Genomic DNA, 106,330 nt, shown 5'->3' on the forward strand with positions numbered 1-106,330 from the left:
AATCCCAGCCCATACACGTGAAGGTTGATGAACAGACGGACCAGATTCTTCTTCTTTTAATGCTCGATAAAAAAAAAAAAAAAGGAAATTGAAACAAAGAAAATAGCATTTCCGTACCTGCTGCATTTCTTTTCTTTTTTTTCTCTTTACCTTAAAATAAAACACGAGCAATTTTAAGCAGCAACAAAATGTGCATCGACCCAATTATACAATGGAACACTATTTTCATCACATTATAAAAACTTTAAATATTTCGTTTTTTTTTCATCTTTATATATTTTTTTTGTTTTTTTTTAACCAAAAAGCAACCCTGCCAATGAGAACTCAAATATACACGTCGTGTTCACCTGGAGCTGAACAGGAACAAACAAAATCAGGGAAATATTTCAGTTGATGATTGATTTTTCCTTCACTTTTTATTGTTTCAGCCAATAAAATCACTTTTTTTTTCTGTATTTAGGGATGCAAATAATATCCTGTTAACTGCTGTTTTCCAACTTCCCTGTACAAACACTCTCAACCTGTTATTCATCAGACATCTGAACACCTGGTAGATAAATAATGACTGCTGCTTTCATGTCTTTCAGAAAACTAAAAGGAAACGTCTGTTTACAGTGAATTACCGTAAGAGTTATTTTACAGAGGCCTGGAGCTTTATTGATTATCCTAAACAGACGCCGTTCACATGTGAGCCGGAGGAAGTGATTTCCATTCGAGGTCATCCTCACACCCTGGAGTTTCACGAGGATTTCTCAGCCGTCGGGTCGATGGATCCATCCAGCAGAAAACACCTACATGATGAGGTCTACAGTTCTGATTGGACAGACGAGAGGTGCTGTGCTCAGACTCAGTGGCGAGGCGGCTAAATGTCTTTTAGTATCACATTTTCAAGTCTATAATCAAGTCACTTCACCGTAAAAGTATGGATACAATACGCTGCCAGTATGCACTTTAAATGAGCATCAAAGTACGGGATGGCTAAAGGACAAAAAGGATCATCCTTCCAGCAGATGAGACGGTTTCTTTTGCAGGAAGTCCAGGTAGGTGAGTCCTGTCTCAGCAGGGCGCTACATGCTCAAAATCATCAGAATAAAAAAAAAAAACCAGAAGGATTCCCACATTAATGTGCAAACACAAACAACTGTAAAAAGCCAACCACGTAGCTTTGCTGACCCCGGGGCAGGCTAACACCGAGCCGGTCCTGTCCATAAAGTGCACTCTCCATCCTGCTGTGCCGCTTCAACGTCAGACAGACAAGAGCAAAGGAAAAGAAACGTGTTCATGTGAGAGAGGGAGAGGGAGAGGGGGAGCTCCGCTGCATGTGTGTGTGTGTGTGTGTGTGTCTTATTCCCGGAGCGACGGTGAGTTAGAGGACATGACAGTCTCAGGTGTACAGAGGAGGAGGGAGGAGGTGTGTGTGGGGCTGTCGTTAATAAACATAGCCCTCGCTGTAGGGGTGCGGCTGGCAGTACGGCCCCTCCTGCACGTAGGCCATGTTTTCGTCAAAGTGCGACAGCGGCACTGTGTCCTCCTCGTTGATCTGCCGCTCCATGTCCGTCTTCAGCACCGGCCGCTGATTGTCGGGGAACGCCATTGAGAACAAGGCCTCGGGGTCGCACACGAACTTGTAGACGTATCTCTCGCCGGCCACCTGCACGGAGGGACGAGGGGACGGAGTGGACAGAGGCGAGAAAAACATGAATCAAGAGGTTTCAGTTTGCAAATATTTCTAACTTTGCAGAACTCGATTGACGCATGATTCAGAGCAGTGGGAGCTGCGAGTCTTCAGATCACCATGGTAACGTCATTATATCCTCATAAACAAAACTATGTTGACTACAGCTGTCAACACAGGAGAATTGTAGGCCTGATTAGATCATATAAATGGAGAAAGAAGGTTGTTTTTATTGCTGCATTCAGGTGCTCCTCGGATGGTCACAGTTTCCGAGTTGTAAAGTCGTTCTTCTGATTTCCGTACTCGGATTTCTAATCCTTTTTTTTTTTGCACCAGTTCAAATGTTTAATAGTCACAATTGTTCATGAAGCTGGTTGGCTTGATTGAAAATATTGATACACAGATTTTCTGAAATGTCAATGGAGGATGTGAAATTTACTTCCAGAACCAGAGCCACCAAAAGCGCTCACTGTTGAGCTCTATACCGGGACCTCCTCAGAAGACTACCTTCAGATTTCTTGATAATCTTTTTGGTGACATTTTAAAGTCGGAGTTTGAGAAACGTTCACCGTTACACACAAAGTGCAGTGCTCACAGGAGCATTTGAAAGCCTCGCTCTTTCTTTATCTGTTGCTCTCCCCCCTTTTAAAAGCTTCAAATAGGAGGTGTAGTGAGCAGTCGCTCAGGTGGAATCAATCAGGCAATCATTGGGGACACCTGCTGAAAATGTCGTCTCTAAATGGTGATTATTTTGTGCTTAATAGAAAAGCTAAGTTAAGGGAATGCTAACATTGTTTAAGCATCTTATTAAGTGTTTTATTTCAGTATAATATGTCCTCAAAGATTGTTTTTTTTTTTATACCTTTTGCATGATTCCCTTCTCGTAGTAGTAGCGCAGAGATCGGCTCAGCTTGTCATAATTCATCGCTGGTCGGTTCTTCTGTATCCCCCACCGACGAGCCACCTTTGTATCACACAGATAAACAAACAGAGTCAGTCAGTGAAGAGAAACAAAGAGCAGGAAGTCCAAGAGCAGACACAAACACGCACGCACGCACAGCCTGACACCCTGACAACACCGCCGCGGTAACTGAAATGTTAAACAAACTTATTAATCCATATTTTGCTAATAACAGTAATTAGAGTGCGTCCAGCCCGGGCAGACCTGACCAGGGATGTGTTCATTAGGAGCTTGTCACACACCCAGCGGAGGAGGCAGCAGATGTTACAGCACCTGTCTACCAGACCACCCACCACCCGGCCTTGCAGTGACAACCCACAGCCCCACGGAGCTCTCCTCAGATTCTCCTCCGCGGCTTTCACTCGGCTTATCGCCTCTCCTCTCTTTCTCTTTCTCTTCCCTCCTTTTGTTCATTCATCAGTTTTTCCAAAAAAACCCTCTTTACTAAAACTCACAATGGAGACAACAAAATAGACCGACATATTAGTGCTAATTTTTGCTAATGATAAAATGATGCAGAAAACAATACTGAAGAAATGATGTCATTCCATAAAAAACAGAGCTGCGACATATTTACGATCATCTGTGCACTGCAGCATATGTAGCATGAGCTATCCAAGCTAAACACAAATTGTTCAATTCAAGAATTTGTTGACGATAAATATAAAGTAGGGCCGTCAAACGGAGAGATTAATCACATTTTTAATTGCATGTTTGAAATTCAATTTGTCCGCATTTAAAATACAAATTGTTGGGCTTTTATTTTGAAAGTGTGTCCTGTCTAAATCTGAGAGAACTTTACTTGCTGTTTGAATTCAACCGTGCTTTTTATTTTGAAACAAAGTAAGGCCCTTTTGGCACAAACATTTTACAGTTAGCAAGGATGTTAAATGACATCTGCCGTCTTTCAGCAGGTAACAAAAATATTAAAATAATCCTGAAAATGTGCAGATACAGAAGATGTCTATACTGGTGTGGCTCTACGCACGGCCCGTAGAGCAGCTAGCTAACGTGTATATCCACGGCGTCCCAAAGCGGGAACGTTTGGTCACTTGATGGCATGAATGGGCCCCCCTGTTAACTGCAGCTGGCCCGGGCCTCTACGCTCTGCTGGGCTGCGTGGACCACTGCCAGGTACCCCTCTATCTCCAAGCCCCCCTGCCTGCACCCTGCATCCTCCCACTGCCCCACCCCCGAAAGAGAGAGCAACAGTGACTGAGCCTCGCTGTGTGTGTGTGTGTGTGTGTGTGTGTGTGTGTGTGTGTGTGTGTGTGTGTGTGTGTGTGTGTGTGTGTGTGTGTGTGTGTGTGTGTGTGTGTGTGTGTGTGTGTGTGATGGGGGCGAGCACACAGACCCGGCCTCTGTTTCCATTTCAAAAGGCTCAACCGTCGACATGTTTTTATTTTCAGGAATACGTCCTGTGGAATATTTAGCAGAGGACAGCCTGAAGGGTCAGCGGGATGGATGTGGTTTAGTGGAAAATAAATATTCTAAATATTATAGACCTGATTGAGCCACTTCAAGGACAGATAACCAAAATCACACCTCTTCAAATGACCTTTTAAATTTGATCTTTTTAAACCTGTAAGAATCATTTTTTTCCTCTTTTTTTTAACACACTGAGAAACATCTCCACCAGGCACAGATATGACTGTTACCCAGCTGCATCCTAGGTCGTCAAAATCATCAGTACTTCGATTCATTTTGATCCCACGTGTTTTAAAACGATACAATCTCTGCTATCTTAATGATCAACGATATCGAAAAAGGACAGAAACATTAATAAGACTACATCTGTTTCATAAGAAGGCTCACAGGAGAGGAATGAATCCATCAAAAATGGAAGAAAAGGTTTTTGCACACTGGGGCGCCGGTGGCCTGCTGATTGGTCTGCTCGATAAGTCATTTTTAAATTTGAGGGTTGTGTTGCAGCGAGAGTCTCACCTCCTCCGGCTCGATGAGTTTGAACTCCATGCCGCGGCCGGTCCAGGCGATGAAGTGCGAGTTGGACGGATCGTCCAGCAGAGCCACCAGGAACTGCCAGAGCTGCAGCGAGCCTCTGCGCTGGTACGACGGACCCTCGCGGTACAGACCCGTCTCCTGCTTGATGTCGCCTACGGGACAATTTTTTTTAAAGCACCGTTACTGCATGGAGCTTCAATGCGACTGCACAGGGAGACGTTTTTCTGTGCAGGAGTTAGAATCCAAACAGGCACAGGACGGGAGGACTCACCTTCGACCTTCTCAGGCACGACGCAGGTGTCATCGTAGAAATGCCTCACCACTTTGTCAAACATACAACCTGCAAAACAAAAATAAAAAAAGGAGTGTTTGATATAAAATCCCTCTTAAATCCAAACGTGCATCACCACAACATTCAGCGGGATCGTCGTCGGTACCTTCAGTCCTGTTGGTGTGAGCCAGATAGCCGTCTTGCCGTAAGTAGACAGAATGGCAGCTAGGCACTTCTGCTGAAAGCCAGGCAAGAAAGGGAGAGTGGGTGTTAAAGGGCCCGAAGGCAGCATTAAGAACACTGTGAGTTATCTGAGAGCAGTCAAAAGCTTGTTCACTCAATGCACCACTGGCTCTGATTAAAGAACAAGCCCTCCGGGGGGTCGGCCGCGCGATGGCTCCCAGCCACAGGGCGAGCTCACGGTACCACACTGCTAATACTCGCTCTGAGCGTCTCCACTCACAGGAAGATTTACTACTAAAACACGGACGCTCGTGTGGAAGCACAAGCTCACATGATGTAATGTTTTTTTTACAATGTGCGGCTCAAGATTAAGATTTTACTCTCTTGTTCATATCAGAACTACATGGACCTGAAGGTGTTGGTTTCTTTGACTCTTCCACTGGACATTATCTCTAGCACGTTAGCTCACAGCTAGTTTCATTTTTTTTTTATAAATTGAAGTCCCAGAAAATGTTCCTAACCTGGTTCTGTCTGCGTAGTTGGATCCTACATGAAGACGCTAAACTCAGATCATCGTTGTGAAACAGAGAAATTGCTATATTTTGCATCTTAACTCTTCTTGGTTTTAAGTGGGCGGGGTTTAGAGCTCACTGGAGGGATTATTTATCCCTTCTGGACTGGGAACGCCTCGGGATCCCCCCCAGGAGGAACTGGACAACGTTGCTGGGGAGAGGGACGTCTGCGGCAACTTGCTTAGCCTGCTGCCACCGCGACCAGGCCCCGGTTAAGCGGAAGATAATGGATGGATTTATGGGTTTAGTGACCAAATTACGAAGATGGTTTTGATGTCTATATTGCCAAACCTCCATCAGTAAATATGACTAAAACTCAAAACACAAACACAAATAAAAAAAAAACCATAAAGCTCCAATGAGGAACTTTTTTGTTTGTGTTGATTTGGCGCCCCCTGTGGCCAAAGCGGCACCTCTTATCGCTTTGCTGATTTAGTCCTGTAAATGTGTAAGTCCGTTTTTTTTCCCTCAAACAAGTTCATCGTGCCCTTTTCTGTTAAATGTGTCACTCAACGAGGAGAATCTTTGCCGTTGAAAACATTAGCATGCTAACACACTCAGTCTAATGTGACTCAGTAAACGAAGCTAAACTTTCAGGAAATGTAAACATTTAAATATTGGGGATGCATCTCTTTCATTAATTAGTTTGTTGACGTAGACACCATTCTGTCACCATTCCAATCACATCATTCCCTAAGAACGTCTTCTGTACATGAGCTTGTTGTTACAGCAGGTCACATTGACTCGACCATTAAGTGCACATGTCAGAACCGCCCACAACACAGACATAAAAAAAAAAACAGGTTACAAAGTGAATGTTCAATAAACAGACTGAAGCCCTTCATCTAGGCCCATAAACATTTCTCTGAACTTCATCAAAGTAATGGCCATGTGGAGGAAATTGCTGCTAATGAAATTACCAGCTCCCCTCCCATCCTTCCCAACAGGCCTGCTCCAGTCAACGAGCTGCACCGATGATAAATCCACCCTGATGCTCCATCAGCATACACTGGACTGTTCTGGACTGTTTTGTACTGTAATAGACTGTACTGTACTGTCCTGTACTGGACTGAACTGTACTGTACTGGACTGTGCTGTACTAAACTTTCCTGTACTGTACTGTACTGTACTGTACTGTACTGTACTGAACTGAACTGGACTGAACTGGACTTTCCTGTACTGTACTGAACTGTACTGTACTGTACTGTACTGTACTGTACTGTACTGTACTGAACTGAGCTGTACTGACAGTGAGCCGGAGCCTCATCGTCTTTGAACATGCTCGGCCAGTTCCCACGCCATGCTTCAGCCTCAAAGTCGAACGGCATAAACACGTAGAGGAAAGCGGTGAGGAAAAACAAGTTATGGTTATGGTCTTCAAAGCGGGTGGCCCAGGTTTGAATCTGACCAGTGGCTCCTTTCCCGCATGTCGTTCCCCACTCTCTCTCTCCCTGTTTTCTGACTCTATCCACAGTCCTATCTCTACATTAAAGGCACAAAAATCCCCAAAATATATCTTTAAAAAAAAGGATATCAACATGAGGAGGGCTACAGCGAATATTTGAACATTCATCCGATCTGTCACTCACTAATTTGTTTGCAGATTCTTTTAGTATGTGACGTTAAAGGTCAACCAGAAGAAGGTCCAAAAAGTAGCTAAAAGGAAGGCGGCATATGCCAAATACCGTAGCGCAGTCAAATCGATTCTCCCTCAGTGCTTGTGTACCGGGACGCAGACAGTAGCTGAATTAAACGGCCTAATCAAGTGTCCCATCCTACTGAGCTACAACCTGACGGCTACAGAGACTGCAGGTTTGTCTCAATCTTTTACCCTGAAACATTCTGGTGTTATTCATTAGCGTGACAGCACATGTTCCCGAAACTGTGAAACTGTGAAACAATCCAGCGACTGGAAAGTGACAGCAAACAGCAAACATCATGGTTTCTTTGAGTCTCTGAGAGGAACACAGACTCCTAACTGAGTTGCTGGTTTAAAAAAAACAAAACAAAGAAACTCTCACACAACAGATTCCCTCTGAGACTTGTTTTCTCCCTGACTGCTCACACAGACTCTCCTGGGTCCTCTCTGTCCGCCTTGTGAATGAACCGGTGGTCCGCTGTATGTTCATTCATGTCGTGATGTAGCCTCGGGCGCCGCTGAGGCCGCGGGCTGATGATTAGCTCTCTCTCTCTCTGCTCTCTAAGTAAAGGACAGGCGTGGGAGGGCGGATTTTTTTTGGATTGTGACCAGGCATACCCCCCCCCCCCTCCCTCTCCCCTCCCACCCACTCTTTTCTATTAGAGCTCCACAGGAAATGGCGACCGGGCGCAGACACCCGGCCCAACCAGATCCCCTGCTCTAATAATGGGCAAACTCAATAAACAGCCCCCCCCCCCCCCCCCCCACCTTCTCTCATGTCTTCTCCCATTCCTGAAATGATTGCAGAAGCTCTTTCACTTCCCACAGAGGTTAGAGACACACAGCAGCTTTGCTCACCTGAGTCGTAGGTGAAGTCTCTCGGCTCCTGTTTGATCATCATGGTCGGGGGGTACGCGTGGGGTAGAGGCGCCCCCATCATGGCCGGGTGCTCGAACAGGGGGTCGGGGTACTCCTGCTTGAAGCCTTGAGGAGGGAAGGGGATGTTGGGCTCAGACATCTGCCGGTGATAGATGGGCCGGCCGTCCCGAGCCATCGTCGGCGGGGAGGGGAACGAGTGGCACGGCTCGGAGAGCTGGCGGCGAAACCTGAGGACGATCGCAGAGAATCTTTGTCAGGCAGTGACAGAGACTTTCTTTGACCCAGTTTGCAGGCGGAGTGAAGTTTGCATGGCAGAAGTCGTTCAACATCGACACAAATTCTTTGAATTAAGTCACAAAATGATTTAAACTCAAAATCCCTGATACAGGATTTATATTAAGATGGATTGAAGACTTTAAGAGGTGAAAGAAAACATCAATGCACCTTATTATAGATTATTTTGAACCATTAATGATCGGAAAATGTTCGTCTAACTCTCCTTACATCTTCATATTGCTTCAAAACCCTTAAATATCCCCTTAACTTCAACATAGGACAAAGAAAAGCAGAAACAAATGACAATTAAAAGCTGAAACTAAAGATTTTTTTTTTTCAGTTTAGCTGCGATATATAAATGTTTGTGTCATTCAACATATTCAGTTAGCTCGATTCTGTACAAATCGAAGAGGTCAGGATTGAACTCTCATACTCAAAGAAATAACCAATTTGAAGAAAATTCGACAGGACCATCAGAAACCTAAAATGTTCAATTTAATTGACAAATGTGGAAAAATTCAGGCGAGGTTGAGTGACAGTGGAAGAAACACAGCTGCTGTTCATTCAGCGAAAACTTTGGGCTAGCTTAATATCACCTTATGTTGGGTTTAATTCCAAAATTAATGAAAATACTGGCTCTTAAATCTTGAATCTTTTCCTTAAATCTTAAATTAGCTTAGCATTAAAACTGCCTCGCCTGGCTCTATTCAAAGGTAAAATGACAACAAAAAAAAATCCACCTCGTAACACTTTAAAACTCTCTAAACAACTGGTTGGGTGAATACTTTGTACCCTTAGACGGAAAGCTCCAACACTTTTAAAACTGACATGATATTCTCTGTGCACCACCAGCTTAAAATGTAAAAATTATGGCCTAGCGGTTAGCTTGAGCCCAAATTTACAAAGGCTGTTTTCCTTCAAGAAGGCAGCCTGGGTTCAAGTCCGACCTGTGGCTCCTTGCCTGCATGTCATTCCTCACTCTCTCTCTCCAGTTTCCTGCTCTATCCACTGTCCTCTCGAATAAAGGCAAAAGTCCCAAGAATAAATCTATAACAATTCTACCTATGATAGCTCAGGTAGAATTAAAAGCTTGTGACATTTCAATGACACATAAAGCATAAATGCCATATTTCTTTTAATTGAAATTATTAGTTATGTATCACTCTTTCAATGTTTATTCATTGCTCTACCTGTGGTCCATAGAGTAGGTGTTGTCAGCGAGCGGCTGCGAGGGCGGTATGTGGGCGTAGGTCCTGTCTGGCTTGGGAGTCGGGGCCGCCGTGGGGGAGGCATGATGGAGCGGGGACACGGGGGTGCTACAGGGGGGCGTCACTGGGCTGGAGGGCTTCATTGCTGCAGGCTGCTTCTGCTCGTAGGCACTGTAGGAATCAGAAGAGAGTTAAATATGACTGAAGCATTTTAAACCTCCAAAATATGTCAAATACTTTGTGTTATATGATATAGGCTCATCAGCAGCAGCCGCCATGTTGGAAATGCTGTCTCAGTCTAACTTTCCGTCAACCTAACGACAGGCTGAGAGCTGGAGCTGAGGCGGGTTTTAAGCCTCTTCATGGTGCCCACCTGTCAATCATGTCAGCTAACTATAGATAACACGTATCGTTCATAAAATCAAAATGGATGCCTTATCAAAAAGTCATCCCCCGTCCATGTGTGACGATCGAGACATGAGCTAATCAGACATATTAGATTTTTTTTTAACCAGGCTGTAAACATGTTAATCTCTGCTGTTAAAACTGTCTTGTTAGAATGGGTGTGTATGTGACTTCCTGTGCTTCTGCAGCCCGGCCTCTAGTGGACACTCGATGAACTGCAGGATTTTACACTTGGCCGCTTGGTTGGGATTAGATTTATGTTTTATGTGTTGTGAATCAGGTTATGTCGTTGGTAACATTCAGGTCATTTTGTATCCATAGCAACCGAACAAAAACAGTAAATGGATGGAATATGAAATGGGTGTTTAATACGAACAAAATACAGTTTCTAGTCCTGTTTTCTTTTCCTATTTAACTTGATAACACTTTACTTATTTAACCAGAGAGCGCCATGTTGGAGGAAAGCGGATTAAAATTTTTAAAAACTCAGATTTAAACCAATTTCTTCAAGGTTCACTATAACGAAAGTGTTCCTTTTTTTGAGTCCAATATGTTATAAAAATGTTTCTTTAAATGGGGCTTCTATCATACTCTCCACAGTGCAACCATTAAATCAAATATCAGCTCAGACGCATGCTGACTTGTTTTTAACGGACACATAAAGGAGCGTCACACCTCCTCTCAGTGAACTCAGTCAGCGATGCTGTAATGTCAAAGTTACTCTCGGCCATTTCTGTCTCCTATATGAGCCTGAGTCACATCCTCATTAGGAAGTGAATCACACACATGATTCACCTCACATGGAACCGTTTCAAGATGGCTCTCTCTGCGTACAAGGTCATTAGATTTACATGCAAGTGGCTTAAAAACAAACAAACAAAAAAACAGGAGCGGATTCATCAAACGGTGCTCTGAGAGGGCAGCACGTCCTGCAACATATTTCACACTCCTACTTAGCTTTATCTCCTATTTACATTCCTTATTTTATTCATATTTCTACGGACATATTGTGAGTAAGAGCAACTGTAACAACCTGAAGTCTCCCTGAGGATTAATAAAGTGTTTCCTTAATCTCCAGAATAAAGAAAATTGCTGGAGCTCGCTACCTGATCACCTGAAGCTCACTGTGAACTTCAACACTTTTAAGAGAGACACAGAATCCTGGTTAGTTCAGAGACAGATGTGCACTCATGTTTGTAGCTCTATTACAACTGAATGTGTGTTTTACGGTAATCTACTGTACCCAGATTATTTTTTATTCACACAAAAGCTCTTCTAGGGACGAGTGTTGCAAATTAGCCCCCACCATAAACACTCTTGATACTCGCATTGGACGGCTGTTTTCAGATTGTATTTGTATATTGTATCTGTCCCTACCTTACAGAGACGAAAATCTAGGAAATCGTAGGAAATCTAGCCAAACAAAGATGAATAATCGGCGTATAATAATAGACGTATTTGAGTGTTTTTTTTTTTTCTGCTGCAGAATAAAGAAACAAGACACGCTGTAGAACTGTTGTAAAAAAATTGGATGCTACAACACTTTCTGATCCCGTATTTGAAAACGATACAGTCTCTTTTGTTTTAATCGAAAATAGTGCCGAAGATTTAAAAAAAAAAAACAGACATTTATTGCAGAAGAAGGTGCGTAGAAGACGAATGGATCCATCCAACTCCTGCACTCTTGTCTAAATTGCACAAATCCAAAAATGTTGCAGAGGTATTTATTAAAAAAATGATCCAATATTAGAAACTTGGAAACAATGTTTTAAAGGACGTGGTCACACATCCAGCTGTCTCGTGAAGCGGGAGCGCAGGACATCAGAGTGTCACATTGAAAAGAAAAAAAAGAATGAGCGGCCGAAACGTTGTGATTGTTTTCTAATAAAGTGTGCAATAAAAGTGCGAGGGATGGTTTGTTTTCAGTGTTGCCATGGTGATAAAACAGATATCGAAGTTTGTAATTCATGCATTGTGACAGCCCTACAGTTGAAACTGTTGTCTTGTGTTTTTTTTTTGTTTTTTTTGTGAGTCATGTGTGCAGGTTTTTGTGCGGGTGTCCGTCGCCTCCTACCTGACGTTGTACGGACACTTCTCTCCATACTGGAGCTTGAAGGAACGCTCCTGACTGCAGTTGGAGCTCAGCTCTGAACACGGGCTGTGCAGCTCCCGCTTGATCTTCAGCTGCAGTCCGTGGAAAGCCACTACATGTAGAAAGAAAGAGAGAAGTGCTGATTATACCTCCAAACAGTGAGAGTAAAAGTGATTTCTGTTTGAACTTACAAGGAAGTTTTATGCATGTAAACTTTTTTTAAATAATTTTTTACAGCAAGTTACTGTAGGCGAGTAAAGAAAAACAAAAATGAAATAAAATATAAATAACACAGGAATAAAGCCGCCATGTTTAAAGGAGTCCACGATCAAAGAAGTGAGTCTACAGATTCAGGATGTTGAAGTCTGTCAGCGTTTCACTCTGTGTCATAAATCATCCATTTGATCCATTCACTATTTAGAAACTTTCTCTCCGGGAGCACCGGTAGCGTAGTGGTTTGTCCGGGCGCTCCATATAAGGAGGCTGTAGTCCTACAGGCAGGCGACCCCCGGTTTGAATCCGACCTGTGGCCAGGCCCGGCTCTAAGAGGGTGCATAAGGTTGCATTGCACCCTCATTTTAAATTTCTGCACCCTCAATTAAATGGATGCCAAAAATGATAAAATAAAAACAATAACAAATTCAGGCTTTCAAATGACATCAGTGACTTAGATCGTGTTCATGACATCCACATGATCTGATGGTCACGACATGTACATGACGAACCCATAACATCAACGCTATTGTTGCCGGTCACTGTAGCTGCACCCCCTTTGATCTAAGTCATTTTGTTGTAGAGCCCGGTCTGCCTGTGGCTCTTATCCTGCATGTTGTTCCTCTCTCTCTCGCTCGCCCACGACTGCACGACTGACGGTGCAAACTTAAGACATGGGTATAAATGATCCAGGTCCAGAGACACTCAGGAGGGTCTGAAAATCAGGGGACAGGAAACATTTAAAATACAACGAATCGGCTTGCACCTTCTTCAGGTCGGTCTTTAACCCTTCGCTGCACGTTCATCATCAGAGTTGCAGAGAACAAAACGTGTACCAGTTTGAACGTGAACACGGCGCCGAATTCAAAAACACGCTTCACGTCTCGTTTGTTTGTCTTTGCTCCTGACAGCGACTCTGTTAGTGAAATATGACAAACCTAAAACTGTGTGTGCGGCGATGCCCCTTCATAAAGTCTCCGTCTGCTTTCAGCTGGCTGTCAATACGTCCAGACGACAACAACAAGGGGCTCATTGATCTGAAGGGAGCGAGCGGGGCGGCTATATCGCTCTCTAACCTACGGGCCCACAGCGAGCCCGGTGCATCTGAGAGGCTGTTAAGTGCCTGATCAGTCCTGATTAACATCCCATCATCTCCAGTCATGATCAACGCTAATCCAATCGGCCGCTCCTCTGACGGAGACAAAAAGTCAGTCAGAATGAAGTCAGGCTCGGGTTGCAGCTACCATCATACACAGAGCAGCGGTGAGGCCGTCCCACATCCCTCTTTCAAATGAGAGGGGGGGGGGGGGGGGGGGGGGGGCAGTCATGCAACACAGAGATGATGTCTGAATGAAGTTTCAGGCTGAACGACGGACTTTAAAAATAGAGTTTTACTTTACTGATATCAATTAGGAAATGCCTCGGATACCGTCCCAAATAGAGCGTCAGGTATCATCAAATCCACCAGTTAATGAACCTTCTGATACCATCATTTAAAAGCCCCCTGCCCCCCCCCCCCCCCCCCCGAAAAATCACCTGTTATCTCTTCATTAAAACAGTAGACAACACAACACTCATAAATAATATAGCTGCCACAAGGACCTGCTGCTTTGAACGGGCTAATCCTGCAATCCTGAATTTAAAACTGAAGGTTCAGAAATTGAAAACCCTAAAGAGAACAGCGTCTGTAGATAAAGAAGTGTGTATTCGATCACTCTGGGATTAAAGCAGTTCTTGATAAATAATGAAGACAGGAATCTGAATCTGCATTCAGAAGAAAAAAAAAAACGGTTTCAAAATCTCTCAAAATGAAATTAAGAAAATCATGAATGGAGGAAGGAAATCCTTGAACTCCTGGTCGAGCTTTAGTGCAAACATTTAGACATTCAACAACCAGAGAAGCCTGATCTCAGGGGTCAGGGGGGATTCTTCTCCCTCAGGAGGGTCTCTGAGGCAGCGAGGGGCTGCTGGAGAGAGGAGGAGGATGTTTCGGGGGGAGTTTTTCTCACGGCTGACTGACAGCTGCCGTACGAGCAGGGGTCGATCTGCCAACACCCCATCTGACGCACAGCAGAGCCCCCCCGGGGGGGACGGGGCCACACGGGCCCGCCGTGACAAAGCTCAGGGGTTGTTCGCAGCCCTTGCTGGGGGCCTGACCTTTCCGGGTCATCGATCGGAGGTCAAAAGAGACACTTCCTGAGGGGAGACCTTTGACGACGGCGGCATGGCAGCGCCTCGTTAACAGCTAACGGAGTCAAAACAAAACCTTCATTTTCTGCTCGTCCAGATCACAATCAGAGTCGGTTTGTTTTCCTACAACAAAGCTCGAGAGTTCACCTCAAGAAGAGAGAGCAGCTCGCCTCGTGTTTCTGAATCAATACAACAGTCCTGGTTATTACAGTTCTATTCAACACGTCCGAGTAACGGCTGTAAAACGCGTCTAAGCGACTATCAAATCGGCGTCGCGCGTGCAGCAGCAGAATTAGAAATGGAAATGTCACAATGGATTTAGTCGGTGGGGTGCCAAGGTACACAAATCAATAGCGAGGGCATTGCCTCTGACTAAAACAGAGACTTCCTTTTTAGTCCAGAATGTCATGCCCATCACCGCTTGATTGCTCTCATTATCTACGTATTGATTAACCGAGATGGGGGGGAGGGGGGCGGGGGAGGAGGGGAGGGGTATTTAAAGGAAGAGGCACTTAGAACAATTACTGGCTCTATTTTGAATGCAAATGTTTTCTTCTTGTGTTTTTCTTTTCTGCACCAATAAATCAAATATTCTGCTATTTGTTTTGCTCTTTTCGGTATTTACTCAATAAAACATAAATCTGTTTGTTTCAGCGACATCATCATTCATGCTCCTTGTTTGTTTTTCTTTACCTACTCGTGTTTTTTTTTGGATCCAGCACTAACTGAGGGGTGTGCTTGTCGTTTTTTCATTTTTAATATTCTAACAAGAAAACGGCTTCAAAGTATTTTAATTCATCTGAAATATTTGGGAACGTTATCAAAGAAGTCTCGACCCCCAAACTTTACGTTTTCAAATGTTAAATTTGTCACAAATCTTATTCATTGTTTGGTTTGGTTGAGTCATGAATATTAGAAAAATATTTACTGAATAATTTATATTTTGCAACAAATTTTTTTATTTAATTTAGATATTTTGTTTCTGCAATCCTGAAGTTCACCTCCTACGTACACTCGGCCCTGAAGTTCGGTTTTCTCAGATAAAATATTTATTAAAAATTCCAAATTTTTTCGTTTATTTTTAAGAAGTCAGGTGCACAAGGAAAGGTGGAGAAATTATGCTTTAAAATTTTCTACAAAATTCACTCAAAAAAATCAATGTTTGTTCTCGAAATGTTCTGCAAATTCTTTCAGCACAGGACTTCTGACTTTTTTCAGACTCGTGTATGAAAGGGAAGATTTACCTAACCATTTTCCTGCAAAAACAAACGTTGCTCTAGAGGTTGCCTGGATAGCCCAGAGGTTATGTCCAACGCCCCATGTACAGAGGCTGTAGCCTTTGCATCAGCGGCTATGGGTTTGAATCCGACCTCGGCCCTCTGTTGCATGTCCTCCCTCGCTCTCTCTCCTCCCAACGTTTCCTGTCTCTCTTCAGCTGTCCTCTCTAATAAAGGCAAAATGTCCCCCAAAATATCTCCTCTAAATATTATTTCATGTTTCACCGCTGACTTCCTGCCATCCCTGTGTGACATCATCAAAGATCTCTTGGCCCCTCATGTCAGATTTTCTCAGGTGTCATACGTGCTAAATAAGGTTCTTTGTTTGAGCATGAAAGGAAACATTTACCCGTCTTCTGAACATTTTCCGACAAATTGTCGCTCTAATTATTTATTATGTTACTGCCATGTTTCTGCCAATCCTCGAGGTACATCATCAAAGATCTCTTGGCCCCCGAGCGTCGTTGTTTTCTCAGGTACCAATCGTGTGTTTTGGCAGAACGAGAGCCTACGTTTGGCAGATATTTCTCCGGTCCATTCATAAAAAAATACAGGTCTTTTGGCAGCAGCGTCAAACCTTTTCCATTCCATTTTCACCTACTGTAGGTGCTCGCCTTTGCTGTTAAATGATGGAGGCTGCGATCTGCCGGTAACGTGTGGCCTCATTTTACACCTCCTCTACTCCTCTCCTTCCCTGCTAAGTTATGCTAATGGTAAGCATCTGTGGCGGAGTTTGAGACAAAGAGAAATTCTCCTTCTCCTCCTTCAGCCCGAGGACACTTTCGCTCCGAGGCCGCTCACATGCTGCTTCGGTGCTGCATGGATGGAGAGTGCGAAGTCGACATTGAGGGAAACTGTCACAGCTTCCCGAGAGGTGATAAATCTGAGGGCACGACCAGAAAAAACATTTTCTCCTCCATGTCTTTAGATTTTTTCTTTCTCTTTCCACCTCTAATTCTCGCGCTAACGATCAACTTAAGCAAATATGTGAGCTTTTAAGAATAATAAAAAGACTCTAAAGACAAGATTCTTCAGGTTTAAATCTCCTGATGCAAGAATCAACTCGTGTAAAGATCATAGTTAAACATGGCGGATATTAAGACAAAGATTTCTGGGTTAAATTAGCACTTTCATTTTGAAAGCTTGCATTTTAATTAAATGATTTATTTGGTATTTATCAGATAAAGTTTTCCTCAATAATTCGATCACATGCTTTTTTTTTTTTAAACTCATTTAATATATTTTCTAGAAAAAAATCTATTATTGTTGCCACACAACTTTTTTTTTCAACGTAGCAACCAGCTAGCAACAAGAAGGCTAATGCGACAGACGACAGTTTTCAGAATTTTCAGCAGATTCTGCATCCGTTTACAATTTTTTTTTAAAAGAAAAAGGAGCAAACTCTGTTTACTATAAAAAAAAAAAGTTATGCAGAAACAATTTAAAACAAGCAAGACGACTCAGTATGAAGCTATTTAGTTAAGTTTAGAAAAAAAAACCTTTGCACATGTGTTTCATAAGACGGGAGCGTAGGAGAGCGATGTGTCCATCCTAACTTAAAGTTACGAGATCTTCATCAAGCAGAAACGTTGCATAGAAATGTTTGAAAGCTGAAGTTAGGGTAGACGATGTGCCGGAGTTTACCTTTAAGTTTACTTCGGATTCACACTCACATGGAGGCTCCATTATTCTAGACTTTTGAAAAAGGCTGCAGTTATTATTTGATCTTTTTTCTTCTTCTATGGTTTTTAATTTCTGCTTTTATTTTTGTTTCCACTTCTTCAATCGTAATGCTTTGACTTATTTATTTATTTAAAACAGACGACTGCAGCAGACATACGATGATCAGCGACACACGTTAACCAGAGCTGTAGATCCTGTATATTTCTATCACTACGGCTTCTTTCTTCTTATATTTAATTACTCTAAAGAACTTTTTCACTTTTTTTAAAGCTACTTTTTGCTCTTTTTTTTTAGGTCTTGTAAAAAACATTTCTTGTCGATCTAAAATTTGAATTTTGCAGAGAACTCTCTCGTTCAGTCGAGCTAAAGATGTTTCATATTTTATTTTCCTGCGTTCATCCTTTGATCTGCCTGTCAGATCACTTTGAAGACATCTGTTTTCTTAAACGGTGCGTTATCAATAAAGTTATTTTAGTTTAAAAAACAAAAATTAGTGAACGCCTTCTTTATCTTCCAGTGTGATCAGACAAAGGAGAGATGAGCGCTCTCGTTCAAAGACGAGTCTAAAAATGAAAAACATCTCAAAAGAGATTTCGCTTCAATTTTCAAGATCGGCCACAAAAAAAAAAAAACAGCTTAAAAGGGAAGACGATGATGACGTTTAGTGGATTTGAACCTGAATCACTGACGCTCTGATTGTTGATGGTTGTTCTTCTCACTCGACTTCCTGTTAACGAGGCGTGTTTATTTCTCTGCCCGGCTCGTCCCTGAAGATAAAACAGCTTTGAACAGTTTAACTTAGACTTCCTCTCCGACGTTCTTCACTCAGACTCATCTCTTCCTCCTCGACTTCCAGCTACACCTCTTTCCATCCTTCACCCCCGTGTCTCTGTTTCACCCCCCCACCCCCCCCTCCACCTCTCGGCTCGGTGAAACCCATATGGGAGAGCTGCCGGCTGGGATGCCTGCTCGAGCGCCCAACCACAGTGCCCTCACCCCTCCCGCCATCTGTCAGCGCCTCTCCAGTCTGCTGCCGCTTTGCCAACAGGACAATTCAGATGGTCAGCAGTCTCCTGCCACCGCGGCCACCCACCCCGGCTACCTCTGAAGGACAACGGGACAGTCTCTGTGACCTCTGGTTCTCTGCTGCACACCGCCACGCGCCTCCATCTTGGAATTTAAGAAGGGAACTAATTCACACCGAGGGGTTGTTCTACTGAAGAATGGAAATACACCGACAGGGAAAACATGTTCCTGCACTCTTCCAGCTATTATTTACCCAACAGTGGACAGGTAGCTGAAAAATCTGGCTCTGAAAATTAAAAACACATTTTACAAGAATACGCCCCCCTCCTTTAAAAACACAAACAACAAAAGACTCCTACAAATAGTTAGTGAGATATAAAACACTGTTCTTGTCCGCCTCAGGTCCTCTGGTTTCACTTTTTAAGGTGTAAAAAAAAAATAAGCAGGGATTTGGCTCACACGGGGTTAAAAGGTCTAAGATGGGGCTCATCCGATCTATTTTTTCAAAAATATTAACCACATACTTTCTGTAAAAGCTGCAATTTTTAAAATTACTAAAAAATAAAAGAGAAAGCAGCCGACGATGCAGATATCCTCGTGACCTTTTTCTTCTAACTTGTGCATTTTGTCCGACTTTTCCTCGCGGGCTAAAGGACGTTAAAGGACGCAGGGAAGACTTTGTTTTGTGCCTTTTCTCACAGTTTTTTTTTTTTTTTATGGGCGTTTTGGCTCCTCTGAAAGACATGTGCTCGCTCAGGTTCCCACTGAGCTCCACTCACTCCATTTCTGTCCCCACCTTGGCAACTACTTCCTCCAGAAGTGGAGCGTGCCAAGTCACCAGTCACCGTGTGCAACCAGCGTGCACCAACCAGGTGAAATACGACGCACTGCATCGTCCCTTATAGCTGAGAGAGGAGAGCCTGCTCGCTTATCAAACTCTTGAAATGTATTCTTAGACACTAGCTGTATTCTCTTACAGTTCAAAAAAAAAGAGACACATGATGCTTCTTTGAGCTGCATAAATCCCCACTGAAGATCGGGGGAGTGAAGCAGAAGGCCAACGAGCCGTCAGCTGGGACGAGATAAATCTGGTATTTACTACTATTACCCCGCTGTATTTAGAAAATCTAACCACGATGGGTGGTTTTGCACAAAAAAAAGCCTCAAGGTGAGGTCGTCTGGGAGCTTTTTAAAAAAAAGATTTTTAATAAATAATCAAAACAGCCATCACAGACAGCAGTTTGGCCTAGAAGGATATAAAAATATCACTTTAACACCCTGAAAAAAAAACTGCCACAATATTTTGATGTTTATGCAAATAAATCACGGCGCAATAATATCTGAGGTGGTGAGAGGAGCAGGGGGAACGAGGGGAAGAGAGAGAGAGAAAAGAGAGAAAGAGAGAGAGAAAGAGAGAGAGAAAAGAAAGAGAGAGAAAGAAAAGAGAGAAAGAGAGAGAGAGAGAAAAGAGAGAGAGAGGGAGAGAGAGAGAGAAAAGAAAGAGAGCGAGAGAAAGAAAAGAGAGAAGAGAGAGAGAGAGAGAGGGAGAGAGAGAGAGGGAGAGAAAAGAGGGAGAGAGAGAGGGAGAGAAGAGAGAGAGGGAGAGAGAGAGAGAGAGAGAGAGAGAGAGAGAGATAGACAGAGAGAAAGAGAGAGAGAGAGAGAGAGAGAGACCCCCTGACCCGTGCACCTGTCTGAAGACCTGCAAGACTGCTGCAGCTCTCCAGAGAGCACCAGCGCGAGCAAAGGTGAAGCTACTTAAAGACCCACACACACACACACACACACACAGCGAGGCTCAGTCACTGTTGCTCGCCCCCATCTCATACACACACACACACACACACACACACACACACACACACACACACACACACACACACACACACACACACACACACACACACACACACACACGTTGACACAGACCCAAACAGGAGTATTAACATCATGAAAACACTCACTCACTCACTCACACACACACACACACACACACACACACACACACACACACAGAGACAAAGTCAAAAGAGCGGCGTGCTCTCGTACTCACAGTTTTCAGTCTGGAAGTCTGGAACGAACTGCTCGTCATTGTCGGGAACTTGAGCTGCAGACACAAACAGAGAAGAAGAAGAAAGGGGAGTGATTGTTTGTGATGTTGATGGACACGCAGCATTGATCAGCGCTCCCAGCAGTCCCGTACACTCCTCTGGCAAACAGTCTCCGGGGATCTAATCCCGGCCTATCCCGCCATTGTTTGCCTCCGCTTGTCTGTTGAAGAACACGGCGGGGGGAAAAAAAAGTGTTCTACAAGAAAAAAAACCCAGGTTGAGGAGGACTTTGTGTCTGATGCTGTTTTTAAAATGTGCATTTATGGAAGGGTCACGGTGGGAAAATGTTCCCGTTATCGCATCATTCTTGTCTTTTGTTAAATGTTTCAACCCATGAAAAATATTTAATTGAACCCAAATTATAAAAATAAAAAAACGAGGAGGATCTCTTTAAAAAGATCATCAATAAAATGTTTGTTTTTTGTGTAATAAATCAAGCGCACCATGAGGCGTGTTTGAGAGCTGCTCTGGAGCTTCAGTTGCAGGAGACGAAAACATTTTGTTAAAATTTCACTTTTTTTTTAAAACCCCAGGACATTTTCACGGCCGCTGAAATTTTACAAATTAAATTCTTAACACATTTCTTTTTCATTTTAGTGTGACAATCCCACCACTTTAAGGTAAAATGAAAAAATGCAGGCGCTGTTTTTAAAAAAAAGAAGCAAATTTGATCCCTTTTTTTTTTCTTAAAATCACACGCCTATGACTTAGTATTTTAAAAAAAACATTCTGTAAGCATCCAGAAAATGCAACAAAATATACAAAATTAGACCCTGACATGTTCTGCAGAACACCATTTGTATGATTTCCTGAAGAAGTTGCACGCCGCCCCGTGTTTTCCGGCTCGCCCCAGCCTCGTGAGGGACGGAGGATTTCAGCCTTCCTCCTAACTCCACTTCCTGAGGTCGCCCCGTCCATTGACTCTCCCTCTCTCTCTCTCTGTGCCAGCAGCCAAACTCCCATCGTTACCTGCATCTAATTGGCTTCTTCCCTACCGCTGAATCCACCTGTACCCACCGAGCCGGGTCTGTTCCAAAGCTTCACCGTCCTCACCTGCGCCTCCAACGCCCCTGCACTCAGGTTAATGCTCAAATAATGAAGCCCACTCCTATTAGGGCATGTACATATTAATATCACACATATTTACTCTCGGCGGCGGCCCTCCACGTCCCTCTAGTTCGACTCTCAGGCAAACGATTTAAATGTGTCATTAGCACGTCTATTTATACGCACGACGAGGTGGATCCTCATTATCACAGAATCAGTAACATGTCCCGACACGCTGGAGATCTTCACAGAAATCACAGATTTTTCCACTTTTGTCACTTTGGATCAGATGAGGGAGGTTGGTTGGGTTGTTTTTTTTTGTTTTTTTTTCTCGTTCTCTCGCAGGAGGTGTGAATTGAGGCGAGTAAACAATCAGCACATGAAGACGGGGAAGTGCTGCGTATTTTCAAACAATGTCAAGCAGGTGAAGAGTGCAGCAAACAAAGAGAGAGAAATTAATCCCACCAGATTACGCCCCGGTTAAAGCCGTCGTATGCGGCACTTTGAAATATCATTTTGTATTAAAGCGCCTTCAATTAACGGTTAAGATCTTTGTGTTTTACTCGACATCTTTCATGCTTTCTTCAGAAGCATTAGCATGGAAATTCAATTAATATATTGACTAAAAAAACAGGTTTAAAGAATCATATTTTCCCCATTTTTACCCGTCAAAACCACAACTTTTAAAGCTGCACACACACAACAAAAATACAACAAAAAACTGGAGCAGAACTCTCATCTCATGATCACAACATGAAACCATTTTGCAGAAACTTCAAAAAAACAAAATTTGTCGGGGGACAAAGAGAGGAGAGATGGATGAAAAAAGAAGAAGAGAGGGTGCAGTGTGCGTTTGTGTCCAAACAGTAAGTAAGAGCAGGATGGATGAGTCACCGGCCCTCTGTCTGTGAACGAGCCAGCTCATCCCTGATACAAACTCCTGCAGAGAACGGCAGAGCTGGAAATCTGCCGCCATTCACAAAAAACAAAAAAACAAAACAAGAAAAAAAGAAACAAAACAAAAAAAGATGGGAGGTAGAAGAGAAGGAGCGAGGAAGGAAAGGGAGAAGTTGTAACTCGAGGCCTGAGCAGGAGAGGCTGATCAACACTCTAAGAGTCTGTGGGACAGTTTTTAAAAACTAAAAACTAATTTCAACGTCTGCATGCCGCAATTTCAACCTTAAATGATGTCGTCAGCTCCGGGATATTTAGAACATATCAATAACGTGTATAAAAAGCACAGTGAGTAGTTACAGGTGAAAATCTCAGAAATCAGACTTTTTCAGGAGCTAAATTAAGGGGCAGAAATGCATCATGGGAGGAGATGGAGAGCAGAGCGGAGAGTTTCTGGGTGTCACAATTTGTCCGTTTGCAGACGAACACCCCCCCCCCCCCCCCCTTTACTTTCTCGTTCTCCAAGACGGAAATTCAGTCTGCCTCTCATAATTCGTCCTCTTGTTCCAATTACCTGAGCTAATAAATCTCAGAAACGATGGAGGTATTCCTTTTCATCTTAATGGACAGGAAGTCATTCATTAAATCTACAATTTTGAAGCGCACATCATCACACTGATCCCTGACAGGCAGAACTGTAATCTTTAACAGTAATACTTCTCATCAGCCGCCGCCGCCGTCTTCTTCTTCTTCTCTCACTTTGGATACTGAAATATTTAAATCGTGTCTTATTCTTTTTTACACGCCCTGCGGTGCACGCGGCGCCAGTCTCATAATGTAGCCGCGGCTCACCTCCCCGTGTGTGTGTCTGTTTCTGAGCATACGTTTCATTTTTTAAAAAAGCTTTGGATTCGCACTGCGAGCATTTTCAAATGTGTTAAAGAATAGATGGAGCCCATGAATGATTCAGGTTCACCTGTGTGAGCCAAAAAACGTCTCCAGACACTTTTCCAGGTGATGTTTTTACGACTCAATCCCAAATATTAAAGTACGCACTTGAGACGTCTCGTTTAGAGGTAAGAATTATGGCTTCACATCCAGAGCACTCACGGGTTCTTTCTACTGTTATTTTTTCGAGGGGGGCGAGCTGTCATTGGACGGCCGCACCGCCTGTCACAGACGAACAAAACAAAAACACAAAAATCTTAATTGAAATATTCATCAGAATGAAAAGCGTTTGAAAATTATTTGAGACGTTGATATTTCTGCATTTCTGGAGTTGAATCGGTGAGTTCTCATCTTTTTAAGCTCCTCCAGTTTTTAATTACGGGACTAAAAGTGACCCCAGCAGTCGTTTTTTCACCTCGGAGAGATTTTTCTAAAGCATTACAATTTGTCAAAAAGACTTTAAAATAATTGTAAATGTATTCAGGCAAAGTTGAACCATCAAATAATTCAATTTTCTTTGTCCTGTTGCACTGAATGCATCCCAACATGTCGCAGCAGGAGCACGTCGACGCTTACTATCGATGCAAAGCGTTTTAAAAAATATAATTCTTCATCAGCACTTTGGTCCATTTGAAGACATGACACTGTGAATTTGTTCTATTTCAGATTTACCAACACATAAATACTAATATTCTAAAATATTAAATATTACCTGAATCAAACTTTCCAAGCTGTTTCAAGCTCTCACACTGATTTACTTTAAAGAATTTCTGTTTTTAACACCAGAGCAAATCCAAAACGTCTTCAAAATACTCAGAAAATATTCCACGTCTCACTCTAAAACTCGAAGACTTTAACTCTAAACTTTAAGGTCACATGCACTACTCAAAGCGAGTTCTATTTTTAAAGTCATGTACTGATTTAAAAAGTGTAGCTCAGGAGCCGAGTAACACATGCACATGCAGATAAAAACAGAGTCAGAGTCAAAGAGGAAGCAATGTTCACCACTAACCAAAACTTCGGTGCTGCAGACACGCTGGAAAGAGGACACTGGCGCTTAAATCCTGAAGCATCACGTCTCAGTTAGACCACAACGAGCAAGTCTTGCCATCAGAGGAAAAAAAAAATAATTGAAAAGAAACCAAATGGGTAACTATTTTTTTTAAGAAGAAGAAGAAAAAAAAAGTTGCTGTTGGATACAGAGTCAGGGTGTTTTGGAGGTTCTGCGATTTAAAAAAAAATTATAGATCCATTCTCTTTTTTTTTGGGGGGGGGGGGGCCGCCAAGACATGAAATTGAAGAAGACAAGGTGATGGTACAGCTGGAGAAGGTAGAGAGGTGTGCTGAGAGGAAGCAAAGGGAGAGAGAGAGTGAGTGAGGAGAGAGAGAGAGAGAGAGAGAGAGAGAGAGCTGGTTGCAGAGCTCTGGTGGAGGTGGAGGTGGCGGCGGCTGCTGCTGGCGTGCAGCGTGTTAGCTCCTGCCAAAAGCAGAAGAGACAGTGAGCGTCGGAGAGCCTTCTCCTGGTAATTTGTGATGACACTCTCTGGGTAGAGCCTCCTCGGTCTCCCTCAAGACCCCTCGCTCACAGTCTCTAATGTATGCATGACACACAAGGTGCCTCTTCCACACAGGCTTTTAATTGGACTGCGACGCTAGGCAAGTAACTCCAGGCTGCTTTTTTCTCCCCCCCTCGCAACCATTTTTTTACCCATCTCTCCTCCTCCTTTTTTCTCTTTTTGCTCAAGATTTAAAACACTCACCCTCTGCGAGCCAAGTCTCCTGCAGCTGACTGAGGTCCTGGAAGAGTTCTGGAAAAAAGGGGTGGGGGGGGGGGGGCGAAGCAGAGAAACAAGGCAGTTAAAAAACAGAGTCAAAGCCCAGGAGCAGCATCAGAAAAAAACAGCTGAGTTCATTACAGCAGGCTGATATGCCCGGTCAGAGCCGTTGGAGCTCAGAGCGGCTAATAACAAGTCAATTTGTGTGTCTGACCACTGACGGAGGCTTGTGAGAATCATCACAGTCCGCCGTGTTGTAATTGAGATTCTCTAGTTAGCAGCGCAGGTGGCCACAAACCAATTGAATTTTGCTAAATGTTTAGGAGCCGTGAAATTAACTTCTCCCTCTGCCCTCTGCCTACCTTCAGTGTCCAGAGCCAGGTCGGACTTAATGAATTTTCTCTTTCTGTCATGTGCTTGCCTTTGGCAGCTCGTTGTCTTTTCTTGCAGCTTCTGAAAAAGAAAAAGAAAAAAAAAAAAAAGGGAGAGACACACAAATCAATTTTTTTTTCTCTCTCTCTCGCTGGAGCAGTGATTCTGTTGTTGGCTGCAGCTCAAGTGCAACTGAAAGAGCCTCAATGAGCCTCTCATTGATGCCTCACACACTTCTAAGAGCAAAGGATCCCTGCGCTTCAGATATAATTAACAAGCTGTAACATGGTGCATAACCAATATCACTGTGTATAGCAGTAGGCACCTTGTTTGGCTGTTTATCTTTGATGATTAAATGAAACTTAAACGGTCCCTGAGGAGGAATGAGTCTTGGCAGCCAGCAGGGAGGGAGAGAGAGAGATGAGATCAGAAAGTGTTAAGAGAGAAGAACAGACATTTACAACAATAAAAGATGAGGTGAGAGATCTGCGTCTGATGTCTGATTTGCCTCCAAGTTGTTCTAGTCAGGAATAACTCACTTTGGAGTTACAGTAAGGCACTCTCTGGTCGTGAAATCCATCCATTCTGCTCCGCTCTCTGCAAAGTCCCCAGAGTCTCCTTTCTGTCCGGTCACCCTTCAAACAGAGCGAGTATTCAAACAACAGAGCATGAATAAGAGGAGTTTCATTCATTCACACACACACTTCAGGAACCTTGTGCGACTCTTTTGAGACCGAAATTACCGACAACACCTCCGGCGATGCTGCAAAGTTAAGTTGACAATCTGCAAATGTCGTGCGTAAACGAGCAGCGCGCTGAGCTGGACGGTTTTTTTTTTTTTTTTTTTTTTTTTTTAAACCACAGTTTTAACTTCTAATGTAGAGAAAGTATGAAAGAACTGTTACCTAGCGATTCTCGCTGTGTAGAGTGGCTACAGAGTCGGCTGCAGGATCTCCACAGTCCCGGCTGCTGCCTGCGCTTCTCCCCGCTCACTGTGTTGCTTTCGAGCGGCTTGGCATCGCCTCCCGGGGCCTCCCATGGAAACAAGCCGCACTCCGCTTCCTATTGGTTGTCAATGTCTTTCACTGGATCAGATTGCTGGCAGTCAATCAGGCACGGCTGCAGGCGGTGAGCACCGCAGAAGTCAATGGTAGGATGGAGGTTTTAATGCGCTCTTCTTTTTAAACTTTGCGCAAAACTTAAGCGTTATGTTGTCATGCTGTTTAAAGTTGAAACACACACACATGCAGACTGCACCTGCACCCCTCCCCTCTCCTGCCCCGTCTTCGTCTCCTTCCGTACACACACACACACACACACACACACACACACACACACACACACACACACACACACACACACACACACACACACACTGCTCTCCCGGTCAAGTTTGTGTCCATGGTAACTGTGTTTTTTAGAGCCTCCAGAGAGACCCGATGAAGAGCCAGCAGCTCCTGTAAGGGATACATTGTTGGGAGTGCCGAGGACCCGCTGACCTGGAAGTGAAACAAGGGTCACCAGGCAAATCTGAGGACAGCCCCCCCCCCCCCAAAAAAAACCTTAACTAACACATATGGCCAAAAACATGACAGTACCTACCTGAAGCCGGTTTAGTGCAATTAAAGTTGTTTTTTTTTTTTTAAAAAGCTGTACAAACAGTCTGCTAATAGTCCAGCATTAAGTCATATTTCTCACATTGTTTGTATTTACTTTCAATAAAATCATTTATAGAAAATCAGGATTTAGATGTAAGACTTAAAAATACAAATTTAAAAGGATGAAAGTCCTTTAGCAGTTTAGTTGGCTAGTTACAAGCTAACTAGTAGCCTAGTTTACCAGCATTGTTTTTGCCAGTGTTTGCTGGTGTAATCTGGTCAGCAGCTGTTGTGTACATACACACACATTCAAAAAAGCCTGTGAGCATAAATGAACATGTTTACAGCCTGGTTCAAAACACTAAATAGGTCTGATTACACACTGTACACATTTTTTTTGTAACTCATCTGTTTTGATTTGATGAAAGTTAAGAGTTATTTCCCTTAAGGCCTGTAGCCAGGGGCGTGTCCAGATCTTTTTTTTACTGGGGCATTTCAGAAGTGTGATATGTACACACCTACACACACACAGATACATTCATATCAATGAATGACCTTTCTAACTTAAAAAATGATAGCTGCATTATAACACAAGATAACAGAAACTTAGCTTAATTCATTAAGACACAAAAACCTCAAATTCACAATTTAAACAACATTTAAACATTTGCACAATGTCTTACGTACAAAAATACTGTACATGGCAATGTTTTGGTCCCGGAAAATGGGCAGTTCATTGCACACAAGACACTGTGCATTACTTTCCTTTGCACCTGTTTTATGAATTAGACGTAAAATACAAACAAAAAAAAAGCATACAGTTTTTTAACCATTTAAAACCTCTAAAATCATCCAGGTGGTAAAAAGTCACTTATTTGTCATTCTGCGTCTATTAGCACATTTAATTGGTGAGATTATGATTGTTAATGAAAGCCCAATAACTCAATTTAGACTTTAATTTTACATTTCATGACCCTCCAAAATCACTTAAGAATGCAGATTTTATATTAAGTATATAAAAACTATAAAGCCTCATGATCTGACTCAACATGTTCTATAAGTACCAGCTCAGTATCTCTCAGTTAGTAAAATGAAAGCAGCTTGTCATGAAGAAAAAGGATCAAATAAAATGTCTGCTAGATATATATTGCTTGTGTATCTGTAAAACCCTCCGGAGTAGCAGCTAAACGTGAAGGGAGACTCAAAGAGAAAAGAGAATAGTTCTTACTGTAGGCATGTTTTTTTTGGTACAGCAATCAGTTCAGATTTCCTTGCAGTGGTGTGGGTCAGATCTAGGATAACCCCTTGAAAGGGAACCTTACCATTGCATTAAACACTTGACTGAGAGACGGACATATCGGAAGCCAGCAGTGGTCACGCTGGTGCCATCTTGGATCCTGGCAGGGTTCCATTACCAGGCAGGTGAAGTGGATGTGAAGTGAAGCAGGGTGTCACTCCTGCTGAACACCCGCCCCCCCCTCACAAACCAAGAAACACAGTTCAAGTGCAGGTGTGCACCCATCTGACACTGAGACACACACTAACAAACAAAGTGCCAATCAAGAGACTTCTTTTTTTCACCGTTATTCCTGAGAAGTTGACTTTCTGGTTCGGCTTAAAGAAATGTCAGCAGCGCCACCTCGATCTGCTCCGTTTCAAATATGCGCAGAGGCTACAGGTCTGGGGCCCCCTACTGGACTGGGGCCCCAAGCATTTGCCTGCCAAGCAGCGCCTCTGCATGGTCTCATGGTTACACGAGGCTTCTAGCTGCTGCCGTCCCAGAGTCAAAGATCAGCGTACAAAGAAAACCAGACCACGACGTCAAACAACAAAAGCTTTTTATTATCACTTGTCTCAGTCCACATTTGCAGGCATAGTTTTTATTTTTTTCTCACGGTGTGAGTTCTACAGTCAATCAGAGCAATAAAACCAACGATACTGTGTACAAAAATACAAGCTCACTGTACAAACGCCACACAGTACAAAGCAAAGACACAGAGACTCGTCAGACCTCAGTCTGCACGGGGGGGGGGTGGCACTTTTTAAAAGACTGAAAAACAGACGAGCCCCCCAAAATTATTCTCTCAAAAGAGCACGGGTACACTTCTGTTCAAAACGACACGTCGTGTAGGTGTATGTCAGGTGTGTATCAGGTGTGTGTAGGTGTGTATTTGTGTCCTGTGTTTATCTTGTGTTGACACTGAACGAGATAAATACTCTTAGAATGTAGAAATGTGTTGAAATGTACCGAGTCACCACAGTCACCTTTAAGAATAAAGCTCTCTTTTATTCATGTATATCAATTTATAATCGCACTATATAAACATTTTCTATATAAATATGATTTATCTGAATCAGCAGACCCCTGTATGAAGGAGGCAGTTTAAAGAAAAATCAAATATTAGAAGGAGTCACAGACGGCATTTGCAGACGTGATTGGCTGTGAAATGCTTCAGAAGACTGTAATTATAAGATGGGATTGATTTTCAGTATTGATTCTTTAAATCAAGCTTGTGCAATATGCCAATAGTCATTTTGTATTTAGGCTTTAATTGTTTAATGTACGCTGGTATGTGCAGCAGGCTGTAAACACTCAACAAAAGACATCAGAGCAAATCAATGACCGCAGGAGGTCAAACTGCTTCCTCATGAATATCCAACTGTACAGCCATCGGGCGGACATGAAAAAAACACTACTTTTTTTTTCTTTTTTTTTTTTGCTTTTTCTTTTTTTTTCAAACTCTAAAAAAGTACCTGAGTACCTTTAAATACACGCAGGATCCAATCAAAATGCAGCCGTCTCCTAGATAAAGTGTGATATGGTTAAACCGAGCAGCACTCTAGATTTAGATTCAAGAAAAAAAAAACGATTTCCACAAGTGTCAAAACAGATCGCGGTCACTCATGCAACACAAAGTGTGCACACAGTTGGTAAAACTGTCCCGAAAAATCTCTCGTGCGACGTCGAAACAGAGAGTGTCATGCATTTTTTTTTTTTTTTTTTTTTACGAGGATCAATAATCGCTCCTAATCTTTTTCACTGACGGAGCAGCAGCACATCAGATCAAAACATGACATCGCAGGATGACTCGCAGGAACCGTCGTAAAAGAAAGCAAAAGCGATCCTGTTGTTTTCTTCTTCTTCTTTTCTTTTTTTTTTTTTTTTACTCCGAGACTTGAAGCCATTCTCGAGTGAAGCGCTGACGAAACGTCGAGCAAAAGAAACGTCGAGCAAAAGAAACTTCACTTCTTTCTAAACGCTCGGAAAAGATCATCTGCAAAAAAAAAAAAAAATTCCAGATATGTCAGCTTCAACAGCAGCGTCCTCGTTCAGCGTCCATCATGCATCAGGGGTATGCAAATGCAAAAAAAAACAAAAAAAACTGTTAAAAAACATCAATAGCAGCAAAAATATGAATAAATAAATAAATACATCTTTTCACAAAACACATTCTTCTGTGGGGTTTTTCATCCACATGGCACGGATCACAACAGCAGAAATAAAAACAGACTTTTATAAAAACCGCACCCCCGAAATAGCTCCAGTATTTTTGGAGCTAGACTACACTACATACTGAAGCGTCACACCTCAGTCTGGATTAATTGAGGCCTTCTTCGGTGACGTCTCTTTGCTGCAGGAAATACTCGCTGCACCTACATCTTGCTACTGTACGCTCACGCCCCCCCTCCCCCCCCCCACCTCCTTCACAAACAGGCCGAGTGATGATCAACGTGTGTCCGCTGATCTGCAGGTGTTTGAATAGAACAGACTCTAAAAGGTCTGGGACTGTGAGCGGTCAGTCTTTGCTCTCGGTGCGTGTTCGCCTGACGATGGAGGAGAAGCAGCTCCGGCCCTGCGGCGCTCCCATCAACATGGCCGCCTGGTTCTTGTGGACAATCTCGATCTGGAGGTAGAGGAGAATCAAAGAGGGAAGATTTCAGCACATGTCACAGACAGTTGCATAAGGGGAGCGAGATAGCAAAGTGTGGAGGTAGTTCAAAGCCAAAAAAAGCTTGTACAGATGGAGCCACCTTAAGTTTCCCGTGTTTCTGTGGTAGGGCCGTGACCGGTCTGTGCTAGGACCTGGCAGAACCCCACTTGTGGAAACTAGTTGCAATCATTAATCTGTCCACCAGGAGGAGCAGTGATTATGGATTATGTGATTATTATCAGAAACTTGATTCCACTGATTCCTATTTGAGTGTCCCTGATTATATCCACATTCCTGTCGCTGGTGTGGACGTGGATGAGCAACGAGGAAGGAAGAGGAAGTGCTGCCCAGAGCAGCTTGACAAACGAAATGTCCTCAAGGCGGACGGCCCGGGTTCGGGTCCGAACCTGTGGCCTCCTTAACCCATACCCCACTCTCTCTCTCTCTCTCTCCCTATTTCCTGCTCTATCCTCTGTCCTGTCTAAAACAAAATAAACGACCTCCAAGACCTGAAAGGGTCCTGGGTCCATATGTGTTCTTCTTAAACTGGGTCTGTTAGATTATGAGGGTTCTTTGAGGGTCTTTCATTTCTCTGGTAACAAATGGCTACATACATTATGTTGGTCTTAATGGTTATAACATCAGACTAAATCCTGTATCTGAACCGTTTCTGTTAAAGGCCGAGCTTGTAGATGAATGAAGCAGCAAATATCAACCATCAAGGGTCGTCTTATTATGCACATCGTTCATTTGACTGTTGCATTAAAGAGTCGCAGTAATGGGGAGAGGAAATGCTGCCATATGCATTAAAAAGGGGACAAGGGTCTCTTCAAAGGGAAGCTGCCATTTCTTGAACTTGCACTCTGACTCGGCGGCAATTACCAGCTTTTGAAGGCTTTCTGCAATCGTTAGACCTGATTGATCCGTACGTTTCTGATTCACACCAAAAAATATTATAACCTTTTAGGAGGAAGATATGAGGGAGCACTTGAAAAACATTGGGAGCATTGGAAGTGAGCTCTGTTTAAAAGATGCCACAATAAAAATCCAATCAGTTCTCACTGATTGGATGAGTGTGAGTGACCTTACTAATTATATGATCAGACATTAAGGAAACATGCTATGTTGAAGTGCTGGCTTCTCTGACAACAATGCAGCAGCCAGTATGTCCTCCTTCTAACTTTAGATTCTGGTCCTGAATGCTCTGGATTTGTTTGGACCAGAGAAAGTAGGCGGTTTCAAGGCGACCCCCACACGGCCGTTTTGGACGCCCCTCGGTTTGCCAGATATGAGAGCAGTTATCAGGTCAAACCAACAGGTGTTGCAGCGATGGAAGCGAGCAAAAACGTGCTCAAACTAGGATCAATGTTGGAGATGCTTTTGAAAAATGGAGAGAGGTTGGAACGCAGAAAATTTTACAGACCGAAGCAGAGCTGGCTAAACACTGAAGCTACAGGTAACCTGCGTTTAAATGCTTTGAATTTTTACGACCTTTAAAACACTCTTAAAATCAAAGACAGATAGGAGTGTAGTGTAGTTTCTGTCCCTGTATCTCTCTTACAGATCATTGTTTGTGTTGTTTTGCAGCCTGATAATTCGCTTGCCGTCTCCTGCTCACACACGCTCTCCATCAAGTGTTTTGCCCTCTGTCCATGATGTTCATTTCTCAAAATGAAGCTCCTCACTTTGTGTTGATTACGGCTGTGTTTAGCTTTAATTACAACACAGATGAAGTGCTGCTGAGATTTACATATGGATCGCTTGAGAAAAGCTGAAAAAAAAGAAAAAGAACAGAGCATGACCAAACGAGTACCCTGCAAGTGCTCTTGTGTCTGCAGGCACAACTCCACTGAGCAGAGTGAGGATCTCACAGACCGTCATATCCAAGATGAGATATTCAAACTGTCCGTCAGAGCTGAATTTAAAATCAGACGACCTGCTAAATGATGGTACAAAAACATCACAGTTGTTGGGATGTTAACCCACTAAATATTAACAACAACAGATATGCAAATGAAGCTCAGTTCCTCTGCATGCATAACATATTTAACACCATCAATCCATTTGCATTTTAAAGCGACATATTTCACGTGTCACTGCCGCTTTGATAACTAGGTCTGAATCAACTGCTGCAAACTGAAATAATATAGTTCATACCAGATAGTATCCTTGTCAAATGTTTGTTTTTATGTTCTAAATATGATGTTATCTCTCAATTTTCTTTGTTTGGTCACTAAAGAGTCAATTAAATTGATTATTATCTTAGAAATTTTCACACAAAAGTCCACACTTTTCTGTAACAGGGGCTCTTGTTGTACATAAATTCTAAACATTGTAGAGAGCTGTCTCTTCCCCCCCCCCCCCCCCCCCCTCCTCTCTAGAGACGATGCTCACGCAGGTCACCATGTGTTGGACACTGAAGCTTCAGTGTTTAGCCAGCTCTGCATGGGTCTGTAAACCTTTCTGTGTTCTAACCTCTCTCCATTTTTCAAAAGCATCTCCAATATTGATCCTAGTTTGAGCACGTTTCTGCTCGTGGAGCTTATTAGAAACATGCAGAGACTTTTTAGGTCGGGTACAATCACTTCTATCTGAACCACTTCTCTTGCCCGCTTCCATTGCTGCAACACCTGGCACTGCACTATGATATCTCACAGATTGGTCCTTTAAACTACCACGAGTTGGAAATGACTTCAAGTGGCTTTTTTCAGTTGTCACATGGTCACTCTATCCCTGTTTGAAGTCAATCTGGTTTAAAACACCTGATAAAGTCACTCAGTGAACACATTTAATGACTTACAGTACAGGGAGTCTGCATCCAGGGTTCACCATCAATCTGCATCGGGAGAGATTTACTGGTTCTGTCAGGGACAAAAAAACATCATATCTTCAACATTTTCATGTTCAGATGTTGCACACAATAACTTGATGGTGACTGACAGGATGGGAAACTTTTAAATACTTTTACATGTAAAGTCTTCAAGATAACAAAGTTGCATTTTATTGTTTTGTTCCTTGTTTAAGCCTCTCCCAGAGGCTTAAACTTCTTAAAATAAGAAAAACTAAAACACATTCAAAAAGTGAAAAGTCAGACCTGATGGTCACAGAGGAGCACTGAGCCAGGCGTCTCCCAGCGCTCTTCAGGCCGGTGTAGATCTGACCCATTTCCATCGCTCCCTCCAGACCCACCACCTCCAGCAGCTGGTCGGACAGATCTGAAACACACAACAACACACCGTTAACTACACTACAAGTCAAGTAAACCTGAAGTACTGCTTTTTAAGTATCAGTTTCTTCTCCATCCTTGTTGTTGATGAAGATGATCTTTGAAATCCTGCCCTTTCTCAATTTTGATTGGTCGACGAGGGGGAGAGGTGACATTTATTTATTTAAGGACAGCAGTTTTCCAAAAGTTGACTTGTTCTCAACTGAGAGCGCCGTATGAGAACAATGACAAAAAATATTAGCTAGAAATTTCACTTTGGACGAGAAATGAAAATGGTGAAGATGCTGAACTTTATTGGAAAATAATCTCTGACACGCAGTGCACACAGCACCTAAAGGCACTGATGGACCATTTCTATCACAGAGTTCATAGGGTTAATGTTCACAAGCTAGGAAATAAAAAAGGTACATTTGTGGCTGTATGAAGGCCAGAAACATGTTTAATTTATTTGAGATTTCAGTCATTTGTTGGGGCTGTTAAATATGTTAAAATGTTGAAGATAAATCAGTCAATAACGATCAACATGATGATTTTGCTCATCATTCCTCCACTTCTGAGGTGGCAGTAGCTCAGTCTGTAGGGACTTGGGTTGGGAACCTGAAGGTCGCTGGAGGTCCTGGTGCGGACCTGGGTGCTGGAGAGGTGCTAGATCACTTCCCGAGTACTGCTGAGGTGCACTTAAGCAAGGCACCAAACTCCCAACAGCTGAGGTGCGCTCCCCGTGTAGCAGCCCCACTCTGACATCTCTCCATTAATAAATGTCCACAGGTCCTGTTTGTGCATGTGTGTGTAATTCGGACCTGTGTGTGTGAGAAGCAGTTCTCTCAGTAACAGAGTGTGGACCAGAATTTGCCCTCAGGGATTCTTAAAGTATGTCAAATTTAAACACTGCTAATGTGAAAGCCGGAGACTCTCACAGCATGATGTGAGAGGTACGATGAGGGATGAAGGAGAAAGGGAGGAAGGTAAAACTACAATAAGAGACACATGATGTTATCTTCCTTATTTCAGACTCTGCTTCTTCTTCTTCTTCTTCTTCTAAACATTCAACAGTCCCAGTTACAAAGAAAAAAAAGGCACCAAGAACAACAGGCTACAAACACAACAGCTATTAATTAGATTGCACCGGCAATGCAAAGCAATCTTGTGATAATATAATTATTAATTTCTTCTGTTTTGCAGTCATGAGCATTGATTTTGCCCCTGCTGGAAGCCCAGAGTCACACAGGGCCCATCTGTTTCCGCGGCCTGCTCTGCCTCCGACTCTCCGTCGAATCGTCCCTCCACAAATTAAGAAGCTGCTGCCTCTCTGCTGGGCGCTCGCAGACTCTAATTGAAACCAAGACCCATTTTTAGTCGCTCGGTGCGTGAGAGAGACAGAGTTAGCTCGCTGTCACTCTTATCTGAGCCGAGTCGGCTTCCTGGAGGAGCGTCGCAGGTAATGTTGCCTCTGTCCTGAGGTGTTGTTGTTGCTGACGAGCTGTGCTGTCCAGCTGTCACCATGGTGACAGACATGCGTCTGACCCTATCTGGTTGCCAGGCTGTGAGTGCGTCGAGTGTGTGTACATGCTCAGCAGGTTGACCTCCTGACACAGAGCTTTAAACCCCCACCCCCCTCCCCCGCCCATTCTGACTTCTCACGTTAGTGCAACCGGCTCACACTGGCTCTCCCTGACACCTATGATGGACGGCGTCACCATGGTGATAGGGATTCCTTGTTGCCTGGGGCTGCAAACATTTAGTATACCCAAGAGTCCTTAGACCAGACTCTCTGAGAGATTTACGATCACTTACAATCACGTTGGCATCGTTTTTAAGACTTGGAAGCTCCTCCCACTGCTCGTGATTTTTACCTAACCTGACACAATATTTAATAAATATTCAAACTTAATAAATTGCAGACACCTGCTTTCAATAAAGGCCTCAGGTTATAGTGTAAGACTGTTGTCAAATTTGCAGCCAGCCTCAAGTGGACACTCAAGGAACTGCGGTGTTTTTTCACTTCCACATTGGCTTTATTGGTGCTTGGCAACATGTCAGCGCAGGTTGCAGGGGGCTAGAATGGAAGTCGTCCATCTTTATATACAGCCAATGGACTAAACACAGGAGCTAAACGCAGAGTGACAGTAGTAAGAATAAATCTACATTTGGGAAAATCCCGCACACAACAGTGTGGCTCTAATCTCAGGAACGCCTGCCTGTCAGCGTGGAATAAGAATCTTGGTCCTCGTCACTGTCTTGGCCGGCGGTTGCACTCTGACACATGAAGATCAGCAGGGTGAAAGAGTGATAACAAAAAAGAGGAATAAAAGAGGAGATGGTGACAGGTCGAGGTGACAATCAGCTGAAAGTTAAACTAAAGAGGGATGTCTGGAGGAGGTGGAGGCTGATTCTCCAACCAAAGCTTCATGGAGCTTGTCATGGAGCATCAGTCCCAAGCATCAACCACTCCACCCACGCATGGACGCCCCCCCCCCCCCCCCCCATCACTCCCCTTCCCCCCCTCCCCTGCAAAAACCTCAGTCCCATTCTAAATAATTCACTCCGCAGCCATTCCCTTCCACCTGAGGGGCTTGTCTCCTGGCGTCACCAGCGGGACGATTTAACAGCTCTCGAAAGGTCAGGAGTTTTTTTTTTTTTTATCCCCTAGCCTCCCTCCCCACCCTCCACACACCCACACCCCACAACAACAACACACACCCACACCCCACAACACACACACACGCACACACACACACACACACACACACACACACACACACACACACACACACACACACACAGAATAATCCCTGTGAACAGTTTGATCCGTGCATCGTGCTCGGCGGTGCCCCCTCTGGGCTAATGCACTCTTGTGTTTACCTCTAAATACGTTGTTCTCTTGATCTGACAAGTTAGGCTGCTCACCTTGAGGGGCACCTTGCACAAGGGCATCCCCCCCCCCCCCCCCCACACACACACACACACATATACACAACACACACATCAATAAGCAGACACACCAACACAGTGGCCTCCCCTCTCAAACTAAGTGCCTTCCCTGGTTCAGACGGTGTTTTTTTTTTTTCAATAACCACAATCTGAAAACGGATTGATTTTTATTCAGGGATTAATGGAGTGTTCATCGGAGCAAGGTTTGGCTTTAAATGGATCAACTATCTACCTCGCAGGCCGCCGTCCTCTGTGTCGACCTGTACCTTCATCATCATCACATCAGAAAAGTTATAATACTCCTGAGCATTATCTTACCCGATGTGTCGTCTCCCTCTTCGTGCTGCTTTGTAGCTTTAACTGCGTTTTGATACCTGCCTGTTCTATCTTTCTTATTCCTGTTTTTTGTATTTATCTTATTTTGTACTCTCTGTTTGTCCGGACTGTTGATGTTTGTTCTGTTGTTGTCCTGACTTCCTGCTTCGTCCGTCAAATCACTTTGTGAACATCTGTTTCTAAAGCTGCTTTTTTTCTGCGGAGAAAAAAAAAGTAATAATTCTGTAGTCTCCTCAGAGTATCCCACAATGCATTGGGAAAAGCAGTTTACAACCAATGGTCACAATCCAAGCAATAAATATCAGCATGCATTGTGGTTTAAAGATTTACGAGCTGAACGTGGTGTTTGACTCGACTGCTCTCAGACGGAAGAGAGGAGTGACCAGCGTTAACGCAGAAACACGTAAAAAGTTGGCATCTGGGTGGCTGTTTTCTGGCTATTTCTCTGAAATGACCATTTCATTCTGAAAGTCCAAATCGTCTAAAACCGCAGACGTTGTCGGGGTAGTTTTGGTGGTCAGAGTCTTGTATGAAACATACATACATGCTGTTCGTCAACAAGTTTAGTTAGCGACGTTAGCTCCAGTGCCAGCTTAGTTACGTGTGCCATCGCACTAATCTCATGTAGACAAAAGTGACAGCGTCGCACGATGACGTCAAACGGAGGAGAAAGCGGCGCACAGCTTGACGTTATAAGAACATGGTCTACACATTAACACCTTAAACAAAGATTCTGAACATCTTTACCCTGGAAGGAGTTTTACAGAAGGTGCGTTTTCAGCTACCTAACATTTGTGTACAAAGTAAGAAAGAAGAAAAACCAAAATTTTCAAAAATACCCGCCTACATGTGTACTAGGCCTTCGTCTGCTCTGAGAGACTTTCAGCAAGCGCCTTGTTTGGCTGCTTCATCTTCTGTTTCCATCCAACACATACACAATTCCCTTTTCACACACCCACTCACCTACACTACTGACTCCTCCCACATCCAAACCTTTTCTCTTTATGCAGTTTAATTTATCTTCTTGTAAATAAATCAGCTTAATTAAGTGTCTCTCCCTTTATTTCCAACGACCTTTGAGCAGGTCATGACAATACCTACTTACAACAACAATTGTGGCACACTGATTTTCTTTACCAATACAAAGTAAACAACAAGCAGAAGAGTTAGGAATGTCGATGTGTTTGCACGTTTAATCTTCCTCCACCAACTTTTGCTTTTAAGTCGTTCGAGTGGCTCACAACATCTCACCTGTAACCACAGAACAGTCGACTCATTCTGCTCAATTCATTCATATATTCCCATTGACGGGCTTCCTTTTGACGTAAATGGATTCAGGGGTTTGCCCAGCACCCCCCTCAGTCCGCTCTTATTAACTGAACCTGTCCACTGGAGCCTACACAGACCATTAATACACCAGTGACAGTGCCAAACAGTGACATGATTGCACCACTTCTTTGCAAACAAAACCTGCTAGCTATGATTCACCTTGTCGTCGGTGAAATATTCATGCACTTGGGGAAAGTTTGGTCTAAAGTTTAGTCTTTGATCTACCTGATAGGAGCAAGGACACCTACCCTGTCAGACCTGTTTAATGTACAGTAATATTGTCCATTAGGGTGCACCAAATGTGATTTGCAGTATACACAGGGCTTCAAAAGTGCTGTGGATGACTCACCATTTTCCCACAATGTGTTGAGTCTGCTAAACACAAACCACACAAGTTTCCATGATAGGAGCCAGCGTATGCGACTGTTCTATGGGCATCGACCATAGACTGAAAAAAAACATGGATGTCGTCTCAGTCTCAGTTCCTGAAGTGGCGTTTTGGAGCCCAACGATGGTGGTCGCCATGTTGCGACCACCATGCTGTCTCAACCTTTGCTGTCTCAACCTTGCTGTCTCAACCTTTTCAGTCCATTTAGCTACAGACCGAAAGGTGAAGCTGAGGCGGGACTTAAGCCTACCTGACAATCGGCTACGACACACACCTGTCAGTCAGATCAGCCACGCCCCTAATTGTGCACAACTCATAGCCTTGATGAGATCAAAATGGATGAGTTATAAAATAATTAACCCCCTGTACAGTGTGCATGAATAAACAGTGAGCTATTCAGAGCTAAACCATCTTTTGAACCACGCTGTAAACATGTTTATTTCTGCGATAAAAACTTTGATTTTGGGTGTTAATGGACTTCCATGGCTTTTGCAGGAAGCCTCCAGTGGACAGTCGAGGAAGTGCAGTTCTTTTGCACTTCTGTAAAAGCTTCACTTTTCAACAACGGAGGTTGCTGCTTTGCAAAATGGCACTGATAATGTTAACAGGGTGATAAAAAACATGTAATTTTAATGATTTTCACCATCATGTTAGCATGGGATATACTGTAAGCAATTTAGCAGAAAACAAAAAAAATGGTAGAGGGCAATAATAGGGTGATCAGGATTTATCCTCTGGGAACACATATGTTCAAGGCCAAAAGATGACATGTTTCATGATCTGATTTCAGACCTTTAGGTTCAATTACTGCAGAGATTATGCCGAAAAATAACAGTAAAACAGCCATAAATGTATTTAAAGTAATGGACGGTGTTTACGATACCTTGGACAGCAAACATGAGCTCTTTGGGGTCCAACAATGGCGTCCTCTTGTCTTGGCTCTTTTTCCCCCCCTTGCGGTTTCCCCTTCGCTTCTTACTCTCGCCCCAGAGGTTGGAGCCGCCGTGCATGCTGGGAATGTTGAGGATGGCAATACCTTCCAAAGAGATGCTGCTGAGGTCCAGAGTGACACCGTCACACTTTTAGAGAGGAGGAAGAGGAAGAAGACTGAATATGTCAAAACCGTTCTCTGAATCTTAACTTTGCTTTCTGAGTTAGCCTGAATCTTCCACTGATCCTGATCCTTAATCTGAACCTCTGCTTGGTCTGAGTCTGAGTTTTGTCTCTTTATCTGAATCTGAGCCTATAACAGTCTTTCTGTTTGAACAAAGACTAGCTTGCCAGTCTGAGCCAGACACGAAGATCTGTTTCTCTTCTTTGAGTTGCGCTTGAACCTGTCGATGTTTTATGTCCTGACAATAAAGTTTCTTTTAAATCTCCCACAGCCAAATATGCTTTCGCTCTCAAAATGCTGTCTCCGCCTAACTTTCAGTCAACCTAACGACAGGCTTAGAGCTGGAGCCAAGGCGGGTTTTTAGCCTCTTGACAAACCTTACACCGCGCCCACCGGTCAATCAGGTCAGCTACACGCCTTATTGTAAATAACTGTTATCCTTCATCAAATCAAAACAGTTGAGTCATCGTACAGTGTGCGCCGATCGAGAAATGAGCTAACCAGATGTATTTGTTTTTTTTAACTAGGCTGCAAAAATGTTAATCTCTGCTGTAAAAACAGACTTTTTTGAATGGGTGTGTATGTAACTTCCTGTGCTTCCGCAGCCAGCCTCTAGTGGACACTCGAGGAACTGCAGGATTTTGCACTTCAACATTGGCTTCAATTTTCAACACCAGAGGTTGCTGCTTGGTCGCTCCAACCCTTGAATTGAGCCTAGCCACAAAAATCGTATAAAAACATCTAGTGTGTAACCAGCTTTGGCCAAAACCTCCTTTCCCCAGAGGCCAAATCTTAGTCTCTATAATTCCTAAACCTGTATGAGTTTGAACATGTGTTTGTACGTCACTCCTTTGAGCCTAAATATTCCTCTTAGTGTGAGCATAATCCAACCTTTAATTTGTCTTCCTCAATCTAAGCCTTCTCCTTGTATGTTCAAACTACACAATTTTTTTAATTCTAACAACCTTAACCTCTCTCTCTGTGCCTGTTTGAATAGTAATCCATTCCGACCTTCTGATCCTTTGTTATAGATCTTAGCAGGAACCTCTTTCTCCCTCTGAGGCTAAACCTGCTTTAGGAGCCACCATTACTGTCAGCTTGATCAGATTAAGGAGCTCTAAAGTCGTCTGCTGTGTGACCGGTGATACCCTCGAAGCCTGATACTCTAAATAAACGCTTCTTATACCAGTATGTATCTTTACACCTGCCCCCTCCGGCTCTGTGGGTACTTAACCAGCTCTAATTAATGAAGACCTCTGCACCGTGTCGATCGCTTTGAGAAGGGGGAAGATGAACTGTACGGACGCCATCTTCATTATCACTCAATATCACACACAGCAGGGTCATGTAGGGCTAATTACCTGTGTGTTGAACTGAGGTGCAGTGAGAAACAGGCGGGGAGGTGCGCGGATAGCCTTCACACATCAACACTTTGTCTGGGTGGAGTGGAAACCAGTACAAATTTGAGCTATTAATGGATCGAGGGTTGACCAGAATGCTTTTATGTGACACTGTTATTCTTACAAACTTGTATTTGAAGATGGTGAAATGAGGTTTTCAGATTGTAAAAGCCAGCATGGAATCCCCATATAAGAGGTTATAAAAGAAGAGAAATCTTCCCTTTGCTTTTGTTTTCTTCTCTACACGGCTCGAAAAAAGCTAAAAAAAACATGTGGTTAGATTTTTACCTCCACCTCCAGAAAGTCGTGGAGCTTCTTACACGTGGCTGAGAAGGTCTCCGAAGTGCCGAACTCAAAGTACCACAGCTTATTCTTTGTTCTGAAAGAAAAAAGACAACAGGAACTGCAAAGGGACCGAGAAGAGAGGAAACATAGGAGTGTTTTCTCCACATCAAAATGTGAACCTCTCTGTACAGCCGTAGCATCTCTCCTGCTTTGTCTCTCGCCCCCTACACACTGCGCTTTTAAGAGAAGAAAGAGACAGAAAGGCTCTTTTTTAAAGGCATTTGATTCATGCTTTCAATCCAATTTAAACAACTTTATTAATGCTTCTTGGGGCAATTGGTTAGGAGCAGCTTGGACATAAACCGAAATAAAAAACACAGTGACATACAGAAGACAAATGATACTAAACAGCTGAAAATATGAAATAGGACCTAAAAGGAGATAATGATGTTAAACACTGATTAGTAAACAACCAGACTGGATAAAAAACAATTAAACGTTCAGTCATAAAAGGATAAAAAAAAATGATCTGTGGGAGTAAAAGGATAAAAGTCAGAAAAAATATGAAACCTCAGGATCATTTAGTAATGTTAAGGAAAAGGCGATGAACGATTTAGAGCATCTCCCAGGTTAAACATTATGACGCCCTGATGGCAACAGAGGAAATTCACATGTTCAGCTGCGCCGATAGCCTAGCGGTTATGACGCGCGGCCCATGTACACAGGGCATAGTCCTCATCGCAGCGGATATGGGTTTCTATTCCGACCTCGGCACTTTGCTGACCCCCCCCCCCCCCCCCCCCCACTCTCTCCTCTCAGAATTTCTTGTCTCTCTACAGCTGTGCTATTTAATAAAGGCAAAAATGTAAACTCCACCACCAGGGGGCTCTTAATCAAAACAACTACAAAAAATGATGTCGAGGCTGACGGTGAATCAAAGGAGTGACTCCTTTTAAAAACTCCACTCCACTCCCGAACCCAACCCAACCCCCGTTAAAAACGAACCCTGAGTTGACTGTCATATGTTTATAAGCTAATATAGTCAAGTTTAATTTGCATGACGTTTCTATCACAGCAGCACATACAGATTTCAGTAGCAGTTCCAGCTTTCTTATGCAGCGATCTGGTGTTTCCACGGCAATGATAAACATGTCATGTATCTTATGGCGCTACAAGATACGTCCCGTTACAACCATAAAATGAAGGATTTCTCTGGCTTTAATAACTGTTGTAAATATTTGAGGGAATGTAAGTGCTGAGTGACGTCACCCATCTGTTCCTGCAGGGTGCTTTGGAGTCCCATCGATGGCGGTCTCCATGCTGGAAATGCTGTCTCAACCTAACTTTCAGTCAACCTAACGACAGGCTGAGAGCTGGAGCTGAGGCGGGATGTTAGTTTCTGCTGTAAAAATAAATATATATGTATTTTTGAATGGGTGTGTATGTAACTTCCTGTGCTTCTGCAGCCAGCCTCTACTGGACACTTGAGGAACTGCAGGCTTTTGCACTTCCTCATGACTTTTAACACCGGTGTTACAGTACTGAACGATGCACTCCATGGCTGCCTCTCTGTTACATCTCAAATCAAAGTCTAGTAGTTGGTTTTAGAAACGTTAAAAGTCTAAAAAGTTATCGCAACACCAAGAAAATAAAATCAGTTGTAAGGACTCCACAGGAAATTCACATGAAATATTTACCGCTGACCAAACCATGCAGTCATTAATCTCTCAGAGAATTCATAATGTGGCTCGTTAATCACACATTGAGGCACGATGATGAATCTGAAGCTGGTTAACAAGCATCTGAGGGAGCCCATGAGGTGGACTCTGGGTACCCATGCCCGACATTAGGGCCCAGTGAGGGGTGTGAGAGGGTAATCTACCTGCCCCTGTAATTAACAGAGGATTGGGGTGCTGCTCTCCGGCTTCCTACAGAACAAACTCCCATCGCTAAGGCTGATGATCAGTGACCTCGCACGGCTCAGTCACCATCTGTCTGCATACTGCTAAGCTGTATTATCAACTCTCTCCACTGATACCATTACTTCTTTCTCACATCCCATTTATAAGATCTTCATTTTTTTATAGTGTTATGTGATGCAGCATTCTGTTTAGTCTTGTATGAAAATCGTTGTAACTGATGTATACGGGACAGCACAATCCAAGTTTACAAAAAGAAAAGAGGTCATTTGGAATTAAGTGGAAACTACGACCCCGTGTCTACCCAGCGTTTTTCCAGGTAGAAAAGCGCTGGCTGTGCGCTGTTGACAACGGCCGCTGTATGACCGACACTGCTCCGTTACTTTTTACTGCATGTTTTATATTAGAGATCGTTTATCTCCCCGATTAGACAGAGATTAAAGAGGATGAATTAAAGAGAAGAAAACACGCTGGGTTAATACATATTACTGGTTAGTACGGTCAAAAAAGATAGATACCAATTTGCTTCAATGCAGAATTAAAAAAACAAAGAAGATAGTACGACCCTGGTGTATCATAACGTATCACATCACATTGTATCGCATTGAATTGTTTTGTAAACCACTGTATTTTACTTTTTGGGGAGCTCATTGCATTTAAAGAGACACACACACCAAAATGGAGCGTTCTGAGAGAGCTGGTTTATACAGGGTCATAAACCTCCTCTGGTGCTTGATTCATGTTATATTTTGACCAAAGCACAGCACAGATGTTTCATTTAGACCACAGGGGACTGCTTGAAAAGGTGGAGAAGGGGTATAATATGTCCTCTTTAAAAACAGAACACTGATGAGGGAGAAAGCGCAGGCAGCATAAAATCTGCATCATGTGAAGCAATGATTCACCACTGAAGCACCAAAACAAAGTACCACCTATTTAAAAAAAAGGCTTTCCATCTTTCCAAGAACCAACAGACAACAACAGACAATTTATCTCACAGCTTCAAGTAGAGAAAAAAAATAACCTACAACATTGCTGACACGCAGAACTGAACACGATAAAAAATGGGCTTCTCTTAGCTGGAGTCAAAGCGCTACAAGAGGGACGTATTAGTGTAAGAAGAGTAACAATCACTGAATTATTGATTTCCTCATTAGGACTTTTGTCAGGACCATTTAGCCACTTTATAAATGAGCTTTCATTAGGGTACTTGCAAGGTAGCCCAACTCACAGCTGATTTATTATGTGCAACATGGTCAATAAGAGAGAGGGAGGGGGGGGGGGGGCAGGGGGGGGGACAAGGGGCCATGCTGAGAGACTTCCACAACAACACATCCCTGCTTGTTGTAACCCATCTTCATCCTCATCTTCATCAGGCTGTAGGCTCAGGAGTCAGAAGAGAACACAAACGAGTGCCCGGGACAATTTTGCAAACAAACAAATGAAGGTGGCTACTTTGAAAAACATATTCAAAACGGGTGGTTAATGATTCAGACAGAGAGAATGACGCCAGTTTAAGTGCGTGCAGTGTTTTGAATAGCTTGACCCTTTAGTTGAAGCTGGTTTTGATCTTGTGTTTCAGAAGTTATGTTTCCACTGATCGCAATGGAAGTTTTGAAGGAGACTCAACATTAGTGAGATGGATTCTCTCCAGGTGACAAAAAAAAGTACGACTTCAAAATATGCCAACATTAGAGAAAGAAAATGTGTGTTATCCAGCAGCGTCCTGGCTTCACTTTATGCATCTTAAAGGTCACATATTCTGCAAGATCCACCTCACCATGTTTCTCTAACTCTAATATGTGTCTCTAGTCTGTCTACAAACCCCCCAATGATGAGAAAAGTCCATCCTCTCTGTCTTCTGCCTGCTCCACTTTGCAGAAAATGTGAGCTCAAACAGGCCGTTTGGAGATTTTCCCTTCATGACATCACAAGGGGCAGTAGCCCCTCCCCCAGGTGGGTGACACTCCGACAGCTAGGTGTTTGTTCTGCCCTCTGAGTCTGCCTTCTCATCATAAACACTACAACATGGAGCGAGAAAGCCCGAGACACCCAAGCCCTTCCCTCAGAAACAGATCATTTACGTATTTAAAGGTACAGACACAGAAACAGCCTGTTCTGAGCAGGGCTGAAATAGAGGGGTTTATAGGAATGATCAAATACAGGATCAGAGTGGATTCAGAACAAGAAACTTCACACACATGTTTTGAGGAGCTCTGAGACTTACTGGTTGAAAAAGGGGGGGCATGTGACCTTTAAAATGTCTTGGGTAGAACAATAATAATGTGCAGAATTAAAAGATGACATCTCTTCAAGGTGAATTCAGAATCATTCTTCAAAACTGCCCAATGTCAGCGTTGTATAAATGCATTACTAAATCTTTAAAGTATTATTTTAATAATGACCTCATGTCACCGGTTTAGCTCAGTTGGTAGCAGTCGCCCCACATACAAAAGCTAATATCCTTTATGCATTAGTCACAGGTTCGACTCCCAGTCTTTGCCCTTTGATGTCTCTCTTCCTCAGCTGTCCTATAAATGAAGGCAAATAATCTTAAAGTGCAGTCTCCAGTCTGACGTGTATCTTTTTTATGAGTCAACCTCGTATGAGTCAAATAATTACCTGATTTGCATTCAAAAAAATCTCTTCTAACCCAAGGTAACAGTCCCAGGCCCCTCCGTCTGACAGAGAGCTCCGGGTTTGTTTTATAGAACAGCAGAACCAAAACTGCTCTTGGGACATCAGGAGCTAAAAGTCATGAAACTAGAGCACGCTGTAAGATCAGATACGGTAAGAGGCACATCGGACCGACCTGTCGATTTCCACCACTTAACCTAACAAGCGCTCCATGGCAACAAATCACCTCATGTCCCTGTTCATTAGGTAATTAGGAGCTTCTGATTGGCCGGATTGGATTGTCGTTTGTTATCTGCAGACTGAAGCTAAACACCCACTCCTCTGACAGACTTCAACAGAGGCCAGCTTGACCTACGATTAGTCCGTCTGAATAAGATACTCATAAGGTAGATTAAGACAACCTCTCTTTACAGTCAGTGCAATGAAAGTGCCCATTTTATTTAACTGTTGTCTGACTTTAAGCTCCAGTGCAGCTGAGAAGGTGATTCCCTTTTCAGAGCAGAGTTGTATTTTCAGAAAGGGAAGCAGCAAGCTGTAGGTTTTCATTTCTCTGTGTCGGCCTCTGCTGTGTTTTCTACCTGCAGTGTATAAATGCAAATTGCACCGCAATACTAACATTAGCGGTGGGCAATCACCTGAGCTGTAGAAGTCACTGCTCGGACGTCATAAGAAAACACTGGCTCAGGTTCCCAGAGCCACAGAGGTGTCTCATATTTGCACAAACAAATCAGAGAAAAAGAAGGGGACACAAACACCTGTCGACAACACGATGAATAACAAAGAAAAAGACTGCCTGAATCTGTACAATGCACTCACGTTCATCAGCCGTGTGCTGGTCGGTCACCATATTAAAGGATGTCAGACACGATAAGCTTCAGCACGGCGTCGCTGTCCTGAGGCCACAGCTTCAGATGCTCTTTCCACCGGCCACACTGAACGGCAGGGAACCAGAACCATTGATTTTTCTTCCCCTCTGACACTTAATCTCACCCACAATGATCTACGACCTTATTTTCACACTAATTTCTTCTTGATCAGAGGTGATAAATATCGCATTGACATAACCAACTCTTTGTGCATTGCATCAATGCACTGTTTTGTTTAACATGACACCGCCTGGAGCGCTGCGGCTCACACTGGCAGGTTTGAGAAACGACCCGAGCTGCATCGTGTTGCCTTTAGAGCTGCAGAGAGCCGTTTGAAAAATGTATTTGTTTCAGTTGCACTACACTGCACAAGGTTTATCTTTTTAAATCCTGTTGATGCCGCCTTAAAACATCCAACAGCGTTAGGAACACTGACGCACAGATAACTGCTGAAATGACATACAGAAGCTTTTATAATAAAGCTGGCCAAATATACTTTTCAAGCCAGGACTGCAAATTAATTGCATTAAAATGTAAAATCATATACACACAAGCCCACCATAATACAACAGTGTTAAAAGTTGTCTGAGGTACTTGGGCACCAGAACATGAAAATACTTGTAATTCATGATTTAAACACCAGGGGGCAGAGCTCTCTATATCTATATATCTATATATCTATATATATATATATATAGATATATAGATATATACATATTTTTTTTTTTTTTTTTTTTTTTTGTTATTATTTTTTTTTTTTTTAGATATGAAATGTTGCTAATATTAAATTAGCCATTTCCACATACTGCTGTTCTAACATTCAAAGGTCCCCAAGGGGTACAACCCTAGACTGTATAAATAGTCTCAGTGATGTCACCCATTTGTTTTTGAAGAGGCGGTCGCCATATTGGAAATGCTGGATAATTAAAAACCAAAATAACCTCCAAAAAAGCAAAGTTCAGGTGTAACATGGAGTCCCAACCTTTTTTGTCTGTGTTTAAATGCTCATGTATTTAAATGTGCTATATGTTACACATTTTTATTTTATGTCTGTGTGCTGCTTTATCAGTCGTGTTATGTTTTAACTAACACTTGTGTTGTTTTATTTGTTATGTTTACGTGTTCTTGTGTCTATGTTTTTGTGCTGCATGTATGCTTTTTAATGTTTTCTTAAATGTCATCAACCTGCCAGGAACTGCAGATGAAAATTAGCCTGCATGGCTAAATCTGGTACATTTACATGTGTGACTTTGTTGCTCTTGTTAATTAATGTGCGTTGTCCCTTTTAAATAAAGAAATCTAAAAATCTGCTCCATCCTGAAATCATTAATTTTTGGGAACCTGTCGTGAAGCTAACAAAGGAGTACTGTTAATTAGTGATTTCATTTTGTTTACAAGGCTGGAGGTGTTTGAACAATGCGTTTACCAGAGGTCTGACACCTCCAGTCACACATCAGCAGGAGGAAGTTAGTTTGAGGTTTAGTCTGGTAGTTTCTACAGGGAGAGCGATACCAATTCAGCCTTTAACTTTGGAGAGCAAAGAAAGGAGTCAACAGTGATCTGCTTTGATTTCACTGAGAGGGCTGAATCTCACATGTATTATAAATTACCCGAATAACAGAGATCATTGTATGTACATGTCTGAGACTGAAGCCTCTGACTGAGGGGGCTTTTGTATATCTTTGGTTGCTTTCACACCAGTGGCTCGTTTGCTTTGTTCCACATCAGATGAAGAAGCGTTACATATTTGCATTTCTCCTTTTGGGTTATTTCAGGTCCATGCTGCAATATTGTACAGAAAACAAAAGCACAGGTCTGTCCTTGCGCCATCAAGTCCCAGCTTCCTGTCCCCACTGTAGGTAAGCAAATGCCATGCATGCTTATCTACTTTGCATTGTGGGACGGCTTTAGGACGCCAACTTAGCTAGCCGGTTAACATATTGACAACAAACACCAAGATGAGTCGCAGATCGAGCTGGAGCAGCGAGGAGGTCAAATACCTCATCGACACACATGGGGAGTTTAGCATATTTGTCAAATGTTGACACCCCCAGCAGCAAAAATACAGAAGTTTACAAACTTGTGAGTCGAGCAGTGTTGCACAAAGGCCCCACTGCAGGTAGCCAAGATGGGGTCGTTAACAGCAGTGTTTAAGAACAGCACTTAGGACCATCGAGAGCTCACAGTCTAGAGCAAAACGTTACTTAGGATGTGTCCGATTACCTTGATTAAATAGTATCATCACATGAGTTGGTCATGTCTCAATCCCCAGCTCCTGCAGCCACATGTCCGATGTGTCCTTGGGAAAAACACTTAACCACAAGTTGCTCCCGCTGCTTTGACGGCGGTGTGTGAATGTGAATGAATGTGATGAATTAATACTGATGGACACTTTACACAGCAGCCTCTACCATCAGTGTGTGAATGTGTAGGTGTAAAACACTTTGAGTAGTCAGAAGACTAGAAGAGTGCCACACAAGCTCAGGTCCATTTACCTTGATATCTAACTCAGGAGTGGAAGCTCTGCAAAGCGTCTCTGTCTCTGTAACAAGCAGAATGGAAGCGTGCTGTGGCCTTTGCCTATTTTACCAATGCACCCTCTTAACATCGTCACACCTGTACAGAGGACGCAGTCTGTTTTCTAAGGGTCTCCAAGAGGGACAATTTGGCCTGTATGGCCTCATAAGCCATGCGGGCGAAACACGTTGTTTGTTTGAGTATGTAATTAAATATAAATAGAAGTAATTCAGCCCTCTTGTGTGCTGTGAATCTGATAGAAATGAATTCATCTTCAGTTGGACATGCTCCTCAGTTTATGAATATCAGGGTTACTTTGTCAATTCGTTACCATCCGTCTTTCACATCGCTCCGCCCTGCCTCTATCTGTGCACAGCCTTGTGTGTCTAAGTTCATCTGAGTTAAACTGCTTGGCTTGTGTGTGTACATGTGTGTGTGTGTGCATGTGTGTGTGTGTGTGTGTTTCCCGCTGTGCTGGGGACAGGGCCACAGGTGAGATCTCTCTAAATTACACACAAGTGGTCATTAATTATAGATGACACTTTGGTCACAGAAACGATTTCATCCTCAAATGAGGTCCGAGGGCGGCCGCTGCCGACGTCCACCATGCATGTGAATCTGTGTGTGTGTGTGTGTGTGTGTGTGTGTAAATGAGTGAGCGTGCATGTGTAATTTAGAGTGCCGTCACCTGTGGCCCTGTTCCCAGCTCAGCAGGAAGCTCTCACACACGTACATTAGCATGTGTGTGTTGATGTGTGTGTGTGTGTGTGTTGGTGAATCCGGCGGCTCCATCCAGCACGTGGCAGCTCTTTGATGAACACACTCATTATGCTAAAGAGAGCGCCATGCCTGGGCTTCCCTGTGCCTTCAGGAAAGGTTAACTCGGGATGGTTACACAGCACAGCGAGAGCCTGTGGGCGCGCGGGGGCACAGCGGCTCGTGGGGAGCGCCGTGACGGTGTTAGATGTCTCAGGACCAAAAATAGACGTGTGTATGCAGAGTAAATATCATGGGAACATCAAGGCGCCATGATTGATGCCATAGAATAAACAAACATCGCCGGTGCAGCCAGAGCAGATTTAACCCTGCAGGTGAAAGGACTAGAATCAGATGGATCGCCCTCGCCGAGCGGAGGTCTTCTGATTAAGCAGTCTTTATTGTCCACAACTGATTTTTTGGCGCCCGGTTGTTCAAAAGGTTTAGTCCAAATAAACAAGATCCTGATTTGAAAATCCACTTTCCCTCTACCAAGGATTATGTAATCCAGCTCCCTTTAATCCTGTTCAAGAAAAGAAAAGAAAAACAGGACTGAATCAACCTGACGAAGGTAGAGATCATGGGCCGTATAAAACATGGACGCAGTCTCAGTGACATCACCCAGCACACTTTTGAAGCAGAACGATGGCGGTTGCTGGGTTGAAAATGTCGCCTCAGTCGATCTAGAAACATTCAAAGAGCTAGAGTAGTGGCCTTTAGCTTCCTGACAAACAGCTTCAACACATCCACCTGTCAGTCAACTCAGCTATGCTTCTAATTATGCTTACACTTTTAGACGTCATGAAATCGAAAAAAAATATGTGTGCTGTTTATGAATTGAGCCAGTCAGACCCAAACCATCTATCGCCCCAGACTGTGGAAAAAATAAGGTAACAAACAGGGCGTGGCGGTTGGGTCCCGCACCATGTACAGACGCTTTGGACCTCTGGACGGGCGGCCTGGGTTCAGGTTGGGCCTGTGGCTCTTTTCTCGCGTGTCATTCCCCACTCTCTATCCCTGGTTTCAAACTCTATCCAATAAAGGCAGAAAGCCAAGAAATAAAATCTACAACTCAGCCGATCAGGAACAATAAACAGCTTGTAAGAATCTGAAAGCACAAAGTTCTCCGTTCTCTAACCCCACTCTCTCTCTCTCTCTCCCTCTCTGTCTCTCTGCGTCTGCTCCCCTCAGAGTCAGAGATTAGCCTGTAATTACACGGGAGATCAGCAAAAAACGAGGAAAAAAAGGGGAGTAGTGTATTTTAACAAGGCGGTCGATGGGGGAGGGGGTGGCGTGTAGACCTCGTCACGGGCCGACTGATTGTCTGCTTTTAATCCTCAACCTCATTATCACCTCCAGGTCCGGCAGTGGCAGTAAATGAATCTATCTGCCGAGTGTCAAATCTTCACACCTCCACCCGGGTAATCACCCCAAGGTGCAAATACAGAAGATGGATAGAACGAGAGGAACGAATGAAGTGGGGGGGGGGAGTGTATGACCCCGTGTTTCATCAACAACATCCTCAGTTCATCATTAAGAAAAGCTACATGATGCTATTTAGATTGTAATTAAAGCTGATTAAATATTCAGCCTCTTTAAGGTCAACGCGGCGACTTCATAAAGCTAAAGATCGTAAAGATTTGGAGCATATAGGAAGTGAGCAGACATTACTGCTGTCACATTAAAACCTCATGATTCAAAATGTGACATTTGTCTCTGAATCCAAGTCGCACAGAAAACGTGCGAGTTGATGAATCCGTTTTTGACTTTGAAACTGACCAAAGAGCGCAGACGGAGTTTCAAAATCAAGGCGTCTCAGATATTATACCGTTTTTACGAGGGGTGGAACTGCCAATTTCCACAGAGACCGTGCACGCAGCAGTCCGTCAGCGCAGCGCAGTACCGAGCGCTTGCTCGTTTGCCGCCCCTCTAGTCAATTCTCCTGTTTCCAAAGCGAGCGCCACTGTCTGTCTCCAGAGCGTGCCAGCAGCGTCTCTACGCTAATACGCTGCACGTCTGTTTTTCGACGGAGCTCGCTGCAAGCACGCGTCAAGCTGGACAGAACAGAACGACCCGGACAGGAAGTCAGACAAGGAACAGTCGATTTCAGAATAAAACCCAAGAAATCCCTAAAAACTCACCTCTTCAACATCGCTTACAACCACTAACAAACTCTGCCCTCATTGTTCTTCTCATACACTATTTCTTCGTTTTGTTTTGTTGTTGTTCTTTGTTAAAGGCTTTATATCCATATATTTTTGATCCAGCAGATGTCGCCCTTGAGCACCAGCATGAAACCAAAACAACTCGCGGTGCATTGTTGGGTTAGCATGCTAATGCTAGCGATCGTTATTATGCTCGTATCTTCACACTGCAAGTAAATTTACCCGAAATAAGCGTGATCTAGAAATGCAATTAAGCAGTGAGTACAATATGTTCTTCTTCTTTTCTCTAGTCCATCAATTAAACAACTTTTATTCACGAGGGGAGGAGTCAGCCGCCAGGCTGGCTATGTCAACATACAGAAAAAAACCTCTGAAAACATCACATCCATCCACATTAGACATCCCTCCTCTGTAGCTACAATAAAAATAGCGGACCTGTGCAAAAGTTTTGCTTTAGCCTGGGGGTGGAGTGCATGGGTGGAAATACCAGGGGAGGGGAGGGGAGGGGATTTTTTTTTACCAGAATCCCACTGTGACATCACATTTGAAATGGAGCATTTTTCTCTGTGTTGTAAGACTTAAGCAGACCACAAACAAAGGACTGGATGGGTTTATTTCACATTTTGTGGGTCAGTAGACACTCAGGTTACTCAAATATATGTTCAAAAACACTGTACAAGTGGATTCTTCATAATATGTCCCCTTTAAGTCTCTTTGTACCAACATGGCTAAGCTTGAGTTCTCACTGCTTTTACTGATATTGAAATATGTTCATGTACTCAGTGAGTTTCAGTCTGATTAGAGCTTGTTAAAATCTCCTCAGAAAACACTGCTATTGTTCATTAATAATTTTCCTCATTCCAGACAGAGGCCTTCTTATTGCCGACTTGATGAGAGTGAAATCAGACTCCGCCTTGAGACACACTGCACTTTTCTTCCACTGTCAGTGAAGCTGGTGAGAAAGAGCCCGGAGCGGCAGGGAAATGACTCGGTGATAAGTCCTCCACACACTCCCAATGGACACCAAGCCCCTTTGGACAAATCCAACAAAATCTCTGCTACCTTGAAAAACTATAACCATGCATTATTGAAGCGGCAAGGATAGTGTGTAATAGAGAGATCCTAAACCCATTCCCCCTCCTGAATTATTCATGGGTTCAAATAACAGACAGAACCATTTTCTTTAAATATCTCTTATCTATAATTTTTCATCAAACGGCTTTAAAAAAAAACGAGTAAAACAACAGCGATACAATCTGTGTGTCCTCTGGCAGCGGATTGTCAACACGCAGAGTTTGGCAAAAAAAAACAAATATCTGCACCTTTAACTTCTGGTAAATTCAATTTCCCTTGTCGTTCAAACTGAGCTCTTACATGCAGAGATGGACTGTGGACAACCTGAGTGAGAGCAGTGCTTATGCCCACCTCTGCCTCAGGTGCTTTTATTCTGAAATGCTTCTTTACTTAAAGAGGTCATATTATGCCCTTTTTGGGGTTTGTATATTTAATCTATGTACCTACTTTTGTACGTTCACAATAGCTAAAGTTCTAAAAAAGTCTCAAGTCTGCTCTGATTGGTCTGCCGAGCCGCTCTGTCGTTATTAGTCAGTTGCTCAGCATGCTTCTCGGAAATTTCAACATGAGCTGCTGGGCTTGCCACAACGAGCCAATGGGCTTAGATCAGTGATCTCACACTGATAATGACGCCGCACTGACACATTTTTATCGATGGGGGCTAGAACCGAGCGTTACATGCGGCTAATGCTACAGCTAACAGGAGGAGGTAGGAGAAGCCGCGTTTCCGCAGACTTTTAATTTTTGCACATAGATGTGCCCAAACATGCACAGGACACTTGGAAAACACACTAAAGGGCATATGAAACCAGAAAAAGCATAATATGGGACCTTTAAATGAAGGTACTTCCTGGTTGCCGCTATAGTGAAGACAAAGATGATGTATCAGATAATACAGACAAGTGTGTAATTTAGAGTTTCTAAGTCATCATGGCCTGTTAAGAACTCACTGTAATGCTCCAGCCCGATGCAAAGACGTTAAAGGAAGAATGTTCCACATAAATATATCATAAATCCAGTCTATCCTGTGTAAATGTCTCTGAGTCCTGACTGTCTACAATGAGTGAGAAGCTCAAGTCCCGCTGACTGTGTTGTTGTCAGAGCCGTGTTTACATGGACGGGACGGCCGGCTCCTCCCCTTGTGTATAAAAGCTGTTTTAGTCAAGGACTAGAGAGTAGTAAGAGTTTTTAGATCACGCTCATTCTGTGTAAATTTATGTGCAATGTGAAGCTACGAGCTAACCTACAGAGTGCTAACATTAGCATGCTAACACCACAACACAGGACACAGGAGATTGCAGCTTGAGTAAAGGATAATTTTGTCCACCACTTGCACTAAAGTCCTTCATTTGAACACGAGTGGAGGGGGGTTGGAGGTGTGTCTCTGGAGGAGAGCAGAGGCTTCAGTATGGAGGAGGCGTGGCCAAACAGCAGCTTGTTTTGGTTTCATGCTTGTGCTTTAAGGGCGACATCTACTGGATCAAAAAGTTGCACATTCTTCCTTTTAAGGACATGCAGTGTGCTGACTTTTCTACTTTCTTGTGAACAATAACAATAACCTCATACCCTGTCTTCTTGTTATCAGAAAAATCAGCTTTGCTAACTTCACAGCCTCTCTTTTATGTTTTTATTTCTCCTACACGTCTGCAAAGCCTCCATAAAACAACAAGGCCTACATATATTCATGCAACTCCTCAACATCCGATCATTTGGTCGCTCTCTCTGCATGCAGGAGCAACAACCAGCAGACGGATAGTTGGCTAAATGTTGTACTAAGACCGGGGTAAAATATGATAATGAGTACAAATGGGATTATTAGGAGGCTGTGTGTCATCAGTCTGACTGATCCAGGATGTCAAACTAGCCAAGCACAATTCAATTAGGCCTGCAATTACTCCCTGGCGTTAGTGGAGACATATGGGAGACGTTAAATATTGATGGAGACAAAGATGCCACATTTGTTCATCTGCAAAGGTGAACGCATCTCCGCAGCATCATCACACATGCTGAATATGAAGCGTGCTCATTCATCACGCGGAGCTGCAGAACAAATACATTCAGTGATCCTGGAGACGACACACAGTCGCTTTTCATTTACTCTGTTTGTGCAGAAAGGGAGAAAAGTGACGTCTTGCTTTAGAGACTGCAGTGATTTTGAACTTCAATGAAGACTACAGACAGGACGACATGTATGCACATTACACTAGGATTCAATTCTGGAGGATTCCCAGGATTTATCTAAATCAGGGGTGGACAACTGATCAACCCCATCAACCCTAAACGTGGCCCTCAGGTCAATTTTTACATATCAATGAATTGGAACCATGAAGAAAACATGACAAAAAATCTGCCATGAAATCCTGAAAAAACAGAAATATGTCCATAATATTATTAGATCACTGGTATATGTTGAGTTAAATATGAGACATAATTGACTGTAATCGTTTTGTATACTACAATTTAGAGAATTAAATGAATGTGGCCCTTTCTGTGGCCAAAGTTGCCCATCCCTGATCTAGATTAATCACTTCCAGCTTCTGTGTTCTTGAAACAACAAGAAACTTCAGCATTCAAGTTTCCAGTCTATAGGACTCCACGGACAGACTCAAAAGTCTATCATCCCCTCCTTGTCTCGTAAGGTTCCTCTGGATCGTTTGTGTGGGACGGCCTGCTGCTATGTACCCCCCATTGCAACTTTATTCTCTTAAATGTATGACTATTATTAGCTTTCCCCCCCCTTAATGTTGCCCTCGTGCTCCTTAAAAAAAAAATTAAAATGAGGGTAAAAAGGACAAAAAGGAGAAAGAAATGAATTGACTCAAAAAGAATGTCAGAGATACAAAGAAGTTGTCATCACTTCATCACATCTCCGTCCCCTTGCCCTGGTTCTTATCTGTTGTGTGTGGTAGCCCGAGTTGACCTGAACTAATCGGACCCTCTGTTGGCTGACTTTATGCTTTTATGGACGCTGAGAACGGCTCATTTAGGAGTCGTTGGGTTAATACATAACCACGACCACACCCACTTACAGAGCAAACAGACATACCTGCTGTTGAACTTCTCCGGGTGTTTCTCCCTCATCACGTGGAAACGATGTGCGATGGAGGCGTCCTGAAAGACAAGATCGACATCTTCAGGTCAGCTGGTGTGGTTCAGGTTCACTTTATTAGTACCTGTAGGTAGATTCCTTTGCAGCCAGCAGGATCGAAATTCATCATGACAAACACTGTTACAAAACAGGTAAGCTATTTAAAACACACGAAAACATTTCATGACTTCATCTTAAGAAGTGTGTTGGACAAATCAAAGGGGTTTTTCAAATGGCCCCTTTACAAAACTTGCTGGAGTACATAGAGAAGCAGACCAGGCTGGGTCACAGTCTTTAGAAAAAGGTGATACGTTATACGCACATCACTTACACACAAAAATTGTGTTTCAAGTGGTGAAAACAGGCGGCACTAAAAGAGCTACACAGCTGCACAGAAACGGCATGTTCTGGACTTTGCTGCACACGACAGAGACCTCCAAAAAACAGGACCTGGATTTTACTGTACCTCACATTGGGAGGTCAGCGTTAGTCTCACATCTCAAAGTCCTCTGATAATAACTGAATCGTCTCATAATAACCAGGACCGCCTCGTCCTCATTAGCTAACTTTGCAAACTTGTCTCTCAGCGCTGTTACACCTTGATGTCCCTAGAGTCCCATTTCTATAAGGAGAAGAACAGCGGCGTGCAGGAGGTGGCAGCATAGGTTGAGGCCGGGATGGAGACGTATTGACAGACGCCCTGATGAACAGCACGCCATCGCCACACCGGCTAATTAATTAAACACACATTGCGAGTTATCACAGCTCGCAAGCTAACCTGCAGGATGCTACAGACACCACGGCAACCGAGATGTTCCAACCTCCCCCCTCTGCTTCTCTATATTGTCACCCTCGACCCCCCTCCCCCTCCCCCTCTCTTTCTCTGTGACCCGCGGCACCAAGTGCATCCTTGTTGGCGCTAACATGAAACAGTTCATGTAACATGTTCATGGTGTGACCGACAGTGACGCCTCACCACGTACGTCAACGCCAACTCAGCCTGTAGGCGAGAGTTTACACAGTCAGGTATACCCGGAGTGAACTTAAACAATGAATACTGTTTCAATAAAACAGAGAATACTTTGAACCTTCATGGTCGGTGTGAATTCAGCCGCTGTGGCTCACTTTGAAATCAAGGAACCCTTCCACAAAACCACCAACACATCAGACACGTCATGAAGGGCTCGGGCCCGAGACGTCACAGGTGGTGATAGATTTCATTCAAAGCCAATTGGAGCAGCTTCTGGTGTGCAGACTCAAGTTTTCCATTTTGCTTTCTGTCCAGCACCGAGTACTTAACCATTTGGATGTGCGTTAACGTTTGTGTGTAAAGCCTGAAACCTGATTCCTGCTTTGTGATGTCGGCGCGGTCAGAGCGGCGATATTGCGCAATCGCGGCCGGCGCGAGGATGGGCTGGCGCCTACCGAGTAGCAATGATTGGCTACAGGGCCCGGAAGTACATTCTTCGAGCCGTGAGCGCTTGAGCGCCGACTGCAATCAGTATGAAACGACTCGATGGAGCGTATTTTTGTCACTGTTTTATTTGATTTTCAAATGTGTCATTTAATTATTTTGTAACGTCCTCTTTTTAATGCTCTTCTCTTTCCCTTTCTTGTGATATTTCTGCTGTTTCGAGTGAAGCACTTTGAATTACGAGCATGGAGAAGCAGCGGGAAGTTTTTATGCTCTGTATATCTGAGAGAGAGAGAGAGAGAGAGAGCGAGAGAGAGAGAGAGAGGGTAACGACATGCAGGAAAAGAGCCACAGGTTGGACCAAAACCCAGGCCGCCCTCCCAAAGTACCACAGCCTCGGTACATGGGGAACGTGCACAAACCAGCAGGCTACCTTTTAAATCAAAGTCTGAAACCTTTACGCTCGCATCTCAAAACAGTCTTTTTATAACTTTAAGCCTTTCAGGAGCCCGGCCATTTCTGCAGACGGGCCTGCTGAGGAAGACAACCTCTGCACATGGGCCGCACAAAACAACCACCAGGCCAACGGTGCCCCAAGATTTTTTTTATTTTTTTTTTTTAAAGGAAAACCGAAATATGAAATCAAACAGTCAGAATAAAGAAAAAGATGACTTAATGTTACAAAATGATCACCTATTATTCAAAAATAATAGATAACTAGATAATAGATAATTAGATAACATTGTTCGGTGACCAAGCAGAAAATAAGTCTGAGGTAAAGATCATTCTTATTGGTTAGTTATATTCAATCAAAACCAAGTATTATTTGAGTTTTTAATGGTGATCTAACTCATTACTCGGCTCAGGTTTTAACAAAGTTTTGTCTCTTCACGAGCGCTGACATTTTGAGCATCGATGTGAGTTTAACTTTTAATCTTTTCTGTATCATGTTAATAATTTCAGATCTTCAAACAAATCACAGGAACACAAACTTTTGTCTTTGTAGAACCTTATTAAAACAAAGTATAATCTCACCTTTCATACAAGGTGTTTATTATAAATTAAACTAAATATGCATGAAGTCCGTTATGTCGTAAAGTATGCAGAGGACTTTGTCAACAGATTGCAGAGTCTTAGAGTAATGAACGACACAGATTAACGCCGCTGAAATTTCCTTTAATTTACACTTCTAAGTCGGGAGTCAGCAGGAAAAACGCTGGCAGGAAAAAGAGAGACCAAACTCTCGACAAAGTCAGCAAACTCGTCCGGCTCTGAACATCTCAGGGAAAGAGTGAGACAAAGTTGGGAGTAAACTTTTCGGGCTTGTTCCTCTTCCCCCCACTTCCACTGAAGCAATCTGTTTTGACCCGCTCCGTTTTGAGTGGCACTATTGAAACTGCACATACAGGGAGGACCCCCTGCTAGCTCTCTGAACACACATTTAGGGGGAAAGCCAAAAGAGAGGAGGGGGAAGAAGGAAAAAAAAAAAATCAATGGAGCTTCTCTTGATGTCTCTTCAAGACGCTGTAAGCAGAAGACCAAAAGAATCCTTCCCGATCCCCGCAGACTCACCTCACGCTTCCAACGCGAGCCAGAGAGGCGAGATGATGGATGTATCTGAGAGAGTGTAGTAACTTGATTCTCTTACAAACAGGACAATAGCTGCAAACAAGAGAGCGGGAGCAGCAGAGGTTGTCTCCCCTTTGGTTTGAGCTCTATTATCTGAGATCTGTACAAGAGCAGCTGCGGCTTCGGCAACAGTAAACACCGATTTCAAGCAGTCACGAGTGAGTACGGCAATTTGTCACTCTGCAGCCGAGCAGCGCGCGCTTTAAGTGCATCAATAAAGAGGCCTCACACCGATACGGGCAGAAATCCACGTCCCGAAGAATAGAAAGTATTTACATGATTATATTACCCTCATCTACACTCTCACACATGCACACACACACACCCTTTGTTCAGTGCCCCCCCATCCTACTGTATCTTTTCCTTTTGTAATAACCACATCTCTACTTGTGCATCAAGTATTTTTTTTTAAAGCACAATATATTTCCAAGTAGAGTGAGTGTCTGTGTAAGGACTTTGCAATGACCTGATGTTTGTTTGAACATATTCTGGTCTTTTTTTCCTTTGTATTCGTACTGTAATGTGTCGTATGCAAGGCTGGAATGACAGGCGGAAAGGGAGCCACAGGTCAAACTGGAGCCCATGCAGCAAATATGGTGTGTCATTTGATCATAGACTGTAAATATTAATGGATGAAGCCTGAGTGATGTCCCCCATTTGTTACTGCAGGGCGCTCATCGGCAGCAGCCGCCATGTTGGAAATGCTGTCTCAACCTAACTTTCAGTCAACCTAACGCCAGGCTGAGAGCTGGAGCTGAGGCGGGTTTTAAGCCTCTTGTCAAACCGTTACATCACGCCCACCTGTCAATCATGTCAGCTAGGTGCCTAACTATGGATAACAGGTTCCGTTCATGAAATCAAAACAGATAAAAAAAATAAAAATTAACCCCCCATAAAACAATAACTAATCAGACCTATTTGTTTTTTTTGAACCAGGCTGTAAACATGTTAATCTCTGCTGTAAAAACAGGCTTTTTTGAATGGGTGTGCATGTGACTTCCTGTGTTCCTGCAGCCAGCCTCTAGTGGACACTTGAGGAACTGCAGGATTTTGCGCTTCATTTTTCAAGACCGGAGGTTGCCAATGCATTTGATAAAGGTTGTAAAACCAATTAAAAGAGTTTGAGTGAGTCACAGTATCAACACATGTAGAACAAATTCACCTCTTCAGGCTTTGACCCTCTCACTGCAGCGGGGCGTTTTTCCACTCTCTCTCTCCCCCTAGCTGCCTTCGAATAATTACCAATGTAAAACTCTGGCACCCAAATTAATACAGGACATGTGTAATGTCCTCCCATAGCTCAAAGTTTAGTCCAATTATGAGTGGGCCCCAGCGCTTTGATGTGCCTTTCACTACGGGGGAGAATAATGGCTTTGACAGGAGCGCCGGGGTCATTAGGGCGACTGACTGCATTATGGTAGCGGGGTGCGCTCTTGTGATTAGTTCTGTCTCTCACCCCTGGCCCTGATTGAGATCATTACACTTCACGTCACTTCCACATCCTCCCAAAGGGATGGCGACATTAATTCTCAATCCTGCGGGGCCGTGGCAGAAGGTTAGGGTGGAAGAATTTACCGAGAAATGATCCTGAATCTTTTTTTTTGAATCACCTGGATTCTCGTTTTTTTAAATGAACTTTTGATGTTCTCGTCTCTTCTTGAAATGCAGACATAAGTTTTGCAGCCGAAGTCTGAAAGAGAAGTCTGAAAACATTCACAAACACACTAATGTAAAGTCCTTTGACGTCTCCATACATTGGTGTTGACGCTTCGTCTCCGTGGCGGCTGCTACTGCTGATGCTTTGCTTTCGTCGGTGTCATTACAGAAACAATCTGCTCTCCATCTGCATAATCTCTGAGGTAATTACCAGCTTGACTTGTCTCATAATCTTTATTGTAATTTTTTTTTTTTTTTGCCAACGGAAAGCAAAAAAAAAAAAAAAAATCTGATGCAAAAATGTGTCACAAAATATTATATCACACTTGAATCCATAGAGAGCTCAAAGTCCTCTTAATCCCCCACAAACAACTTCATTTGTCATCATCACGCCTGCAGGGCACTAATCCCGCTAACAGTGCAAAGACAACGGGGGTTAGAATGACTTTATGCAGCACACACACACACAAGCCAAAGATGTTTCATTTTAATGGTCACACCTCTCCTCTCTCCTTTGAAGATGCAGAGTGGGGGGAAAAATCTAAGAGACCACCACCAACATTTTGTCTTTGTCAACTTTTAACTTTTTAGCTCGTCAATGTCTCGTCTTTGTTGTGGAAAAAAACACATTTTTTCATTGGAGACTTGCTATGATTTTCAGAGCAGATTTTCAGATCAAACAATGCTCTCCTCAGACACACCTCCTTCATCCCTCTCTTGCCCCGCCCCTCCCATCATGTTCCACTAGCAGGGTTCTGGGAGGCAGAGAAAACGTCGAGCAATGATCAACATCCAAAAACAAGATTCTGGGCACTGATTTGTCCATTTCAACGATCAGAGGGGGTGTGGTCTGATTCGAAGCTTTTCGCAGTTGATTATTTGTCTAAATAATATTCAAGTGTGTGGCGTCGATATGATTATTTTACTGCTCGCCATCAAGTTGGAGCCTTCCTCGATCTGCAGTCTTAAACATCAAACAAGTTTAGAAGTTCGAAAAGGAGTGGGAAGATGTATAAAGATTCTGTCTACACTATAAAAAACTTGGTTTTAAATAAAGTTAAAGAGACATAGCTGTTGACAAGCGGCCTCCCCTCCCCGGTCACAATAAATAACACAGAGAATATAGTTCTAACTTGTTTTTTTTACATTTATTCCGTGGAATTAATGCACTTAAACACGAGGATCATCCCTCCGAGTCACACTGTAACAACTTCCCCATATGTTCATCCCTGCAGACGGATGACAGCCATTGTTCTCCTCTATCACAATGTTAACAAGAGCTGTCCTTTAACATCCTCTAACGCGGCCATTAGGGGCCCCGGCTGGAGGTGTTATTCAACTAACATTTGAGAGGCCATGCATCACTTACGTCCCTGCCACAGTCTGCAGGAAAACTCACAACATCCACGGGCTCCCTCCTCTACCACCTGCAAATGTCAATTACCATATTTCCCCCCTGACATTTATCAGTAATGGCTAACATGAGCTACGTAAAATCAGTGTCATTATGGTGGAGATGGACAGGGGAGGGGGATGCTGGAAGCTACGTAACCCTGTGAAAACACATAACCCGGCCTGTTTCTCAATCAGACACACTTCAGGTTTGAGCACATCTCAATAAAGGCCTAACACGAATGTGATCAAAACAAATAAATTGACTTGTTATGCTGTTACCCCCAGCACTGTGCCCTGTTCATAAAAATAGTTATTAGCCAAGTCGAATCAGTGAGTCGGTGCACAGCACACGAGCAGATTGCATCTTTGTTCTGTTTAAGTTTATTTTTAGGTTAAGCTGTTTACTGGCACCTTTTCCATCCTGTGACCAAGACGATTGTCCCGATAATTAAACTTGACTTTAGTGTGGAAGAGTTTTTTTTTTAAAAAGGTGCTATGTGCTTCTTTCTCCGGCTGTGAGCTGAAATCCTGCTTCCACAGTCAGGTTTGGGTTCTTCTTTCTCCGTGTTCATGGTTCAGAGCGCATCGTGCGGAAAGGATTTTTTTTCATTTTTTGCAAACCAAAAAAAAGAAGAAAGAATTAGAGGATTCAGAAAGGCAAAGCTCACTTTTGAGGGGAGTACTTCTTATAACTTGTAAGGGTGACATTATATTGACAACCTTTCTGAAGACAAAAAATGAAGCTGATGCGGAAGTGCTAAATCCTGCAGTTCCTCGAGTGTCCACTAGAGGCTGGCTGCAGAAGGACCAGTAGTCACATACACACCCATTCAAAAAAGCCTGTTTTTACAGCAGAAATTAACATGTTTAGAGTCTGGTTTACAAAACCAAATAGGTCTGATTAGTTATTGTTTGATCAACACACACTGTACGGGGGTTGAATTTTTATTTTTTTTATCTGTTTTGAATTCATGAAGGATAAGAGTTATTCACAATAAGGCGTGTAGCTGACCTGATTGACAAGTTGGCGCGGTGTAACGGTTTGTCAGGAGGCTTAAACCCCGCCTCAGCTCCAGCTCTCAGCCTGTCGTTAGGTTGACTGAAAGTTAAGGTGGGTGACGTCACTCAGGCATAATATTTACAGTCCTACACCTACATAACCCTCAAACTCTATCGATAATTAATTATCATGCAAGAATGAAATGTCTTAAAAGTCGTCTCAGTGCACTGCCTGACGTGTGACTTGTTATATCGTTGTTTGCATTGAGTGCACCTAATGAGTAACCTTGACATCATTTTTCTTGGTGGATTTCTTAAAAAAAAACTGTAGAATATTTAGGACTCACTGCTTTCAGCTTGAAGATTTAACTATTCAAAATGTGAACAAAAAGCTGATTAAGGTGTCGGCCATTTTTTACACTTGTGAAAGTTAGAATCCCAGAGCTCCTGAGTGCAATCTTTTTCTTTTGTAGTCAGAGGCGTCTTGGTTTCAGCAAACCTGTTTTTTCTCGTTTGTATTTGTTGCAGCCTTCTGCTACAAAAAGAACTCATTGAATAAAACAAATATATGATTCAGTGGACTCCTCCTCTCAGATAGGATCCAAAGAAAGTACTGTAGCACTTGTATGAAACACTTGATCAGAAACGTTCAAAAGGTTTCCACCATAGACTGTAAATATTAATGGACGAAGCCAAAAGCAAACTTAAAATCATCAACAAGAAAAGAAGGTATCACTGCCCCGCTTGTCAACCTGAGACTGAATATCTTCCCTTGGCAAAGAGACCACCACAGACAGACAGACGGGGAGACTCACCACTCCGATGGAGAAGTAGTTGTTGACGATGCTGTAAGGCACCGGGTCGCCTCGCTCGTCCTTGTCAGTCGGCGTGACGTCGATCTTCCAGCGATCCAGCATCAACTCCGAGCTGTTCTCGATGTCCCGCATGATCTTCAGGAGGCTCTCGCCCTCGTAGCCTCAAGAGGGAAAAAACACAGACAATATAAAATGTATAAAAACAGGACTTCCTGCTGTAAAGTGCATCACTAAAGTAGTTTCTCTGACTGACTTTGGCCTGTTGTTAAATATCAGATACAGACCATGAGGTTGTAAAAATAAAAAAAAACCTTTCAAACAGAAAGGGTACAGAAAGCAAATAGCTGCAACAAGAAATGTGCAGTTTACACATAGTGCTTCACACTTGCAGAAAATTCCTGAAAAACTCCTGAAATACTGATATTTGCAGGAGGAGCTGCATGTGTGAACACAAACAGACAATTTTTTTCTCTCTGACTTTACCCGGAGTTTTTCCTGCCAGACCTCTAATAGTTTGTCCGTAAGTAGGCTGATGTGAGAACGAAGCAGGATATAATCAGGAGAATTCACCTCGAGCCAATAGGAGAGGGAGTGACGTTTCTATACTGTGACTGCTGCACAGTGCATAGGGTGTCTGCACTTTTTTCTTTACGTCACATCTTACCTCAGGAGACCCCCCTCCCGTCTGACAGGGATAGTCTCCCGCTGGGAGGAGCATATGTGAACACTCAGGTCAGGAGAATATCTGGAGAATGCTCAGGAAATTGTCTCAATATTTTCAGGAGTGCATGTGTGAAAACGGCTTACAGTGATTAACCTTTTTTATTTTCAATGTTGTTATCAATGCACAAATGACTTCTTATACATGTCTGTTGGACAGGAGAGTTTTCCAATGTACTTTTATATTTTTAAAGGTGTTTCCTTTCCTAAACAAACATCAATAATGACTCTTTATGTGATTATTTCACACTTTTAAAGAAAATTAAAGAAAAAAGTTACAAAAAAACCTCAACTACTTGTGCTTATAGCTGGAGAAATACTGTATACACGAAGTCATGTTTCTTTTCTAATTCTGTCAGTACCTCCTCCCCAGCGCAGACATCTTGCCAGGTCGTTGCCCGTGCCCAGAGGAAGTATGCACACGGGGGGGTTCCTGTCCAGGTTGGCCTTATCTGGAGCAGCGGGACAAAAATCACAACACAACATGAAACAAGGCCAAACAACACAACAACAACAAATTGCAGAGACAGAATCAAACCCATTCTGCAGCCCTGTTTGTAAAAAAAAAAAAAAAAACAACTACAGAACATCATGAATGTAGAGTCGAACCGTCTATTTCCAGAAACGTGTTTCGCCCAGCAGTTATTACCTCTCTTTGTTTTTGATTGATAAAAAATTGAGGCAATCTTTGAGAGAGCCACAACAAGACGCACGTCTTCACGAGCAGACGCAGGAGGACACACAGGTGATTCTTTATTTTCTCAAATGATGACTTGTTTGTTGTTTTCTAACTCACGTCATCAAAGCACTTTACCCCTGCTGAACAAGCAGGCACGTAAATAATTAAAGTGCTTACGTACAATTTTACAGGCTCATCAAAAAGAGTTATGTTGGATTGGATTTAAAAACGTATAGAAACAGATTTAATACCGGCAAAAAATGAAATAAAGTGTTTCAGTTTTGTTTTCTTGTTCTTGCACAAAGACAAGGGCTGCAGTGAGAAGCTACACCAAAGGAGGTTTGGGAGAAGCGACTGTATGAAGAATGGACAACGAAAAACTTTGCCTCAAGTGAAGCCAAAAGATTTAGAGCTGCCTGGCTGCAGTATAGGTCATAAACCTCGCCTCCTCTATGTTAACAGATAGGAAATGGACCAAGGAGGTCAGCAAAAAAAAAACTGGTCCATCCTAATTTTAAGTAACAATGATCAATTGCATTTTGCCACTAAATACTCACAATTCCCTCTTAAAGCCTGTTTCAAAATGGAAACCCTGTCTTCTTAAAATTATATAAGCCTTTATTCTTATGTTACCGACGTAAGTGGGCCCAGTGACATCAACTGTCACACCAGATATCAGTTAGCCTATAGCCATTCCAGGACCAGTATAAAGTCAGGACACCAGAAAAGAAAGAAAATAACTTCTTAACAAACTTATTTCATTTGGCGTCAAAGGCTGATACGAGCCAGGCTGAGGAAGCTAATGTTAGCCAGGAGGCTAGCGCCAACAGTACTGATTGAATGTGCAAACGTTGATTTTAACCTAATCCTGGAAGTGTGCGTTCATCAGGCTTTTAGCGGCCCAGACATTTCTGCAGGCGGACATGTCAGATACATTTTTCTCAAACCTTCTTAAGGAAGTTCTGACGTCAAATGAAATGACAGTTAGGAATTTAAAATGTACCTATGAAGTCCAGGATCCAGCCCACGGTGCCGTCTCCTCCACAGGCCAAGACTCTGAAGTTTGGAACGTCCCTGAAGAAGTTCAACCTGCAGACAGAAACACAAACTTTGCACACCGCTGCTACACAACAACTTTGCTTTCTCAATTGAAGTGTTTGAATGTCAATCCCAGGTCAAAAATATCAGTCACATCTTTGTCTGTGTCTTATTCAAAGCTTTGAGGTTCCCGTTGAGTAACTGCTCGAGTAGCAGCAGATATACTCTTGAAAGCGATAAAAATGTTGTGTTAGCATGCTAATGTTAGCGCTCTTTAATTAGCTCGTAGCTTCACATTGAATGTAAACTGACACAGAATGAGCGTGATCAAAAAACTCTTACTAACATCCAAATAATCAGTGCGAATGTTCTTCTTCTCTCTAGTTCTTGACTAAAACAGCTTTTATACACAAGGGGAGGAGCCGGCCGTCCCGTCCATGTAAACACGGCTCTGACAACAACACAGCCAGCGGGACTCGAGCTTCTCCCTCATTGTAGACAGTCATGACTCAGAGACATTTACACAGGATAGACTTGATTTCTGCTGTATTTATGTGTAATATGTTGCACAGTCTTCCTTTAATTTATCAGTGTAAAAGTGTAGCTTTACATTTGAAGTGTTGTGCGTTTTATCACCTTTTTAATTGATTTTCAAGTGTTTTTATTTTATTTAAAATGAGTAATTTTTCACCTCTTTCCTTCATATTTTTGGTTTCTCTTGTTGCCAGGGTGTTGCCGATGAGCCTGGTGAGGATGACCTTGATTTCTGCTTTATTTATGTGTAACATGTTGCACATTTGGCAGATATTTTTTTACTAATTTGAAGCATTTCAAGCCTTATCCTTCTTTTGTAAAATCTTGATATAAAATGTTTATCTGGACATTTCAGGACAATGTCACTTATAGTATGTCTAATGAGATATTGTCAATAGATATTAGTCAAATGCATTTGGTAAGATTTGAGTTTTTGCAGTCTTTCAAATTTAAGATTAAAATTAATTTTACAAAATTAATTAAAAAATGATCTATTTAAATCCATCCAATAGCCCTCTGGATGTGATGAAAGAGTTAAAATATCTGAAGATGACATTCTGCAGCCTTGAGTAGTTATTTCTGCAGCCTTGTGTGCCATCATTCAGCAGCTTTCCTGCTTGTTTTTCAACAGTTTTGTGCTCATTAAGATATTTTATTGAGTTTTGAACAAAGGATGAGCCCTCTCTCTTTTTATTTCTGCTCCAGAAATGAATTTTGATGAGGCATTTAAAGATCTGGATGTTATTAAGACGTATCGGCGAACCCCCTGCAGCCTCTCCTGACAAGAAGAGAAAGTGTTGTGTGTTCATGTCACAGACTGTGAGCGACTTTGAGCCGGTCGCTTCGCTGCAAACCTCCTCCTAATCCAACAAATAACACATGTGGCACTGACAATTATTCATCAGCGAGCTAGCCTGCCTGTTGGACGGCTAATTGGATCATGACAGGCAATGTTCAGTCCAACTTCTTCCGTTCCTTCACAATAACTGAGCGCTAACTGAATGAGCCAGCCTCGCGGCCTCGTATGGCGGGTAAATGATTCGCTCAATTACTCTCCAACTGGGACCACAAACCCTATTAAACGCAAAAACAGACGGCCGCCAACATGAAAGGCAACTTCGGGGATGTTTAAATACCAAGAAACAAACACTTAATTTGCAGTGATTGCATTAGCGAGGCAAGCTAATTGACAGCAGTGCGTGCGGCTGCCTCGGCCTGCAGTAGTCCGACGGTGACCGGTCAGCTCGCTAATGTGCGCCGCAGTGTGTGTGTGTGTGTGTGCAGTGTGTGTGTGTGCAGCTCTGGGGAGGAGCTCCAGGTGATGTTTAAAGGCCACGTGTTGGGACGGCAACAAAGACTAAGAAAACAAAAAAAAAAACATCAGACGGAAGGTCAAGCTCTGAAAAGTAGGAGCTGCGTCGGCACAATCTGAGCCCCGTGGAGTTTTTTTGTCCCCTGCGTGTGCCGCTGTGTATTTATTTTTTATAAGCCACGAAGATTCTGTTTTCAGATCTAATCAATGCCAAACAACCATGCAGCACGGCGGCGAGGCATTCCTGTACGTTTCGACGCCCCCCGCTGCATGTAAATGATGCACTCATTCTCTTAATCGTGGATGTGGACCATAAGAGAGCGGGCGCCGGCTCCTCGTCTGTATGCGTGATCACATGTGTGTATGGCGACGGGCTCACCCCTCTCTATCTGCGTGGTCACCGGCTCTCCGTTCACATACGGCTTATGCATATGAAGCCTGCAGCATGAGTCTGTCGTCTGCACGATTGGTTATGTGGAGGACTCACCTCATTTGTGTGTCTGTGTGAGCGAGGGAAGTGACTGAAGGCTCTAATACCGCAGGCCTCTCTTTGCATGTGAAGCTGGTTATTATATGTGAGCAACCAGATCATGGTACGCCTCCTGTCTGTCTTTGTCTTTCTTTTGTTTTGATGCCAACACACAAAGAAAAAAGAAAGGTCATTACGACGTATATTTAAAAAAAAAGTCTGAGGTGGCTCGAAGCTAAAGCTCAGTGTGCTCGAGATATCTGAAGAAGTGCATCGGAAAAAGGACATTTTATTTTGTTTTTTTGAAGTTGTTACTTGTTATCTTTGGTTAAAAATATTAAAAACAGGAAAAGGATAAACACTTTTAAAGTTCATGTTTCTACCTTTGTCTTCAAACAGAACTAAGACATTTTCATAACAGTCATTTACGTTTCATTTCCATTGTTTTTTTTAACTTGCTGTACTGGGTCGTCATGTTTTAACTGGTCCCTAATAAGCATTAAATACCTCCTGGACGAATTTAATGACATTATTGGTGACGACGATGACTCATCAACCATTCAGATTGTTCGGATGCTGAGCTGATTAGAACTCTCTTGAACAGCTGTAGATGTTGTGTCCTGCCTCTGGTCACTTCCTGTCAGCACCTCCGGTCACTTCCTGTCAGCACCTGTGTGTCCAATCAGACTTAAAGCTGTTCATTTGCACTTCTTGTCGTTGTTTCCTCCTCTCTAGATCTTTGCTTGTGTTGTTCTTACTCTCTGATGTGCATCACTTTGGATAAAAGCATCTGATGAAAGAATTTCATATAGCAGACGCTTTTATCCAAAGCGACGCACATCAGAGAGTAAGAACAAGCTTTAAGTCTGATCGGACACACAGGTGCTGACAGGAAGTGACCAGAGGTGCTGGCAGGAAGTGACCAAGGTTTAAAAACTATATTTATATTGTCATCATCATCTACAGCTTCTCATGGGAATTGTAATCAGCGTCACATCATCCTAAACATCATCATCATCCAAACTCTTTCATCCCTCCAGGCCTCAGCGTCGGTCACATGACCAGAAGCTTTGAATAGACACCTAAAAAATAGTTCAAAGATGTTTGTCCACATACCCCGGCATGGGTCCGTTTTTGGCCAGGTTGTACACCTGCCTCGGGTTCAGGAGGTACTGGAACTTTCTGTAGATCCTACAGGACAGAGAGAGGCAGACGGGTCACTTCAGAAATACACCAGGGACAAACGACTATTCTATCTTCACTGTCACTTTGACACTTTGTTTCTTGTCCTGTGTTGGCCCGACTCACTCACTGAAAAATAGATCAACCTTGGAGGTATGAATAAAGTCACTATACAGTATATTTTTTAAAAAAAAAGGGAAATTTAGTATAGTCATAAGCCAGCGTCCAATCAGAGCGTGACTCTGCAGTGGACTGGGCAGTGGGGTGGGACGTGCCCCTCGTCCCCCCGAGGTGAAACCATTAGAAAGACTAATTCATTTTAATTTCAATTTCATTATATCAACTGGCTGAAGTCGTATTTTGATCTCATAATTTAAACAAATGAGAGCCGGCGTAATAAGGAGTGAATGAATATGTTTCAGTAATAAGCCAATTAGCTCTGGGTTAAAGAACGGGGGACGAGTCGGGGGGACGAGTCGGGGGCCGTGACAGCCAGGAGAGAGAGGGGAGGGGGGAGAGAGAGAGAGAGAGAGGGAGAGAGAGAGAGGGGGAGAGAGAGATGGGGAGAGAGAGAGGAAGTGTGTGAGTGAGTGAGTGAGTGAGTGTGTGTGTTCTTTAGGTTCATGTCATTGTGTTTTTATTTGACTACGTGAGCCCGCAGCTCGGCGCCGGCGCTGCAGCCCCTCTGCGGGTCGGAGGAGCGGCTGAGGATGGGCGCTTCAGAGGCCTCTTGTAGCATGTTGAGACAGATTGTGTACTTACCTCTCGCCCTGCTTCCCCCCGCTCTTCGGATTGACAAACACGAGCAGAGGATGAGTGCCCTCTATTGTTGTGATCTGAATGGGAGATGTCAAAACAAACGGTCGGTGTTTGGAGACTGCAGGATGCTTCACAGGAATTCACTTTCAACACAGATCCCTCAGACGCTTCATCAAGTGTGCACGGCACTTCCAAGCCGTCGGGTTTATCTCATACTTTTTCCTGTTTCGGTGGCAGAGACACACAAGTGGTACCTGGCTACGGCAAAGAGTGGGCGCTCGTCTCTTCTTTACCTGAGCCCAGATTTAATCTTGAGTTAATTATAAAATCTAATTATAAGGCAGAGCAGTGATAAAGTCACTAAAAAGGTATTTCTTAAGCTAAATAAATCACATGAATGTTCCCTTAAAGGTGATTATTGGATCTAATAAGAAAGTGTAGTCAAAGGAAAAGGATCTTCAATCTTCCTTCGGTGGTAAAAATCCCATTAAAACAAAATCAGAACAACAACGTGTTGACTTCCCTACACGTCTGTGTCAATCAGCGCTGCCTCAAGTCAATGCCAGAAATTTCTCCTGTTATTTTTTAAAGGTGGCATTTTCCAAACACAGCCGTGCAATTTTTGCGTTTTAGCCAAAGGTACCAAAAGAAGAGTAACAAGAGTTGATTTTGAGGACTATTTTCAGTGGCTTATGAACACAAATCATTTGGGTTTTTTTGACAAGAAAAATAAGAAACTGTGAGCGGACAGAGAACAAGATGAATCAATCAGGCTTTGGTTTCACATTATAAATAGAATAAAATAAAACTAAATAAAAATTAGGACTTAAAGTGAGGTGTGTAGAGGCTGAAATGATAAAGTGACCTTACTATATTATCAGACATTAAGGAAACATGCTATGTTGAAGTGCTGGCTTCTCTGACAACAATGCAGCAGCCAGTACGTCCTCCTTCTAACTTTAGATTCTCGTCCTGAATGCTCTGGATTTGTTTGGACCAGAGCAGGTAGGCGGTTTTAAGGCACCCCCCACACGGCCGTTTTGGACGCCCCTCGGTTTGCCAGATATGAGAGCAGTTATCAGGTCAAACCAACAGGTGTTGCAGCGATGGAAGGAGGGAAAGAGAACTGGTTCAGATAGAAGTGATTGTACCCGACCTAAAAAGCCTCTGCATGTTTCTAATAAGCTCCACGAGCAGAAACGTGCTCAAACTAGGATCAATGTTGGAGATGCTTTTGAAAAATGGAGAGAGGTTAGAACGCAGAAAGGTTTACAGACCGATGCAGAGCTGGATAAACACTGAAGCTTCAGTGTCCACCACATGGCATCCTGTGTGAACATCGACTCTAGAGAGGAGGGGGGCGGGGGGGAGACAGATCTTATCTTACTCTTCTTCCTTAACAGTATTAGATCGGCTGTTTAATACTTTTATTTTTACTCTGTTTTCATTTTTTCTGCACGAAAACACCTTAAAAATGTTCTTGAATTTATAAGCCTATTTGGCAATAAGACAGATTCTGACTCGCTCCTCATATCTAACATGTTTTTGTCTCTGCTCACAGGTTGTCGGGCGGTTTGATATCCCAGCTTCCTCTGCGTGGCGTTCAAACTGCGGCCTGCAGATCTCACAAAGAGCCACATAAACAACTCTCTGATGCTGTGTCCCTCTCCCTGCACTCACTCGCCCTGCGCTCTCTCCCTGACACAGATGAAGCGCTTAACTCCCCCTGTCTGCTATCCCAGCAGGCCGAGGGTGAATTAACGAGCGCCCTGTCCGGTCCGGAGTGATCCATTACTTCCTGTAATTATAAATAATAATCTTGATTATTATGCTGGTTAGCCGACGAGGGAGCAGAGATGGATGTGCTGGGCGACATGATTCATCATATTTCTCTCCCCGGCTCAGACGAGCAGCGGCAGGTTTCCATCGCCGGCGTGCCGGCTGACAGAGCGAGGATCAGACTGAACGGAGCTCTGCTGCGTTGCACTGAGCGCCATCAGGGCCTGCGGAGAACCGTCATATGTCCACATACAGACGGCAGAGGCTCGTTTTAAAACAGGATAGAGGAAACGCAGGGGGAATCCTAAAACAATTATTATGACTGCCGGTCCACCATGAATGTAAACAAAGCCTCCCACTAACACTGGAGTGGCTCAGATTAACCCCAAAACAAAGAGTAACCACTGAGGTCACACAAGCCTCACCTGCAGACCCTGACCGTCCACTGTGACCGAGTTCGCTCTCTGCATCTTCCCTCGGCTCGACTGACTCGAGCGCGAGTCTTTCCTCAGCGTCGTCTGCCTTTCCTGGGGGGTTAAAGGTCAAACCGTGAGTCCCTTGGAGGAGCTTTAAAAATGTTTCATAGGATAATTCTACAGCTCCTACAAACCGTACAGGAAGAAAATAATCATATCACCAAATAAAAAAAAAACTTTTTAAAAAACAAGTGAATTTGTCCAATTATTGTCTCATAATTGGCCTATGTGCATTTAAATTCCCCCCTGTGGACAAATACAGTTTTTTCTTTCATTGAATTTAAATAATTTTAGATGTATTTTTACTCCGCATATTGAAAAACGTGAGTTGTGTTTTGGAAGAGGAAGCCTTTATGGTTTAAGATTTGATCTAGACACCTAGGAGAAAAGGCAGAATACACTATTTAAGACTGAGCTGTAAAAGCAGCGTTAAACTTAGTAATGGTGTTTTGAACCGCTGCAGCTGTATGTATGTATGTATGTATGGAGGGGGTATTTTAAAAGCTGGGAGGGGTTGGGCACCATGTGTGCACAACAGGTAAATAAAATACAATCAATCAATCATGTGAAGGATGATTGTTAAGGATCTAACGATTCACTCAATTCACAATACGATAATATCGGTAATATCTGCACACAGTTTTTGTCTCGTCTGTTATCTTCCCACCTCTTTCATTTTCTGTCTTGGAGAAGCCAAAATGCTTCCACACCTGAATTTCTAAATCTTGCTCTGCAGCTGCTGACGCTCACCATATTATTGTGATTCCTTTTTCAGAGTACCGATTTGAATCTTTTGAATGGATTTTTAAATGCCTCACGATTAATCTTTACCTAATGATTGTTATTGAAATGTTTCATCTCGAGTCGTTTTGAATGTTTGACCACGTGAGCCGATCAGCATACAAATCTAAATAAATGGATATGACCCAATTAAAAAAAAGATCATCACCCAAAGAAAAACTGGGTGTGCGGGCATATCTTCCTCTTTCTCTTGATGCTGCTTGTATTTATTTATTTATTTTTTGTGTCTAATGTGAAACAAAACTAAAACAAAACCAGAGCTGAGGAAGCCAAAATAATCAACAACACAAAGAGGATCATCTTTGATTTTAGAGAAACTTTACGAGCACTCTTGAGGTTTCACAACGTTTCCCTCTGAAATGGACTCTGGATTTTTTTTTTTTTTTTTTTTTTTTAGAAATAATCATCCTCCTGCTTGAACGGAGCTCGGTGGGAGAACACGGGGTTGATGATTGCATCCTCGGAGTCAAACAAGGTCAGACTCTCTCTCCGACCGGCGAGGAGCGAAAGTCTTACCAGGATGATGGGGCAGATCGAGTTCGGGGGCAGGATGTGATCCTTCAGGGGGCCGCAGTCACACTCTGGTTTGACGTGGGAGGCACACTTGTTATGGAGCTGGAGGAGAAGTAAGAAAGGTTATTGAAAAAAACAATAAAAAAAAAAATTAGACTTTACAAAGATTATATCTTGGAATTAAATGAAACCTCCTTTAAAAAAAAAAAAAAAAAAAAGAAAAGAAAAGAACGGTTATTAACCATGCAGCGTGTGACAGAAACAGTCCATGTTTAAGTCATTATTTCTATGATTTATTTGCTCTACATCTGTCTGTATCTGAGGTTTTTATGTTTCATGAACTCTCAGCCACAAACAAACGCTTTCTGGGTGTAAATTGGCGGAGGGTATCCGAGGTGCTAAAACAAAAACTAAAGTAGAAAAGGCAGTGGGGATCTAACGAGGAGGTGGCTGACTTCTCCTCGGGTGGTGTTCTTACCGTGATTTGACACCACACACAGTGGAGCCCGGTCAGGCCCTGGTAACACTTAACGGTTTTGTGACACTTGTCACACTTGGTGGGGCAGTTCCCCTCCACCCAGAAATGATGCATTACCTGCGGAGAGAGGCAGAGACGGCACACGGCGAGGGGGAAGAAGTGAGAAGAGGGAACATGGTGCTAGAAAAACAAGATTTTATTTACAACGTGGCAGAAGTGACACGACAATTAAAAAGAGAGCAGGAGGAGGAAGGAAAATAAACAAGACACAAAGTAAGAATGAGAGAAAGACGATGCTGTCTGTGCCTTTACACCTGATGCTTTCTGCTAGTTAGCAATGCTTAGCAGCAGATTGAGCTGTTTTTCATTCCATTAGAAGAAGAAAAACTCTCATCCTGAGCCCCGTGCAGCATCGCTGATCCGAGCGTGCCGACTGGTAAACACTCCAATTGGACGCACCTCTGTGTTTTTCTTGGTCTTCACGTAGGTTTTGATGCAGGACGGCGGAGCGCGGGCCACGCAGCGCTCGTGGACGGTGTACTTGCAGACTGGGGAAAGGGGGGAGACAAACGCAGTTGGAAACTTTGAGACAGACTCTTCACTGCAAACAATGAAATCTAAGCAGGTGTGTTTATCATCAGCTCAATGCTGGGTCCTGAAAATCACAAGTTGCTGTTGTGGGAGCAAACTCCCCCCCCTCCCTCCCCCTGCCCCCCTCCCTCCCCCTGCCCCCCCTCCTATCAGCGACAGTTGACCTTTGATCTCAAACCCTCTTCACCCCACAACAGAAACATTACACAACACGAACACACACATCAACACCTTTCTCAATTCTCTCTTCTCCCTCTCAAGGCCATCGTACCAAAGTAACACCTCCCCTCCCCTCCCCCCTTTCTCTTCCCTCCCCCTCTCTCTCTTTTCTCCCTCTCCGACTTTCATGTAAGAAGTTAAAATATCTGCCAATGCAGGGAACACATTTTACCCGCTGAGTGTCATGTGATGAGACGTCTAACAATATTTGGGAAGTGGTAATTTTCAGACTCTTAACTAGTAAAACGTGCTTTCCCCATTGGCAGATATTTAGACTCACAGCTCGTCATAAGGAAGTTTATTGTCATCATGGTCGTCTACAACGAAATTCAGAATGGCATTCTCAATGGAAGCAGACCTCAAAACACAAGACAAGAAGAGAAAGAAGCAGTATATTAATCAATAAAAATGTTCAAACCATTGTGGCCATGCTTCCCTATGACTACAAAAAAGTTTTTATGTTTTATATCCTGAATAGATTTTTTATCTGGACTTTTCAGGTGAATTTTGCCTACAAAACAAAGGCTAATATTTTTAAATCCAGAAATATGACGAGTACACTCGGTTAGCTTTGAGTTTTGAGCCGTCCTCATTCATGCACAGCCTGCTCCGACCTCCACCTCAGAGGAGAGGAAGTGTAGAGAACAGGAACGAGAGGAACACAAAGGAGAAATCCTTCCAGCATGTTATCCCATCTCCCCCTTATTCCATTTTTTTTCAGAACAATGAGTAAGGTCTATAACCTGCTCTTTTATTTTTTAAATTGGTGCTATACTAATAATTATTGATTGATAAATAAATTTGCCTTGTACCTGTTTTTCCTCACTTGAAACTGTAAAGGTGCAGTACGTTGTAAAATCAGACATTTTCACAATAACTACAAACATTCCACTTTGGCTTCAAGAAAAAAAAAAAATCTCCATCTTTGTGTTTAAATTTGATCAAAGAAAAAAAAACATTCATAATGTCGACAACACAACTCATGAGCAGACGGCGTTGGCCCAGTTCATTGCTCGGTCGGCCCCTCTGTGTATAAATGGATGTGTGTATTGAACTGTCAGCGGTCAGAGGATCACTCACACGAGCAGCAGAGCCCCTGCTTCCCCAGGCCGATCAGCATGTTGAGACACAGGTTACAGTACGCCGGCTTGTTGAAGTGCTTCAGTCTCCACACGTGCTGCCCGTCATCTTTGACATTCTGCAGCAACAAACAGAGCAGACGATGAGAGTCACAGTCTGAGTCACTGCTCCTCACTTAGTTTCATACACTGTCCTGAGCACATATGATCCTTTTTCCTTTTGCTTTGTTGTCCTGATTTGGTAAAACCGAGGTAATGCTCATTCATAAAATCTGACATGTTGGTGTGTATCTCTGCAGAAACTGGTCAAATGGTTCCATCTAGTGGACGTTTGATGAACTGCAGGCGACTTTTATCTGTTGGGGCTCACATAGCTGCAGCTTTATAAGTCCACATGTATGAGGGAAAACCTCTGATCATAACTTCCTTATTTGGGGACTTCAAATTGGATTTTTTTCAAGGATATATGCAGGAACAACGTCACTGTACATGCATGACTCTGAAACAAGAATTTATTTGACATTTTTCCTGGAAAATTACTAAAAATGATCCATTATTAAAAACTGTTTGTAGCCAAGCGGCAACCTCTGGTCTTGAAACATGAAGCCAATGCGAAAGTGCACAATCCTGCAGTTCGTCGATTGTCCACTAGAGGCTGGCTCCAGGAACAACTGATGTCACATACACACGACTGTACATGGGGTGATTCTTCTTTTAAATGGCTCCGTTTTGATTTTGTAAACGATACATGTTATCCATACTAAGGCGTGTAGCTGACCCGATTAACAGGTGGACGCGATGTAACGGTTCGTCAAGAGGCTTAAAACCCGCCTCAGCTCCAGCTCTCAGCCTGTTGTTAGGTTGACTGAAAGTTAGACTGAGACAGCATTTCCAGCATGGCGACTGCTGCAGATGAGCCTCCAGAGCCCCCTGCAGTGACTGATGACTGACATCACTCAAGCTTCCTCCAGTAATATTTACAGTCTGTGCTTGTAGCTCTATTTGTGTGGGTTTCTGAGGGGGACTCACCGTCTCCAGGCCCAACAGGACCAGCAGAGGGATGGTGGTCATGCCTCCCTGGATCCACTCCTCCAGTGACACTGTGCCGTCGTGGTCGTAGTCGATCTCTCGCATCATGTCCTGCAGGATCTGAGGTATGGACAAAACAGAAGTCACAAAACAGAAGAAGAGGTGGATGTTTTCAGTCCTGCACTTTTATATTTTAGAAGCTTCTGGATCCATGTGGGTTTAAAAAAAAACACATTTCACAAATCTCTAAATAATTTGCATTCCCTGTTATTACATCCAAATTGCTTTAGAAATAAAGTTGCAAAGATGCCACTGCTTGGAGAGAGAGACTATGAATTTGCTTGACAGAATAATTACCCCACACTCCATTGAGTACTGATTTCTGTGAAATGTTTGCAGCGTGAGTTCTTACTGGTTTCAGCTCGGTCACGTCCCATTCCAGGTACTCTGCCACGTGCATCATCTGGGAGATAATGTGCTCGAGCTCCTGTGGCGACAGCGCAGACACTCGTCATTACAGGCTCACAAACACTGTCTTTACCTTTGTGGATATTGCAGCCCTGCACTCGCTGATGTCACTGGATGTGTGTGGTGTGAATAGAGCGATAAACAGTTAGTAATAGCTGGTTCGCTCGTGTCCTTTGAGATGCTCAGAGGAGAAACAAAAGGCAGCGTGGGAAGAGCTCCGAGGCTGAGGCTTTAATTACAATGGTTGCTTTTTTTAGGGGGGACAGAGGAGGGTGACATTATGATCACGAGAGACCGAATCACTATGCTGCACCCTGGTTTTGTTAAATATTCCCCCAGTGTCATTAAGGACAGATTTGGGAGTTCTTCTCCTTGTTTAAAGTCTCTTCATGATTCAGTTTAAAGGTTTAAAAACACCTCATAGACTCTGACATCCTCTGGAGCATCTTTTCATGTTTTACAAGATGTCACACAAACGAGGAAAAACGTGATGTGAAAGACAACGTACGGACAGAACGAGTGTTTTTGCAGGAATAAATCGGTGTGATGTGGTAAGAAGCAGACTTTTTTGAAGTGCTAGAGGAGAAATTAGGTAACTAATGAGCAAAACACAAACATGAACTCTGAACTAAAATGTTCAACCTTTTCTTTTTCAAGAGGTCAAAAAAGCTCGGGCAACACTTGAACTGTGAAGAAGTGTTGTTGTTAAGACCACACCAAGCGAGACCAAGACATACCCGAGACCAGAGCCCCCCCGAGACCGAGACATGACAGGACAGGACCAGGACCAAGAGCATGAAGGCAGGGTGAGACCAAGTGGCAACCTCCGGTCTAGTTAAATGAAGCCAGTGCATAAGTGCAAAATCCTGCAGTTCATTGAGTGTGTGGACCGCACAGTTCTGTATTGTACAGTATCATCGTAAAATAACATACTGAATCATACCATGTCGTACCTTATCTATCGTACCGTAACACATCGTACTGCACCGTAACATATTCTATCTTATTGTACCTTACTGTAACATTTCATATCGTACCGCAGTGTATAATATCAAACCGTTGTATCGTAGTTGGTATTATTGTGTCAAATTTTGTTGTACCATTTATTCTTTATTATTAACAATTAACTTATTTGTTCCTATCAAAACTATTTCTTCTTTCTTTTTAGTCATTTTGTTTTTCACGGGGTTGTTTGTTTTTTTAATCGTGCAGAGTTTATACTTTAGATTTGAATGTTTCTGTCCTTACAGTAAGCTCTTTGACCAAATGAAAGGTTCTTTATTAAACAAGTCCTAAAACGTTGGATGAATAAATTGTGGAAGTATAAATGTAAACCTCGTCATTATGTACGCTCTCTGCTCTGTTTCAGTCCTCTCCGCCCTCCGAGACAATAATGTGAAACTAATAACGGGATTCATTTCAAAACCTCCTCCGCCCACTCTCCCCTCGCAGTCTCCCTCTTAACCCTCTAATTCAGACCCCACCCTCCTCGTTAACTCCCTCCAACACACACACACACACACACACACGCCTATATAACATATAACACGCATACATAAGCACCGCAGCTCCTTCATTCATAAATAAACCCAGGCTACACTTATTTCTCTCTTTCATCTATTTTCTGTCATCATATCTTTATCATGTGTCGGCTGGTGTTGGCAGCGATCGCATGAATTAAAAAACGTTGAAGCAGCATTTTCAATACAAACTGGACAAATGTAAATGCTGCAGATAATACTGAGTAGCTTTTATAAGAGCTATAATTCTGTACATTGACTAAATTAAGCACATTCTGTTTGTTGCCAATGTCCTCTATTTTTTCTTCTCTCCTGCAGGTTTTGTTTATTTTGTATCATCAACCATCGTTTAAGCCTTGGAAATCATGGAGGTTTCCCTCGTTTACAATGATGTCGAGATACAAAAACATGTTTGAGTGTGCATCAGTTTAATGTTGTTATCTCGATGGTTTCAAGTACAACCTGCACAAATAAAGAACGCAAACACAAAGAGCTGAAAGTCAGTCAACTGGTTGTTTTCACGTCAGCTCAGCCCGACTTCACGTTTAAACTTAAAGGCAGGGTTGGTCATTTTTGAAAAACTTGATTTTCATGATTTTGAAAGTAGCATTCCCTCAGTGCTCCGTCTGCATCCGCCCCCCCCCCCCCCCCCCTCCCCTCTGCCTCATGTATCATTCAGCGGTAAGTAAACTCACAGTATAAACTCTGTCATTGGTGAAGCGCTTTGAGTGTGGGCTAGTGCACGCAAGAGGTAGAGAACGAGCAGGGAGACAGGGAGGCGTCTGATTGGTTCATCAGACTGGTGCCTCGTGGCAGACATTGGTCAAAGTTTTTACAGACTTACAAACTGCTACAGATGACGGATTTTCTTGAGTTATGAGTTATTCATTTCTGTCAGGACCTAAAGACAATTTCAAACAAAATCTTAAAAAGTGGATCTGGAGGAAATTACCAACCCTGACTTTAAGTAGAGGGTGGCAGGAGAAATTCCTGGTAAAAAGTGTTTAATATTTGGCTGTTTGCGTTCACACATGCCCCCCACCTCGAAAACGATTTCAGGAGTTTGGTTCTAGTATGAAAGCAGCTCAGAAAGGTTTCAGGGGAAGCCATGCCCAACAATTTTCTGGGTTTTTCCAGGAGTGCATGTGTGAAAACATTTTTGCAGTTTTGCAAATGAGGGGAAGTTTTCTTTAAACAGGAGAAAAACGTACCGAGCTGTCCAGAGAGCCGTTTCCATCCGTGTCGTAGAGTCGAAACATAACTGTGGAGACAAAGACAAAATGTCAGGCAGCGCTCTGCACCCTCCCAAAGCTCTGAAGTAAACATTAAAAGCGGTTATTGGCAACAGCTCTCCATTCAGCACAACCCCCCCCCACCCCTCCTCTCTTTGTGTTAATGTCACTGTGTACTTCATTGCATGATGCAAACACAAAGCAAACACACAATCTCTGCAGAGACTCTGAATGCTGCAACAATGCAAATGTGTCACCACAAATCAGCTGTGATTGGCTCGTCCTCTTTCATCCCATTGATTCATGAAGTCTCAATGTAAAAGAATCGTAACCACAGAAAAACAAAAACCTTTCCGTGATAATCACCAGCCTCAAAAGGTGCTCACACCACCTCCACCTAATGGAGGTGCAGCAGAAGGCAGTTACTGACATCATGAGGACGTCACATGGCTTCTCGTCAGCCCCACTAACGAGGAGCTAATTGCCAGTTTCCTGTGTGGGTGTGATGTTTTGGAGGGGGAAGGAGGGGAGTTATGGTGATGGTGTTACCAGGAGGTGATTGTGGTGACTCAAGGTCAGACGCCCCGTCAAACGGACACAAGTGCAAAAGATGGAGAGAGTTTGTTGTTCAGTTCAATCTGCTGTGTGTTGGACGGAGAAAACTTTCCGCGATTGAGACTCAGGAGAGAAAAATTAAAAAATCTTAAATCAAGCGTAAGAAAAACCCAATCATTTTAGAAAGAGATCAACCATTTCCAGGGCTCAGGACTCGTCAATTAATCCATCTCTTGTTAAACAGCATTTCATTATTTGCGTGTAAGTCAGCGACAGTGAGAGAGAGGTCAACATTTTCTCCTGGGACTACTGTCCTTGTTATCTCAAGTGGTGATCTCGAGAAAACTGGCTAAAACTACTCTTTAAAGGGAAAACTGAGTAAAATAATATGTATGGAAGCGCTGATGTTGCAGAGGCTGAGGTCCTCCAGGTGAGGGGGACCTGGGTTCAGCTCCTTTCCCGCTCCACACTATCTCTCCCTGGTGTATTGTTCTGTCCACTGTCCGGTCGAAAATAGCCTCGACGCAAAAGCTCAAAAACGAAATCTTTTAAAAAACGATTAAAAAAAGGTTCAATCAGTGAGATGTGTAGTGAGTGAAATGATAAAGTGACCTTACCGTATGATCAGACATTCAGGAAACATGCTGTGTTTAAAGAGAAAAATCAGCACAGAAGGCTGTATTGTATTCAGAGCAGTTCCTGAAGTGTCCAGCAGAGGGAGCCCTCCACCACATAAACAACAGCAGTGCACATAAAGGAGACAGTCTGCTCAATAAGACTACTATAGTTAAATCCATGATGTGTTCACACGCAGGCAGCATTGGCTGAATTATTTAGTCATTCCTTCATTTAATGAGCGTCGGTCGGATCAATAATTCAACACATGGACGAGAAAAAACAACTACAACCTGAAGTCCAATTAAGCTGCGTAACCTTGTGAATAAATGATGTGATAAATGCAGTTAAGCGATGTGGGAAGACGCTTCGAGACACTGCCAACGCACGGCAACAGACACGGCGTTCTTAAGAAGTGAGATGAAGAAGATCAACATGAAGACAAGCTGAAACTTTGAATCTAGAAAAGATCAGACACCATGTCGGCTGAAAAATCTTTTGTAACTTAAAGGAGCAGTATGTAACTCTGACACCTAGTGTTTAAAATGGGTACTGCAGTCCAAATTCAAAACATCATAGAGAGCTGTCTCCCCCCGCCCCCTCCTCTCTAGAGTCAATGCTCACACAGGTCACCATGTGGTGGACACTGAAGCTTCAGTGTTTAGCCAGCTCTGCATCGGTCTGTAAACCTTTCTGTGTTCTAACCTCTCTCCATTTTTCAAAAACATCTCCAATATTGATCCTAGTTTGAGCACGTTTCTGCTCGTGGAGCTTATTAGAAACATGCAGAGGCTTTTTAGGTCGGGTACAATCACTTCTATCTGAACCAGTTCTCTTGAACGCTTCCATCGCTGCAACACCTGTTGGTTTGACCTGATAACTGCTCTCATGTCTGGCAAACCGAGGGGTGTCCAAAACGGATATGTCAGATGCCTTGCTCAAGGTGTTTGGATGCCAACCGCCTCTAAAAAGACAGAAGAATAAGAATAACTGACTTTAAACCCGTCTGAAACTTGCTTGAAAAACTTGTCTGTAGCCTCTGATGGACTCTTTACTCAGCAGCCTCTGCCATCAGTGTGTGAATGTGTAGGTGTGACCTGTGGTGTAAAAGTGAATATACAAACTCGAGTTCATTTACTTTATAGAAGACTTTGGGATCTGTAGCATTGCTTAGAAAAAAACCTGATGTCCGTCCCTCTAATGGAGCCTGTAAAGAACACGCTGTCTGATCGAGACTCTGTGCTTGTTCGAGTCTGTCATGTTAACCTCACACTCTGGATTTCTCAGAGCTCGATGTTTCTGAAGGCGAGAAGAAGCTCGACAAATGAAAACCTCATTAGTTCGGATAAGAAGTTGAAGTGCGATCGCAAATACAGAACTCTGTTTGACAGAGAGAGTAGTGAGAAGTCAAAAAGAGGGATGACAAATAGATGCTTTATTCATTTGTGTCCTTTACAAACACCTGACGAGCGTGGAGCCAATCATCTCCCGGTGTGATAAAGAGGTGTTGCGCAGGTGTTCTCGGAGATAATGATTCACACAGTGGCAGATATTTGGACTCGGCAACTGGACATAATAGTTGTTTCACGAGTGGATTCATTTATCTAATTTATTTTGGAATTATTTTGCAAATCAAAACTTTCGATAGAGAAAGTGTAGTCCAAGTTCTAAAAGGTAGATTTCACACTCAGCCTGTTAAATGAAGAGGGAGCAGGATATGGAGCGCTTCCAACCTTGGATTTGAATTCCAGGTGAACCAGCAAGTTCACAGAAAAACAAAGAAATAACAACTTTGATTAATTCTGGAGAGAGGGAGAAAAAAGACCCACACAGAGGATTCAAATCACCGACCAGCAGAGAGGAACATTTCATTCATCAGGCCAGACTTTGAATTCCTAAAGCCCCTTCATCCACTTCATGCACTCCTGAAAACTTCTAAAAGCTTTCTGGACAGCCCGCCCCCTGACATTTTGCTGAGTTTACCTTTTCTCCAATTCACTCATCAGACGCTTTTATCCAAAGCGACGTACATCAGAGAGTAAGTACAACACAAGTCAAGAGGAGGAACTGACATCAGGAAGTGCAAACAAACAGCTTTAAGATGGGATGATGGGACTCACAGGTGCTGACAACAGGAAGTGACCAGAGGTGCTTACAGGAAGTGACCAGGGGCAGAGCACAACATTGACAGCTGTTCTTGAGAGTTTTAATCAGCATTAAAAACATCCTGAATATCGTCATCATGGTCATCAGTATCTATTACACTCGACCCCAGAGACCCTGGGAGCAGGGGCATGTCCAGGGCTGGACGGGGGGCCCCAATTAAATCTGATTGGCCACCCAAGATGCTGCACCAAAATACCAAACTATGATTGGCTATTTGCCTCACTGAAGGCATGATTTAACCTTCGGCGAGGTGATCGGGCACTACTACCACCCGACGTCAGCATCAGACTGTGTCGTCCTCACAAATACCGCCGTCCTCATTCCTGCACGGCCTGCTCCGACCTCCACCTCAGCGGCAAGGAAGGATGGACAACAGGAACGAGAGGACTAAAAGGAAGGATTGACTGATGATTGAAGTTCAAATCAACTATTTGGCCTGTGTTGCAACGTAGCAGCGGAAAAGTAAACCAGTGTGATTTTTTCAATATAGCATACATGTAGCCCAATGTTCTTTTTTTTAGCTCTTTTAGCCGTTTTCTCATCAGAGGGGCTGAGCTGACCGGCATCTGCGGTGGCTAATATACTACTGACAAACACTTCATACAACCCCGCTTCAAAAAAACTGAACTGTCCCTTTAAGGCTGCTGCAGCTGTTAAAACCTGAAAGGTCAGCTTCTAAGTAACAGATTAACGGTATTACCTTCTTCCTCCCTTTTTTTTTAAATCTTTCTGCTTAAGTCTCACTTCTGATACCTGCTCATCACCCTCCAAGGTTAAACCGTGTTTTTATCTTCTTATTTATGTTTTTTAAGGGTTTCAAAAACCTGGCTTGAGGACATATCGCTCCTTCCACATTCTGCCAAACGTCAGACCTCCTGTTGAACATCAGCAGACAAAGCAAAGACTCGTGGTATTTTAGCGACACTCACACTCCAGCTTGTCCTCAGGCCGCCCGCCCTCCAGCAGCGAGAGGTAACACACGATGTCCTTCAGCTGCACCATATCCAGAGGTCTGGGCAGCGCGGGGGTCTTCAGAGGGGTAGAGTTGCTTTTGATCAGCTTCAGCCCTGCGGGGAGACGCAGAGGAAAGGTCAACACATCCTCCACACCGCCTCTCATGTTAGCCCAACAACCTGCTGGGTCAGGACGCCTGACATGAGTCATACAGACGCATCGATCAGCGGTGGGGGGGCGTCTGCTTAAAAAAAAAAACAGAAAAACTACTCTGGATTAAATGTTTAAACCCTGCGCTGTGTTTCAAACTGATCTCGTTGTTTTTAATTCTTGATATTTTATTAGATATGGCCGGTGTTCTGTCGAGTTGTGCTGCCATGTTGAAAAAATGCCAACCTCTTACAGCATGAAACAACAGCAGAGGCTATCCTTATCCTCTGTCAAATCATGCTACTTTATATTAATTATGGGGAGAAAGTTTTAGTACTCGGTTCTTTATGATGTCAGGGGAAGCGTATCTCGATTGGACAATTATCCCCTTCTCAAATAATGCTCCCAGTACGGAATCACTCAAAAACACCACTTCTTGACCCGTGTTTGCGTCCATATTGTTGCGTAATAGAGCGGCCTCTGTATGCGCAGTGATGAGCTGTTTACGGGCTCAGGTCAGGCAGGGGGCGGATTCAGTTCAGGACGGTTGCCAGGGCGACCATCCTCGTCCTCTCTGCCTCAGCTGTTGTATCAAACAGAACAGAGACAGGCTAACTGGCTGCAGTTTTCAGCTAGTGCCGTACAGTCGTCATACCTCTCGGGAGATGACCTCCGCCTGCTGCTACAACCTGCAGTGAACAGGCGACCGGGCCGTGCTGTGAGACATGAGAGAGAGAGAGACAGCATTCTCGATGTTGAAAGTTATTTTAATGTTCGCTAACTAATTGTTAGTGTCACAGTCTTTGGTGGAAGGCTTCAATGGTTTCAACATGATAACTTTAAAAATAAACTCCTGAACCTGATTACCCTCTGGTGGCTGCTCTGTTGGGACAACGGACGATATTCTGCAGAGGCGTTAATGTGTCTTCAGTAACGTGCTGCATGCTTCTTCTGGCTTGTTCCACCTCGCCTTGCACAGATTAGAGCAGTATGAAATAACAACAACAACATAAATGACGGCCAATCCTGCAGACGGCGTTCTCACTAACACTGTTGCAAATACATATTTTTATGTAGTAAATGCAAGCAGTGGTGTAGTGCAGGGTATTGCGCAGGTATACAGAGTATACCCATTTATTTTTCAGTCTCCATAGAGTATCCCCACTTCTCTTTTGATTCACACCATGGATGATTGACAATATTCAGTAGTTTGCTGCAATTTTTTCCTAAGATGGTGAAGGGATCCTTACTCTGTCTCCGATTGACTAGTATGTACTAAACGATCGAGCAAGAGTAGTCTCACATGTCACTGTTAATAACAAAGGCAGTTTTTCCTCCGATAGGCAGGTCACCTAAAAAACATTTAGGGGGGAAATTAAGTATACCCACTTCTTCCACCACTACACCACTGAATACAAGACTATGTCTTCATATCTGTGAGACGATTGATAGGTAGAACAATGACAAGGAGTGCAGATCTTAACAGAGAACAGCTCTCGCTCTGCTGGACTCATTAACAGGGGCGGACTGTCAAAGTCCAGAACAGCCGGCCCTTTATGTGGCTCATCAAAAGAAAAAAAAATATCAGGGATATTAAACGTCAAAACAACAGAGGTACGGAGAAAGGTGGCAAGGAGAAATCATAAGAGAAGAGGGCCAAATCATTAGAGGCGGAGGCATCAAAATGTAAAAAGCTTACTGAGATATTTAATAGGCCTATTGAGCGACGCAAGAGTGCGGAGGACGGCCAAGAGGAGGAGGTTGAGACAGAGCATGCCCCGGTAGTGCAGGGACAGACGAGCGAAGAAGAGCGAGAGGTGCTGGTAAGTTGCAGAAGCAGTACATAAGTAGGCTATAATAGGCTACCCTATTTATTTGGGTTATGTTGCTATGAACGCCGAGTTTTCACCACGATTCAGGGCAGTCCAACCTGACGTGTTTGTGGCCGACAAAGTTAATGCGTGAAATTTCACGAACGAACCAATAACGCAATATGGAAAATAATAAAATAACACAGTCATTTTGTAATTTTTTATTTAATTAATTTCCAGTGTCACTTCTGATATGCAAGAAAAATGGGAAGATGACACAAAAAATAGCGTAGGGAACGTAGGCCTATTAGTAGTCTATCTCGCTCCCTCTCACACACACAAACACTGTTTTGTCCTCTTTTCTCAAAAATGACAGAGTCTAATTAAAAGTAGCCTAGGCACAGCCATTGTCCACATACTTGGACAGTTTAATTTATTAAAATGTAGGTTATGATATTGATGAAATATTGAATAGGTTATTTAAGGGTAATTCTTAAGCATCTGATGTTATACAATCAACAGGCTATGTATACTGCCTAACAACATATATAGGCTATATATATATTTTAAATCATTTGTTAATTCAGGCTGAAGATAGTTGCAGCTCAAAAGATGACAGGGAGACTACCTTCTTTGAGAGTGTTCTGAAATACTTTTTTTTTTATTGTAGTTTTATTATAAATAAACACATTCATTTTGAAATGTTATAATCTGTAAATATCTTCAGTCTAGTAGGCTTGTGGTATAGTATCTTGAAACGCTGGCAAGTGGTTATTTAAACACAAAATCGTGTATGGACTGTGGGCCTAAATTTTGGAAAAAGTCCAGGGCCTTTTTTTTAGCCCCATCTGTCCCTGCTCATTGATACCACAAAAAGTCGTTTTTTAAATCCAGAGGTTCTTAAATGAGACGTTATTTTCCCCCTGAGGTTCCAGGCAGTCAAACGCACGAGAAGCCAACCGTCACAGTCGGAGAAATCTGAATCAAACAGCACTGCTCTGATGTGTTACATAAACCTTTTTAATATGTGTAACCCATTACCACACCAGCATGAGACATCAGTACAAAACGTTGTAAACAAACAAAAAAGCACTGCCAAGACTATTGGCAGCCTCGGCACTACAATTTACATTTTGTACCACCGGGCCGGACTTGGCAGGGAATCTGTTTTTATCTGATGCATTCAACAGAAACAGAAATGATGCAGCTTTTACTCACTAAAGAAAGTAACGCGCAGGAGAAGATCTGAGAAGCAGCTGGTTTTTTAAAAAAAGCTGCAGGAGTAAGGTGGCGTGCAGCAGCCGACAGTAACTACGCACACGACCGAAAACAATCCGTGTTTAGGACACCGGGGGTTGTTAGGGTACAGATTCCCTCTACACTCACCAGACACCCTTGGCTTGTCAGAAGATGATGGACTGGGTTCTGGTCCCTTGTTACTAAAGGACATGAAGAGGTGCTGACAGAACTCCTCGGGGAGCTCGCTCTCCAGGAACGTCTGCATGAACACCTTGAAGCCCTCGTAGTCAATCTCCTGAAATCAACAAAATCACAGCAGAAACAGAGAATGAGCTGCAGGTGTTGCCTTCAAGGTCCTCAAGAGAATAAAGATCCTCACAGAGTAGTTGGTTTGTTTTTCCACTGGAGGTAAATCTTTTAACAATTCCACATTGCAGATTGCTGCGAAGTGTCAAAGTGTCGGGCGGTGAAGCCGTACCAGAAAGGTTTCCAAGTTTTTACAGCTTTAATCTTTTGCAAACCGTTCATGTGCTGTCATCCTTTCCGCTCTCTGTTTTTCTAACTTTAAGTCTGACAGCTTTATCCATCTTTAGGATTGTTAGGGTGACTTGAGCTGTGAGCTGAATTTCCCACGTTTCACCCATAAACACACCTCAAAGAAGACGTTCTGGAGGAGTAATCTCTCCATGGAAAATAGTTGCCCCTCCTGCAGAAAGGCAGTCATTTTGTTTCTTATTTCACACTTATTTTTACCGCTTCACCGCCGACAAAGAGAGTCGAGTTATTCAAGGAGAAACAACACGAGCACTCTGCAAAACACACCGACAACAAGTTAGAGAGAGAAGAGACAGGGGACAGGTGTTACCTGGCAGAGGATTTCCTGCTTCTAAACCGGCAGCATTGTAGAAAGAAAGAAACCCAACATGATCACAGATGTCATAACGTCATTACATTCAACATGGGATTAATGACAGTTCTTTGTAAATTAGAGTTAATGCTTTCAGTTTGAAATACTCTGGATTTGTCGTCACTGCATTGAAGGTTTGTAATGTTTACTGACGTGGGCTGCAGGCAGAGTCGGGGCAAATCAGACTGAATGCAACAGTCATTCATGCACAGACGATGAACATAGAGAATTAACACCGTGGAGGATGCTCCTGGGACTTTCTGCTGACATGCATTCTCCAGTGGTTCCCACACATAGCAATAGCTGGGCGGGCTGCCCAAGTATATATCTGACCTGTTTTTAATTTAATTGTTTTATTTATTCATAAAACGAGAGAGAGAGTGCGAGAGTGCAGGTGTGTGCAAGGAGAGATAAGACACAGCAAAACCAAGAGAGCAGAATCACATCAGCTTCAGAGAGAGAGAGAGAGAGAGAGAGAGAGAGAGAGAGAGAGAGAGAGAGAGAGAGAGAGAGAGAGAGAGAGAGAGAGGGGTTCTGAAATTAACACCCGCCAAGCGCCGAATGTGGGTAGATTTTCCGCTTGGCGAGTTAATTTCAGAGAGCGGTTTAACCAAAAAGTTATCGCGTCATTCTGTGGGAAACACTGTTCTCTTTTCAAATAAAATAAAAAAAACACTTGGTAATCTTGTGTTTGTGTGCATACAGATATGTGCAACTATGAGTTCGAGTCAGGATTGTCTCTCAACCAGAAGGTTGAGGATTCGATCCCCCGCTGGGTAACATTTTCCGATGTGTCCTTGGGCAAGACACTTAACCCCGAATTTCTCCCGCTGCTAAGGCGGATTAGTTACTTCTGATGGTCACACTACATAGCGACGGTTACCATCAGTGTGTGAATGTGTAGGTGTGACCTGCAGTGTAAAAGCGCTTTGAGTAATTGGAAGACTAATAAAGTGCTGTACAATTCAAGTCCATTTAACATTTATGGACCCGCCCACCTGGCAGTCATCGGCCTCAGATGCCGCCTACCTGATTTAATAAAAGTGCTGTTAAAATAAGTTGACTTCTTGAGTGAGAACGACTGAAACATTTCAGTTTGAAGCTTGAGATTAACTCATGATCACAGGAAAACCAGCATCCAGAGATATCACAAAAGATGTTCTCCATTTCACAGGAAATCGGAGTAAAATAAAATGTATAGATGCATGTCCTCTTAGGGCGCCCATAGTATACTGTGTGTTCTGCACCTCGGGGACTCACTTCACATTAAAGACATGATTTTAAGATTTGAAACAAGAAAGAAGCAACAAAAAACAGACGGATTAGCGGAGGAAATGAACACGTTTGGTTTTTTTGTTTATAGGCAGTGAGGGATGCTTTATGAGGGAGCTTCAGTCAGGACTGTATTTAATAGACTATAAACTGTGGGTTGTATAACGGAGTGTAAACTGTACATACCTCCTCTGGATTGTATTTAGCCAACACACCGTCTCCATGGAACTCCTGCAGCACATCCTTCAGCTTCTTGGTGGAGTCTGAGGACGCACGACGAGGATCAGTTAGTGGCTTTGTGATGGGAGAATGATTTCAACATGGAGCGTCTTTACGATGCATCATGTTCACATGCATATCTCCCCGTTTGTTCTAAGACAACAAGGTGAAGCAAACAGTTGCAAACCTCATGGTTACAAACTGCAGGTGTTGTAGGATAATTATGACAGAAGAAGAAGACAATAAAGATTATCAATCCTGTGAGAGGAAATTCAATTATACTCTCTGTTGTTGAACATGCTACACACACACACACACACAGGCTGAAACACACACACATGCACACACAGGACATAGTGGAGAGATGAGCCGGCTGCCCACAGCGAGCGCTCCTGAGCTGGTTGTGAGGGTTCAGTGCCTTGCTTAACGACACATCTGCAGTGCTCATGAAGTGAACTGGCATCTCTCCAGCTACCAGAATCAGAATCAGAATCGGGTTTTATTGCCAAGTACATTTACACATACAAGGAATTTGACTTGGTGTATTGGTGCTATCAGACCAACGTCCAGATTTGGTTCACACCGGGACTTGAACCAGTGACCCTCTACAGTCCCTACAGACTGAGCTGCTGATCATTTGCATTTGTTGAGCTTTGCATTTGAACTCCTCTGATCAGCTTTTTGTAGTTTTGTGACATCCTCCCGCCTCCGTCACCAATGGCTCTGCTTCTTTCATTTTCTCAAGATGAAATTTCACAAACAGCGAGTAGAAACAAACGTCTCACACCGAACTGCACGTGTGTGTGTGTGTGTCTTCATTATTGACCATCTTTATTAGCACGACGTCGGCTCTGTGATTATGTGTCTGCAGATTGCCCGTCTCATTCAGCAGGCACCCATAAATTGAAATACATTTTTTCTTTTCTCGCTCGGGCTAAATGATTAAAGCGTCGTGCAGCACACAGTAATCAGAGGACAGCGCTAATTTCACCTTTTTAATGCTTCACTCTGAATGGTAAAAAGGATTTCCCCCTCGGTGAAGCCGCTGCACTCTGCAGCACAACAGCAACGAGCTCGCATCAAGACCAGTTTTAATTGTTGTGAGGCGGATCTTAAGGGCCTGACGTGCCGCAGAGCTATCAAAAATGTTATGAAAGTGTGCACAGCTCGCTTTAATGAGGAGGAGGAGAGGTGTACGGTAGGAGGGAGGGATGAGGAGGGAAGGTGATGCCCATTGTTGCCGCACACAGAACGGGATATTTTATAACCTTTAGCAGCACAAAGAGACGCCCGCAGCTCGTTGAAACATGATTATCCCGATCCGTCGAGCGTGCACACACGCCTGCACGCAGACATGCACACACACTAAGACTCTTTAGTCCTCCTTTGCATCTCCGCTTCTTCTTCTTCTTTCTTTTTTCTTTTTTTTCATCCCACGTTGTTTTCATTTCAAGCTTAATCGTTTGGCCTCACATATTTGAAACATTTTCTTCTTTAATTCAACATACTCCTTCCAAGCCTCCCACAATAGGAGATATTTGCAAAAAAAGACAAAAAAAAAAACAAGAAGCTCAACTTTCTGGCTCTGGAGTGAAACATGATTCAGAGAGAGCAGCGGGGAGTTTATTGGATATCTGAACTCAGTCTCTTTAAATTTAAAAAAAAAAAAACACACACCGACTGAATGAATGGAAATAAAACCCAAGACAGCATCATCCTACACGTGAGGAAAAGACTCCACGATGTATCGAGGGATTCTAGATCCAACAATGAGGAGAGACAAAGCAGCAACACAAAATATATACATTTAACCCTTAACTTCTGTGTTTTCATATCGCTTCCCATTAATTACAATATGTCATTAGCATTTTCGAAAGATTTATTTTTGGGCTTTTTGTGCCTTTAATGGAGAGATAGTAGATGGAAATCAGGGAGAGAGAGTGGGGTATGACATGCAGGAATGGAGCCACAAGTGGGCCGCCCAATTGGAGGACTACAGCCTCCATGCATGGGGCGAGCACACTAACCACTGCGCCACCAGCGCCCCAGTCAGTAGCATTTTGACTGTGTCTGCATAGAGCCTGTCCTCTGACTGGATTTTACTGTTCTGCTTTGTTCTGGTTGACTCTGGACATTTCTGGGCGGGGAGCTGGTGTGTTTCCTCCAGCCAATGACAGCAAAGCAGGTGAGTTAAGGAGTGGATACTATTCACTGATTGGACGTGATTCAAACTGGCTAATATGGCGGATGTGGACGTAGCGGCGAAGAAGAGAAAGTATAATCAGAGTGAGGAGAAACACTAAGCGGATAAAACGAGGGTGAACCTTGTGTTGGCTTTTACACGTGGACGTGGAGTTGGTCTGCTTCCTGTTGGACAGGCAGGTGACAAACACCAGCAGTTAAAGATCAGCTGGAGAGTCATATGTGTGTGTGTGCATCAACAGACTGTGAGCACGTCCTCTCAGAGTCTCCTGCAGCATGATAAAGACTAAAGAGATGTAAACCTCAGTGAGTGACCGGAGGGACGGGGATCTCTCTGCTGTTTTTTGCTGGCTTTAAAGATGAAAATAAAATAAAAAAATGTTTCCTTCTCGCATTTGAAATTGTGACACTATAAGATGAGATTTAAACAGCTAAAGACATTCTGATTTGTTTACACAGTTACATAGATCAGCACTGCACTCGTTAGTGATTACATCCCCTCTGTTTTATGCTGTCATCTATGTTCTTCTATTCTCTTAAACAGACTGTCTATTCAATGCTTGTTCTCTTGGTGTCATTGCTTTTTCTTTCCACGTTTTTTATTTTCATGTTTGCTTTTAAAAGTGATGAAACATATGAACACTTCTGTTTTCACCATAGAGAAGTCATTATAGAAAGATCAGCGGAGATCCTCAGGGTAACTGGGCGGGCACAGAGTGACTGGAGAGAGAAATGTCATTACGAATGAAACAGTGGTACACAAAAGAGCCCGGCTGAAAGCATTAATTATTCAGCTTCATACTCGGAGCTCAGAGCAGCAAATTAAAGATGCAGCGGTTTAAATGCTTCCAATATGTTAGAGGCTGAAAGGAGCTCTGAAGATGTATCCATAAAGTGCTATGTTTTAAAAATAAAGCGTAACACCTAACAACTGTTTCATGATGTAACCTCCAATGTTTGACTTCTAAAGTCTGTCCAGAACTGTGAGTGTGGACGGTGCACAGCATCCCTCAGTTAGCCTGCCAGGTGGCGTCACTTTTTCCACCGCTGGTACCGTTTAAAAAAAAATTAAAAATAGAAGAAATGTGTCAACATCTCGGAGCGTAACATAAACTCTAGGCAGAGCTCGGTCTGCCGGGGAGTGAGGAGCCGTGAGTCGTTCTGAGAAATGAATCATTCAGAGCTGAAACGCCACCAAACAGATTAAACGCTCGAGCGGCTCAAAGCTTTCTACATCAGCATGATGAACACGCAGCGCGGGCGGCTTTTACTATATCAGAGTCTTTGTCATTAAACACCAGAGATGTCTCAGATTTACCAAAGAGGAGGGAGGAATCAAAGCGCCGTTTACAGCAGATATACAGAGGAACGCTCTGCCCGGTGATTTGATGTTATCAGGGAGAGCACGTCTCCGTCTGTGAGGAGGAACACTGATAGATATCTGACCACAATAAGACCTTCATTAAAACACTGACGGGGTGATTTGCATCAGGTCAAAACTCATGAAACTTTCCTTTTTGAGAGGGAAAAGACAAGACGGGCATGCAGTGATCAGGAGAGGAAAACTCCAACATTTTGTGACATACTATGAGATAAGACAGCTGAAGTGTTCGGGGGAGAAAGCATTGGATAACATGCAGCAAAGGGCAGAGTCCGGGATTCGAATCCCACGACTAATGCCTGTGTACAAAAGGCGTGTGTCATAACCGCTAGGCCATCTGGCGCCCCTGTTTTGCTTTCTAACCAGAAAGGGTCACTACAGAGCTCCAGAAATCAATTAGACAGGTCTGTTTGAGTTTCAGTGTCAGTGTCAGGAAGCCGGCTCAATATAAACCTGGCTAGATCACCATGGCAACTTCCACTGCGCTCCCTAACTGTTCGGGACCAGGCTATGTTCAGAGTTGTGGTTTCACTGATTTTCGAACAGGCAATACTCGCTGATGGGGATGTATATATTTTTAGTTGAAATAAAAAGGGAATGAAAACTTGTTGAACCATAAAGTAACTTAAGACATGACGCCGTTACAGTAACGCAAAAAAGAAAGGGTCCACAGATTTCTCTCCTGCTGCTGGTTAAAACCATAGACTGTAAATATTAATGGATGGAGCCTGAGTGACGTCAGCCATCTGTTCCTGCAGGGGGCTCCAGAGGCTCATCAGCAGCAGCCGCCATGTTGGAAATCCTGTCTCAGCCTAACTTCCAGTCAACCTAACGACAGGCTGAGAGCTGGAGCTGAGGCGGGTTTTAAGCCCCTTGACAAACCGTTATATCGCGCACACCTGTCAATCATGTCAGCTACACCCCTAACTATGGGTAACAGGTATCGTTTTTAAAATCAAAACAGAGCCCTTAAAAAAAAAAAATCCCCCCCCCCCCCCCCCGTACTGTCTGTTCCATTGATGACAATAACTAATAAGACCTATTCATTTTTTGTACCAGTCTGTAAACATGTTTATTTCTGCTGTATAAACAGGCTTTTTTAGAATGGGTGTGTGTGTGACTTCCGGTGTTCCTGGAGCCACCCTCCAGTGGACACTCGAGGAACTGCGGGATTTTACACTTCCTCATTGGCTTCATTTTTCAACAACGGAGTTTGCCGCTTGGTTAAAACCATCACTTATTAGAGCAGAGCGAGTAAATCAAAACATCTCAGACAGCAATCCTTCTTTCTCTGAGGATAACCAGCTGAAGAATTAAAAGTTATATTAAAAGTTTAACTTTGGTGTTGAGTGACTGTAATGGCTGCCAGAGAGAGCACGACTGTTAAGCCCTCCTGGTAAATGACTCTCGAGGAGTAACATCATTACACACACCTTCCACAAACCTTTCTCCTCACAGACACAGAAAGCCTGTTTACTCACACTGAGTGTACTCCTGCAGCAGGGCGAATTCAGCTGGGGTCAGTGTGACCCATTTGTCCTGCAGGCTGCTCATCGTGTTCACACCTCGCCTCCGCGTCCGCCGAGCATTCCCCGAACAGCAGCAGCAGCAGCAGCACACAGCGGGGCGACACACACTGCAAAACAGCAAAACACACACACACATCACAACACCTGTCCCGTTAACAGCTGCACACGTTTAGGACTCCAGGTTTAATGGAGCGTAAATGAGGCTGATTGAGCTGGAGACACTCGGCTGTTTCTGAGTCGTTCAAAGTGAATTAGTCCTGCAGATGTATTAACATAAACATATTTACGAAGAGGACATATTTTTGACCCATTAAACGCATATTCTCTGATTTTCCTACCCGTCTTCTCAACCTGCCAAATGTCCCCTTTGTCTCTTGGTCGTTTTATTCCCCGATATCGTTGCGGGGGCTTGACATTTAAGGCATTGACATTCACGTTTGTGAGCTAATGTTCAACAGAGCCGGGCCACAAAATCAACCTTCATTTGAAATGGATTGAGACCTTTTGAAAGATGGGAACAACAGACTGTTAAAATCACATTGTAAAAAAATGTTTCACAAGGGGAGACGGTGGATTATATGGATTTATTGGCAGACAGGATTTAAATGTGTTCTGCTAATGCACGTAGAGATGAATGAAACATATGGTGGCCTGGATGTGGATTAAGTTTCAGACTCATGCGCATGTAGGTTTGATTTGTGACGGGGGGGTATACAGTGGAGCAGGTTAGCACTGTCCTGTCACAGAAGGAAGGTCAGTGGTTTGAATGGGTGGGACAGGAGCTTTCTGTGTGGAGTTTGCACGTTCTCCTCGAGCATGCTTGGAACTTCCGACTTCCTCCAACAGGACAAAGACAATAAGGGGCTAAACTGCTCGTGGTTTTAGTGGTTGTTAGTCTCTACATGTCAGTCCTTTGATTGACCGGTGACCAGTCCATTCCAGGGTGTACTCCGCCACCGCCTGTCACCTCATGTAATCTGCAACGGGCCATTTCTTCGCACTGTATCCCAGCACGATTGCTCCCCCCTCCCCCTCTCCCTCGCTGATCTGCCTTCACATAAGATTGAGCATGTTCACAGGAAGGTACAGCAGGTGGCAGAATGCAAATCCGCCAACATGGTAACCAATCGCAGGCTGACTCCGTCCTGCTAACTGAAGATGTGTTTGTTATTTCTGGGACTCCAACAACGACCCTCTTCCTACCTCGACATCTACAGTGCAGCTCAGAGAACAAAATGGACCTGTGCTGCACAGATAAGATGGTTTTAAAGGTGACAGGAGCCGTTCAGAATTAAATCACATAGCGGTCCACTTCCTTGTTTGAGCACGTTTGCGTTCACAACTCCCACGGACCGTACTCAAGCGGACTCTGGCACGGTACCCGAGTACGGTACGTTTGTGTTCACACTGAGCAAATGAACTGGACTTCGGGGTCAAGCATACTAATATCTGGGTCTCTAGTGTGACACCATCCTTAATCACATTTTTATAAGCCTTTGGTAGAACTAGCAGGAACTATTCCAACTTTACAAACACTAACGTTTACTTTCTCTTCGAGTTCCACGCTTATTGTCTCGTAACGGTTCAATCGTCACGGCAACATGGCTGCAGTGGGAATATGTTCTATTATGAAACTCACAGCTCAGTCACATACACAGGGTTATCTGTGCATGGTAAGATAGAGGTGTACTGACCTTTCACCTGTTGAGGATGGAGTGGCATATCATGAAGTATTTTCAGCAAGTGAAGAGAAAGGTCTTTGTGCGAACTAAAAGTCTGATTATGGCTTTCAGAGCTGAGCTAGTGCTGCTCTTCATTCCACCTCGCTTCATCCTGACCGGTTGCTATGTTGACAACACTGTTCAGTTCAAGCTGAATCTGCATTTGAACACTGAGTCCAAGATCTCATGTTTCATGAGCAACAGCATCAGACGGCATCAGTGTTTCTGCAGAACAACTTCACTACATCGTTTTCTACACAACTATCACACCTGGACAAAACCTCTAAAGGACTGTGCAATTGAATGACTTTAGCACATTAACTCTACCTTTACAGTAACTTTGACTCTTATCACTTCACCTTGTTATTTAATCATAAATTGTGTGTTCACATTAATGTGTTCTTCGTATGGAGTATTATGTGTCTGGGTTCTTGTTATCATTTCATATTCTCCTGTGGCTGTCATTATACCAGAATTTAAACGTGAACCTGTTTGGATACCAGAGCAAGACTTAAGACTTAATTACCAAAAACTGCAACTCCTGTAAACTGTGTAGCGGCACCTTCTCTGCTCTCTTTTTTAATACACATCGACATAACTCAATCTTTAAGAGACGTCAAAATGTTTCTCTGCAGATTGGAATACATTCCCTCAAACCTAATTTATCTCAGTTAAAGGCATCGAGAAACCAAAGTTGTCCATGCAGTATTTACGGTAACTTAATGTCATATTTCTTTAAAATAGCCGACCCTGGTTCACCTAACTCATCCTTTAAAAAAAACATTATACGATGATAAAAGAACATTATCTGGACCTCACAGCAGAGAGGTCATCCTGCGCTCAGCAGAGAGCGACCGAGCGATCATTATGGACTGAAGAGATGACGTGATTTAAAACTGTGTTTGATCATGAAGCCTGATGTTCCTCTACAGTTCTGTGGACCATCAGTGAAGTATAAGAGCTGCCCTGCAGACTCAAAGTGTCTTTATATGGTAAAGAAAAGAACAGTGTCATTATCACACAGCTCTCCATAATGAAACATCTGCCTCCTCACCACGCTGCTTTATCAAAACCTCTCTGGTCAAATCTCCCGATCGAGTCATTCACTGCATGAGGAGACATACTTTATGCACTATAATGGTACGATCCATTCTTAAAGCTGTGACCTGAAAAGACCGGAGAACTCGGCCCGTTGTGTTGTACCCGGTAAGCCATTCTTCACCTTAAATTCTCAGGCAGTAAAGGTCAACCAAACATATAATTATTGGCTCAAGTTGGGATGTTTGGAAACATCTGTCTAAATTACAAAATGTTGTCTGATTGGTCCTGTGGTTGCAGCCATAATGTTGTATAATAGGTGCTTACATATTCAAAGCGGTGAGTGCGCTGAGCTCGAGCGGCTCAGGCAGCAGGGGGCAGATCCAAGGGTGGCTATAGTACCTCCTCAGTTTAACCCTTTTCACACATCTCCTAAAAAATTTCGGAGATTTGGCTCCCCGGAGGGGCTTTAGGCTATGTGTGAACACAAACAGCCGCATTTTTCGTGCAGACTTTACCCGGAGTTTCTCCAGCCAGACCCCTAGTATTTTTTCCGCAGAAAGTCCGAGTGAGCTGATGTCTGAACACGGCAGCATATACACCGAAGATTTCAACTCGAGCCAATGGGAAGAGAATGACATTTATATACAGTGACTGCCTAGTGCCGTAGTGTCTGCATGCGATCACTACGATCTCGGTGCACGTATTTAAACGGCTGCATTATGTTGTCTGTTCATCAGGATGTTGTCATTCCATTGGACTACACATAGCATTGATATGAAGGAAAATATTCTCGCTATAACGTTGTGTAGCAGACTCTGTTGCTTCGGCCGCTACTTCCGCGTTGTTTTTTTTACATCACGTCTTACCTCAGGAAATCCCCCTCCCCTCTGACAGGTATAGCCCCCCCCCCCCCCCCCCCCCCCCTTTGAGGAGCATATGTGAACGGCTAGGTCGGGAGAATCTCCGGAGCAGTCCTCCAGTAATTATCTAGATATTATCCGGAGTGCTTATGTAAAAAACGGCTTTTGAGAAGCCATCAACACTTGAGGAGTCGCGCAGGGTGAAGACCAAATCAGATTGCGTTTCCAATTTTTGGGACGGAGAAGCATGCAACCAAAAACATGGAAAGTAGTGTCGACAAGAATTGGTATGCTGAGGGATATTTTTCATTTGGTAAAACCAAAGATTGAACAGGAATATAGACTGACATGATAACTAACCACATAAACAAAAAAAGCCACCATCACCATCTATTGATTGGTACAACCATATGACTCTGCTGTGAACAATTACACATGTTGCATTCAATCTTGTTTGTACATAACGAGCGTGTGTGAAATTGGATGTCTGTGTAGGTGTCGGTCTGGCATCTGTGTGGGTGAGTGTTACATCGCCATGGAAGCATTTTCTCCAACTCCTCTCAACTGAACCCCTAAGATCAACAAGTGGACGTGTTCATGTTGAGAAAGGATGAGCGTGCAATGAATATACATTGATGTTCTTTTTTTTAAGTGACGTTTAAATGTTTGAACTCGTGCAAGTGTGCATCCATGTGCATGTAGTGCCATGCTATCCGCATAAGAAAAAAGGCCATTACAAAAACAAAAGCTGCGTTAATTATTAAGACCAAATCATTATTTTTGCATGGGCTTCAGAAAAAGAAAAAGAAAAGAGAAATCTACAGTCAACACAATGAGTACCGTGCACCGGGGCTGCTGTGCTCACATGCTGGGTGCGTGGGAATCCGCCTCCCTCGCATAAACTTTGATCTGCCGCCTGAGCTGGAACTACAAACGCTCTGCGACGTCTTATTTAATGTTTCAGCACAGACAGAGGAGACTCAAAGAGCTGAACGGGATTCTTATTGGTGTTAAATCTGCGGAGAATTCCAACACAGTGATGCCATCTGTGATACAGTGGGGATGTGTGCAGCGTGTTCCTGCAGCGCTCTGCAACACAAGCCTCCTTTTTCCTTTCCTCTCTCTTTCTGGTGTTGTAACTGCGGTGCATCTTCACACAAGAGTCAGCCGTCATAACCTCCTTACTAATTAAAGAAGAAAATCTATTCCTACACATTGTTATCAGATCTCCCTCATCGCCCTCCAGTAGTGCAGGGAGGACGCTCACAAGGAGAAGATCGCAGCCAAAGACCGGACAAGAATGTCACATGTTCCAGCATGTAGTGGTCACTGCGACACACGGCCACATGCATGAGATCATGAAATCAACACGCCGCTCACCTGCTGCAGAGTCCAGTCACCGGGGGGGGGAAGACGAGGGAGGAGTCCACCAGCCAGATGTTTCCAGATGAAAGCTCCTCACTTACATTCCTGTGCCCCGTGCGTGTGTGTTTGTGGTTGTCCTCCTCTGGGTTCTCCTCGCTGCAAGGCGAGAGTGTGAGTGTGTGTGTAAATAGCTGGAGTGTGAGACGGTGTGTATATGAGGGAGAGAGGAGGAGCGAGCAGCAGCAGCAGCGGCTCTCTGTGCTGCATGTCAGTGTATGAGTATGTGGATGTTTGTTTCTCTCTGGCAGAGTCTGGACAGAGCGTGAGAGTGAGAGAGTGAGAGAGAGAGGGAGAGAGAGGGAGAGAGAGAGAGAGCTCTGCCTGCAATGATCAGTTTCCATACTCCCGCTCGCTCACGTCACATCCCTCCATCACCCCCCTTCTATCCCTCCCGTTAAAAAAAACCCTGAGGTTCTTTGCACTCCATGTTTTCTCTTTCTGATCCCTCTGTATCTCTTTACTCCTCTCTACATCCTTCCTCCTCCTCCGGCTCCTTTCAAGCCATCTCTGCTCGGGTCACTGTGGCACGCAGCCCGGCTCCATTAGCATTCAACGCGACGGCCGGTGAGTGTAACAACCTGTGGGATGTACTCCTGACAGGCCTGACAGAAGAAGGGGAAAAGTGAGAGATGAACACACAGAGAGGGGAGGAGAAAGGACGAGTAAGATAAATAGAGAGGAGGATGAAGATGATGAAACGGAGGGAAGAGATGAGCTAAGGAAAGGTGACGGATAGAAAGAGAGGGTGAAGATTATGCAAGGGGACAGGAGGTAGTGGTAAAGGGAAGGTTTACTTTTCTTTTTTTCTGGGGACACAAAGTCCGAATGTAAATGAGATTTGAAGCATACATATAAAGAAGTCATGCTAGTAAGTCCACACAACCAAGAAATGGACAAAATGTGCTGAGATCTTTAAATGTATATTTTAAATGTGGGGAAAGAAAAATAGGCCTACGTAGGGCTGCATATTGGTTCAGTGGTTAGCACTGTTAACTTACAGCGAGGAGGTTTCGGTTAGGTGTGAATGTGAAGATAATATAAAGACGATGGATGGATGGATGGGCCCCCCCTGTAGCTAACCTGGTTGGGTGCGTGCAATTTGCTCAGAATTGTGCTCTCTCTCTCTCTCTCTCTCTCTCTGTCCTCTTACTGTCCATTTGAGACACAAAATGCCCCTAAGAGCACTTAATGAAATAGTAATAACGGCCACTACAAGCTGCATGGGACTAGAGGGAGTAGAGTTAGATGTAGTATGTGCTTGATATTAGATGACTGGGCAAAATTCTTCATTACTGAAAAATGCAACGGCAATGTTATTCTGCATGCAAATGTATTTTTAATTCCTGCAGCAGCTGCAGTTAAATATTCATTTACGGTCACTTTGATGTGACTTTAGCGAAAGCTGGGGTTAGGCTGTCTATACACTGTAGCATGGTACAAATGTGGAGAGGAAATGTCAATCCGTCTTTGCTTGCAGTGCATTTATTTTTGTCAGTTGATGTTGAAAGTAAATAGAATTACAACAAACGTGACAGAGATGCCACTTAAACAGATCGTCTACCTCCGTTTGAAAAAGTAGTGTTATCTGCAGGTCTGAAACAGGACTTAATGTTTCTGCATCATCTGCTCTGAGCTCAATATGCTCCATGCCCACACTGGCCCAGAACAGCAGAGGACATAAATTTGGAGGTGTGCAATTGTCCAATATGGCCGTAAGTCTTCTGGATATTGGGGAACATGACGTACAATAAAGCATTTTAACAATGTTTATCACCCTCTGTTGGATGTTTCATTGACTTCACAGTAGAAAACAAGAAAAAATAATTGCTTGGCAAATAAGAAAACAAGAGATGATTCCTTTTAATTGATTATTTTTCCGTTATATTTGACAGTTTTAAATGATCCCTGTGTGGATTAAATTACTTTTCTATTGTATGATTTTGTGTTTAAATGAAGGTGCAGCCGCCTGAGGACAAATTTTTTCAGCCGTCATTGAAATCCCAAACAGTGTCATTGACATTTCACACATTTCGGCTATTATGCAGAGAGATGCACGAAGAGTAGTGCACATGTGAAAATGAGCTCAGCTTCGAGGGTTGGCTCAGTGAAAAAAACAATCAATAGTAATGAAGTCAGGGGTTTGGAGAAGCAGCAGCATCTTCACACTAGATGTAAGAAATCATTCTGCTTAGCACAGAGGCATCAGACAGGATGAAAAAAGTGAACGGCAAAGAAAAAGAACGAAAGATGTCAGATCTCCATAAGTTTCAGAAAATGTGTCAGGACAGATTCTATTTAAAGATAAAGAATCATTTTCAAATAAACCAATAAAAGACAAAAACAAATCAAAGGAAACAATGATCATTTGAAGAAGGTCGATTTAAAGCCACAGTGTACATGTAAAGCTTCTTTAAAAAACACTGATATGCACTAGGGCCCGACCGATATTGGATATTGGGGGATGATTGGGGGATGAAAATCCAATACATACATATGTGTTTGATCTATGTGTGGTCTGTTAATATAGACATAGATGTACAAATGTTTTTGCATTGATCCCTCCAATGCAGTTATCAAACACTTGTGGAAAAGATATATAATGAAGACAAGATGGTCACTCAACGGGAAAGTAACCTGCGTGTATCACCGCTCGACACTCTGGAGAGTTATGATGCTCATTGTAATCCATATAGCGCTCCCTGCTGGTGACAGGGAACTGCTGGTGTAATACAATGAAACTCAATTTAAATGCTGTTTGACTGGTGAATACATACAGGTGAAGCTTTACGGCACAGTTGCAAATTAAATATACAGAAGATAAAGAGTAAACAATAAGGGACCTAGGATGATGCCCTGGGGTTCTCCGAATATAATTGTGAGATGATGTCAGATTTTTGTTCTACTTTTTTGCATATTGGTTCTATTGTTCATTTAATTAAATCATTTTTTGTTAACTTATACCTGTCTTGAGAAGTCTAAACTTTGCTCACCTATCCCAGCTTGTAAAACCCCAAAGGATTCAGTCTCGATGTTTATATACCCCCTTTACTACTTTTAAAAAGGCTCAATGAGCAGTCAAATCCAAGCAAGATGATGAATACTTTAATTTGCTGCTAGGCAAGACAATTTTATATATAGAGCACCATTCCTAAATAGAGCAACTGAAAGTGCTTTACCCAGTTATAAAAAACAGCATTACAAACATCAATATGCAAAAATAAGAACACCTTTAATTTGATGAATCCAAACATCACTCCTGCTAAGGATTTAGGTCGCTTTCAAACATGCAAGATATTGCAAAAGTCTTACAAGTTGTTTGTGTAGAGCCTCAAACATTTGGGTTATCTCCTCGTATTGTTCTTTGAACTCTTTCCACTTCATATTTTACAGGGCCTTGAGCCTTGTATAACATTGCATTCACACGTTTCTTAAATCTGTAAAATTGTTGAATGCAAACAGCAGCCATGCCTCCTCTCCTGAAGTTACTTTCTGCAGAGTATTGTCTGACCAATAAATTAATAATATTCTCCACTCTGCAGGAACAAATCTCTGGAGAATCATGAGGCAGACACTCTAACCTCCTGCTTCATTAGTGGAGCCACTGTGCAGAATAAATGTCTAGCATTGTAGAGCACAAGTTCATAGAAAAGGTTACTCAATAACAGCTTCTACCCTGCTGTTCTACCTTTCAGACAAAGTTGTAAAGCAGGCCTGAGCTTGGAGCGTGCTGCTTCTTGGAACAGACCTAATCACTTCAATTCATTTAGCAGCCCACCTTTAGATAACCTTTACACTGCATGCACCTTTAACGCAGCCTCCCGCCTACATCAGCCACCATTTAATGTGACCCGTCAGCACGTATTGAGTTTCATGACGGATCGTTCATCGAGCAATGACCCAGATATGGGCTTGTGTGGGAGGTGACTGACCAGTGTGCCAATAACGTTTGTGTTTTAGCGCTGCCTCCAGGCTCTTTGTGTAGGTCATGTGGTCGTTTACATTTGTGTGAGAGAGAGGCAGAGGCAACTGAGGTATTGACATTTTCTTTACTTGTGACTGTCAGTGTGTAACAAACATATGCTCCTAACACACAGCCGGCATCTATTAACTACTACCAAATGCTTGAATTATGTCCAAACACGTGAGAATTTGTTTTAAAAATGTTGCTTTATTGTTCAGGGAGCAAACACATCACCGACAAATTACCCTTTTATAAAGTTTTACTGGTGAGTGAGGTGGAAAGCGATTGTTTCATTACACATGCAGCAGACGCACAA

General features: G+C 43.2%; 2 protein-coding genes across 9 annotated transcripts; both read right to left on the bottom strand.

The window, feature by feature from the left end:
- Positions 1 to 397: 397 nt before the first annotated feature.
- Positions 398 to 26,720, bottom strand: etv1 (ETS variant transcription factor 1). Of its 7 annotated transcripts, none has more exons than XM_065958123.1 (14): positions 26,565 to 26,720; positions 26,199 to 26,294; positions 25,985 to 26,048; positions 25,650 to 25,740; positions 25,273 to 25,320; positions 20,566 to 20,619; positions 12,106 to 12,235; positions 9,609 to 9,797; positions 8,122 to 8,369; positions 5,036 to 5,104; positions 4,870 to 4,938; positions 4,581 to 4,750; positions 2,538 to 2,639; positions 398 to 1,651 (listed from the first exon to the last, which is right to left on the bottom strand). In XM_065958123.1, exons 2-14 carry the CDS (start codon positions 26,237 to 26,239, stop codon positions 1,430 to 1,432), a joined length of 1,497 nt encoding a protein of 498 aa, XP_065814195.1. In that variant the 5' UTR covers positions 26,240 to 26,294; positions 26,565 to 26,720; the 3' UTR covers positions 398 to 1,429. The 7 variants fall into 7 exon arrangements, with proteins under 7 accessions (XP_065814195.1, XP_065814194.1, XP_020509260.1 ...); XM_065958122.1 differs by having other exon boundaries at positions 5,036 to 5,107; XM_020653604.3 differs by lacking the exon at positions 25,985 to 26,048 and having other exon boundaries at positions 5,036 to 5,107; positions 26,565 to 26,719.
- A 2,358-nt stretch (positions 26,721 to 29,078) lies between these two features.
- dgkb (diacylglycerol kinase, beta) lies at positions 29,079 to 102,430 on the bottom strand. 2 transcript variants are annotated; one of them, XM_020653612.3, is made up of 25 exons: positions 102,009 to 102,428; positions 96,959 to 97,113; positions 91,862 to 91,938; positions 90,362 to 90,382; positions 89,644 to 89,791; positions 86,272 to 86,409; positions 81,986 to 82,035; positions 79,199 to 79,273; positions 78,787 to 78,906; positions 77,759 to 77,876; positions 76,328 to 76,416; positions 75,869 to 75,985; positions 75,394 to 75,492; positions 74,026 to 74,127; positions 71,825 to 71,898; positions 70,997 to 71,071; positions 67,531 to 67,616; positions 66,211 to 66,300; positions 65,129 to 65,289; positions 57,179 to 57,243; positions 42,202 to 42,292; positions 40,283 to 40,478; positions 34,284 to 34,404; positions 33,990 to 34,050; positions 29,079 to 31,162 (listed from the first exon to the last, which is right to left on the bottom strand). In XM_020653612.3, the coding sequence occupies exons 1-25, from the start codon at positions 102,392 to 102,394 to the stop codon at positions 31,055 to 31,057; spliced, it is 2,823 nt and encodes a 940-aa protein (XP_020509268.2). In that variant the 5' UTR covers positions 102,395 to 102,428; the 3' UTR covers positions 29,079 to 31,054. The 2 variants fall into 2 exon arrangements, with proteins under 2 accessions (XP_020509268.2, XP_065814146.1); XM_065958074.1 differs by lacking the exon at positions 90,362 to 90,382 and having other exon boundaries at positions 102,009 to 102,430.
- Between the last annotated feature and the right edge of the window lie 3,900 nt (positions 102,431 to 106,330).

This window comes from Labrus bergylta, chromosome 8 (assembly GCF_963930695.1).
Source record: "Labrus bergylta chromosome 8, fLabBer1.1, whole genome shotgun sequence".
Taxonomy (NCBI): Eukaryota; Metazoa; Chordata; class Actinopteri; order Labriformes; family Labridae; genus Labrus; species Labrus bergylta.

Bases quoted from the DNA above. Each gene is read 5' to 3' on its own strand.
- etv1 (XM_065958122.1), bottom strand. From the start codon at position 26,239: ATGGATTTCACGACCAGAGAGTGCCTTACTGTAACTCCAAA. The intron at 20,620-25,272 runs GTGAGTGTTTTA...TTGTGTCTGCAG, and splicing joins GGAGACTTGGCTCGCAGAGG to CTCAAGTTCCCGACAATGAC. The intron at 12,236-20,565 runs GTGAGTACGAGA...TTCTACATGTAG, and splicing joins AGACTTCCAGACTGAAAACT to TGGCTTTCCACGGACTGCAG.
- dgkb (XM_020653612.3), bottom strand. From the start codon at position 102,394: ATGGAAACTGATCATTGCAGGCAGAGCTCTCTCTCTCTCTCCCTCTCT. The intron at 91,939-96,958 runs GTGAGTAAACAG...GTGCGTCCTCAG, and splicing joins GCTGCAGGAGTACACTCAGT to ACTCCACCAAGAAGCTGAAG. The intron at 75,493-75,868 runs GTAAGAACACCA...CTTCTCCTCCAG, and splicing joins GTGTGTGGTGTCAAATCACG to CTCCATAACAAGTGTGCCTC.